The 111,034-nt window shown below is 44.1% G+C and overlaps 6 protein-coding genes across 17 annotated transcripts; 3 read left to right on the top strand and 3 right to left on the bottom strand.

The window, feature by feature from the left end:
- Nucleotides 1–3,791: 3,791 nt before the first annotated feature.
- Nucleotides 3,792–55,768, bottom strand: CELF1 (CUGBP Elav-like family member 1). 11 transcript variants are annotated; one of them, XM_054161443.1, is made up of 15 exons: nt 55,624–55,768; nt 39,044–39,084; nt 30,491–30,678; nt 29,692–29,774; nt 29,230–29,278; nt 26,574–26,708; nt 26,289–26,368; nt 25,759–25,920; nt 25,310–25,391; nt 22,973–23,101; nt 15,232–15,345; nt 14,876–15,061; nt 14,041–14,184; nt 12,372–12,539; nt 3,792–6,390 (listed from the first exon to the last, which is right to left on the bottom strand). In XM_054161443.1, exons 3-14 carry the CDS (start codon nt 30,666–30,668, stop codon nt 12,412–12,414), a joined length of 1,470 nt encoding a protein of 489 aa, XP_054017418.1. In that variant the 5' UTR covers nt 30,669–30,678; nt 39,044–39,084; nt 55,624–55,768; the 3' UTR covers nt 3,792–6,390; nt 12,372–12,411. The 11 variants fall into 11 exon arrangements, with proteins under 11 accessions (XP_054017418.1, XP_054017419.1, XP_054017417.1 ...); XM_054161444.1 differs by lacking the exon at nt 39,044–39,084; XM_054161442.1 differs by lacking the exons at nt 39,044–39,084; nt 55,624–55,768 and adding an exon at nt 32,468–32,973 and having other exon boundaries at nt 15,232–15,342; nt 25,310–25,379; nt 26,574–26,705.
- A 230-nt stretch (nt 55,769–55,998) lies between these two features.
- Nucleotides 55,999–58,577, top strand: PTPMT1 (protein tyrosine phosphatase mitochondrial 1). The gene is made up of 4 exons (XM_054161432.1): nt 55,999–56,221; nt 56,308–56,388; nt 56,868–57,059; nt 58,322–58,577. Exons 1-4 carry the CDS (start codon nt 56,051–56,053, stop codon nt 58,460–58,462), a joined length of 585 nt encoding a protein of 194 aa, XP_054017407.1. The 5' UTR covers nt 55,999–56,050; the 3' UTR covers nt 58,463–58,577.
- Nucleotides 58,578–58,756: 179 nt separating this feature from the next.
- Nucleotides 58,757–66,656, bottom strand: KBTBD4 (kelch repeat and BTB domain containing 4). Its single transcript, XM_054161430.1, has 4 exons — nt 66,532–66,656; nt 63,555–64,175; nt 60,979–61,085; nt 58,757–60,415 (listed from the first exon to the last, which is right to left on the bottom strand). The coding sequence occupies exons 1-4, from the start codon at nt 66,548–66,550 to the stop codon at nt 59,555–59,557; spliced, it is 1,608 nt and encodes a 535-aa protein (XP_054017405.1). The 5' UTR covers nt 66,551–66,656; the 3' UTR covers nt 58,757–59,554.
- Nucleotides 66,657–66,700: 44 nt separating this feature from the next.
- NDUFS3 (NADH:ubiquinone oxidoreductase core subunit S3) lies at nt 66,701–72,058 on the top strand. Its single transcript, XM_054161431.1, has 7 exons — nt 66,701–66,804; nt 66,929–66,997; nt 68,039–68,136; nt 68,396–68,545; nt 70,566–70,691; nt 70,985–71,104; nt 71,795–72,058. The coding sequence occupies exons 1-7, from the start codon at nt 66,759–66,761 to the stop codon at nt 71,960–71,962; spliced, it is 777 nt and encodes a 258-aa protein (XP_054017406.1). The 5' UTR covers nt 66,701–66,758; the 3' UTR covers nt 71,963–72,058.
- Nucleotides 72,059–75,807: 3,749 nt separating this feature from the next.
- On the top strand, nt 75,808–79,262 carry FAM180B (family with sequence similarity 180 member B). Its single transcript, XM_009906431.2, has 3 exons — nt 75,808–76,124; nt 77,615–77,694; nt 78,188–79,262. The coding sequence occupies exons 1-3, from the start codon at nt 75,869–75,871 to the stop codon at nt 78,629–78,631; spliced, it is 780 nt and encodes a 259-aa protein (XP_009904733.2). The 5' UTR covers nt 75,808–75,868; the 3' UTR covers nt 78,632–79,262.
- A 1,019-nt stretch (nt 79,263–80,281) lies between these two features.
- Nucleotides 80,282–98,272, bottom strand: C1QTNF4 (C1q and TNF related 4). 2 transcript variants are annotated; one of them, XM_054161429.1, is made up of 2 exons: nt 98,183–98,272; nt 80,282–81,808 (listed from the first exon to the last, which is right to left on the bottom strand). In XM_054161429.1, the coding sequence occupies exon 2, from the start codon at nt 81,801–81,803 to the stop codon at nt 80,706–80,708; it is 1,098 nt and encodes a 365-aa protein (XP_054017404.1). In that variant the 5' UTR covers nt 81,804–81,808; nt 98,183–98,272; the 3' UTR covers nt 80,282–80,705. The 2 variants fall into 2 exon arrangements, with proteins under 2 accessions (XP_054017404.1, XP_054017403.1); XM_054161428.1 differs by lacking the exon at nt 98,183–98,272 and adding an exon at nt 83,759–83,837.
- Between the last annotated feature and the right edge of the window lie 12,762 nt (nt 98,273–111,034).

The following is a 111,034-nucleotide window of genomic DNA, read 5'->3' as shown; positions in this document are numbered from 1 at the left end:
GTGGTCATCAAAGGTGCTGCTGAAGTTGTGCATCCAGAAGATGATCTTTTATGATGAATGACAACAATGACCCAAAGCAACAGATTTCTGCACCCTCTGACTGTGTAAAAGAATTGTAAGCTCAATTAGAAAGCAACTTCAACTCACCTACACATCTCCTCCTAGGAATCTAGTTTCCTATTTCCATTGCTGTGTGTATTTTTAACGGGCCCAGTTTTGGTCATCTACAGATTTACTCCGTCCTTCAGAAGAAGAGATATCAAACTTGGGGGGAATGCCTCAGGATGTCCAACATTTTTCATATAGAAATGTCCCAGACACCTGTTTTGGGACCCTTTTTACAGGCCAAAAAGGAGAATTGAGTTTTAGCAACAGACCCACATGCAGAAGCAGGCATGTCTCCAGCTGCCTCCCTGCTTCTGTGTGAATTTGCCGGCAGTTCTTCCCCAGGAAAAGGTAAATACCAACAGAATTATCTCACAGGCCACCAGCTGGACCATCCTGGCCTGTGTCATGGGTAAACACACCCAAGGGAGCCTTCCTGAGGTCACATCCCCTCAGAGTAAGGAACCACAGCCTGCCCAGAGGTTTTACAACATCGTAGTCACTATCTTAAGAGATTCCATCCATACCTTTAGCCAAAATGTTATCAGAAAAAATATTTTTTTAAAGAAAAACATTTTCAATGGTAGAAAAGTCTTGCCACAGTCAGACCAATTCTCTTTTGGGAGCTTGTAGCCGCCATCTTTGCATTACTTAATTTAGCATTGTTTTTCAGAGAGGTAAGGTGCTAGGGGATGCTTCAGCACAGACTCTGTGTACTTGCAAACTCTGGGAGTAGAAAAATCTACAGAAGGCTGAAGAAAAGTAATGCTGAGGCACAGATGGTTCATGTGCAAAAGAAAATAAATAAATCACTTCAGCAGCAGTTAAAATACTAGCTAAGGACTTCATTGGCTTTAGGGCTTCTATGCAAGTATGATTCAGAATTTAAAGTCTCCCCTCCCTGCAGTAATTTTGATAGGCCTCTCTAGAGGTGAGTGTTGAGATGGACACAAGATGCAGAAGACTGATCCACCAGATTGCTGGACTTTGAGAAGCTATGAGGCTAGGGAAGGCAGCCACTGGCGTCTGCTATGTAAGAGTCAAGGCAGGACTCAAGAAGGGGGAAAGCAAAAATCACGTCACTCTTTTCTGGTCCTTCCACAAGGTCCTGTAGCTCAGACTCATCCTGATGCTTCTGGACCACTGCTCCTCTCTTGTATCCCAGATGAAGTGAGAAGAGGATGCCTTGCAGTTTGTCAAGACCCATCAAACAGGGAAAGTTATCTGTCCTGTTGACTGCACTCTGCTACCTTGGTTTTGAGTTCTCCCAGGAAATGGTGCTTAGTCTCTTAAGAACCAACTCACAACCTGCCTCCTGAAATAACAACCTATCCTAGTAAAGGGCTAGATTCACCAAGCTCAGACTGGTGATTTTCAAATCACAGAAATGTGCTCTGCTAATGAGCATACCACTAGTAAATGGGTACAACCACCAAGACACTGACTATCTGTGCTGCTCCAAGCAAGCAATGGTTTGTGGCTCTAGTCAGCACAAGATTCAGGTAAAGCTTTTACAGTAAATGATCCACAGCTTCTTCTCAGGAACTGCAAACACCAAATCTGGGAATCTCACCTGTCATGCAGTAGAGCTATACACACAATGTAGCTTATCACAGTCACTTCTTCAGAGGGACTGCACTGAGCTGCTTGTCCTCATCCCCATTGCTCTTCATGGTCTCCTCCTGGCCATATGAAGACAGCAGAACACGGCTGGTAAAGTCAGGAAGACTGGAGTCAAAACAAGTGGTGAAAGGTGGAGGTGGATGTGCAAGGAAAAAAAATCCTCCCACAACATTCAACGTCAGGACTTAATCTACAGCTTTGTGAATTTCCTATCACTCTTGATAAATAGGAGATACCAAATGCTGATTATTCTCAGATTAACACGCTGGCTCCTATTTGTGGTTTAGCTGTCTAATGATTAGTGGTGGCCTTTTAAATTAAAACACAGAAAAACTTCTTCAGGAAATAAAATAGCCACCTACCCAGAGGAATCTACTATCGGTTCTGTAAGGTGCAACTGGCAGAGCTTTGACTGTGTAAGATGAAGCTTGCCATCTTTCTGCACATCAGGAATGTTCCATCCTGCCTGAACAACCCTTTTTCCTCTCCATCCTTCCCCTCTGAGGCATCTGAAGCACAGTCCCCTCCAGCCTCCCTTCCCAACAGCTGCATGCTGGCGGCAGGGCTCCCAGCACACTCTGCAGCAGGTGGCTCAGAGCCTCGCTTTGCAGTTGGAGCGCTGCAGGGAGAGGAATGCAGCACTGAATCCTGATGCTCCCAAGTGCTCTCAGATTTACAGTCTGTGTGGGAAGTAACAGGGTGAAACAGAGTATTCCAGATAACAGGACATCAGAGAGAGACATAGATGCCCTCAGAATGCTTGCAGTCTGTGAGATGCAAGATGGCAGAAGGAAGCAATAACATCACTTTGTTTTAGGAGCTGCCAGGAATGTGGCAAAGTCATGGCCATTGTGCTGCTTTCCTTCCCAAAGAGCCAATAATAATAATGTCAAACTCACAGCACGTTTCTAAATGAATTCTACTTTGCCTACACCAAGTAGTTTTGGGTTTTTTTGGTTTTTTTTTTTACAACTCATTTTATTTGAAATGATTCCCCTCTTAGTTCTCAATGCAAAACAGGTAACTTCTGCTTATCACACTGCCTGAGCTTGTAAGTCACCCAAACCTATTTGGGCTTTCAGTATCTCCAGGAGCAGGAGCACTGGGGAGTGCTGATACCGTCACGCTACAAAAGCAGGACAGGTTCAGCAAGCTTGGCCATATTCCTGGAAGGGTAAGGAGGCAGTGCTGGGCATGGGGCTCGTACAAGCTGGTGCCTCTCTAATCCCACACACCACCACACACAGGTGCTGTTCCTATATAGCTCAAGTCTGGCATTATGCTGAAGTTATTTAGCCCTTGAAACACCATGAAGCGCAGTGCATGGACAGGCCAGTGGCCACACAGCACCAACTGTCAGGCTGGACATACCTACACCTCCTCAGCATATCACATATTTGCAACATCCAATATTCTCAGCTTTTCTGCATTTAATGTCCACAATGGACTTGATTGACAAAGGATACAAAATGGAAGCTCCACAATCAAAAAACCTTTTCCATTTCTAATCCAGGTAAAAATCCAGGGCTCTAGAGTACCTCCAGGCTAAGTGGTATTGGGCCATGACAATTTTTGTGGCTCACACCTACAGAAATTGGAAGAGAGGTCCCTCATCTCTCTCCTCATCTTCCCACAGCTGGACCCAAAAAACCCCCCTCAGAGTTTAAGACACAAATGCAACACACAAGGACTCTTCTCAAACAGTTTAATAGCAAATAAACAAAGGAAGGTACCACACTTGGCATATACAAAATGACTTGTTGTCGGTGTGTCTGTGCAATTAAAACAGCTTTAAGTTGCCCTTTGGGACAAAAGGAAAAAAAAACAAAACCCAACACACACACAAAAGGAAGAAAATTCCTTTAACACATACTCGCTTGTTCCAAACTTGTAACAAATCTTTTCATTTTTAAATCCACTACACAAACTCTGTGATTAGAAAAGCAACACGTGCTCCTCTGCTTTTTTTAAACCATTAAAGTAAAATCTGTAATTCTCTACAGAGTACAACACAATTTCACACAAAAAGACATTTTGTTTTGCAAATCAAAACAAGGAAAAAAAAAAAATTAAAAAATGAACAGCTCAAACAAGGTAAAGAAAAGCATTTCTACGACTGAACCACGACTTCAGAGTTGATTAAATCCCGGTACTGCAGAACAGACTCTACATTTGGTCATAGTGGCAATTTGTTTTTCTCGTCACATTGTGAATCACTTTACATTGTTTTCTAGTAGAAAAGGCAAAAAACTGTACAAAACCCCTAGTGTTAAATACAATGTTTGTACCAATAAAAAAGCCCACAGGTTTGTCTCCAAAATGTAAATTTTCTTTTTTAAATTATTCACAAAAAGCAGCCAAAAATCAGAAAGGCAGCTGCTGCTCCGCTGTCTCAAATCCATTAAAACCACCACAGAACAATTAAAACCAAAGGAAGAAAAGGAAAGAAGAAAGGAAAGAAACATCCGTTTGGCATTTTGGTTACTTCAGATTATTTCTCCACAGGTTTCCCCAGGGTTCCTTATGGAACCGAATGCACACGTACAGAAACGTACTGGCAGTTACTCAAGCGGCTGCAGGCTACCAGTGTCCCCCACCCACCCACAGCCCTGTGCATTCAGACTGTGGGACTAACAGCAGCCAGCCCGCCACCCTACCTCCCAAATCATCCATCCTGCCACCCAGCTTCACACTTTGACCCCAGGTGTACGTAGCATACCCAGACGTGTTCTGTCTCAAGCAGATTAAGGACTGTCTGCACACATCTAGCCAGTACCTACTAAGAACACAGCATCCTCAGCCAACTCAGGAGTAGGATAGGAAAAACTGCTCTTGCATCTCTGTATTATCCCAAGCACTGGACAAAAGTAAGATTCCTACCCAATCAAACACAATTTGTTTTCTCAGAAAATCCCTTCTCCTGGGATTTTGTATCACATTTCCTACTGTTCAGATACCCACACTAGCTTGCTTCTCCTGACTGAAACATTTTCGCAGCACACACCCTTCAGGTGCCTGCATCTAGAAGCTACATTCCACCTTCTACCTGTGCAGATGGTACGTAGGGTGGGGGGAAGTCTGTTACCCAGAAAGCAGTAACCTGTTCTAGTTCATCCTACATGCCAGACAAACTGCTTAGCTCATTGCCCAATTAAAAACTAAACAAAAATTAAAAGAAATCTCCATAGAGATTCCCCAGCTCAGGCCCTTGAGAAGAGAGCTGGGGGTGGTACCCTGTTCAGGTAACAGCTTCAGAAGCTGCTGTATTGTGCTTGTCACTTGGGAAAAGAGCTAGCAGTTGCAGGGCCAGGCTGACAAATGCTCTTTCTGGGATATTTCAAGCTAACTTAGACATCCTTCCAGGATCCTGCCACCAAGGCCTAACTGATGGTATTAAACTGGGGCTGGACTTCACAAGAATGTGCCCTGAATTATACAGAATGCTCATAATGCGTGTTCCAAAGAAGCCCTAGCTGCAGATAACTTTGGAAACAGAAATACTGTGAAGTTCCCCCAACTTTCTGCTCCCTAGCTACCCCTTTCACCAAAACTTCCATTGCAGGATCAGCACAGCCAAGCCCCTGCAGAGCCTCTGACTGCACTGGAAATGGATCCGGGGCCAGGTGCTCCGTCAGGCAGACAGTCTAAGTGCACAGGTAGATGCCCTCAGGTGGCTTCTGATCAGTTATTTGTCATACTAAACCCACCAATTTAAAGGATACCTTTGAAACCCATTAAATTGCTCAGTTTTTGCACAAACTATAGAAAACAGAGAGGTGAAGGTGATATATACGAGAGTGTGAAGAAAACAGAAGGAAACATGCAAAACATTTCTGGGCTCTATCTTAGTTCAAAAGATTAAAAGGAAAACATCACATTTTGCTGAGGAGATTGTAGTTACAAAAAAACCAAGCATGCTGGAGCTTAACAAAATACAACATCAACTTTGATCAAATTTTTCACTGCAGACTGATAATCACAGGGAAGCAAATAAAATAATTAAAAAAAAAATAATCAGAAAATGCCAGGGCAAAACTGAAGCTACAATCAGAAGAAAATGTAGTTCAAGTGTTTTCTGCTGATGCCACTCAAGTCACAAGTTTGAACTCAAAAACACATGCCGTCTCCTCAAGCACAGAAACCAGATCAGCAAAATGTGACTAGAAAGCCTCCTGAAAGATTGACTCACACCACATAATTGACTTTTTCTCTTCAAAACTGTGTTTTTAAAACTAAGCACACAGGAAAATCTAAGCCTAGAAAGTGATTGGCTGTATGTTCACAGGAATACAAATACTCCACAAGGTATGCTAGCAAGGCTGCTCTGAAGACAATTACAAAGAATCAGATTCACAAAATCAAGTGGTTATCTTATGAAGGTCTAGAAAAATAGAAATTCTTTTATATTCAAATGCAAGTTTAAATATTTCCCCTTCAGCAGTCTTTCTAGCAAAACCAATTTGGCAGCACAAAAAAAAAAAAGGAAAAAAAAAAAAAGAAAGAAACAAACATAATAAAAATACACATCAGCATCAAAGGTCAACACAAGGTCAAAGGTGAGAGTTCAAGCATCAGAGAAGCTGAAGAGACAAGGATTTGGACGATGTACTTGAACGCCACATCGACATGCTTTAGGCACAACGATGAACAAACGGCAGGAATCTAGAAAAAAAACAAACCAGAAAGAGGGAGACCCACTGAGTTACACAGAGCAGTACATCCAAACACGGAGAGAGAGAACGAGAATGGGCACTGTACGACGAGATCTCCTGGGGAAGGGAGATGACAGGGAAGGGCAGCACATGCCAACGATGGACAAGTAAAAGTCAAAGTACATGAAGGACACCGAGTAAACATCAAACTGCCAGAAACCGAATGGAAGCAGAGGCCTGGGTTTCTCTCTCAGTGCCCAGCCTGTGGAGCACTTCCACAGCCTAATGATACGTTAATTAGCATGCGTTCACCTTGTCCTCTGCCCAGTTTCTCTACCGGCTCTGCTTAGGAGAACAAGGTAAGCTCCATCCTGAGGAGACCAACTCCAAAAATGGCTCCAGGGCTAATGTTTGCCCCTAGAGACTGAGACCATGAGAGACAAGACAGAGGACGCGAGGGATTCATGGGTGGTTTGATGGCTGAGACTTGCATCCTAACATGAGAAGTTCTTAGGCAGTGGTAGCCCAGGAAATCCACCGTCTTTCCTTCAGCTACAGTCCCTTCTCATTCCCTAGGAGCCCTTGAAACTGGGAGTGGGTGGATTGGAAGAGGGAGGGAAAAAAAAATTATACAAGACAAAAACTGCACATATTAGAGAGTAATTCCTTAAGACTTGACTTGTCCTAGCTGAGCACTTTTCACATCATTAGACCTGTCCAGGGATTTTCCATTCCCAACTTTTTTATGTAAACAGCCCCCAGCTCCTGACTTCATGAGGAAGGGATTCTGGGCTCTGAGAAGCTCTACAGTCACTGTTGCAGTAGAAAAAAAATGTGTTTCTTGAAACTTTTTTACAGAATTTATAAAGAAAGTAATTCTTATGTCAAGTGATATAAATACCTTTGTTTCCTCCCCTCAGCTGGTCAGCTACAAGAGATAAGGAATGTTTTGGTAAGAACGTGGGAGTTAGGGGAGAGAAGAATCAAGTTTTTCATTTTTCTTCCTGCCTCCCCAGCTCCTCTTTATCTTGTGTTTGTGACCTTATTCTTCGGTGTATCTCAAAGCTGCTAGTTAGTGACTAGAGCAAGGTGAGACTTGCATGTTATCTTATCCTGTGTTTAGGCATACCAAGTGCTGAACAATAAGCATGTTGTCTACTGAACCAGCAACTTTTCACTTAGTGGAAATGCTGAGATTAATTTGCTTTTCGTACTTTCCAATTGATGGAAAGGGCTTAGAGTGGAGTTTAAACCAACTGTAACAGAGTACAATGTGGCTCCCGTAGGTATTGCTATAGTCCTAGAAATTAGATCGTTTGCAGACAAATGTAAGGTTTCAATTCTAAACCAGAAAGGCAAATCCATCAAAAACCGAGGCATGAGAAATGACATGAGCCATGAGATCAAGTGACATCTGAGCATGCTCCATGGAAGTTGTGTGATTTGTTTGGTTTGGGGTTTTTTTTGATAGAGATTTTCCAAACATTTCACTCAGCAATTTTCAGGGGAAAGATTCATTAAAGCCCCGAGGAACAATTGGCCTACAAGAGCAGAGCAATGAGATGCTGAGTAAGAACTTAAGGACTTGGGTGAAGTTATTCCAGTTCATCCTTGTTCTGTTCTCACAACTGTGACAATTCTGCCTTTTGTGTTCTGTATTTTGTGATAGAAATACTCAGGGATATATTAACATCCTCATGTTGAAAAGCCTTCAACAGGAAACTCTCAAAGCATTTTATGTGTTCATAGCTGCACCCTTCATTTGTAATTTGCTTTATTCAAGTTGCTTTTAGGTATTTCCAAATGAAATGGGAACAATTCCATTCTGCTTGGCTGTTCTTCCCTAACTCACAACCATTAACGAGAAAAACTTTAGTTAATTCTATCATGCAAGCAGAGTCTATTGTTCTGTTGCCTTCAGGATTCAGATTCAAAGCTTTTTCTTTACAGATGTATTTGCCAGTGATACATTTTCTGAGGCCCCTATTTTTCCAGGTTGTAGCACTCAAAACTGCCTCACCCCTAAAACACAGAGATTCACCATCATTGTCTTGGACACTTTGGAAAAATCCCAATTCTCCTCTTTAGGATTAAAATTTAATCACTGTGTGTCAAAGTAGTTTTTTTTCTAACAATGCAGGCTTTGTATTACTGAAAATAAAAAAAACCAAAACAACAAACTACAATCTATTGTAGAATGTTGATCATCTGGGGGACTGAAGAATCCATGACTTCATTTAGTATAGTACTTGATAATTAGTGTAAGTCTAAGGCTTCAATTGTTCATAATACTTCCATCTTATTATGGCCTATCTAGTAAAATCAAGTGTCTTTTGAGAAAAAAAAGAATCTATCAAGTTAAGAATTTCCACAGGTAACATGGATTCTCTTTCATCTGAAGTCCCACTAGTTTTTGTGGTGGAAAATTCAGATTCTTTGGTTTCTAAGCATACAAAATACTTTGTCCAGGTGGCTACTCAAGCCAATCCTTCTGCAGTTTATTTGAATTCACCCAACTCTTGTTTTCCAGGAAATGAAGCACTTGACACAGACTTGATCTGCACTTGAATGAGACTGTGATAGGAATTAATTAAAAAATAATAATTTAAAAGTCCCCAGTCTCCAAAATCCCAGACTTCCTTGCCAATGAGTGAGGAAGAAAACTGGCTTAAGACTGGAAGGCAAGAAAGGCCTACATCTCCATACTCAGCAGCAGCTACCAAACAGACACAGAAATGTTGACTTCATCAGTTCTGTTATGAGAAAAACATCTGCCCAAGTCACAAACTTGATACATTTATTCACTTTGGCAACATACACATTGATACACCAGGAAAGGAAAATCTGAAACAAAATACACATAAAGGGCAACATCTTCAGCTGGCGAAAACTGATGCAGCTCTGCTGAAGAGAGCAGAACTGCACTGATTCAAACCATCTGAGGATCCTAGCTTTTAAAGTTTAACCTGCATAGATTTTTCTTCTTTTTCTTTTTGGCAATACTTATAGTTATGCCAGTAAGGCACAAGAGCTAGCCCATGTTAGGTATCTTAAGGTGATTATGTTTGGGAGGAGTCACTGATCAAACTAAGCCACACTGTAAACTGGTGAACCTCCTTAAGTTAACAGGAGTTGCACCTATTTGCAACAACGCCAAGCTTGATCCACAGGTTACATTACCGAGGACACACTATGGGATGCAGAAGCTAGAACAGCTAATTTGGAACAACTGAAATGACTAGCAAAGAGACTAGAGCATCAGGTTAAAAGAAAAACAGGACAAAGGTCTGAGATAGTACAGTGGGGTAGGGTGCAAAGAAGGTAAGAGTGACTGTAGAGACCCCAGAGCACAGTGCTCTCCTCCACTGGTTCACAGCATTTGTCTTCCCCATTTAGCAGTTGCTGGGCTGCCAACAGGTCACTGAAAGTCAGTAGTTTCAATCATGCACATCATTATGTGTGTAAAACAATCACATTCAGGATTCTACAAAACCCTGGCCTTTTTTTTTTTTTTTTTTTTTCCAGTGAAATAATTTAGGTAATAAATATTCTCCACCCTGGAGCTGTATAAAACTTCTATAAAAATAGAAACAACATTCTTGGTTACAGCAGGTTGCACTTGGAACAGTTGCCCCCAACTAGTTTTGTTTGTTTGGTTTTTTTTTTTTCCTTTTTATTTTTTTTTTTCTTTTTTAAAAGTATATTATTTATTTAAAAAATTTCCCATTTTCACCCTGGAGGCCTTCACACTCCAACGCTCTTTTCTCAGAAAACCAGGACACATCTTTCCCATTGTGCAGAATTCAAGTGTACATGGTTCACTTAAGTGTATGTTCACGTTTCTAAAGAGATTTAAATAATTACCACAGAAGGGTACCACATGCCAGCCTAACTGGGAAATTTGGCAGTCTGGCCTTTGAACCTTTACCACCACAAAATGATTTGGATAATACTGATGTATTTAACTGTCTGCCATCAATACAGACAGACTGGCATCAACTAAAGGATCTTAACTTAAGAATGGAAAGGACTCTTCTTGGATACTGCAGGCCAGGCCCTGCAATTCTGAGGTCTGAGGATCCCAGGGGACCCAGTCCCTGGGAATGCACAACATTCCCACCACCGCCCAGGTGTGTGGATTCTGAGCATGATCTCTGGTTGGATGGGCTTAGTGCTCCTCCTGCCGGAGAAGAGTTCCAACGCAGAGTCAGCCCCACACACTCCATTAGCAGCTGGCTCCTAGATAGCCAGGTTAGCTGGTGCCCTGGGAAACAGCATCACAAACCAGGAATACAAAGAAAACAAGGATAGGGAGAAAAGTATGAGGTAAATGGAACTTCTGTTAAAGATTCACAGAAACTGTAAACGTCCTGTTGTGACAGAGGTGGATTTTGGTGGTTGTAAAGTGGAACTCCTGATTTCTTGAAACAACTCAGGCCAGAGTGTCAAAAGTCCTTTGAGCCCCCTAAAACCAGTGTATAACAAAGGCCCTCAGCAATGCATTAGCAGTTCCACAAGTGTGCAGGAGTGTGTGTTCATTGAAGGGGCAGACTCAATCTCCCCTTGAAAGAGAAGGTAGTACTAAAAGGCAGAAGAAGACTGAATGGCTCAATGCTCTGGTTCCACAGCTCCTCTGTCAGCCTACACAACACCTTAAAGGAAAACTGCAGTATAAAGGAATACCTAAATACCAGACCAAATCACTGCACAAATTGTGTTTTGATTAAAAAAAGACAACAGGAAGTTATGTTTGCAGCAGAGCTAAGACTGAGAAATCAAATCCTATGAGAACTCGTATGAAGCAGGAGCATCAAGAGCTGTGTCAGGGTTAACTCTGGGCTTTGTGTCTCAATTTAACAGTCAGTTTGACAGAGAAACAAACAGCACTTGCACTATGCTTATCAGAATGAATTTTAAGTAATACTCTGCAAAAAGAACACTATTCCATAGAAATGGGGAACATGGTGAATTGTTAAGAAAAACAGTCAAAACCCCCATAATTCTGCAGGTTTCCAGGGATCTTATTTCTTGTTTCCAGCCCCAGACGTATTCAAGCCGATTAAGTGGCCTCTCTTTTTCAATCTTACTACAAAACCAAGATAAAGTACAGAAGTTTTCTTAAATATGGAGAAATTCACTGCATCTCATTAATAGTCAGCTGCAAACGGACAGCAAGGTTTTTCTGGGCAGGGGCATTATACCTAATAATTCCATAAAGTGCTGTGTACATTCACAGTGCTACAGAAACACTACTTCATATACAGGGGCAAAAAAAAAAAATAAGAGAGAAATCACTGCAGTTTTCCTTTGTCTTGTTAATGTGTTCACCCTTCTATCCTGTCTCCTGCTGTAGAGATGATTTACTGAATCCCCACCATGGCAGAGTTAAGGAAATTTCAAAGAGTGGATGGAGCATGACAAAAAGCTATGTGGAGTCAGTTTCGCTCACCCAAACTTGGATGGACTCAGTTCTCCTTCCCCATCTTTGTTTTCATCAGCTGTTCTGTGTTATTTCTGCTTTCTCTTCTCCTCTCCCCCATGGTGGTGTGGTGTCAGTTCTGCTTCTCCTCCTCCTCTCTACCCCAAGGCAGTGTAGTGTCACTTTCTGCTGCTCCCTTTATCCTTCCCTCCCTACCCCAAGGAGCTGGCATTGGTCCTTCACAACACACACTGGTTACAAACACAGCAAACTTCAAATAAGAGGAAAAAAAAAACAACAAACACCCCCCCCAAAAAAACAACCCAAAACAAAACCCACCAAAAAACCCCAACAAAACGAAAACCTCAGCGATATGGCACCTAAACTCCAAAGTAAAACACTGGAAACAAAAGCACAAACTTGTCTTCCATCCGAAGCAGGAATCTCAGCAGAGGCTGCAGCCGAGTCTTCAGGGGAAGATGTGCCAGATAGAAGGCATGGATCAGCTTCCAGGACTGTAAAAACACAGCCTTAGGGCTTGAAATCACTACGTGCGCTCCTCTCCAACTTACCAGAAGATCCTTCTCACTCCAGTCCTGGAGGGGAGGGCGCTCAGTATGGCTTGCTGTCATTCTTGGAGCGCTTCAGCTGCACTTTCAGGCGCTTCATGCCAATCTGAAAGCCGTTCATTGACTGAATGGCTGCCTGTGCAGAGACAGGATTGTCGTAACTTACGAAACCTGGGGAAAGGAAGACACAGTGTTACACCATGCCAAAGCTGTCCACAACAGCTCCTCACAACTGGAAGTGCAGATACTCACAAAGTAAGAGAGGCTTGCATGAAAGGCCATTTTCAGAAGCTCACAAATGTCCTAGCGTTTTCATTAAAACTTCTTACTAAGCACTGCTTTCTGGCATATGCAGCTTTTGTCAGAAGATATATAAAGCTCAGGAGATGAAAATAACATTTTCTAATCTTCCAACAAAAATGAGTACTGCTGTTTGCTTCATAAGAACTTGTACCTGGGGGAAAACTAAACCTGGAAAATGTTAATCTATGTATTAAAACTCATTGAAGATACAAGATTGAAATCACCCTCTTGGCATTACGGAGGGAGACTTGTTTGGAGCAAAGGAGCTGTCAAGGCAGTGTACCAATGTTTAGGTTTCTCTCTGATAAAAGGCTGTGTATCATTCCAGAGAAGGAGCACCCCCACAATAAACTTCTCCAGGATTTGGAAGGAACCCATTTTAAATAACTCCAGTCAGAGGCTGGTGTCACTACCTGAGGAGACCATTCCATATGTGGGCATCACAAGGCTGGGCACTATTTTTGTGTTCTCACAAAGCATCAGAGTGTCCAAGTCTTTTGGCTCAAATACTAAAAACTACAAGGTATCACATAGGCACAAAGCTATCAAAAACATTGAGAAATAGTCATCTCTCCTATTCTACCACAAGAAATCTCCATCTATCAGAAAAGTCAGGAGAGCTTACAGCACTACAAAAATGCTACAACTGCTTGCACTGGGCTTGCAAAGTAAGCAAAATAAACCCATTAACTTTAAAGTGCACATGTGCAGCTTCTTGCTACACCAGCTAAGAAGGAATACCTTCTCTGCTCTTTTGGCAGCTAATTGAAAATAATCTATTTGGATAGTAACAGTAGCATGACAGGCTGATGTACAGTTTTAGGACACACTTCCAACTCCCATCTAAATGCACAGTAAGAAGAGTAAAATCAGGATAAAAGATGCAACCAAAGTGAAGTAGTAAATGGTTTTACTATTACAAGGTTTTTGAGATTAGAAGGAAGCTTTACAAATTGCTTTCAGAGGATTTACAGGGCATCAGAGTCAAATATTCCTGTACTGTATGGTAGCCATAATAATCATACATAAAAATATTCCTATAGGTAATTTAATAAGCAGTATATATAGCAATGTAAACAATTAGTGAAAAGACAGAAAGGGGGAAGAGGAGGAACTACACCATGATTAGTCTGCCAATAGCACATTAGCTAGGGTCAAACCAGTATAACAAGGCACAACAGTACATCATCAAGAACAGCAGAAAGGTCACAGGGAACACCAGGAACGTCTGGAGTGATTTACCTATCTTTCTCGGAATATAAAGAAAGAGTCACTACTTGATTTAAAAGTTAGGGTAGACAATATACTGGGAAAGAGATTACTAGAAGTAAGCCACCTTTCTACTGGCAATGCATAGACCCCCACATACCAAAACACTTGCTGAGATTGGTCTGCTTGTCAATGAAAACCTTGGCAGAGACGACATTTCCAAATGGCATGAACATCTGCAGCAGATCCTGATCCCCAAATTCCTGGGGGAGATGGTAGATGAACAGATTGGCTCCCTCTGGACCTTCAAAAAAGAAGTTGGAATATAAATTCAGAAAGAGCATGGATAACATAGGCCCACTTCACAAAAGGAGACGAAAGAGCCATTCAAGCCAAATTTTCCACACAGAACAATGAAATTACTCTCTGCACTTCTATGGAGTACTTAATTCCAGAATAAATCAGCAAGACCCTTTGCTGGAATCAAGCACTCAAATAACTTTAGCACTTTCTCACAATTTTTGTTTGTAATTGCCACACTGTGCCCAAACAGGTTCACAGATCTTTGCTGTACAACAGCCAAATAACAAGTTTGAACCCCGGATGCTTGACTCAATCAACAATAGCTACGCAAAACTTCTCACCCAAAGAAACTAAGTAAATCCCAATACAAAATAGAAGTCATCACATTACTTGTAATCTGACAGATTCTTTTTTAAACATCATGCTACCTTCTGCTGAAAACATAATTCCTGTATTCTCCATTACTTTGCACTACATGTTAAACTGATTCTGAATCAAACAGTGACATTGAACATCTGTATAAAAACTACTTTGGACAGCCCACAACAGAGACCTCCTAAGTTTTCCTTCTTTATCTTTAGTAACTCTAGGATTCTAAAAAAATATTGTCAAATGATATCTCTGCAGACAAGACAGCTGCAAGGGCTGAGCTTGCCCTTTTGTAAAATCCCTCTCAAGCTCTTTCTGATTACCTTCTTTCTGACTTCCTGCTGCACCAATACTCTGCTGTGTTAAGAGACTCTGGTTGTAGAGTGTGGGCAATGCAGCAGCAGCGTATTGCTGGATTCCAGAGTAAGCCTGTGTAAGGGCTTCCATTGTGCTACCTGTCCCATTTGAGAGCCCACCACTGCCAAGTCCTCCATTTAAGGCTGCCATTCCTGTATAAGAAAGAGGAGATAAAGATGAATGAATACAGCCATTGTGCCAGATCAAATACTCTGCAGTGTTAGCAGAAGCAAGGAGCAAAAAACGAGCCCCACAGAACTAGCCCAACCTGAGGAATGACAATCAGCTATTCCTCCAGCCCACCACAACACACCCAACATACCTGCTAAAGAGCTAACATTGAGGCCTGCTGTAGCCCCTGCCAGCGTCTGCAATGCTCCAAGAGAAGCCATTGGATTCACAGAGGAGCTGCTACTGGAGCTAGGTGAGGAACCTGCTATTAAAATAAGATAATTAAACTTCAAGCAGTGCATTTTGGTCCTGATAATTCAACTTCTTCATTAAGCAGAAAAGGCTAGTAAGAAACAGATGGAGGCAACACAGCCTACTTTATATAAAAAAAATAAACCTCCAAACCCACAGTATGATTGATCATACTGCTTATATCTTCTGATCCCTTCCTACACTGCTAAAAAAATTCTACTTCCTATCACATCCACTCCTTGTGGCAATAATAATTTCATTAGGTGCAAGACACCTAAGATTCAGACAATACACAGATGTTAGCTGAACTCTGTACCTTTGTGAGTGAGAATCATTTGCTACATATTAAGATCTCTCCTTGAAACATCACACAAGGTGAAAAAGACCTGCAACACAGACACTGGGGACATAAAGAAAGCTCCAGTGGAACTGAACATATGGTTTTCCCATACTGCCAGAACAGGAACAGCAGATGCCCAGATTATTCTGACACAAAAATAATTTTTGGTTAAAAGTCCCACTGCAGCAGCTGGGGCTTGGGCCAAGAAAAGTCTTGGAATGTATATCCAAAACATAGTCTATCCTTTGTTAGCTGTGCCACTAACATCTTCAGCCACATTTCCTCAGTCAGAGGTATGCAGATACAGTACTCGGCAGACTGACAGTGGACAGTCCAAAGAGTGGTGGTCAATGGTGCCAAGTCCAGCTAAAGAGCTGTAACTAGTGGAATCCCCCAGGGCTCAGTGCTGGGTCTGGTGCTGTTCAACATCTTCATCAATGACACTGATGAGGGGACAGAGGTGTCTGCTCAGCAAATTTGCTGATGATACCAAACTGGGAGGCTTGGCTGATAGGCCTGAAGGCTGTGTGGCCATTCAGTAAGACTTGGACAGACAGAGTTGGGCTGAGAGGAACCTAATGAGGTTCAAAAAGGGTAAATGCAGAGTCCTGCATCTGGAAAGGAATAATAAAATGCACCAGTACAGGTTAGGAGGTGATCTGCTAGAGAGCAGCCCTGTAGAGAAGGACCTTGGAGTCCTGGTGGGTAACAAGTTCTCCATGGGACAGCAATGTGCCCTTGTGGCCAAAAGGGCATTAAGAGGAGTGTGTCCAGTGTATCAAAAGAGGTTTTCCTCCCCCTCTACTCTGCCCTGGTGAGACCTCACCTGGAATACTGTATCCAATTTTGGGCTCCCCAGTTCAAGAGGGACAGGGATCTGCGCAAGAGAGTCCAACGGAGAGCTACCAGGATGATTAAGGGACTGGAGCATGTGCCCTATAAGGCGAGGCTGAGAGACCTGGGGCTTTTTAGTCTGGTAGCCTGGAGAAGACTGAGAGGGGATTTAATAAAGGTTTATAAATATCTGAGGGCTGGGGGTCAAAGGGGAGGGTCAGGCTCTGCTCAGTTGCACCCTGTGATAGGACAAGGAGTAACGGATATAAACTACACCACAGGAGGTTCCACCTCAACATGAGGAGGAACTTCTTGACTGTGAGCACTGGACAGAGCACTGGAACAGGCTCCCCACAGAGGTTGTGGAGTTTCCTACTCTGGAGACTTTCAAGCCCCATCAGGATGCATTCCTGTGCAACCTGTGCTACATTCTATGCTCCTGCTCTGGCAGGGGGTTTGGACTTGATCTCCGGAGGTCCCTTCCAACCGCTAAGATCCTCTGATCCTGTGACACAGCCTGCCAAATTCTAGAACAGGCAGAGTTAATTCTACAGAATCAGACATCCAAACCAAAAGAACAGTTTGCCAAGATGGTATATCAAAAGAAAAAGAAGTTCAAGTTCAGGTCATCTACATGAATTATGGGCATGATAAAACAAGGAAGAGTATTTTAGTGATTATGAAGCAATGGTTTTCTTAACAGGTTTGTGAACTACTTAGAAATCTGAAGAAGGTAAATCAGAAAAGCAAAATTACTTATGGCTTCTACCAATTAAAAGATGCTTTATGTTGGTGCTTTAGAAGTATCTTGTAGTCTGCTTTCCAAAGGACTTTGTCTGACCACACGGACAACCAAAGAACTGAAATCCAGGCTTTTTTCATTTCCTTCATGATTTTGTTATTCATCCAGGCAAACTTTTACAGGAATTGCTAGCATCTCTCAAGCAGATTCTCACAGGCTACCACTGCACATAAGTGGCACAAAGTCCCTGCTGGAGTGGGATACAGAACATAGCAGACTTGCCTAATGAGACTCAGCAAATGTTGTACTTAATCAAGGCCACTGTACCTAACAAAAGCTGCAGAGAACCCAGGGAGCTGCACTTCCTACTACTGTTCAGTTTTCCTACTGACAGAGGAAATGACAAACCTCCTGTAGGAAAGGTTCCAGACAAACTCTCTTAATAATTTGGAGATTGAAAGACTATGTCCCAAACTTTATTTTAAGGTGCTTCTCTGTAGAAAAGGAGGCACTTCCCAGCCTATCAGTAGCATATGAAATGGTGGAAAAAATCCTCAAGTTTATATTAAAACAACCACCAAAGAAACAAAAAAACCCAAACAACATCATCAACAAACCCAAAAACCCCACAGTCAGAGTTCAGAAAAGATACAGCTGCCTCATTTTTAGAAGATGTGTTCCTGCGAGCTATGGCTGATCTGCATAATTCACAGATGCTGCATTTCACACACGAGAGCACCATTAAAAACAAACAAACAGCAAACCAACCAAACACAAAAACCCCAAAACACAATCAAAGAGTAGTGGTATGAGAAAAAAAACACCAAAAAAATGAAGCCAAGCCTAGAGGGCAAGGTAAAAGAGAGAACAGATGACTTCCCTACTTTAGAAAGGTTGTGACTTGAAATAAATTCATTTAAAACGCCGCAAAAAGCTGAACACACAGCTCCTGCAGTTTAGCTGACTTCATCAGGAATCCCTTTAGGCAAAAAAAGAAATCTTTTAGTACTGAAAACACCAACACACTATCACTGTTTGGTTTATTTTGTTTTTCATATACATGTAAAATTGGCTGTATTGAGTAAGCAGCTCATTCCTTATGATGACTGAAGGTAGATAAGTAACAGTATAGCAGAAATACAAAGGCATACTACTTGGTCCATGTCGTAGTTTGGGCTGGGTGCCCTCTGCTACAGGGGTGTTTCCTGTGTCCAGAAGTCCAGCCCAGTGGGTGGGCACAGGAAATTATGTATTTCTACCACAATCCCTTGCACCATTATAAATTTTGTGGTGGGGTCTGGCACTTCCTCTTTCCTTCCCTCTCCGAGACTCGGTAACTGGGGGAGAGATCTCCCGGCCATGGACCTGATTTAGGCCCAAGGCCACGGAAGGATGGGCAGTCTCAGATCTGGCCAGCTGAGACCAGCCTAGCAGCAGGGGGGGAAGGAGGAGCCCTGGGGGTTTTGGGTGCACCCTCAGGTGGGGTTGGGGTCTTTCTGGGTCTATTTTGGTCTCTTTCTTGTAACTGTGTTTCTTTTTTGTACACACTCACTGTTCTCTATTTAAACTTTCCACCACTTTTGCAATCTGTTTGTCTGAGTCATTATTTCCATGCATGGTGGGGAGGGGGTTTGCCCCAACCCATTACAGTCCATAGGTACCAAGACAGCAATTTGTGAATCTAGGATTTTTTTCAGCCAAAGGCAATGTCTTTGTATTAAAGCAACTATTTTCATTCATTAACTTTAATCACTGGACTCTATTATATAAGTGTGACCGTTTTAGGCTGTGCCTTTAAGAAAGGGACAGTTGCTGGAACACTCTGGCTGAATGTTTTGGTGAAGACAATGAAAACAAGATATTCTAAACGAGTTTCATTGGTAGAATGCAACTTCTAAGTTTTACTTCTGGTTGAGTCTCAGTCAGTTCAGCTCTGTCTGTCTTTTCAGCCTGTCTGCTTCTGTCTCTCTCTGAGCAACAGCTGCTGGACGGAGTTAACCTTGAACTAACAGATAAGAAACTAATTCTTGTATATGCTTTGAGCTAACAGAATTTCCTCCTTAATAATTACCTTTTCTCTCTCTCTCTACCCCTTTTTGGGAAAAAAGGGAGGTAGGGGGAGAGAGTGGGTACGGTGGGGGGGGGCCCTCCTTTGGCTGGAGGAGGGAGTTTTGTTCTGTATTACATTCTTTGCTGTATACTTCTGTACACAACATTGTAAATATTGTATATTGTGTATATATTCACTGCATTTCATCCTGCTTGTAAATATAGCTTTTATCCATTTCTGCTTCTCCAACTGAGTTAGCCATGGTTTCTTTGTGTGGGGGGGAGAACTGAACTTTCTCTCACCACCACAATAAGGCATGGGTACTGCACTTTACATCGTGCCCTATGCAAAGAAAGAATTATTTTAGTTATGAACAGTCAGCTGACAACTCCACCTGACATCCTATAATTCTTCTCTTGAAATATCTAATGACTGGTCTTTTCCTGTTTGTTTTCATCACGACACATGTATTCGGAGGCTTCATTCATATCCTCCTCTCATCTCAGCCTTCTATTTTTTAGACTCCCTTGCTGCTCCTCATAGGGAAGGAGTTCCACAGCTCTCATCATCCTTTCTGGTCTGGCTTGTGTGTGTTATTTCAGATCAGGAAACAGTACATAATAATGGGGATGGAAAACCAATATATGTTCTTCATTCCATCCCTAATGCTTAGTATTGCTTCTGTGCAGCTTTTGTTGGGTTGCTGGGGTTTTGTACTTCCCACGAGGTTGTTTAGATGTATCTGTGAATTGTATCTAGTCAGAAAGACTCTAAGAGAACTAACTGACAATTCTTGAAAAGGTTTCAGAAAATTTGAGTATGTAGCAAAGAATAGCTAGGAAAGATGAAACTGCGACCAATACTTCAACTACCAAGTTATGGAGGTAGGGAAACTGAGGGAACAGTTAAGTCTATTCTAATTCAGTCATCTAGCACCCAAGCAATGAAGTAAGGAACACTAAAATCCAGGCAATGAATCCGACTGAACTGTACCAGGATTAGTTCCAACAACAGCAGAAAGACTACAGTGCCTCTGAAAACAATTCTGCTGGACACATGGAAAAGCATATCATCTTTTGCAGACCCTCTATTTTCCCCTGGAGAAGACAATTCTTACAGAAGTCTGAGTCAGAAAGATGTCAGACAATGCTTCAATCCTGAAATATTTCTTTAATATTTTCTTGAACCTTCCTTTCAAAAGCTAGCAGTTTAAATCAGTTTGTCTCTGTACCACGGACTACCTATAGGTGGACGCAGCAGCAGTTTTGTTCAGTTTCAGAGAGCAGCTGCTTTATTGCAGGGTTGAAGGCTTTGCTCCATCCTATTCTACATCAAAATACACAATACTGGGTGGAATTATCTAAGTAAAACCACCTGAGGTGAGCAGGAAGACAGCAAAACAATACCTAACACCTCTTGAGTTCAACCACTTTGATAAGGAACCTATACACAGTTCACAGACTCTAAACTGTGTGGGACTTCAAAATTCTCCAAACACAGAAGGTACCAGTGCAGGTGAAGGAAAACAACAGAAAGGTAACTACACGTGGTGATTGTCTGGATTTTCCCACCAACAATGCAGTTTGAGGACAGTCTGGGAGAGATGCCCAAACAAGCATCAGGTGAACATTTGGATGACAGATGGACAGAAGTCAAGCCGGTAGTCATCTCATCTTCAGTTAGGTTTAAGAGGTTATCATGTAGATGTTGCCATATGTCCCACAGACAAGGAAGGTGTTTACTAACACCTGGTACCAAACAGCTATGAAACAAGTTTTTTCAGGGTCCAGGAATGGTTCAGGAGGGATGCCTGGAATATGTGGAGTTCAACAGCCTTCTATATCAGTACTTACAATGTACATACAAATATGAATCATCTTCTTCCTGAGCTTAATCACTCCCATCAGTAATTTAGTTGTTCTCTCATATCCAGAGTTGTCTGTTGCAGTTTGTGTCGACTGCCCTTAGCCTCTGCTCAGAAATGTACAGTGCAAGGACATCTCTCCCTTTTCTAGCATGTCTGGCGTTTCAACTTCACAATCTGCCAGTCCCTCTTTCCACCTCAACCAACAAGGAAATCTTAGTTCTAAATGCCAGTCACATCAAAATGTAACCTGACAGTTCCAGCACTACTACAGTATGAGGAAATAAAGGAGAAATGCTCAGGTGTTTTCATCTTCTTGCCTTTTCTGTGATGAAGACGCATTAGCAGGTTCTAAGTGCAGCTCTTTGTAGCCTCAACCCTTTGTTGTTTCATTAACTGCAGAATTGCACACCACAGCTGGGAGTCAGCATAAATTTTGAAATTTTAATCTGTAAGGATTGCAGACCACCAAGTTATGCTGCAGAAAAAGCCCTGTCCGGCATCAGAATATTCTTTGAGCTGAATTCTTTCTTGGGGATTTCTCTAAGTAGAAAACTGTGCAAAGAACCCATGGTTTAACTCCTTATCATGTGACACAAGGTTTTCTAAACAGCTTTTCCTTGTAATCTCTTCGTAATCTGTTAGCCCAGCTCCTTGGTCCTCCTAAACAACACAAAAAGCTACCTGTGGAAATTTAAAGCATCCCACAAACTGCTTTGGTCTCTTACAGTCACAGGGAAGGATGTCAACTCTGGGCTGAATTTCATAACTGGATAAGCAATCAAGCTTCTTATGAGAAGAAAACCAAACAAACCCAACCCAACCAACCAAGCAAAACAAAACCAAAAAACCAACCAAACACGCACAGCAACAACAAAGAACACAAAAGAAAGGAAGAAAGAAAGAAAGAAAGAAAAAACTCCACCAACACAAAGACAAACCCATATACCACACAAGAAAACTGACACCCTGAAAACAGATAATGTCCCTTCCTCTGTCAGGATTTAGAAAAAAAATGACAGTAAGACAGAAATAACTGAGTAGGATACTGATCCTCATTGGTGGCAAAAACTGAGCATGTCTGATGTAAGCACATTTTAATTTATTTCTTTTTCTTTTGCTTGCTTGCTGCAGTTAATGATCACATTTGACAACAGGATAGCAAAAGAATGCTATTTGGACATTTCAGCCTCTCTGGATAATGTACATGACCTAAGGTGAAAAACACAAAACAAAACCACAAAAACCAAACCACACAAAAGAAAAACAGAAGACCAAATCATACACTCAGTTCTAGACAACTGCTTTCCAATAAATGTGCTAAAGGTCTTTTTTCTTTGTTGCTGCTATGAGCCAATTCTAGTATCCTCCATCTTTGTTAATGCCAGAGGAGTACAAATTGTACTGTTCTAGAGCACAGTATGTATTACTTCATGCTTAAAGCATCTTCTATCTCCCTGGCAAGAATAACAGTGTACATCTGCCACAATACCTGCCTAGTGTCATGGATAAACCAAGTACGTGAGAAGACTATAGTAATGTGACTGGAAAGAGGTCACTCACCTTTCGGCTTCCTGATGATCTTAAAAATTCTTTGTACTCTAAATTAATCTGACCATTTGGAAGAAGGAACACAGCAGGTAAAAAAAGCCTTTGACAGTGCAAAGATATCTACCCTAGACGAAGGCCAATGACTCTATTTGTAAAACTTAAAGAATCAATACAGAAGTGACAAAAAGGGATAGAAAAGCAGGTGACATCCTGAGGCAACTCCACATCATGATGCAGGGCAGCATGGGCAGTGTCTTACCTGAGCTGGTGAGCACACTCAGGGGACTGCTGGAGGACGTGAGCGCCGCGGTACCGCTGGGTGTATTCTGAGCTGCGCTGGCGGCAGCTGCTAACGCAGCCAGGTTCTGTAACTGCATTGCATTCAGTCCTGCAAAACAGTGAACAATGGCCAGAGTTTCTCCTGTAACAGTCACCATCAACCAAGCTCCACACCAGCACATCACAATGGAGTAGTGGGAAGGAGCTTAGAAACAACAGGCTTAACACTAGTTACCGATATTGATTTTAATTTTTTTCACACTTTGATTCCTTGTTTTAATTACAAAATTTAATTTTTCTTTGCCCAGATGGATGAGTAAATGACCAGGTGGACATGATCCCATACACACCCTCTGGAGTGCAGAAATTTTCAGGAAGTGTTCTCTCCAGACACAAAAGCATGGCAGCTTCAGCTGAGAGTTAAACCAGCATCTGACAGCAAATCCGCAAGCTAGAGAACTTTGACAACCAGGCCAACAACCTCCTCTTCTGTCATCTCCCTTCACTCTCTTTGTAAGGGAACAGCTATAACTGAAGGAGAGCCCAAACCCACACCTTTAATCCACCAATATCTGAGTATCAGCATATTTTGTTTGGCCCCCTTGGCAGCCAAGAAACAACAGTCACTTGTGAGAAAATGTGAAGCGTCAACAACTCCTGACCATACGATCAGCCAGGCTGGTCAGTGGGTCCGACAGGAGAGGTAAGGAGGAATAGGAAACGTCAGGCATACTGTGGGTAAGCAGCCAGGAACACTGCAGGGGAAGGGAGGTATCCTTGTCTTAATGAACTTAACTGGTTAATTTACTCCTCTAACTCACCTGAATTTTGAGTCACAGTTTGTGAATTAAACCATTGGGTCAGTCCTGCCCCCTGTTTAATGCCATGGGATGATCGCTGATAAGATCTTCTCTTGAATTCTTTATTTAGCCATCCAGTGGGAGGCTAGCTCTATTCTGTCTCTCTTACCTTTTCCCTTGCTTTCCTTTTTTGTCTCTACCTTTGCTTACTCTAACAAGTCCTTCTTATCTGACTTCAGACAATCTTCAGTAATTCTTTACGAAACGAAAACCAAAATTAAGCTAATCGCTGTTCATGTAACAGCGGCAAAACTCCCTAGGCAGATGTGGCAGCTCATCTTCCAGATGCTCAGGAAACACTTGGGAGACAAAGCACACGTCTCAAATAATTAAAATCTCCGTTTTGTAACTTCAGTAGGTAAACAGGGCACATAAAAATGTAAGTGCCAATGCAGTAAAAACCACTTATTTTCCAATATCCTTCCACAGTCCTCAGCATAGTTTGTTTGGGCTTTTAAATATGTTTCAATTGTTTTCTTTGTGACAGGATCTGTTCCCCTGTAACCACATCTAGTGCCTGAAACAAGATGATTCAGCCTTTATTTATATATTTAGATTCTTAAGGTGCCACTGTAACATAAAAGGAGGAAACTAAACCAAAAAAGTCACATTTGTTCTTTTTATTATGCTACAGAGAGTTAAGAGTGCGAGTGCAGGAGCCAGTGAAGAACAGAGCAGCTTGCTTCTTTTCTGAAGCAGTTTGGCACATGCACACTGCACCTGTCCTCTTGTCATTGCATTGTTCTCCTATCTGCTTTTAAACAGGGTTAATATTAAGTTTTGTCTGCAAAGTCTCATTCAGTTTGGAATCTAATGACCTGCTTAATTTTAGAAAGGAGATCAGCTGCAATGTTAACAGGATTTTTAACCTGAAACTTTCTGTGAAGAGTCAGACTTGGAATAATTCATTCAAAACGCCATTCAGTATGTTATTTATACCTCTGAGTTGTTGACTTTTAAGGTGTTTTGTAAATACTGCAGACAGAATTACCCTGAAGGTTTTGTAGGCCACCTCAGCTAATGAGCCCCTGACCCAGTCCTAACTGCAGTAACAATTAACATGAACTGCTATATTGTTTTTCTGCTTAAAACAGGAAACCTAAACTGAAGCATGCACGTTGGTACTTAGTTCAAAACGCAACACTGGACATCAGCACCTGTTTGGATGAAAGCAAACACGTGGAGAGCGCCATCTCTCTGTTTCCATACGGGAAGACAACCTTAAGTGCCAGAGGTAGGGGAGCTTGCCAGCATACAACCTACCTTGGGGACAGTGGTTAACTAAGATTAAGAAGGAACATCCACACTTCTAGCAGAGGATTCCTGTCCTTTCAAAGAAGTGGGTAAATTCAGGATTACTTTTTTCCAATGAGGTTAATGTGTCTACAACCTTTTGGCAACTTTCTCTACCCTCCTTTTTTTAGCACTGAATTTGTCTTCTGGTGGAAAAAACTCACCTCCCATTGGGTGGAGGCTGCTCAATGTGTTCAGGTTCCCAGATGATGCAGCTGCTGTCTGCTGAAGGAGCTGCAAATAAAGCTAGACATTACACCAAAAAACAAAACAAGAGTGAGAGTGAGGGCTGGCTCCGCTTCGGGGAGAAAATGCATCACACCACAGCCAGAGCGCCGTCACAAAGGGAATGCCCACTGCCCATGCACCACATTGCGGCAAAGCGTAAGAGAACTCCCCTCACATCCTACAAGCCAGAGCACTACCAAAGTGCAAATCCACGCTGCCCATGCATCACACTGCAGGCAAAGCAACAGCACAACCCTTCCCTTGCTCAGTATCATCAATGCTGAGAGAAGTTTATGGCCTTCTAAAATTTAATTCATTGCACTCTGCAAGACAGTCAGACACTGCAGGCCCTGAAGAGACAAAAGAACCCAAATCAGAAACTCACTGCTAAGTACTGGGGTCCAAGCGTGTTGAGACCAGCCAGGTTTCCCCACACCGAGGCAGCACTGATCTGTTGCATTTGTTGCTGGAGTTGCTGAGCAATTCGTTTCTGCTCTTTGTCCTTCTGCGTGTCTGCAAATTTTACCACAATGGGAGAAGAGCAACCCTGCAAACAGCAATTCAAACAATTACATACTGGCTGTCCCCAGGAATCACAAAAATAGGGCACTGAGACCAAATCACTGGAAGCACTTCCCTTCCCTCCCCTCTCCCCACATACATACATGAATTCAAACAGCACATTTCATCAAAGGTTCAAAATCTCATTTGCTTTTAATGCTATCTGGTATTTTGTCTACGATGCAGTCTCTATCTGAAGCTCTACAAACAGGAGCAACATAAATACAGAGGTCCAGGAGTGGTATTTGTGAAGACACACAGCACACTTATTCTCTCTGCTCTCTAGTCCTCCAAACTCCACACTGACTGACTGACAAACTACAGCTTCCCTTGACACCCACTAACTTGTTTTACCTCCATGGTTTGTGCTTGGTGCATTGCTTTGATTGCTGTTTGTGCCATGGCTCTTGTTGTAAAAGTCACAAATGCACAACCTGGGGAAAGAACAAATAGGAACCAAGTCATTCACTATGTCTGCAATTACTGGGATGAATAAAGAAATGAAAATATCTGGGGGAGTGGAGTGGTGGAAGGGTGCAGGAATCACAGAAAGAACTGAAATGCCACCTTGACTTGCAAAAGGCAGCAAGGCAGCATCTAGTGGAGAACCCTGAAGTGTCTGGAAAGCTTCCTGCTTACCTCGGCTCAGGCCATCTGGGCCCCGTAATATCCTGCACTCTTCAATCTGCCCAAAGGGGGAGAACATCACTCGGATATCATTCTCATTGCACTTCTTGGATATCATCCCAATAAACAACTTCCTATCTTCTACTGCTAAGAAAGCGAAAGACATGAGTATTACCAGCAAATATGCACTTCTAGATCTTGTTTTGTCAAGCCCTCTCCATCAAATGCAGTTATTTCCCTCGTATTTAGGGCAGGGGGTTGTCAAAACCAGATTCCAAACAATGTAATGTCTTCAGTTTAAGAGGATACATATGAGGCACCTCAATGAACCTGAAGGATGCCTGTTTTATGTTTAGATTTTGCTGCTTCTCCCTTCCAAGCCTGTGAACTGAAAGAAAAGATAGAAATGTATCACATCAAGCACTTTGCTCTGTGTCCTACATTCGGTTCCTAGTGAATGGGAGAAGACTTGAATGTATTTTACTGGGCTGTTTTCATCCTTTGCTTTTTCTGTCTTTAAACTACAAACATACCTAAATGTATCTAAAGAATCAAGTGAGCTGCAGAAAGCTTCTTTCTAGCCTCTTTATTATGCCAATCACTTAAATTTAGATCTGCCTATCTTCTCATGCTCCTGTCTCAATAGTGGAAGCAACAGCAGCTGTTAGAACAGTTTTAGATTCATCCATTCTGATCTGCACCAAAAGCATGAAAATGAAAGCTCAGATCAGAACAGTATGTGCTACTGTATCTTGCCTCTAAATGCTGATGCTACCAGATAGATCAGAGATGAGGAACACCTATCAGTGTACTGACTCTTTAAAAACAGTCCAGAAGGACATTTCTCTTATTTTCTCAGTCAGTGATTACTAATATCAGTTAAAGGTCACTTAAGGGAGTGGGGTAAATTCACATCCAGAACAGAAGCTTTTACCTCTCATTTTACCTATTTAAGGATGCTAATCACCTCAGAAATCCTTTCCTTTGAAGGATGAAGCAAAGTCTACAGAATACCATCTTGAAAGATAAACCACTTTGCAAATACAACATTCAGCACAATTTAAAACATTACATGATGAAGGTTGTAGCACAATTTGAAGCTTCAACAGAGAAAGTCTTTTCCTACTTTGTGCCACGCTAAGGAGAAATCAACTTATTTGCTGCGTCTTGTATGGTGAAAAGGAAAATTCCAAGCTATTCCAGCTGACATGACTTAAACTGATTCTTAAATATTAACATTTTACCCAGTTCACTTTCAAGCTCTTAGAGCAGGAAGCTGCTTTCAATTCCTTTCTGCAGTCCAGTTTAGTTCAAGAGACCCAGAACTCCTCTTACAAATGGCAAGTTAGTGTTTTAACTGATGCTTTCTCTTGTGTGTTTTCACCCACACCCTTTAGCACAAGCTACAGAACAGCCTCAGAACTGTCATCCTAAACCCCACTAAATTTTATCTTCTTTCCATTATTTTCTCAGGATATTCATGTATGTGTGTGTGTGTATAATGCAAAGTTGATTTTAGTTTAGAGAACCTGTTCTAATCTCCTCCCAACAATACTATGAAAGAATTCTCCTTAAAGATCCTTCCACTAGACCAGGTTGCTCAAGGCCCCATCCAACCTGGCCCTGAACATCCTCAGGGACGGGCCATCCACAACCTATCTAGACAGTTGGTTTCAGTGTCTCATCACCCTCACAATGAAGAACTACTCCTTATGTCTAATCTAAATCTACCCTCTCTCAGTTGAAAGCCACTGCCTTTCATCCTACTGTAAAAACATCCCTCTCCAGTTTTCTTGTAGGTCCCCTTTAAGTGTTAAAGGCCACAACAAGGTCTCCCCAGAGCCTTCTCTTATCCAGGCTGAGTAGTCCCAATTCTTTTAGCCTGCCCTCACACAAGAAGTGCTCCAGCCCTCAGACCATCTTCATAGCTGTGCTTTGGATTTGCTGGTCCTTAACACTGACGACACCAGAGCTGGACCCAGTACTGCAGCTGGGGTCTTAGGAGAGCCAAGTACAGGGTGTTGATCTGTCTATGCTGCTTTGGATGCAGCCCAGCATAGAATTGGCTTTCTGAGCTGCAGCTGCACATTACTGGGTCATGTTGAGCTTCTCATCAACCAACATCCCAAGTCCTTCTCCACAGGGCTGTTCTCAACCCGCTCACTATCCAGCTTGCGGTGTTTGAGAATACCCTGACCCAGATGCCAGACCTTGCACTTGGCCTTGTTGGCCTTTCCACAGGCCTACCTCTAGCTTGTTAAGGTCCCTCTGGATAACATCCCTTCCCTCTATGGTATCAGCCAAAACACTGAGCTTGGTATCATCTATAAACTTGCTGAGGATGCACTCAATCCTGCTGTTCATGTCCCCAACAAAGATTTAAACCACCTTAGTACAAAAAAGAACTCACTGGATGTTTCCCTAACTGACAACATGGTTCTACCACAAGCAGCAGCAGTGGGAGACAATGAGTCACAGAATTTAGAGACATCACTTACATTACGTACTACATTGAAAACACACCGTTTTTGTGTGGTTTTGTTTGATTGTTGGGTTTTTTTGTTTGATTTTTCTTTAAAAACATCAGGTGTCAATTCAACTAAAGGAAAATCCTCAAGCTTCCTTATTAGCACAAATGATACCAAACTCAGATATTACCAAAGCTTACCATTACTCTTTTCACTGTCCGCTGGTTTCATCTGGATAGGATGGTGCATCTGAAATGCAGGAAGATTATTTAATTCTAGATGCATTCATTTTATAGTATAAGAAACACATGCCTGTAGGAATTGCAGAAGAAAGAAATGGTAGGCTAAACTGCCTCTGCGGACGTGCACATATAACAATATGTTTCTAGATGAGAGAAAAGCTTTCCTAAAGATATGTCGTCATTCCCCCTTAGAGAGCATTAATAGGAGCCATGCCCACCCACTTCACTACTATTAGTCTTCCAAATGCTCCAGCATTCCTTGGAGATCTGTTATCATACAAATCTTATAACACTGTTCTGGTTTTTTGTTTAGTTCTTTTACAGTATTATTTGAGGGCAAAATGACATAGGTTTGTATCTCAGTGGAGCCAGAGCTCAGAAAAACAGGATAGCTGCAATAAAGCATGTATCTTCTCTTACCCCTGGGAGGATCTTCATGTTGTGAAGAGCATTCTGTGCTTCTAGTGCAGCTTTACGGGTATAAAATGTAACAAAACAGCACCCTGCAATGAAACAAAATGTTAGTGGAGGAAGAACACCCTGAGTCTTGATGGACTGTACAGACATTCCAAAAGCGCAAAACATCTGACAAGAAGTTAGGTGCTGAAATAGGCAGGTACTGCTGATGGTGACTATTTTAAAAAGATTTCTAAGTGTAAGAAAATAAGATCTATTCAGAACTGTCCCAACACCACCAATATGCTAAAGCAAAATTCAGATACATATGCCAAATCATTGTTGGTTACTTCCACTATCAAACACTACAGTTATTTGCTGGTAGCAAAACCTTGTCTATAGTTTCACAAGAAATAAGATTTTGAATCTAACTACATTAGGATCTGATGTACTCAATTTCATATTTTCTCTAAAACTGTGCCACATCCAGCCACACTCTGATCACTTCATAGCATCACAATGATGCTCTGGAGCAACGCAGTATTAATTCGATGTTCTGCTTTGCAATTACAATCCGTTCTCTTCGCGCATCCTCATCACTTTGGGGCTCTAAAGAAAACCTGGTGATTTTCCTCAGATCAGCAAATGACAAGATGACAGTCCATGTGTAATTAGACACAGAGACTTACAGAGCCTGGGCTTGTGTGCATGCCTGGTCACACAGAGCTCCATCACACAGAGACATTTGAACAGGCAAACAGCTAAGACTGTAACTATGTGAAAGCTGCTGAGACATCACATGGCAAGTACACAAGTCTCTCACCTTTGCTTTGAGGAGGGTTTTGGCTCCTGTCCCTCAAGACATTGATTTCATAGACAGCACCATACTGTTCAAAAAGTTCTCTTAGATCCTTCTCACACCAGCTCCGTGGGACCTGACCCACAAACATCTTGATGGCATCTAGATCAGGTTGGTCTGGGTGATCCAGTGTGCCATTCATTTTCTTTGAGCTATGAAAAACAAGAAGGAATTACTGGCTTTTCTTTCCACAGATTCTAGATGCAGCAGCCTTACAGCAAGATAATAAAAATGAACATTCTACACATATAGAAATGTGAATTATTAAAACATACATATAAAGAGAGACTCTTGCATACACACAGTCCTGCATAGCAGGGAATATGCAGAAGAATCACTGGCAACAAACACTCTCTATACAGCTGTTTAAAATCTCTCCTAACATTTGTTCTTATAAGGTAGCCAACATCTGGGATTCAGAACGTAAATCTGTTGAGATGACTAAAACTATCACTAGTTCAACCCCATACATTTCACAGAAAAAAGAAACCAGAACAGTCTACCCACAGGCCACAGGAATGAGCAGTGACCACTATAAAGGAGAGAACAACATTTTTCTTGGTTGTTTTAAAATGTGACTATATGGAACTGTTCCCTAGGGCAAATTTCCATCTTAAAACAGAGAAATGGGTACAAGTGAACAGATGACAAGTTTCATTCAAGGTTTACAAGGTAATGGCTTTTTGTGAAACCAGGGAGATTTCAGTCATGCTATCTGTAACCACAGCCTGGTGTACCACAAGAAGTGTCTCTGTAGAAGACTGACAGTAACAACTATTGTAGTCACAGTGATTAGTAAGTTAAAATTGCTGACCAGCCCCTGCATAATCTAGAAAGGACACAGGGAGTAGTGGAATGGTAACTGCACAAAAATTCCTTGCATCCCCTAACTCTCTGTTGAAGAATATAGGTTGCCTTCTTCCAAAGCAGTCAGCTCTCTTCATCTCTGCTTCTTTCCTTTAAAGATAGATTTCTTTTTAATGGCTTGTTAACTGCATGCTACACAGTAAAGAGTGTTCCTCTCGCTCTCTATCTGCAATCACATTCCCTCTTGAATAGAATTTAAATAAAAAGTGTTTTTTGGTGGTTTTTTTTTGTTTGTTTGTTTTTTAAAGTATTTCCAAACCAGGTAATGTTTATTAAATTTTTTCCCCTCAGGATGTTCAGAACCTAAGGGAGAAGTGATGTTAGGATTGCTAATCATTTTATAGCTACATGAACAGACCTCAAAACAACAAAGCTTTTTCCTAGAAGGGAAGGGAGCTACCATAAATCCTTTCATTCCTCTTTACCTTTCCACTCAGAAAGGGTCAGCACCTCTCCAAATAAGCAAGGCAAACAACAGTTTTTACAAAGGGATAAACTACCTCTTTTCATCAAGTGTCTTTCCATTCCAGTTGAGAACAAACAGAAATCATTTATCCTCTTCCAAGAATAATTTTCAGCTCTGCCTTCTATGGCATGGGTAGCTTCAAGAGCACAGCATGACTCAAATGAACTGGGCAACTCTTAACATGACCTCAACAGTATACAAGGAATCTTTCACTCCTAATTAAAATGTTTAGTCTGGAGTCATTAACAGGGAAGAACAGAAATTGTTCTCACAATATTTTTTTATAATTTAGTCTTTATGTCAGCACCTGTAGCATATTATAAAACAGCACTGCCAAACAGCTTTATTCCTCCTTAGCCTCGTCCCTAACATCATCAGATCATTTCTCCTGCTGTCCAGAATCCAATATCAATTGTCAATGTCCACTACAATTTCTTAAAAGAAAAAACCAAAAAATCCCCAGCACTAAACTGCAGGCTCTCCAATAGCTCTTTTGTCTGCCCTCAAGGATAGTTCATTCGACAGCAGAGGCTTCAGAGAGCGCAATTCCAGCTATCCTCTCTAGCTATCCTTTCAGTTACAAAAAGACACGCAGACAAAATACTTACACGGGGCTAGCATTCAAGGAGCAGTGATCCACCATCATCTCTGGGAGGAAATCCAACTTGAACGCAGCCATCACCTCCGTTTGTGACAAACCACTACCACTAAATCAGTGTATTGCCTAACCCCTAAACGACGCCACTTCCAAAGGTCCTGCAGGTCTTAACACTCAGCAACACAAAAAACACTCAAACCACCGAAACAGAAGCTCAGGGAGACCAGCAATAGACACCACAGAAACAGGCTGGACTGGGAAAGGGACATGGAATCCCAGATTAAAAAGGGGATGTGACCATGTGAAGGGAGGCTCAGCTTAATACACAATGAAAACGCTGATGCACTCGGCTTGTTTTGTGCAATTTTCCCTGGCGAAGCAGTACTGAGAGCACTGTCAGATAAACAGAGTGTCAGATCCATGAAGATAGCAATGGGTAACAGAGCAGAAAGAATACAAACCCCAGTCTTACCATCCCCAACTAACTCCTTGCCTCCCAAAATGGCAGTCCAAGGCCTCAAGGTTCAAACAGACACTTAGCCCCATATCACCAATATTAAGGTGTAAAGCCATGAGGTTTCTTCACCATAACTATTTTCAATGACCGATTTTATTCTTTTCACCTTGTGTACTATTTTTGAGACTCCTAACTTCTAGGAATAAAAATGCCAAGCAAAATGTTTCTCTGAACCTGCCAAATGCTAAGAATACTTGATTATTCAAAAATTCCTTAATTACCACAGAACATCAAAACCTACTCTTTTTGTAGGAGTAAAACATACACTGCTCTGGAAACAGTACTTTGCCCATCGTGCATCTATAAATCCAGAGATATACAGAGTCTGTATATGATTAAGCCAGTTGAGAACACTGATCAGAATACCTTAGCTGCTTCATCACCAAAAAAGGAATAACATGTTGAGCAACAGACCTCCTATTAAGTCTACAATACCCAAACTGATGTGGAGACAACCTGGATAATATGGGATACATCAACTGTGCCTGAGCACTCCATGGAGGATGATTAAGTCAAGTCCATCATCAATACAACCACAGAATAAATTCTCAGAGCATCAAGGACCATGTCCTGGGGCATATGTGATCACTTCTTTAATGTCTGTCAATGACTGCAACAAGTACATACAGTTACTTAAACTGGCTAGGATACGTAGCTTGCTTTATGCTTGCACAGTTACAGCATGCTCATTGTTTTTGCCCACAAATAACCATTTCCAACCTCTGAAAAACAAAAAAAGAAGAACATTTCCAATCGCCTATGGTGAGGTTAAAAGGTTATTAAGGGAAGTTAAGCCTCATGATACAAAGATGTATGCATGTTCAGGCAAAATGAGAGGACATAAATTTAGCACACATCAGATATTCAACATTTACCTCAAATGCTAAATTTAATCAGACTACTTTATGGAATTTTCTAAAGCAAGCCCACAGAGAGAAACACTTCAGATTTAAGTGAAAGGAACCTCAGCAGATGTGTTGAGGTTCTTGCCACTGTTCACATCAATCTGTGGACCAACACTGTAGATCCTGGTCTTACCCATAGAGACCAGAATTAATTCCTTCTGGTCTTCCAGTCACCAGCAGATTACCCCAGCAGCCATGCTCACTGAAGGTTTGATGAAAGATGCTGCTGGCAGCAGATATTCTGTAAAGCAGGCTTTTAAAATGATACCAAGATTGATCGGTTCACTGAAGAAAACTGCATCAGTATGATTTGATCCTATGCTCACCCTTTTTTCATCTCTTTTCTCAAAAACCCAAGTCCTACCTGCTTGCTTCATTAAGACAAAAGTGCAACGAGCTAGAGACACTATCACATTGTTGCACTCCAGGTTAAATTCAGCCCTCTGGCTTCAATAATTAGAACATCAGTCTTCTGCAGCTAACCTGCTACTGACTAGCTTTTCATTCTTGACATAGGACAAATTTCTCCTGCGATGTGCTCACCCCATTTAATGAACAGTGCCACAAATATTTCATGCACTGTTTTGTACAATTTGGGGGAAAGGAAGAATCAATACTGAAATAGTTAATATAAGTATCTGATGGTCTGTTAGTCTAGACCAAATACTTCAGGGTACCATACTTCTGCAGCAAAGATGGCAATTTCAGTGACAACATTCTAGCGTATAAACAGGTTTGCTTTAACATTATTTAGTTGAAGGGCATCAAGCTAGTGCAATTGAAAGACTTACTGACTTCACTTCTCAAAGTATCAGAAAGAGCAGAAAAAGATGGTATTTTGCTAGTGCACAGAAATAGGAAGAATTAAATGAGGAAGTAGTATTTCTTTGCAATTACGAAACACAAAGTCATCCTGGCTATTGCTTATAATAAGAAAGAAAAATAAGAGAGTTAAACACACTTCTTTTTGCTCAGATGTCAAATTCCTGCTGGCTTCCAGATCCATTCTTTGACTGTTTCTATTCAAAGGATAACAGAAACAATGACTGAAATTCCAAGCTCTGTGGACTGTAGCTACACATTTAAATGTGCTGCTAATCTGACAACATGAACATTAAAAATTTTCTACATGCTACAGATTAAATCTCACTTTTTAATGACTCTGAAGCCCTAGATCATGCTGCAGAATATGTTGCTCTATGCTTCTCAGAAATTGTCAAGTACAAATGCTAGACATTTTGAAAAGTTCACAGAATTACATCATATCCTGGGGCACAAAACCTAAAAGAAAACAAACAAAAATCACAAACAAAATGCTCCTGTGGTATTTTCCTTCCTAAGATAGCCTTGTTCACTTTGATGAGCAATTGCCCGTTGAAAGCTGAAGATAATACCATCTTCTATTTCATAGTCTGAACCTGGGACAACACATACAACTGTGAAGCTGTGGGACTACTGGCATGGCAAGAGCCAACTATGGGAAAGGATGCAGGCTACAGGGAAATCAGATGGTGTGAGGCTTTGAAGGAGACAGGTCCTAGAATAAACTTCCCCTTGTATTATCTGTGCACATCCAGATCCCTACAGCCTTGCTGAATTGCAGTTTTATCTTCAAACAAACACCCCTAAGTTACATGCATCAAAACACAGCAACTACTTGTCAGTATGTTGTTGTTTGATTGTTTATCATGTAAGCATGTGGTCAGAATGCTTTCTGCTTAAGGTGAAATCCAAACTGTCTACTCATGCCTCGCTGGGTACAAGAAGCCCCTTACCTAGTTGCCAAAACAGCAGTTTCCTCCTCTGCCAATCTCTGCGACAGCTATGCCTCATGGGTACACACAAAATTTCTCAGCACCCGATGGCAATGAGGAAACTAGCTGATAGCCTCCAAAGTTCCCTGGTCTGAGAGCACTCAAATATTTCTGCATTATTCTGAGGTATATCACAGCTATTATCTCCAGAATCTGTATCTTTTGTTTGTTTGCTTTCAACACAAAGGCAGAAACTTCAAAGCGCTTCAAATATTACAGTTCCCAATAGTGCCGCTTACAGAGTGACAGACAACTTCGGTTAGCATTTATCTGGATTTTTCCCAAGGCAGCCAGTATCTGCCCACTGTTTCCAAGGAGGGCACCTGCACGGCATTCAGGTAACAGTCTGCTGTATTAGCACAGTGAAATAAATGAAGATGTCCATTTAAGTAAGATACTAAAAATAATCTGTTCCTAGAAACTCCATCCTCTCTTTGGTGTTTGACTATCTCCTTATACCTGTTTCCCAATGACACACACATCCATTAATCTTCACAGAAACAGAAAGAGAGAGATGCTTGGATTATTGTCTTTAAAGTGTAAGATGTTTTCTTTTGCTAGTTTTAGACTTAAATTTTGTGCAATTCCCAGTTGAGACCTCCAGAACAATGATCTGAAATGTACACTGTATTTCTGTCTTTCCTAGCTACATTTTATTTTGCTATTTCCCAGACTAAGGGAATGAAGATGGAAACAAAAATCAGCATTATCAGCTATTCCTTGGTAGTAGTGATTAAGAAAAAAACAAAACAAACACAACAAACCAACCAAACCCCACAACAAATTAAAGCTTCCTGCAATGAAAAAGGTAGCAGAAGCCTGGCTGAAAAGATACTACAAGAAACACTCTGGACACGAAGCAAGTAAGGAGATGAACAGACTTTCAAATGACCAAATCATTAATTTGGAGCAATTAATGCATAACAATCTTTTAGAGCATCCTTACTTGCAGAACAGATAACAAGTTTTAACACAGGCTCTCTAAAATAATTAATTTGGGCAAACCATAGAGAATGAGTAATTATCATGCATTTATCCCTCTTTGCAAGACATTTTACCATTAATAATTGATATGATGAAGAAGCATTGCTGCATGAATCCCAGGGCAATCGCTTTAAAGTGGAATGCCTGTAAGTTTCTTCCCCTTAAAGAGGGCACAGAAATGCTTAAAAATAACAACAAAACCAAAAGATTTAATCCTCTTATCCTTAATTGTAGGTTGTGGTTTTTGGGGTTTTTTTTCTGGTAAATAGATACAAAATCTCTGTTTCAGCTACTGCTTAAGCTCCACAAGAAGGCAGGCAAAAGAAAATGTCAATTGAAAATGACTGGGTTTTCAAACATCTGCCCACATTCCAGCAGACAGAGTCTGGGAAGCACTTGGGAGTTTTCATCATCACAGTGCTAGAAAACAACAATGCTTGTATTTTCTGAGAGACATACTATGGAAATCCTAAGTACCTAAGGGAGCTCTCAAAGACCCACAGACACTTATGGCATTGCAGACAGAAAAAAATTGTTGATAAACTAGGAAAAGTGGGCTGGTCACAACAATGGTAAGAGGAAATAAAGGCAGCAGTATGACACACAACAGGAGACAGGGCAGGAAATGACAGTGTAAGAAGTGAGGACATGTATTTCTATCCTGTGAAAAAACAGAACTACCAAAAGGGAGACAGGATGGAACACTTAAGGCAGCCACAAAGTTTGACTGTTTCTCCCCTTCATGTTTTATTGACTGAACATCAACCATGATACACAGAAAGTATGGATAATAAATCACACTTGCACTTCCACACTTACATCTTTGGTAAACCAGAGTAAGTTCTTACACAAAGTAAGTTCCATTTCATTACTTGCTTTCAGCAACCAGAAACTTGATGATTATTTTGCTTCCTAAATAATCTGGTGATTTTGTTACTTAGGTAATCCAAATCTATTGATTCTGAACCTGTGTTTTGTAATTGGCAGGATCTCAGGAGTTTGAAAAAACAGGTCTAATCACAGATTAGTCTGTCTCAAACAAGACAAACCCTTCAGACAAATGCACAAATATATTGACCAGTATTTCCTCTTTCCTATTTTCTGTAGAAAGATAGAACTAAAGAAGCAAGAAAGCGAAGTACAGAGCATCTGTAGTTTAGGAAAGCAGCTGAGTGTTTTGTAGCACCTGCAAAGCCTGGAGACCAATGGCCTCAAACTGGTACTTCCAAACACAGAGGTCAGTCACCAATTCTCTGAAAATCACTGGAAAATACAGCTGTTCTTAGATTTCTTAATCCAACTTTAGCTTTTTCTACCCTTGATGAGTAACATATAGAGAGACAGGATATCCTGTCCTATCTTGCACTTTAGAGCAATTCGGTTTTCTTTCTGATACAGACATGACTAAAACCTTTCTAAGGTATTCATGAAAGCTATAGTAAATGTCTGACCATAGTATAAAACAAGTGTTTTTTCAGGACAGTATCAAAACTTAGCTCTCCCTGGCTGTCTACAGACTAAAACACACATTAAATACTTCTGCCATAGCAGAGGCGATTCATCAGGAGAGCAACAACCACCATGCTTAGAGCAGTACAGTGTTACTTAACACAGTAGTTACAGGTCAGTTGTCCTCAGAAGTGAATGAAGCTGTGAAGGAAGAGTTACAGGCAGTCTAGTCTTTTCTTTTGGTACTCTTCTGACAACTCAGTAAATCATTCTAGCTTGCTAAAACAGAGAAATAACTTGGTCACAAAAGAGTTTATCGAGTTGTCAGGCTTTGTCTACCTTGCAGTCAAACCACCATGAGAACCAAGCATAACTAAAGGACACAGGACTGCTCAGCTGGAAACTGCATAGGAGAGGAAAAGGAGGAACTGTCTCAGCTGTCTCATGAAATTACACCTTTACTGGACTTCAGGCATTAGGAAAATGCGCTAGAATATCCTAGTACACCAGGCTGTGCTCCTGTTCTGCTGCTGAGAGTCAGATTTGTCTCAGCTCCCAGGAAGCTGTGCCACTGACTAACCTTTAGAGTTTCGTGTACTACTTCAGATCTGTTCTAGTCAAGAGATTGCTGGGAAGACATTTCCACTCCATAGTCAGTTATGTTTCTGCAGCTATTAAATTATAGATGGCAGTAAAGAAGTCTATTGACTTGTACTCACAGTCCTATGTTACTAACACTCACAGATCCCTTTAGCAGTCTAAAGGCAGGAAACTGGGAAGAGTTTAAAGATCAGGGAGCACTGCTCACTGCAGTAGAAAATTATTACCTTCATCACTTGAAAGTAAAAACAGCTACTCTCTTAAATCTCTGAAAGGAAGCCCCAATATGCAAATGAAACATACAAACTGATTCATACCTGCAGCTACACACCTTCTTCTAGTCGTTCCAGTCTTCAGTCTAAAAGATAAAGAAAAAACAGACATTGAGTACTCCACAGTTAAAAATCAGGTAATAACCATCATTATAACATTAATTCCATCTGTACAATACTGAGGATGCAGAAGTAAAGCACATTTCCAAGACCAGAAGTCATCAACAGGTGGTAACAACCATTTTTAGACTCAAAAATGAAGTTGCGCATTTCAAAGGCTGCAAAAGAAAGGATGGCAAACACAACATGGCCAAAAACAGAAGCCCTGTAGCTTCCTACTATCATCTGGTGGACTTACCCTATCTGTCCAGCTTTTGTGGCAGAAGCAGAGTTACCAACAGCAGCACCCACAATCCTAAACTCCTACACTGCATTCTCTTGATAGCCATAGTACTAACAGATGACAATGAACCAGCAGATGGGAACGGCAATATAAAACAGTACAGACAGAAACGTATGAAAAAGCTCTGAATTAGGGAACACAAAGAACTAACAATGCAAGACAACAAAAAAAGTTATTTCTACATCTTGAGCAAATCACCAACAAGGCATCATACAGACTTTCTACGCTAGCACTTCATAAGCAGAGGATGCCCGTCTGAGATTCAAGGTTCTCTTCTTGCAGATTCAGTAACTGACCCACGGCACAAGCTAGAACATATTTAAAAATATAATTATCATTTTTTTCATTTATTTATTTTTATTGTAATAATTTATTCTCTGCTTCCTCCTAGGTTATTTTGCAGAACTACATTCAAGACAGTCTAGCAGCATTTTACATTAACTCCCCATCCATGTAATTATCCATAGGTACCAAACAAAAAGATGCATCTAACTGCAAGGAAGAATTACTCAAGGCTATTTGAATTTCCACACTTCCACTGCTTCACAGTCTTCTTCATAACCTCTATTCTATATTCTTTGGGAAGTGTGGATAAGTGATCCATATCCTCTTCTAACTTGTCTTGTAATAGATATATATGGTTAGTTATCACATGTACTCATGCCTTCTTTGCCAAAGGGAGAGCTCTGGAGAAATTTTTATTGTTATTTTGTTGTAATTCTCAATTCTTTCATTTTCTCCCTAATTTTTTCAATTGATTTAACAGGATACTATGCCCTCTAAAGAAAGACAGAATCCTAAACACAATAATGGAAACCAATTTTCTTGTACTATCTGTTAAGAGTAACAAAAGTCAATCCATGAATCCTGAGAAACACAACTCAGTTCTCTGAAATGTGTAAAAATATTACTGAAACTGCTGGTCAGGAAGCATTTGACCTACCCCTTTTGCTCTGTTTCACAGTAACATTATGAAGCTCCAACTAGTGATTCAAGCATATATCGTTACCTGGGGACACCTCCTTCCACCTCACCCATACTGCATCAGGGTTTTTTAAAAGTTTAATTAAAGAATATTTGTTTATGGCTAAAAAAAAACAACAGGTCTCGTCTCTACTAGCAGACCTGGCTTTAAAAAGCCCCATGTAACAAAATTTTTGTGTCCTTTCTTCTAAACCAAATCTTTGGCATATATTTAAACCCCATGGAATCTGTCATAAATACTAAGTTATATTTCTGTGATATCCAGCTTTCAAAAAAAATTAACTACACAGCTCACTGCTTATGTAAATGAATAAAGGTAAACAACTTGTTAATGTTAAAAGGAAAATCTCCACTTCGTACCTGTAACTACGTGGCTCTCTAGAGAATTAATTTAAAAACTTCAAAGGAACCAGAAGTACAACATAGCCAGAGGAACCCAAAATTCTTGGATGCCTTTGGGAAAAAATACACATCTCACTGAATCAAAGGCAAAACTCAAGACAGTGAAAACTTAAAAAAGGAAGCAGCAGATCTGACAAACACCTGTAGAAAGCCCAGGAGAATGCTCTTAAATCATTAATCTTTCTCAAACCAAAATTGTCATGGTATGATTGATTTAATTGCATTCTGAAGATAAGCACACCAAATACTTTCCCCTGATTTGTACATCAGACAATCCTGACCCAAAGGCCAAAGAATCCGACAGCAGGATTTCTTCTCAGGAGAAATCAGGACTTGGCTACCTCTGATAAAGGTACATACACAGCCAGCCACACTGCTAGCAGTATGTGCAGCACTGCAACTTCTGTACTGAACAGACATGGGAGTGAGCTCCTGTGCAAATCACAGGCTGACCCCAGCTCAGCATCAGACATGAACTGATTTCACAGCTGAGTGAGTGTTGGTTATTAGTGAGGAGAGCAAAACAATTAACAGGTTTTAAGCAGGACACTGTGCCACAGCTTTTGCAAGGGAGATTTTTCCTGAATTGTCCCAGCTGAAGTGCTGCATCTGAGTACAAATGTCACTTCCAGCTTCTTCTGTCCAGTACCAGGTGAACTATGACATGACTTGAGAATTCCATGTACAAAAATGAAGGTTTAACACTTAGATTTAATATTTTTCCCTGACAGATCCAAGGGTGGTAACATCCACTCTTGCTGACAAACAAACAGTTGTAACTTCTGCTGTGCAATATAATATAAATAGAACTGCAGCTGGGAATGAAAACAAGTGGCTCTAGCCACTAAGTACTAGACAATGGATATGAGCCCGATAAATCTAGCGAGTCTGCTCTGACACTTGATTGCAGCCCTTCAGTCTCACCAGGCCCATATATAAAAGACCACAGGGTCATTTAATGGATTCTGATCAACGACATTACTGTCACAGTCAGCACTTCTCCAGACCAGTTAGTTCTATTTCTCATTACACATTCCAGGAACTAATGTTTGTGCAAAGTCAAGATTACCACTGACAATCCAAGAGGCCAACAGACGAAACGGATCACATCACTAACCTCAGATACATCCTGGCATCAACAGTCTCTCATATAAATCTACACTCTGTCTGGAGTCACTGCAGATTGATGTACTTTTAAGTACCAACATGTCAATAATAAAAACTTGGAAATATAAAAATAGCTATTTCCCTGGAGGAAGGGCAAGAGGGAGATAGTGCAGTAGAGAATGAAGAAGCAAAGGTGCTACGTAAGTCAGAGGATGAATATAGAAGCCCATACAAACCAAAGTTTCATATACTGCAGAGCTCAGGCCACAATCTACAGAAAGGGTGTCACTGTCTAGGAAATGTTCCTTATGAGACAGCAGGACAACAAAGTTAGTGAGAACAAACTCCTCCAGTGCCAAACTCTTACCAAGGAAGCAGCCACACTTTCTTACTTGAGAAATGCCCTTCTGACTCTGAAACCTTACCACCACCCAAACCTCTCAGCACCAGAAACCCCCTGCTAAGCAAGCCAAGAGGCTCATGGTCACCTTACCTGCTCACTTTATCTCTGCAGAGCATTCAAAAGCTGCTCTTCTCAGTGCTGCCAACACAAGCGCTGATGTCCACACAGCTGAGCAGACAAGCCATGCAGTTAGCAAGCAGACCAGATGAATTACTCATAGTAGCATGTTTGACTATCAGAATGTAATTTTGTTCAACTTGGTATGTAATAGGAATATTAAGATGAAGAAAAGAGGTGCACATTTTGGGGGCACTGCAGATTTAAAAAAAAAAAAAAAAAATAAAAAAAGTAAAATGCTGTGCTTCAAGTTACCAGAACTAAAATACTTAAACACTTGGGATGCAGACCACATCTGCCATGTCTATTCCATTCCCAGTCAGCAATTACAGCTTAAAAATTCCCAAGATCCATCATTAGTCTTGCAACCCATAGTAAAAGTGTCAAGATACACACTCTGAGAATGCAAAAACAATCCTGTGGCCTACCATCAAAAACATGAGACCTGGCCTCAGAAGATGAGTTCCATTAGTAACTGTGGGACTGAACAGCACTGGACAAGTCACTTTATTGTCCCAAGAGTTCCCATCTGTACAGCACTATTATCTCATTTGTTTTCTTTATGAAAAAGTGTTTTGAGGACTCGTGACAAAATATTTAATACAAATCAGAGTGTATTATCACATTGTTACAGCTGCATCTCCGCTGAAAACCTAGTACCCAACTTCACATAAAAAAAAAATAATCCACAAAACATTTGTCAACTAATAAAAGCCAAAGAATCTCACCAAGAAAAGATTTAAGCTTGCTATATCCTTTAAAGCTGTGGCACTAAGGGACTTTGCGAGCATCTCAAGACTTGCAGGTGCATACCAACACAACATCTTATTTACTTTTTGAATGAGGATCCAAAATACTCAGAAGACACATTCACGCTTTGCTAAAGCATGGCTGCTATACATGCCACAGGAAGACCTAACCAAGGTAACACAAAGTTCTATGTCTTCTCTCAGGTAAGAGACGGAGATGTAGCAAGGAGAAACTATATTCTCAGCTTAACCACTAAGTCTACTTCTAGAAGCAACAACACTAGTTGAACTTCAACAGCTTCATTCATCTCAGCCCCAAGAGTCACACAGTGACACTTTCACTTACCTACCATTAAGGCAAGATAAAAAAGTCACAGTGGCAGAATCATCTCTGTGCAATGTTTAGACAGTGTCTGCATAGCTGTGTTAGAAAAAGTCTTTGATATCAATATACTCACACTTCTCTCTCGATTTCACAAAATCCAAACAGAGAAGACAGACATATTGCAGGTCCCCCCACAAGGCCTAACACACTAAAAGAGGATTCATTGCATCTATTTCCAGCATTTACTCCCAGCTTCAGAAGGAAAATAACATTGGTGTCCCAAGTTTAGAAGATCAGAATCAAGCTAGATACAAAATTCTGAGCAGTCTTGAAATTCTGTATTTAAAAAATGTTTAAGTACAAACATTTTGTATTTTATGCTAAAGAAGCACAGCTAAGAAAGACTGATTTACCATCAGGTTGTACATATCTCTCACTTGGCTTACATTACACAACTATGTGCCATGAACTCTACCGTGCAGAATCTGCCATGGGCATGCCTGCAAACCAAACAGTAAAAATAAGCTCAATTTGATTTTTTGTTTGTTTGGTCTTGGGGGTTTTTGTGGGTTTGTTTTGGTTTTGTTTGTATGGATTTTCTTCATTGGTTTCTTTTTCATTTTGTCTTTCTCTAATAGGCACAGGGTCAAACCTCTGCAGAAGTAAATAGATACAAGCCTCAAATTACACTCATTCATATCTGAAAAAAACCACTGAGTCAATGTTCCTATTTTAAGAAATGAATATTGATTATAATCACTTTCAACAGCAAATAATTTTCACTAACACTTCAAGAGATTTGAAAGTGGGCATGTAGAGCTGAAGCTTTAAAAAAAATACTTTGTACTACATCAGAGGCAAACACTGGCATTGCTGTGGGAACTTTAGCATAGAAAGGTCCTCACTTTTGTTCAAAAGACCAAATGAACTAAAATCTAACCATTTCACTGCAAAGCAGTGAAGCTCTCTAAAGGTATCACATTCGTCATTATTTGCAGCATCATTTGTGCATACTTGTTTCTTTTTGCAGTATCTACCCCCCTCTTCAATATCTTTATGAACTATCAGGAGAATACAAACCAGTGGATTTATTACAAGGAAAACCAAAACAAAACTGCCAACCAAAACTGTATTTATTTACAACCTAGCCCCTACTGAAAACACATCAATGCCTAAATACATGCAGCATATTTGGAGCATTACTTTTGCCTGAACACAATCCACAAATGCAGAGCCACACTTAAGATGAACTTTTCCCTGTCTGAAGATGCCAAATTTTCACTCTTAGTTACAAACATTTGAACATGACTAATAGAATGACTTTTCTACTGACATTTGTAACCTTTTACTCCACAAACTATCCTTACAGCCCATTTTGTGACCCTGAAGCACCCACTCCAGGCTGCTCGCCCGTGGTGATTAATGCTTGCTGACTCCTGTGCCAGCACAGCTTTGCCTACTCCTCTCTTCCCCAGGCCTCAGAAACCCTCCCTGCAGCACAAGGCTGGATCTGTCACTTGATCTTAGACTTTAGCTGGGTGGTGGAAGAAAGGGGTGGGAAGAATCATGAGTATCAATGCACTCTGCCAAGAAGTGGAGAGACCCAGTGCTTGCTTGTAGTTTCATGCACCTATTTTCAAGACATTCATCACTTCCCCATCAATTCTTTCCATTCACTTTTCCTGGAAGGCACAGCCTGACATCAGCTGGTTTCCACTGCTAGAGGAGGAGACTCCAGAAACTTCATGACAAAAACAAGTGCTATAAATACAGTTTTGGCTATACAAGGGCTCAAGATAGACATGAAACCTCCTTGTAATCTTGCTGGATTCTCAGGGTTTCTATACCTCGTATTTAGATTCTGAAGGCACCTCACACCTCCTGAATCAAAACCTCACAAGTAAAAACAGTCCATATGACACACCATTTTCTCTCTGTCCTCACACCAGGGAAAGTTCACCAATTTCTTCCCTAAGGAACAGTAGGCTTCTCTGTACAGCAGCATCAGACAGAGCCTGTGTCAAATACTGCGTTCATTAAAAAGTATGTGACCACAAACGCTTAGTACCTCCTTGCCTAGAACCAAGTGATATGTGTCAAAGCAGGTAGCACAAGCAAGCAATTCTTACTTCACTTTTTTTGGGGTTGCAGTACTAGAGATGGCTGGATATAAGCTCTCCATAAAGATTAAACACCAATGAGGCAGAAATACAGAGAAATAGACCACGATGTGCCTACTGTAGGTCCACTTTAAGGTGATGCTCTTGACACAAGACTACAGCACAACTGTTTCCTCACCCTAACCCATCCCTACCTCTATACAGCCTGAGAAAGGAAAAGACCCAGATGTGATCTAGCTCACCAACAACATTTTTAACCCAGCACATGTCTGATTGAATTCACCACACAACCAGACAGGTGTTCTTGGCAGCACAAGAAGAGAAAACACATGAAGGATGGAACAAGCCACTGGCATGTGCTCATTCAAATTACTCATGGAACTACATCAGAGTTAGGTGCCAAACTTCACATAATTATCAACTGATTCTTTTCAACTGCCTCAAGTGATACATTAGGCTTCCATTACTTCTGTTAAGAAAACACTGTACTTGTAAGAAGCATATTCATGCTCTTCATATAATGACCTTTACTCTCTCAATTCTGTCAGTGGACTGACTCCAACACCTAAAGCCATGTCACTACCTATCCTTCACTAAACTATATGATTCAGCTTTTTAAAATCACAAGTAAAGCTTTTTCAGCTTCCACTTTTCACTTGTTCTTCCTGGAGTTTAACACCTGTAATAAACTTGTAACTGCTGATAAAAAGCCACCTCACTTCAAATGGACACTAGCATTCAAAATTACCATCATCTTCCCACAAGCCCACCCTTAAGCTAGCTTTCGTTATTCAACTGCATGGTTATGACATCTAAAAAAACCACCTAAAAAACCCAATAAACCAATATTTTTGTAAAGGAAAAAACCCAGTAAGGTAAGAACAAAATATTACCCCTTCATGCGGAATTTCAGGACCCTCAAAGGATGTCAGAGAAAAGCTCATTTCTTACTTGTCTCCAATCTTGATAAAACTTTTTCTGCAAATGGAACCACCCAGTCAATCCAGAATGGATTACTGGGTAGTTTGCCCTAAACTCACAGTATACATGGCAAATCCGCTTTCCTGTCCTTATACATCTCAAGCATTACATTTTACTGCATTAATCACTTGAACCCCTGGAAACAGGCAGAGCACGAAGTCCACTTTTTTTGAACTGCTGGGCAATAGGTGGAAGACAAATTTACCATACATGCAGCTCAAAGCACCTGCCTTACAAGAAACACAACGGACAGCTTAGCTCTGAACAATATCACTTTCTTGCTTGTTGCCTTTAGGAAGATTCTTTCAAAATGGAAGCTTTAAATATCTGAGTGCCATTCCACAGCCTAGCTTTATCTTTCATCTACTCAATGCCCTTGGTGAACACATATTTCTTCAGTGTTCTACTCATTTAGCATGACATCTTTCACAGAATGGACAAATGGTATTTTTTAAATACAAAACAGTGCACTTCCAGAGCCTTTCTTGCTGCAAGACTACAAGCTACCAGAAAACACTGTAGAGGAATTGAACAACCCTCATAACTATCATCAAACAGAACTGAAATTTGCATTTAGTTAGTATTGTACACTCAGAAACTGTTTAGATTGTGGTTCTGTCACTTTGCCCTGGCCAGTATAAATTAAAGAACGTCAGCCAGGGAGTTGGTAAGTGGAAAAGTGGGAAGAACAAAAGGCAGAGGGCTTTAAGAGGATCCTGGAATTGGGAAATATATCTGGGCACTTCAGACAACAAGCTTGGTGTCCCAGAGGCTGCATATTCACAATGAACTCCCTAAGTTTTCCAGGAGATGATGGAACAGCTTCTGCAGTGTGTCCTTGTTAAACAAAGACTGATCAGAAAACAGCCACACAACAATGCTGCTTGAGTTCTAGAAGGAGATGACCCTCTGTCACACATCAATCACAGTTCCTTGTCTGCAGACAGTGCAATTCTGACAGCTGGGCAGTCAAGATCCCCGAATTTGCCTCTAAAATCTGCTTCTTCCAAATTTGAGGTAATCTTCTCAGGAGGAAATACACTGAAGACAGCTGTGGTAGGAAAGAAAACTAGTTCAGGCTGAGCTTATGGACCACGGTCCTCAAGAATGACTTCAGCAAGATGCTGCCTTCTGTTTCACAAGCAAAACAAAGTGGTCTTCACTCAAATTCCAGAAACAAAGGGCCATAAATATTACAAAGGCAGCAAGCTTTGTAAAGAGACACCATCCTTTAGAAGACAGGAAATATATCTTATAAGCTATTTCCTTCCCTCTTTCTCCCTCTCAAAATTGTATTGCCAGCATTAATGGTGGATCCAGCTGCTGCCATTATTTTGAGCGCCTTTCTGCTACTCAAAGAGCATCCTACCAAGAGTTTACTCCAGTGTCAACAGCTAACAAGAGTTCTGGCACTATATATGCACCTGATCTACTACTAAGAAAAGCAATTGTGAATAGTCATCCCAGTGTTTGCAGGGCCTTAAGGCAAAGTTTATGCAAACACACAGCCAGAGAAGTCCTAGTTACAAGTTTCCAGCTCTTCCTAACAAGGTATTTTCTACAACCCCATCCTTCAGCACCAGCTCCTTAGTCAAAACAAGGCTGGCCAGGGTCTAGCTCCTTATTAATCCCATTTGCCCATAACTAGTAAAGACAGCATTCAGTTCTTCCAAGACAGGATCTAGCTTTCATTAATCTTTATGGCAGACAGTGACAACAGACCTTTTATGGAAAGGCACAGCCTCTGGCTAATCACTCCCCAGAGCAGGGACATTGAAATCCTCATGCCAGAAGACAGCAGGTCTTTCAGAGACCGAAACTGTTTTTCTGATGCCACTGCCACCCACTACATACTGTCTTGTAAGACAACTGCCTCTACTCCTCCATTCTGGATCCCTGCACTCCAATCTTGGAGGAACTGCATTTCACATAAAAAAACAAAAGGGGGTGGGGGAAGACACAAACAGATCACCTTTCACTTGGCATGCCAGTCCTCCCGAGACGCAGAGACAGACAGACGGATGCAACAACAGAAACTGTAAGACCTGGCTCTGAATTCTACTCAATAAATGCTGAGGGCACACCGGGCTGGCCCCACTGCCTAGCTAGCTGGCCTGCTGCTGCTGTACAAATATAGAAAGCAGAAAGTGGAACAACCGTTTCAGCAGAAGAGATTCTGCTCAGCTCTGGAGAGGGAGGAGCAGGGAGCTGAATCAGACGAATTGCTTTACCCATACATGGTCTCCAAAAGAGACCACTGCTAAGGCAAGTTCCTTTGCACAGGATCACACTCATTCACTGTCACTCTGTTCAGAGGGAGAAAAGAATTGAGTGCCCACACTTAAAGGAGTTATTAAGCGAGTTCCAAGTCCATTTTGCTTGAGTTCACCTTAATAATGCAGAAATTCCCGGAGCACTTTGTACCACAGAATCTGGGTAGCAGCTCCGACATCAGACAAACTTCCCCTCAAGGGAATACTCGCATCCACCAGCACTTCCAGAACTACTGAACTGGCCAGGCCCTCTCTGCTGCTTTTTGGATGCATACATTCACATACTAAGTTCTTGGTTTGACCTTCCCACAACACCCACCAAATTGAATTACAGCAATCTTTTAAAATCCTTCTCCCTTTTGAAGTGTTTTCCTATATAAGTATGCTCTTTCCCCACTAGTTGCTACAAACTACTATGGTGCCCTGCCATATCAAGTTTGCTTTCCCAGTAGTCCTTTTTGCCAGGGTATAAACACAAACAATCCACTTCTACACAGCATACCCTCCTCTCACATTTCCTTTCCATTGCATTTTCATGTTCTGGCATGAAAAGAGAGCAAAATTTGCCTAACTGAAAGCAATCTCTAAGTATTCAAAGAAAAAGAAGTGCCACAGGTGCTGATTTTTTTAGTACACAGATACGACAGTTTGCAAACTCAAAAGCAGTTTCATTCATACACAAAAGCATAATTTTTCATAAGAATACTTAGTACCCTATGCTGCTGCCTATTTCTTGTACTTGGTGTATCCCACATGTTTCTGGTGATAAAAAACTCATTCAGAAGTCGCCACAAAAGGTCTCATACAAATAGGTGGAAGTTGCAATGCTCAGCTCTAACAGGAATGACATAACCAATTCGGAACTTGGAGAAGTGCACTAGTCAGGTAGTTATGTTAAAGTGACTTACAAGCAGATATAGCAGTGCTGGTATTTAAATCAGCAATCCTGATATTTTTCACATCTCTTGAGTGACATAATGGTTCAGGCTTCCTGCAGACTCAGGAAGACACCAGCGTACTCAGAATTAGCTGTATGTCTAAGCATATTCTTAATTATTTTTCTCACAAAAAAGAGATGCACAATGTGTGTCCTGGTCCTGCTCCCCTGGAGGAAGGTATGAAAGGCCTATTAAACTTAGTCTTGAATTAAATTTTAAATACTTTTAAGTACAGAGAAATTTTAAAGCAAATTCTGCATCAGACAATCAGTGTCATAGCAGCTTCCACACTGTGAAATACAGACAGTACCACCTACAGCCAGTCTCTGACAGTGATCACATTCTGGCACTAAACACAGTCCAAACTGTCATACTGGTGGCTTTACTCCATAAATATCAGAATACTCTTATATGCCTTTTCCTAAGTCACCAAGCAATGATCATGGCTTCCCAAGCAGTCAAAAGTGCTTTGGAGAAGAAAACATAAGCCCCATTCCTTCCCCAGATAATATGCATATTCATAATTTTCATCACATCTAATGTCACCTATGACCATGCTTCACACTTTTGCTCATAAACTGTGCTAGATATCATACAGTCATAACACAACGATGGGCAAGACCAAGAAACCCAGAACAAATAGGATTCTAAGCTGATGTGTCATCAAGGTATATAGTTTTTCATTTAGAAATTTAAATGGAAAACAGGAACTTTTGGAAGGCAAATAAGAAGGAGGCATAGGTAAATTGTCAAAAAAACTTTTGAGATGGTGGTCTGGTTAGGAATCTAAGACTACAAGTGAGAGAAAAATTACTTTCACACTGTGTTGTTCCTACAGGAAATGCAAGAACCAGATATGACAATCAAAATACATTCTCTTCCTGAAAGTCCAGTATTCCATTATCTTCTGAAGGACCATTTATCAAAGCTCCATCTTAGGAGATTTTACAAAGACACTGAGGTGCCCATCCTGCATATTTCTACATACAGTAAGTTACAATAAATCAAGAAGGATGCCATCATTTGGGTTTGTGGACTTGGACACTGTCTGCTAAGTATTTCACTTGAAATACAAACTTCATAAAGAAGCAACTCCTCTGCTTTGAGCAAGACAGACACCAATATACCCTTTCCAACAGATTCTGAAGGATTTGTGGATAGTGTGCACATGTTGGAATACCTTTTGAACTACATAGTTTGAGGCAAAAATAGTACAGAGTATTCATAGATTCAGTGAAAACAACTGAATTCTAAATAGCAAGGTGTTTGAAAAACAGTAATTTTACTCTGACACACAAAATACTAAAATCCAGTGGCTGCAGCTACATGATTTTTGTGAAAGGTGAAGTATGAAACAGACTGCAAGTAGAATGGAAAGCTACCAGAAAAAATTTTGATGGAACTGAGTAAAAAAGCCAAGGTCCTGAAAAACTCAAATTAATTTCAAGTAAAAGCAATGTAAGACTTCATCACAGAACTCCACCAGAGAGTGGGGAGAGAATTCACTTCTGAAAGAACACACAGCATGCTGCCATTAAAAAACCCCACAAACTCACAAAGGAAAGCCTGCCAGATCTCAGACCAGTGTGACACTGGATACTCAACAAGCACTCATACTCTTATCCACATGCTCATTCAAGATGTCCTTGAGGTGTGCTGGTGAAAAGAACAAAGAGCCTAAAAGTGTCTGCTCATTTACATGAGCTCATCAATACCTAAACCAGTTCTTCGAAGTTATATTTACAAGTAGTTTAGTTAAACCAACGTGAAAATGCCAGAGATGGTTCTAAGCCAAATATATATAAATCTTAGTCTACCTAGAACTTTACCACCACAAGCCAAGCTTTTAAGTCAGTTACAAATCTATGCTAAATCAGTAGAGTCATTACCAAAACTTGCAGTTTGTCAGTTTGCCAACAGTACCTCTGACAGAGCAGCCAGTAAACCAGCACACCTTTTCTAAAAACAAAAGAGAAAATAAGACCATGATACAATGAAATACTGAAGATAGAGAGGAGATGCATACATGGCACAGAGGAAACAGCACAAGCTTTCATAGAGCTGCGCCACAAACTATCACCTAAACTGAAATTCTTTGCCAGGAGTTGTAAACCACTGAAGATTTCTGTGGAGCTGTCTCACTGTTCACAGCACTGTTCATCCTGAATTCAGCTGCCAACAATGCCTTTTCTTTTTTTTTTTTTAATGCAGAGAGCTAAGATGGCTGGAAGCTTTATGCAACTCAAAATGTCAGAAAGAAGACTTCCTTCACCTGAGACAATGGATTGGCCATGGTATATTGCTGTTGGACAAATTAGCCCACTGTCCACCACAGCCCACTGTGAGCTATGCATCCCCACAACAAACTGTTCAGGGACTAATTTGCACTGAAGCTTTAAGGCAGTTTATGTTTCTTCCCTTACTCTAAACAAGTTTTCTACTTTGACCATTGCCCATTGTCATTTTGGGTGCTTGAATCTTGAATTAGGTGTGCACAAGAAGATGTTAATCTGATGTGCGGGAAACCTCCTCTTGAAAATGCGAATGCAAAATCTCTTTTTTCACTCTTGCATCCCAAACACAAAGTATCTTGGAATGGCAATCTAAAATAAGCATAGACAGCAACAGCAGAAAAGGTGGCATCTCCTGTATTTTTTTTTTAATAGAAGAGGCATCTCTAATGAGAGGAAGAAGAGCAATATAATGACTGGTTACTGTTTTACAATCAAGATAATCTCTTTCAACTCAAGAAATCTCATGGTAGGATCACAACTCAAGACAGTGTTATGATACTTCGGGAGAAACACCTATGAGATGGCCTAGAGAACTCTTCTCAATTTATAACTCCCATTTTAGTAAACCCTGAAGCATTTTGCTGTTTTGATTTACACTGTTTTTGGTGGTTTTTGGTTTTGTGGGTTTTTTTTCCCCCCCTTCTGGCAAAGAACTGATCAATGGATTAAAATGATACTTACTTGCCTGGAGGCAGTTAGCAAGGCAGTGAGTAACTGCACATAGTCTTGGGGAACAGTAAACTAAAGAATAAGAAGCAATACTGAACATGCCTGGACTGAAATAAAACATTTAAGACATTCAGGGCAAGACTGAAAAATAAGAGTGCAGAAATATAAATCTGAGCCTGCTGGACTATTGCTGATGTTTCAGTGGCAAAACTCACATTATGGCTTGAAAAGTGGACTGCCTGATGGACACTGCACTGAACAACAGGCTCCATTTCAAGAGCCAGAAGAGTATGTTCTTCTGAGACACCAATGTTAGACACTAATCATCAGGAAAACTCAAAAATAAGGAGTATTTGTATCACTTCCCACCTAACTTAAAAAGAACTAAAGTAGCAATTAGACCAGGCCCTCTGAAGAGATTTGCAGCAGAAGGTCCAGAAAGTAGAAAGATTAAATGAAGAAACACGATAACTGATAATGAATAAATACTTTTCAGAGATGCAAGAACTAGTTATGGAACAACATGCTCATAACAAAGCTTATTACTAAGTTCAGTTAGAGGATGGATTGTAAGTAGTCTTTTACTTAAATATACAGACCTGTAATAATTCCAAAGGAACAGTTACACATATTATAAATACTATAAATATTTTCATGCGTCCAAGAATCATAATTTCTTTCATTAAATGATTTCTCAATTGATATAAAGGTTACCTGAAAATTACAGATTTATTACTGGTGAGATAGTACTGAATATCTATGGTATAGGCGCCTCTCTTGCTTTTCCCTTTAAAGAAGCAGTGTCAGGCAGTGTGTCTTCAGAAGTCCTTCCTCTAGCAGATTAAACAAAGATGGGTAAATTCTTGTCGTTATTGTCAGCCATATACTTTCAAAACTACCTAACATATAAATAGTGTTTTAATGACAATGGTTTTATGACAGTCACTTTTCCACCACCTACTTTTCCACACGCTTCTCCTGCTTTCTTTTACATGGGAACACCATTTCCTAAGCCTGCATTTATTATTTTGTTTCACAGACAAAAAAGAAAGATATGTAAGGGCAAGCACGTAACTAAAGAGGTAGGATCTGGGGCGGATTTTTTGTCTAATGTAACACTAGAAGCTTTGACAGGGAAAGGAAAAGCAGAGCCATCCAAGAGTGATGATTCAGAAAGGGTGAATGCACTCAATGAAACAGTGTCTACCTTCTCAGAATAAATATCAGCAATAATTTTGACAGTAAGCTTGGGATGAAAGAGAACTGTAAGTACCTTCAAAAAAACAACAAAACCACAAAACCCAACGAACCACCAAAAAACACAAACACACAAACACCCCCCAAAAATCCTTTACACTGTTGTTTTAAAATCCCTACTTCAAGATTTTATGGGTGCATACATCTGCATTCCTGTTCCTGAACATATATGAGAAGTGTGCTCCTGCTCTGAGGACTTCATCAGCAGGAATGCAACTGAAGATATTAAGTTTCAGGATGCAGACTGCACCCACCTTAACATTTCCTATCTGTAAGACGACGTCAGCAGTATTTTTAAACATCTACCACAACAGTTGTATTTCCAACAAAGCTATCTTGTAGCAAGGCCTGGGTCCAGACACAACCCTAGGAAGTACGGTATTTCACATTGTGCAGAGCTCCCAAAAACATAGCTATGGGGAAGAAAAAAAAACGTGATGGGTTTCCTGTGGACAGATTTTACTTCACTGACTTGGCATTGCCTATCTGCTGAACTAATCTATAGAAAAGCAAAAGAGAAGACAGCAAAAGGCACCAGGAGATAATTTAGCAATGACTAAGATCATCAGTACAAAGAGGAAGACCAGGACACACACAAAAAAAGGCGAACAACAACAAATTTCAAGATATTCGGGAAGTCCAAGCTCTTGTAGGCGGGAAGCAATTTCTACCAAACATTGCTTTAAATCGGGGGAGCTCCCAATGAATCGCGCTCAACGACCACAGGCAAGCAGTGCATACAAGAAACTGCAACATGAGAAAAATGCTCCCAAACAACTTCTGGATGAAGAGGGTGTCTGTGCCTTAAGAGCTGAAAAGTCTGGGCCGCGGTTCCTCAGGAATTGCTGCCTCTCAATTTCCTATTCAAAGAGCGGTTATCAACCTTTACTGCTTCTTCAGGTATTTATTACTCATTTTACATTTGGTCCTTCCCAGCTTTTATACTTCCCTACTTCGTTTCAGCAGTGCCCGTCACGCCTTCTCACGCTTGAGACTGCGGATCCCCACAGCGTGATAACTCGCGCTTCCCCGCCTTGTGCTTGCCCTACACCCGGCTCACCTCCTGCTCTTCTATACCAGTAAACGCTTCACTACCCCACACGGCAGATCGCTACCATACCCCACCGACACGAACCCGCTCCCGGGTTCCTGGGCTAACTCCCGGGGCGCCCCGCAGTGCCTCACCCGCCCAGTCCGGCAAGCCGACGATGGCCGCAGCCTGGAGGACCCGCTTCCCGCCCAAGGGTCGCCTCAGGCCCGCCGCAGCCCCTCACGCCCCAACGGCGACACAGCCCCGGGCTACGCTCGCACCCGCAGCGCCCCCGCCCCGCGGCCCGGCCGCGCCCGAGGCGCTGTCAGTGTTCGGGGCAGATATCACAAACGGCGGCCTCCAATTTCGGGCCCCGTAGGGGTCTCCCGGCGGGGAGGCCACCGCCCCGAGGCAGCGCTCAAGAGAGCGGCGGCGCGGCGGCTCCTCCGCAGGCCCAAAATCTCTCCGCACCGCGGCGGGAGAGGTGCCCGCCGCAGAGGCTGCCGCCGCAGCCGGCATGGGTGGCCTCTCGGCGGGAGCCCAGGGGAACAGGGGGAGGAGAAGAGCCGTTACCTGCGCGAGGCGAATCGCACTCCCCACGGCCTCGGCTCGGCGCCGTGCCGTGCCGTCCCTGCCCGTCCCGAGCTCCTCCTGGCGGCCACCGCCCTCACCTGCCCCCGGGATCCACCCGCACCCGCTCAGCTCCCTACGCCGCCTCGGGCCGGCTCCGCAAGATGGCGGCACTTCCGGGAGAGACCACGGCGGGCCCGTACAGAGGGGTTGAGGGCGCGCCCCGCCCTCTACGGCAGGTCTCGCAGTGCCGGGCCCGACACCACTCCGAAGGGCACCGCGCCGCTCCAGCCGCCGCAGCGACGGCAATGAGCCCATCCGCGTCACCCGCTTCTACCGCCAGCCCTCCGTAGAGCCTCCCCCGTCTGCTTACGCTGAGTGCGCTCGTCCGCGGCGTTCCTCCGCCCCTCCTGGCGCGGCGCGGCCAGCGATGGGGGTGGCGGAGATGCTAGGCGCCGGGGCGGCGCGCCTGCTTTTTTACCCGACGCTGCTGTACACGGCAGTACGGGCGCAGCTGCCCGGTTCAAAACGGCCCTGGTTCCACCGCATCGACAGCACCGTGTTGCTGGGCGCGCTGCCGCTGAGGGGACGCAGCCGCGGGGTAAGCCGGGCGCGGCGGGCCGGGCCGGGCCGGGCCGTGTCGGGCCGGCCGGCTGTGCCTGACGGTGCCCGTATCCGTGCCCGCAGCTGGTTGTGGAACAGAATGTGCGCGCTGTGGTCACTCTCAACGAGGAGTACGAGACCCGGTTCCTGTGCTGCTCTGTCCAGGTGAGCCCGGGAGCTGGCCGGCCCCCCTAGGAAGGTTCTGTCTGTCGCGGCGTGGGTGAGGCGTTAGCCATCTCCTGCCGCCCTCCAGGCAGCCATGTCCTTTGACAGCAGAGACGCAGCTTCTTGTTCCTGAGGCGACTTTTAAAACCATTCGACAGACCAGCAAAATGCAAGGATACGAGTGAGATGCTAGAGCTGAAGTGGCAGGAAGGGAGCATTAACCTCCACACACATCACTGTTCAAACACAAGAACGTCACTTGCGTTTGATGAATTCTAGTCCCCTTCCTTTTCCTTTAGCTGAAGCACTCATCTTCTTGTAGCCAGCACTAAAATATTCATACACCTGATTTCAAGGATTGACATTCAAACTCTGCGTGCAACCCCACTGGACCTCTTAATTGCCTCATCAGGTTTGGGGTTTTCTCTGAGAAGGAAAACCGCCGAGTTAACTGATGGAGTCTGCTATGTCCGTTTCAGGAATGGGAGGCAATGGGAGTGGAGCAGCTGCGTCTCAGCACTGTGGATTTAACTGGAGTTCCCACCTTGGAAAACCTTCACAAGGGTGTTGAATTCATACTGCAACACCGTGCCCACGGTAACAGTGTCTACGTGCACTGCAAGGCAGGGCGCTCCCGCAGTGCCACCATGGTGGCAGCCTATTTAATTCAGGTGAGAGGGTCCTGTGCCCAACAGGATTTCTTTTTCTACAGGCTGGGTGAATGCAGCTAACCTTTACAGTTTGCTTCAGCTCAAGAAGCCTGAGCATGTTAAGAGGTATGGCGTTATTCCATGGTTTTATGGAGTCTGGACTGGAGAGCTGATGTAAGAGGGGTAGGTAGCTAGACCTTCGACTGGCATTACTGGTTCATATGGCAAACACAGAGTAACAAACAAGTGAAACTTACTGTTTGCTAAACTGCTGTCTAAGCTTTTTCTGATACAGCTTAGCTTTTGCACACCTTGTTCATCTGCACTTATCAATACCACCAAGACAAGTGAAGCTGCCACCCAGCTGACATTGTTAAGTAGTCTTCTCATTGAGCCCTACAGTCTGCCTCTGCCAGCTCTCTTATAAGCACAGGCGTTGGCAAAGACGTTCTGGTCTTATAGGAAAGAGAAGCTGTTGTTGCAACAAAGCGTAGAAACGCATGATCTGGTAGTAGTTACATCTGCCTCTGGCACATCAACCAGTCTTCAGGAAGCTGCTCTGTTTCTAGGCCCATGTATGTTTTATGGTTTTGAATAATTCTGCCAGTATTAAATCATCCTATGGAGGAACAGATTGAGATAGGAGTAACCAGACACTTGTGAAGGTAGGTTCACTGAGCAGATAAACATCGATTTTTTTTGTTGTTGCTGTTCCAATTTTCTCCTTGGCTAACTGCAATGGCCAAGCTTCTAAGCTTCTCCATAAATATCATTCAGGATCAGGAGACTTGACTTTGATGTTTCAAGTTCCTCTACGGACCCAGCTGGGTAAAACAGTGCTAAGAATAAAACCCCACATGCAGATTACTCCATTGGTGTTATTAAATCCTCCCTGGAAAATTTACCATTAGTGCTGAAGACAAAATTTTCTTCACCAAATGCTAAAATCTGATGGAAGTACTAGTAACATTTTAAAAACAAGAGAAAAAGGCAAGCTGCACTTGTGCACTGGTCTGGTGGGACTAGGACAGGAAACTATCCACATGTTGGAAGCACAAGCGAGACAATGCAGATGCCAGGCAGCAACCAGCCCTCTTCAACTGAGAAACTCCTTCATGAACTTACATTGACATTCAGGCCCCTCCCAAAGGGAAGGGGAAGTAAATAGAGTGGGCAAAGCAACAAGTTCTGTATCAATTCTGGTGTGGTAGTCTCCAGGAAGGCTTCACTAAGTAGTGCAGGGATATAATAGATTTTCACCTGCAGGGTTTCTGCCCTTTCAGCTGCACCGCTGGAGCCCTCAGGAAGCAGTAGAGGCTATTGCCAAGATCCGTCCCCACATCCTCATTCGGCACAAGCAAGTTCAGGTCCTGGAGACATTTCACAGGAATGTGATTGCTGGGACAACTGCACAGTGTCAGTAAGAACCGTCAAAATCTCTGTCCTGGCTGCTTTAAAAACACCATGTTTTAGTGATCCAATGAAGGCTTAAGTGTTGTACTTTTTAACTGTCAATAAAGGAGTTTTTATATAAAACACAGTAAACTGGAGGTTGGGCTGTTTCATTAAAGTTTTCTTTCCTTAGTGCTAATTTCTTGGATCTCTTGCAGCCCTGTGGTTCTTGTCTCCCATACAATCAGTACTGATCTGAACTGCTATCCACAGGAAGTTCTGTAATGTTTTCAGCAAAGGAAAAGAAAACTTTGTCTCAGCAGAGACTTTATTCAGATTCTTACCCAAAGAATTACAGTGCCAACAGAGAGGGGTAGGAGGAAGTGGTCTTAACTGTGTCTTTCACCAACACTAGGTTATGATTACAGGTGGGGATTCCCTGTGCAGTAAAGGAAGCCAATGCTCATAAAAACAATCTCCCTCTTTATGGTAAGTGATGGCAGAACAAGGAGCAAGTGCTCAGTTTCTTACCTCTCCTTTAGAAGTGATGAATAATGCAACCTACTAGAGGTTTTGGGTTCAGCTCTGGAATCTGTCTGCTGCAAGTATTTCTGGCAGTCCCTCCTTCTGCAGCAGGGACATGGGAATGTTCAAATGGGGACTTCCCTGGAGGACACAGTGCACATCTAAATCTCTGACTGACACGAGAGCAACACACAGCCTCCCAGGCAGTTAAAACTAGCAGTCTGGGCCAAGAAAGACATTGTCCGTATGCCATAGGATTTGTTACTGGTGGATTGTTTTCAGGCTAAATGAGCTATTTGCTGCAGTTTGGGCCTCAAAACACAAGTAGCCTATCATCGGGGGATCAAAGTAGTAGCATTTAGTCCATCTGTAATCTAAGATGTAGCAGCTCCACTTTACTAGTGCTATGTAAAAGAAGAGGCCCATGACCAGAAAGCCCATGTCCTCTGCACAGGTACTGAGGAGGGGCTCTTTACTGGACATTCTGAGCTTATAATAATCAGGACTGGTGCTGAGGGAGACGGGTGCCTCTGCACAGTACTGTACTGCACTGCAGAACACACTTGCTGCCCTGTCTATCCCTGGACCTGTTTTTCCTCTTAGGCCAGGACAAACTGCAGGTTAGTGAGCAGCACTTTGATGCCACTTGTGACTGTTACAACAGAGGTGGCAGGGTTAAGTTTAAAAGTGTTTGCATCACCCTTTTTGTAGCGATCACGAAAGACATAGATGCTGCCATTGCAGCTAGCGATTTTCCAGAGGGAGGGCACTGAGCTCCAGGCATCTGGCAGGCACAGGCGGGTGAAGCTATCCAGCAGGGGATTGTAGCACAGCAGCGAGTCCCCCTCGGCCACGATAAACACCACATCCTTGTGCACAGCAGCATGCATGCGCCCCGCAAAAGGCAGCACGTACGGCTTCACGTGGCATTTCTCCGTGTTGGTGTCATAGCACTGAATTAGCCGGGAGGGCTTGGTGAAGAAGTCCAAGTCGTTTTCCTCCCCACCCAGTAGGTAAATGACACCGTTAAGGTTTACACCTGCAGCTCCAGAGACTGCCACTTCCAACTGGCTGGTCTCTGTCCAGACATTGTCTCGTACTCTGTAATAGATGACAGCATTAGAGAGTGTGTCCTGCAGAGTTTTCCCCCCCAGTGAATATATTGCATCCTTGCTTGGCACAGACACAAGGGTGTGCTGGAGCCGGTCCCGGGGCAGAGGGGCACACCATTCCCAGTCTATAGTTGCATTGTTGCACTTCCACATGCGTCGTGGAATAGAGCCACCGACTACATACAGGTCACTACCGTGCTTGCAGGCTGCGGTGATCTGGTGGCACAGGCTGTTCTGGCCACTCACACTTATGGAGTCGTCATCAGCACAGTGCAGGGAGACAGCGAGTGAATGGGTACGTGATGACTCTTTCCCAATCAGGTAGATGTGAACATTTTCTCCAATCACCTGAGAGAAAGGAAGAGTGTGTCAGCAGAACTGAACCTGTTTACACAAACATCAGTGGTGCCTAAGACCAAGTTTTTTGTCTCAGGGCTTGAGGTGTTTGACCTGCTTACCAAGTCCTGCCGCCCTACCGCATTAAGGACTCAAGAGCCTCAAGGCTTTTTGAGACACCGCTCGTATCTGACATAGCAACAGATTCACTGGAACCCAAGTGCCTGTGGTTTAGATAAGGGCTGGTTACATCACTGGTGGAGAAAAGTTATTTTAAGGGGAAAGCCAAACTTAGATTTCTGAGTTGTGTCTTGGTAACTGAGCATCTGGTGAAATAAGCTATTTGTGGCATGGCTCCCATCGCCGGTGCAAGCAGCCTCAGGTTAAATTAAAAAAGCTGTCCGTGGGGCTGCTATTTATGACAACAAAAATATTCCTCACACCAGCACCATGAACTGAAATGGCATTTGTGTTTCCTGTCTTCCAAGTCACACCTGTGAGCAGAATGCCCTGCTCTGGGAAGTGTGAAACCAGCAAGTGCTACACCAACCCCAGAACAGAAGGTCTTTTGATACCTTCAGGCTCGACCGAAGCGTCTCTGAAAAGCCTACTCGCTCCTCCTTGTTGAAGTTGATCCAGGTTTCTATGGCAACTGCTGGATTCTGAGAGCATGGGACGCCATCTGCGGTTTGGGGATAGAAAGGCATTTATGGTAACTAGACAAAGGTGTACCTACTTGGGAACATCCTTTTCTTGTGACTCCCTCCCCCCACTCCCACCACAAACCCTTTCTAGAGAGGAAAAGAAGACAGAAAGGTTTATAGATTTTGGCAGGCAGGATCAGCACTGCCAACCAGACATCTACATGAAGTTAGTTTGGGCAAATAGCAGAGGACAGCTGCCAGGCCTTGAGAACATTGGACAAATTTCAACAAAAGAACCACGTCTGAGAGAAAAAGGGCAGGAAAGAGAACCTGCATGCTTTGTGAAGAAGAAGAGTATTTTTCTAATTAAGCATTTAGGCAAAACAATTCTTTTATTTGAGACTCTCAGCAGCTGCCTTTTGTTCTGGCTGGCCCTAGAAACCTGTCTGCAGAATTTTCCTTCCCTGAATACTGTCAGATAGCTCACACTCAAGAAAGAACATCTGGTGTTGCTGCTATCCTCTTAACATTTGGAAATCCCCAGTGAGCTACTATAGCTTTCTTTAGCGGCGTGACAGCAGAAAACACACAGACTGCTTCACATTTCAGTTTAAGACATAATTAGAAGTATTGATGATGCCACAAACTATTGCATCATTGCCACTGGTACAGTACCTAGCAGAATTTAGATACTAACTTCCAGTCTCAAAGTCAGTGATTATGGCTGTATTCATCGAGAGGCTTCCCTATGAAGGCACTCCGATTTTGTACTCTGCTGTCATGAAAACCCTGAATTTAGTGATGCTGAGGGCCTCAGACAAATTCCAACACTTCTCTCTGTACTAGAAGGGAGGAGAAAAATCTTGGAACAAAAGCAAGTATTTCCACTCGTGTTTATTATTAAAAGGGATTTCCATAGGCTATCCAGCACAGGTAGTGGTTAAATGCAAGAACCCATTTTCAAATGGGTCCAAGAGGGCAACAAAAGGTAAACTCAATAAGTTACTATTTCATTAAACTGATTTTAATCCTTGCCACTAATCGCTTCCTCTATTTAATTCTCCAGTAACTAGACAAAGAGGCAGGAATTGCAAAAGAAAATTATTTTCCCTATCAGCAGTGGGAATTTATTTCAGATTTTAATCCATTTAATGAGCTAAGTTTTGGCATGAATACTGAGTAATTTGACTCTATATACGGAAATAGATGGTGCACGGGAAAAAGGGTTTTCTCAATCGATTATTTTAACTTAGGACTACAAACACTAAAGGCCATAGTCCTAAAACTATGCCTACTATGTGTAATCCCTGGGAAGTTAAGGGTGAATGAGCTCTGTGGCTCTATTTAATATTTTTTGATGAACTCACAACTTAGTTTAAAGAATGCATCACTTTTTTGAGTTACCAGTACCTACCTTCAACAGCTTTTCTATTTATTTTGATCAGTTTCTTTAGAGGCACTAGAGATAACACAATGAAGTATCTGCAAAGATTCTCAGATGTGTAATATGAACTGTAAAGGCTATTCTAAGTCTTACAGATGGATTTGCCAGTGTTCCAAAGAAGCCAGTTGTGGCAGGTTTATTTTCGTAGCAGCGTGTAAAGCACATGACACAAAGTAGAGTTATTTACTAACAATTACTAATTACAGAATTATTAATTGAAGCAAGAAAGGGGGAGTCTCTCTGCAACCAAGCCCAGCATATCTGAACACAGGAGCTGCTGCTTCATTCTTGCTTCCCCCCCAGCAATGACACATCAATGCACAAAACAGAGCTGTGACTGCTGCATCATGGAGAAGCTAGCAAGTGCTGGCTGCATCTACCAGGGCCACAGAGGATCTTTAAGGACTGGTGGCAGCTGGACTAAGCTGCTGATGTGTTGACACATTCATCACAACAGTGAGTCATGGCATCCATTACTGCAAGAGGTTATTACCTTTACAAGAAGGGTAATTACCCAAGATGTGGCTCTAGGTCAGTCAGCTGAGTGCCTAGCCTAAATAATCCTAGCAATTATATACCATTGTTAATAACACTAAAGTAGTCTAAAAATACAGCTTGGGCTCAAGCCTTCTTACACAGGCTGAGCTGCTGCATTACTACGTTAAATGATTACGAACTGAAGGACAAAAAAAGACTTTCATAAAGGTGTTCATTTCTGGTAAGGCTTCTTCCATTTAATGCAAACAAAAATACAACAAATGGTTGAAATCTACTAACATTTGAAAAAATGCTAATACTTCTGAATACTTCTGAACTGTTGACTGACAAATTGCTGGGAATTAGCAGCATCCTGTGTGTCCTTTTTCTACAGCTTAGATGCTTGATGACCAGTAACAATTAATGGATTTATTTCTGATTAAGTTATCCAGAATGCTTTGCTCAGCTTATCTCAGCCTCTGAATAGACAGTGATTATGAAAGCTTGGCTCTTTCCACCTATTAGTTCAATCCTTGGAAGTCTGTTTTCTGCATCCACATCCTGACTAGTCTCCAGAGCTCCTTACCTGTAAGGATGTCTGTCAGCAGGCGGAGAGGCAGGTGTAGGAACTCCTCTGTGTCTTGCAGTTGAGACAAATGTGACTTTGCACAGTGTTTGGCAGCTGCATAGAGCTCCATGTCACTGTGCTGATCTGCCAACCACATGACCTGCAGACAGTTCCTAACCTGCACCGTACGGGCCAGAAAACGGGAGCACTCTTCAAACAGGGCAGTCAGCTGGTACATGTCTGCCACTTCATACGTTTCCTGCAACTCCTCTGCCCTCAGCTTTACAGTCCCATGGTAAATGTAGTCCACAAGGAGCTGAAAGACACTCTCGCTCACGTCCTGCAGCTCAATCACCCGGTTGTGGGCCTCCTTTAGATTGGAAGTGAACATAGAACGGAAAAAGCAGCTCTGAGCTGAGAGGACCAAGCGGTGCAGCTGGAATTCTTTGCCTTCTACTGAGATTGTAACATCAGCAAAGAGCTCATCCTCCAAGCACAGTTTCATAATGCCCTGGGCCACACGGCCTGAGTGGGAGCGGTCGGTGAAAGTATAGTTCACAAAGTAGTTCTCTTCTGCAGAGGAGCCTCCAGTCTCTTCTGATGAGTCCATGGTGCTGCACAGATCAGACCTCCAGCAATCTGTAAAATCACAGTAATTACATGGCTCTCTCCACTAACTAATGATGCAGTACTGCAGGGTACAGGGGAAAATCAAACACATTGTGAGAGGCCAGCATATTTTAGACTGAACAGAAATAGCATAGCCAGAAACTTCTGCTTGAGTGTCAGAATCTCAAACAACAAATGAGAAGTTGGCATAATTAAAATGATAATATATACCAGACTTCCAGTACAGCGAGCATCACATCCCAGCAGAACTAGGAGACAAGCATACCTTTTCACCACTCACTTCAGTGACACAAAGCAGTGCAGTAACATTCATTCAAGTGGAAGGTCCAGCAACTGCCTGAGGAGGCTCACAAAGGCAAAAGAATGTGGCAGCACCACAGCTGGGTGTCCTGGTTTCAGCTGAGCCAGAGTTAATTTTCATCCTGGTAACTGTTTCAGTGCCTTGTTGGATTTTTTGTGAAAGTAACATTGATAATGCACTGATGTTTACTTGCGGCTAAGTAGTGCTTATCCCACATTAGCAATTTCAGTTTCCTGTGCTCTATCAGCAAGGAGGTATACAAGAAGCTGAGAGGGAGCATGGTCAGGACATCTGACCCAAACTGGCCAAAGGGATATCCCATACCATAGGACATAATGGTCAATATATAAACTGAACAGTTGGCCATGATGGGTGGATTGCTGCTGGAGCATTGGCCAGTGGGGGGTGAGCAATTGCATTGTGAATTATTTATGTTTTCTTAGGCTCTCTCTCTTTTTCCTATATTCATGATAATCACTGTTACTATGATTATTATTATTCTTATTTTCAGTTACTAAGCTGTTCTTATCTCAGCCCATAAGTTTTGTTTGTTCTTTTTCGTCGATTCTCCTCCCCATCTCACTGGGGCTTAGTTGTCAGCCAGGGTTAAACTACAACACTGGGCTAGATGGAAAAAGGATTAGTGCCGCGCTAAAAGCACAGGCAGCAGTTCGAATCGTCAGGAGTCGTCAATTATCATCCAAACCCAACATGATGAATCTGTACAGCGATATCAAGCACGGTGAGCTTGTTTTTTACCAAAACAATGCATGAGAAGTCTGCCAGACCTAACCACCAGCCCTCCAGGCTAATCAAATGAGATAACTGATGGTTATGCTCTGCTTGTTAATGTGCCAGACACCCTCAGCACGCCAAATAACCCATCAGATGTTGTTAGTCTTTGTTTCACCAGTAGCAAGGAGCACTCAACTTCCTTTTAGTAGGTGTCAGAAGTTGTTTGCAGAGTTCCAAGCAGTTTGTGGGTTGAAAAAGCTTTTTAAAAATGGCTCTTGACACCACCAGGAGCAAATAAATGGTTGCCTGCATTCACTTTGAACTTATCAGCCATTGTGACTGATAACACAAATTTCTTCAGTTAATAGTGAAAGTAATTTCCAGTGCAACGTTTCCCAGTGCTTTTCTCCAGGAGATTCACAGTTACTCTTCCATCCTTCATTCTGTCAAACATGAATTTTCTTTACAGCTCTGTTTGAGACAAGAAGGCTCCTAAATTCTCTGCTAAAATTCAGTTCACAGGAAATAGCATCTGCCTCCCTAATTGGCTGGACAAGTCTGTCCCATTCCTCATGACAGCTTGCCTTAGTTACACCCTCATTGTGATTTTATACCAGTGGTGATCTAAGAAGTACCTGTGTGTTAGTCTGCAAGGGCCTGAGGAACTGCAATCAGCACAAAACACATTACCAAGTACAAGCCTATCCTGCAAATCAGCTCCCACTTCAGCACTTCACAGTGCTCAGAAACTGCAGCCCAAAAGGCTAAGGAGTCCAAGAAGAGCACCAGATGAATGGAGTGACACAGTAAGTCCATACAAGAGCAGCTAAACACTATCGCAAACCTCACATCACACACAACGCTCCCCTTTGCACCCACGGCATCTCCACTACAAAGAACGGCTGTAAGTGTCCCATCGCGCAGTCTTACACCCCACGCACAGTCTGCCTTACCAAAGCACAACAGGCTATAGGCGAAGACGCCTTGCACACAGCTACTCCCCTCCTGCCTCCTGCCAGGGCGACAGCACCAAGGAACCCACCGGCACAACCGCCAGCGCCTGACCGCTCCGGGGGCGGGGGGAAGCCGCAGAAAGCCCGTTCTCGGTAAAGCAAAGACTGCTGTTAGGGCACGCAAACGCCACAAAACCCTCCAGAGAGGGGTCTCGCCCCCCAGGGCTGCTGCAGCTCAGGGTTCTGCGGGGCTCCCTCCCGCCCTTCGCAGCACCAGAGCTCGCCGCCCCCGCGCCCGGGCTGGCGGCAGGGCTGGTGCTAGCCGGACCCGGGACACCAGGGCTCCCCTAGCCTAGCACAGACCCTCGGCACCCACCTGCGCCTCCTCCCTTCATGCCGCCGCCCGGAGCCTCCCGCCGCCGCCCCGTGTGCCCCAGCGGCTCCTCCGCGCCCCTCACCCTGCGCCAAGCACTCGCCGCTTCCGGCCGCCAACCCGGAAGCGTCCCCGGGAAGGCTCTGGCGCGCTTCCGTCCCCCGAAGGAAGCGCGGCGACGGTGATTTCCGCTTCCGGTCCGTGCCCTTGCCCGCCCGGAACCCGGCGGGATGCTGTCGGCGGCAGCGCGGGGACTGGCGCGGGCCGCGCTGCGAGGTGAGGGTGGCGGGGCCGGGAGGCGGCGGCAGGGCTCGGCTAGCCCGCGGGCAGGGCCCGGCTAGCCCGCGGGCAGGGCCCGGAGGCTGGCGGTGGGAGTAGACCTGTCTGTTTCTCTCTGCAGCTGGCGCAGGCCCGGCGGCGGCGCGGGCCCAGGCCCGGCTGGCAGCGAGCTCCACCACCGAGACCCGCCGTGAGTAAGCGGGGCTTGCGACGGGAGCGGGACGGGAGCTGGCGTAGTCGGTGGTTGGAGACCATGGGTTGGGAAGGCAGTGGAGGAACCCGAGACGAGCGCTGGTGTCCTCGTCAGTGTCCTTGGTGTCCCTGCCAGCGCTCCTGGTGTCTCTGGTATCATTCCCAGTGGCCCTGCAGTGGCCTGGTGGCTCTGGCAGCTCCTGGCCCGGACCCAGGCTGTCCGGCTACTCTCAGGGCGCTTCTGTGCAGCAGGGCCTCGTCAGTGACTGTCGCAAATGGCAGGCACGGGTCACGCACGGTTCCGTGTTCCTGTGCCAAAGACTAGCTCCATTGGTAGGCACTTGCTTGCCTTAGATTGCCATCCGTAGCCTTCCTCGTGGCTCTGCTCGCACACTCTGCCCCTTCTGGGCAACAGCTTCATTATCCTGATCTTTGAGGAGTATTTGTAATCTTAAGGGAAAAAACAGGGGGTGAAAAAAAGACAAGATGAGATTCCAGATTGTTTGGATGACAGGGGTGTTCCTGAGGTTCTGGCACATCAAACAAAACCAGGATTGTCTTAGATCCTTTCTGGACCCTGGCTGAGTGTCATGAACAGAATGTCAGCTCAGATTATTCTGTCATCTCTGCTTCTCTCTATTTTGCTATTTCTTCCCTGTCACCCTGTTGGACTGTCCCTCCAGCTGTATTCACAGTACACACAAAAATTCTGCCTAGCCCTGGCACGTGTTCTTTTTCTTATCCAAGTCTCTATTTCCATGCTCTGTGTATGTGCTCTGCAGCATATATATGTTGCTGCAGTCTGGTCTCTGTTACACCATCCTATGTATTTCACTGTGCAAATATGTTGTATTTAGATTCAGAATTACCATTAAAAAAGGCTTTGCAAGTCATCTGAGGCTGAAGCTGCCTGGCTTCTGTCAGAGATCTTGAGAGACAGCTAGACTGATGAAAGGGATTTTTAAGCCAGGGATGGGAGTTGCTGATCTCCTTTCTGTATTCCCAGCCATAATCTTAGGAACTTTGTTTTTGTCTTTAGCTACTGTCAGGCCAAAAAATGAAGTAGAACAGAAGCAGCTGTGTGCTTTTGGGGAGTATGTGGCTGAGATTCTGCCCAAATACATCCAGCAAGTACAGGTAGGTGCTGTCTGAGAAGTTGTTCTTGCTGGGGGAACAGGACCCACTGAACACACCACTTGTTTGTCAGCTGTTTCCAGAAGTTGTTCTGGGGAAGAAAGATTGTCAGAACTACATGAAAGTCACTGCTGTTATTGAGCCCTTTTATCTGATGCCATTATGTGTCTGCTGTCCCTTTGTTTGGATGTTCTGCTGGATTTAGTGCAGTGTCCACTCAGGCTGGTGGTGTTCCTCATGCCTTTTCCACTGTTTTCATCAGGTGACCTGCTTCAACGAACTGGAACTGCTGATCCATCCAGATGGGATCATTCCGGTTCTGACCTTCCTTCGCGACCACACGAATGCCCAGTTCAAATCCTTGGCTGACTTGACTGCTGTGGATGTCCCCTCCCGGCAGTACCGCTTTGAGGTAAGAGCTGCTGGTCATCACGGGACTTGCAGAGTGTCATGAGTGCTGATGGCTGTGGGAGCTGTGGCAGCTCTGACTACAAGTTTTGCTTTTGGACAGTTAAAAGGTGTGGTGGGTTGAGAGAGAAGGCCCAGCTTTCCCTCCCCCACTCAGAAGGAATGAAAAACCCACAGCTAGCTCAGCCGGAAAAGCAAAGGGAATGCTGTATTTTACAAGCAATGGAAACGCAGGGTATGTATACACAATGTATACAGCATTTACAATATATATACAGAAACATACAGCAAAAAAAAAATATAGGAACAAGACCCCCCTCCTCTGGACAGAGGGGGGTTCCTCCCTGTACCCCCTTCTCTCCCTCTACCTCCCTTTTTTCCCAAAGAGGGTTAGAGACTGAAAAAGGCAGTTATTAAGAAAAAAAAGTTAGTAGGCCTCCAGGATTAGTGCAGGAGGATTAATGCTTATCTTATCCACGGTCGTTCTGGCTAGATGCCCAGAAGCAGACAGGCTGGAAAGGGAGAGCAAAGAGGAACACACACACTGAACAAGATTCTAACTGCACTAAAACTTAAAGCTGCATTCTACCAACCTACCAATGAAATTCGTTTAGAATACCATGTTTACAAAATACTCAGCCAGAGTGTCCCAGCACTGTCCCTTTCTTAAAGGCACAGCCTCAAATGGTCACAAAAGGAAATCTCTTCTGAAATGCTGAGCTTTGTTTAATTGTTGACCAAGGAAGCAGTAGCAGGTCTGATACTGCATGGGTTCTTAGTCTGGCTTTCCTTTTGTGTTCTTTTGAAAGTCTCACCCCATTTATTAATTAACTTCTATATTTTTACTTTTTGTGGGGTTTGGTTTGGTTTCAGCAGTGTCTAGAGACTTCTTTCTGACCGGATGTGAGTTGGTGCCCTTCCATCTTCCATGCTGCAGTCGACACATCTGATCGTGTTTTTCTTCCCATCAATCTTCATAACAATTTTCTTCTTGTATAAAAAAGAACCACAACAAAAAGTGTTTAGATGTGTTAAAAACATTCTCTGAAAGTTGGGACAAGCAGATGTTCAGAAAGCCCTCAGAAGGTTTTGGGCACTGAACTTCCACTAACTTTCAGTGAACATTGGCGATACTGTTCCCTTAGGTACTTTTGAGTTTCTCACCATAGAGCCTTTCAGCTGCACATGGAGATAGAAAAGATATGTCTCTGGGGAAACCACAGGCTCAGCTTATTTCCCCCTACTGTGAGAAAGCCTTCCTCACAGTAGTGTTGCTAATGTTACTATAGTTTAACTTTGGAAGATCTGTCCAAGACAGTGTCTTGGGCAGAAGATAGCTGGCGCTGACATACTGTATGAGGCCAGCCATGGCTTGGGCAGCCTCACAAAGAGCTGTCTGTCTTCCCATAATTAGTCTGGGCAAACTGTCTTGGGTGAGAGGAGTGAACTGGGATATGTTTAGTTCTCAGTGAGTAACAAGAATGATGGAAAGTAACTGACTTATTTCCCTCTTTGGCTTATCTTGTGGTATTAAATCACTTACCCACAGCTGCTCAGAGAGTGAGGGATGGCAGGTTTGCCATGCCTCTTTCAGATGATCAGACATCTGTTGTTTCCTTTGCTGAAAATTCAGTGTATTTCTTACCAGCATCCAGTGGGAGTAAGCTAGTAGTTGATTACCCTTGTCTTTGTGACAGGCCATTGAATGCCTGTTGTCAAATGTCTTCACCCCTTCAGTATTCTCTTTTTTCAGGATTTAGTATTGCTTCTTACTTCAGCTCTTCTCCATCAATCATGTTTACTAAACCTCATTTTTGTTACACTGCTAAGGACAAAAGCCATAAGTTCCTGGAACCTAAGTTGTGACAGTGTCTTCTAATGCCCAGCTCTGAAGTGCTGGCTGTGATTCTGCTGGTAAAGGATGTTTGAAACCATCTTCAGGCGTCCTTGCTTAGCCACTGTTGTACTGCAGAGACACCTGTTAGTGCCACATGAGACCAATGCCTTGCTTTGTTCTGCTTCAGATTGTGTACAACCTCCTGTCTCTGCGATTCAACAGCCGGATCCGTGTGAAGACATACACTGATGAGCTGACACCCCTCGACTCAGCCGTGTCTGTGCACAAAGCAGCAAACTGGTATGAGAGGGAGGTGAGTTACAGTGTACCTGGGAGCACAGCCCTGGTGGGCATGGGCTGTGTTTTCCTGATTAAATTGATTGCTGTGTCTCTGAGGAAGAAAGAGGGAAGCGCTTTCCTGGTCACCTTGTCAGAGTAGGAGATTTGCTTTATTTGTGTTTGATTTGCTTTTGAGTTGAGTTCCTGCATCAGTTTTGCTGGCACTGTGCAGAGCCAGGAACCTAACTGAAATTTTATAGACATAGTACATGGAGGGTTTTGGTTTTTCATAATCTGACTCAACTCATTTGGCTCTCTTTCATTTAGGTCTGGGACATGTATGGTGTTTTCTTTGCCAACCACCCTGATCTAAGGCGAATCCTCACAGACTATGGGTTTGAGGGCCATCCTTTCCGGAAGGACTTTCCACTCTCTGGTTATGTGGAGGTAGGAGATATACTCATGTCTAAAGCTATCAAATCTCTCCAGTATTCTTGTCTGAATTTTGGTACAGAGGTGTGACTGATTTATAACACTTTGTGTGAAAGGCGCTAAGGATGTTTCACCGGTGTGTATTCCAGAGGAGTTGCATAGATTTCCTGCATGGAAATTTGTAGTCCTCACAAAGTACCATCTGTAATTAGGCAACCTAAGGCCAGAGACATGGAGAGAATGTTCTGTATGCTAGAGACATTTGTCAGGCTGACAAAGTGCTTCCGCTTCTGAGTGTTACGTTAGGAAGCACATCCAAAACCAAACAAACTGCTAAAGATTTATGAGAGCAGGCCTCAGCAATGCCAGGTGGACAAGTCAGCTTATTCCAGTGACTTGGGAGAAACTCCTTTGTCATGTGTCAAACTAAGTGTGTAGACCTCATATGGGTTATAGGCTGGGCACTCCTAATTCAGGGTGGTTTGTTAGGGCACTTGAAGTACCTAGTAGCAAAGAAGAAGGGTTTTCCTGTAGAGTCCAGAGGTCTTGGTGGCATCTGATGAATAATGAGAATGAAAGCTGGGACAGAGGCATAAGAATTAGGACTGCCTGTACCAGAGGGTGATCTGAGTCATTACTGCTAATAGCAGAGGTGCTATGGGGACTGTGAAAATGACTGGCCTGTGTCCTTTGCTCTTTTCTTAGGTGCGGTATGATGATGAGGTGAAACGGGTGGTGGCAGAGCCTGTGGAGCTATCCCAGGAATTCCGCAAGTTTGATCTGAACAGTCCTTGGGAGGCGTTTCCTGCCTATCGCCCAGCGCCAGAAACCCTGAAAATAGAAGCTGGAGCCAAGAAAGAAGATGCAAAATAGCTGCAGAATGGAGCAGGTGCACCGCACTATCCTTTCTGTTCTAGCACAGTATTTATAATAATAAACATTGATAAGAGATTCTTGCCTCTTCTTGTCATGAATAATGGTGGGTTTGATGAACAGCACAGGGTGAGGAGTGCTAATTTATTGATCATCTAACTGGTAGCTGTTTATACTTCTGAGTTGCAAGACACTGGATTTGTTTTTCTGGTTTGCAAATTGACTGGAGTGCAGTCATTCCCTATGGCTTAGGTGCTTTCTGCACACTATTGCTGCCTGTCCCTGCATGGAGCACTCACTTGAGACTGTCCTGAAGCAGCTGTGCAGCTTAAACCATGGGACAGCAGGATCTGAGCTCTGAGATGGGTGTTGGGAGACCATAATCTTACAGCAAACAGGCAAAGCTCTTAAACAGTTCTGATACAGTTGTTAGGACACACAGAAGGTGTACCTGAATCCAGACCAAAACCACTGGAAATCGTTTCCTTGGTAACTGGGTCAGTGTCTGTTCTGCTGGCAGAAGGAGGAGTTGCAGGTAATCTCTCACACACCATTTTCTCACTCTGGCTTTTTCTCACAATCAGTGAGTCTTTACTTTCTCCAGCATCTTCAGATTGTATTTTTTCCTGCAGTCAAATGTCTCTCTCTTCCTTTGTCCCATAGGGAAGAGTCTATGCCTTTTTGTCCCTACTTCAGTTACTTTGAACTGTATGTGATATCAGCACTGCCTCTATCTTGGCTCATGTGGGAAGAGCTCAGCTCTCACCGAAACAGCTGGAAAACCACTAGTTTCAGTCCACTTCCCAGCTGTTTGAAGATGACATTACAGCAGTCATCATTAATGTCCCTTGTCCTTACTCCAGAACACGCACATTGCAGTTCTGCAGCACAAAACTGATGTCATGAAGATCTGAAAACTTTAGTAAGAGATTTCATGAAATATCTTAGAAGCTGTTTGTAGGGAGTCCCTGAATCACTCAGTATTTAAGCTTTTAAATTGTGAAAGCACTAATTAAAAAAGGGGGGTTGAAGGAGGTTAGAGCGTGAGATGGAGGAAGGGATAGGACAATACAATTACAAAAGTGAAAAGCTCTTACTGAGACTAGAATGTGATCTGCTTCCAACAATAAAGAGCTGAATTGTATGGGGATTGAGTCAGTCATCAGTAAATTTGCAGATGACACCAAGTTGGGAGCAGGTGTTGACCTGTTAGAGGACAGAAGGGCTCTGCAGAGGGACCTTGACCGGCTGGACAGATGAACAGAGTCCAACAGGATGGCATTCAACAAGTCCACGTACCAGGTGCTGCACTTTGGCCACAACAACCCCATGCAGTGCTACAGGCTGGGGTTGGAGTGGCTGGATAGCAGCCAGGCAGAAAGGGACCTGGGGGTACTGGTTGATAGTAGGCTGAACATGAGCCAGCAGTGTGCTCAGGTGGCCAAGAAAGCAGATGGCATCCTGGCCTGCATCAAGAATAGTGTGGTGTGGTGGTGAGAGAAAGTTAAGCTCTCCCACACACACAAAGAAACCACGGCAAACTCAGTCAGAGGAGCAAAAGGATAAGAGCTATATTTACAAGCAGGATGAAGTGCAGATGAATATATACACAATATACAGTATTCACAATGTATACAAAAATATACAGCAAAGAACATAACACAGAAATCCTGCCCTCCTCCAAGGAGGGTCCCCCCAAAATACCCCTTTTCCCCCTTCCTCCCTTTTTTCCCAAAAAAGGTTAGAGAGAGAAAAGGTAATTATTAAGGGGGAAATTCTGTTAGCTCAAAGCATATGCAAGAATTAGTTTCTTATCTGGTTAGTTGAAAGGTCAGCACCTGCCAGCACAGACAGAAGACATCTGTTCAGAGAGACTGAAAACAACAGACTGGCTCAACTGAGATCCAAACTGAACTAAAATTTAAAGTTGCATTCTATCAATCTACCAATGAAATTCATTTAGACTTATTTTTGTTTTCCTTATTACACCAAAACATTCAGCCAGAGCGTTCCAGTAACTGTCCCTTTCTTAAAGGCGTAGCCTGAAACTGTCACATGTGGCCAGCAGGAGCAGGGAGGTCATTGTGCCTCTGTACTCAGCACTGGTTAGGCCACACCTTGAGTACTGTGTCTAGTTCTGAGACCCTCAATTTAAGGACATTGAGACTCTTGAATGTGTCCAGAGAAGGGCAATGAGACTGGGGAGAGGCCTCGAGCACAAGCCGTATGAGGAGAGGCTAAGGGAGCTGGGATTGTTTAGCCTGGAGAAGAGGAGGCTCAGGGGAGACCTTATTGCTGTCTACGACTACCTGAAGGGAGGTTGTAGCCAGGAGGGCATTGGTCTCTTCTCCCAGACAATCAGCACCAGTCTCAAGCTGCACCAGGGGAAGTTTAGGCTGGAGGTGAGGAGAAAGTTCTTCACAGAGAGAGTTGTTAGCTGTTGGAATGTGCTGCCAAGGGAGGTGGTGGAGTCACCGTCCCTGGAGGTGTTCAAGAGGGGACTGGACATGGCACTTGGTGCCATGGTTTAGTAGTCATGAGGTCTTGGGTGACAGGTTGGACTTGATGATCTTTGAGGTCTTTTCCAACTTTATTGATTCTATGATTCTCCCACAGCCTTGTAAGCACAGGCTTCTTAAATTCTTGGTTTGGGTTGGGTTTAATTTATTTCAGGCCACTGTGGCTGGCAGTGTTCTCCAGTGAAAATTGGTGTAATTTGCCACTCACCTCAGAAGTTACAGCTCTAAGGGAAAGATGAAGGAGAAGGGAACACAAATCAGCAGAATACAACTTTTAGTTCCACTTTGGATCTGCCATCAATTGAGCTGATCGAATTGGAAATGCGCTTCTTCCTACACCACGTTCCACAGCTGGTTCTGTTTCCTGTTGCAGTGGCTCTTTTTGCATGCAGATGCCTATTGCACAAGAGAGAAGAGTTCCTGGCACCACTTCTATTACTGTTAAAGTTCTTTATACAGCACATTTCCCCCCACATTCTCCCTCCCCCATCCCAGGTTGCTTGAAGCACCATGCCAAGACTCATGGTCTGTGTATCATAAACAGGAGCTATTTCCCAGTGCAGTAAATCAAAAGACTGGTGGTAGCAGAAGCAGAAGGAAAACTGCCATTCAAACATAATGTTTGTGCAGGGGGAGAATTTGATTGACATAACATCAAGAAATCTTGAACACAACACCCTGTATAACAGTGGAGGTTCTGTTAGGTTACAGTCAGTGCTTCACTCCTCCTTCCCTCAAGGTCATTTTCCTTACCTTCAGTAACTTGAACCTCACCTTCCATGGGAGCTATGTATGTCCTTCCTTCCCTTCTTTCCTCAGTCTTCTCATCTTCCTCTTCTAAGCACCTGTCAGACAGACCCAGCCTGGGGACTGTTGTGTCCCCATGTTCTGATGCTCATTGTCATGCAGAAATCTTGTCACAGGAGACAATGATGAGGTGCTAAAGCCTGGGTGGCTCTGATCTTTGCTGTTTGCTAGGCCCATATAGCAAGTTGTCCCTCTGGGAGGTTTGATACAGAACTGAACAAGTGACGTCTCTTCTGCCTGCTTGTGTATTTTGGCAGCTGCTGCCACTCCATGACTCCATGCAGACTGCTGGCCTGATTTGTTTGTGATGTTTCAGAATTGTTTGCAGATTTTCAAGCTCAGGAAAGCTAGAAATGAAGCCAATGAACTGAGCAGAAATGTTGTGGAGGTATGATAGAGGTGCTGTGTGAAAGCAGAAGGGACTAGGAGGTTCTCCTCTCTTCAGGGGCAGTCCTGTGTAGTGAAATTTCTTACAACTAATAGCTTCCCCTAACAAACTGCAAGGCAAAATCAGTTTTTGGAAATTAAGCTTAAGCAGTTCTGCCAAAAACGTCACAACAGCCTTCCAAGTTTCCAAAATATGATGGAAAATATCCTTCGGGGTCAGCAAGTTGAACTGCAAGCCCTTCCTGGGACTGGAAACAGAAATACAGAAAGGTGGATCAGATCCAAGAGAGGCTGCTGGGACCAGAAGCAGCGAGGGCAGACACGGCAGCAAATGGCTCTGGCATCCCGCAGGCAGGGCCCACGGCAGAGTGTCTGGGCTGCCATGGCCAGGGCACGGCTTGGCAACTGGCTGATCCTCTGCGTGCTTGCTGGGTCCCAGAGGCTGACAGGTAGGAAGTACACCTGCTAGTGAGGCAGCTGCTGGGCTTGGCATGGGTCCCTGAAATTCCAGCAGCACACTTCTGCTCCTTCAGCTCTGGTCCAAGGTGTCTGCTCGCTGTGCTGGCAGGGATAGAGCTTGAGCACCATCGGGGGCTGTCTGCTGTAGGAAGCACTTGTACCTGCTCACAGGGATAAAGAGCTGAGGCTGGCTTTGGTGGCAGAGGGAGGCTTTTCTTATATCTCTATTGAAAAAGGCTGTTCCTGCAATACTCTCTGGAGACTTTCAAGACCTGTCTGGATGCATTCCTGTGTGACCTGCACTAGATTCTATGGTCCTGCTCTGGCAGGGGGCTTGAACTTGAAGATCTCCAGAGGTCCCTTCCAACCCCTAACATCCTGTGATCACGTAATATGGTTTGTGGATTTTCTAGACGGGTTTGGGGGAAAACACCCCCCATCCTGTTGAATGACTAAATAAGTAAGGGACAATGTTCCTATCTCCAGAGAATACTTACATTATTAGTTCAATACGTTATTTGTTATGCTTTGCTTGGTTTTTGTTTTACTCTACTCAAAAAACTAACACTGCATATATTTATGAGGCAGTTACTCATAACAGCAGTTTGGCAGCTGTTCAACAAATGCACTGACTTTGCAGTTGACATCTATGGAGGAGAAGGAAAGAGCAGCTACATCCCTGCTTACATTCCAAAGGCACAGCTGGCTTGGACCAGGGTGCCTACAGCTGTGTGGAGAAACACCCCTCAGCAACCACTGTGTGTGGGGCTGAATGGCAGTGAGAGTCTTGAGGCAGCTCAGGCATCACGCTGAGATGCTTTAATCAAGGGTGGAAAGCTGATAGTGGGGCTTGCAGTAATCATCACACATACAGTGCTAAATCTTTTTCCTATTTTTTTAAAGCACCTTCTGACCTTAACCTTGGAGTACTCGACAGAAATTCTCCCTCTTTTTTATAAGAAAAGCCTTCATCCATAGAAAAATAATTTTAAAAGAAGTGTCAGAGAGTTTATTATTTATACAAACATTTCCCATCTCATGTGTCCTGACCTGAAGGATGAATCTGTAAGAAGTAAAGAGGGTCTTGGCTATGCTGACCAACATGGAGAATGGAGGGATGCAGCCTCTCCTTCACCAGGAGGCTGCAAAAACCCACCCAATCCCTCAGTTCAAACCCATCTATGCATGGCACGAGGGGCTTCTTTGCTGCCTGTCAAAGCAAGAACCTTTGCTGCCCTACACTTTATCTCAGGACTAAGTGCCACCATATCCAAAACTGACACTTGCCTCCCTTACCCACTTCTGTTTCTCTTTAAAAGCTTGTTTTGCTCACCAAAATCCCGTGGTCAGTATCTGTCATGTTTGGCAAGCTGTGAGTGGCAGCTCACAAATACTGAAAAAGTTACTGAGAACCAAATGACAAAAATGAACAGGCAGGGCAACGGTCTTGCGCTATCAAACACTGCCTGATGTCTTGCAGATGAACATCCTCACAGAATGGACAGCACCGTCACCAGCATACCCCATCATGGCCCAGAGGACGCTGACATCATGTTAGAGGTCTCTGCAGTGTTGGGGGCCCCTGGGTCAAGGCGCTGTTAGCAGCCAGGCTCTCATGTGCTTGCACATAAAAGCTCACTTGTTCTGCCTGTTCTTATCCCTGCCGGCTTTCGGGAATGCCTGGAAAACACCCTGGCAGTGACTGAATTGTGTTTGTGCTCCCTCCAACTGAAGGGTGCAGCTGAAGGGAGCTCACACCCTGCAGCCATGGAAGCCTGGCCAGGAAGCCGCTGCAAGCAGGACTGCAGTAGGAGAGGCAGGGTGGGAGGCAGGAGTGGAACGGTGCCATGGGGAAATGGGTGTGGGGCTGGTCAGAACAGGGGTGTGGGGGGGGGGGCGCAGGGGCAGAGCAGGACTAGGAGGGCTGTGGGCAGCAAGTCAGGCAGCAGCCCAAGATCTGGTAGTGCTGCAGATGGCTTCACAGCTCGTTGCTCACTAGCAGAGGTTTGTGCCAGGCCTCCCGTGCACGTGCTGCTCTTCTCTTCTCTTCCAGATGCTCTGGGGAGGACTGGACGTGCAGGCCAATGAGAAGATCCAGCTGCAGGATGAGGAGCTGGCCTCCCTCCGCCCGGTGCGGCGGCTCATGCACATTTTAGAGGCTGAAGTTCCCAAAACACCACCAGAGGTGGAGCAGCATCTGAGATACTATTCACTGACTGATACCCCCTTGCCTGCGCTGCAGTTTGACCGCCTTCTTCTCACCAGCGTTTACTGTGCCTACCAGGTTCGCGCTGTGCAGGGTCTGGATAAAAATCTCTGGATTGGTTTTTTCTCTCAGCTGGTCGATGAAATCTTTCGTGACCTGTGCAAGGGGCTCTGCCCTGCAAATACCACCCTCCTCCTGGCCTCCTGGCCATGGCAGGAGAAGCCTTCATATTTGGCATCCCTGAAACATTCCTATCGTTCTAGCCCGGCCAGGACCAAGAGAGAGACTTAACAAGGGCAGCTACGGCAGGAAAGGACACACCTGACTGCAGCTGCATTCCTGGTTACTTGGGATGCTTTCCACATTATCCAGGACTCTATAGAAATACATCATCACCTTCTGTCTTGCTTTCTGCATTGCACTAGCATCCTTCTAAGGTTACTCAAGCTTTTATGTTTAGACAAAATAGAACAAAACTATAAAATGTGCTTGACCCTTTATTGGTTTTCTTCCTGTTTCTCAGGCGGGCTGTGCTGAAGGGGGCAGTGTTGCTCAGATGTTCTCTGTTGCCGATGGTTACTGGGGAGATGCCCTGGCAGATTTTCCCAGGATGATACACTGCTGTCCTAGCTGACTTCATTTCAGACAATTCAGCCCAGCCTCCTTATACTGCCCTTGGTGGTTTCCACCAAATGTGGGTTCTTGTCTCCTCTCCAGTAACCAGCTAAGCAGATTTTGTTGTGTTTCATGATATAGGTCACATTTAATTTCGGCTTTTTGCTCATGTGGCATCACATTTCATGTATCCATAGTAATTTCCACCTCATGTATTCATTCTCCTTTTAAAAAGCATCTTGAAAAATGTAGGTATTCCATGAAGTTTTAAAGTGTTTGCATATCATATTTACAGCTGTGCACTGCTTTGTGCCCGCTGTCACTTTGGAATATACTTCCATAAATCTCATTTAAATTCCTAGGCATTGTGACCTAGTTATTTCCTCAGCAGTTTTTGTACAGCTATGGCACTGTACAAGTCAAATGCAATAAACACACGCCCTCTCCCCTCAAAATCAGAAATAGGAGTATTTACCAGAAAGGGATCATTAGCCTTTCTCTCTCTTACACATTAAATCGTGGAATAAAATACATCTAATTATCTACTCAGGAAAGTTTGGGGTTTATTTTTGTTTTGTTTCTACTAGCCTTCCCACTGCCATTACAGGTACATTATTTATGAACATTCGTAGCATAAGCTTAGATGATGGGATCCATAATGCCCTTTCTATGAATACACTCCTACTTTTCCATGCCCAGTCAAGGAGGCAGGTGTGACTTTCAAAGCGGGAACTGCTAGCATTTCACCTAGTTCATATTTTTCCAAGATGACACTGCCCAGCAGATGAGGAGGTAAAGTGGTGAGGCAGAAATAAGAAGCAAGGTGCCACAGAGAATGGTTTTAGAGGTCAGGGCTGGGCTGTGACAGAAGATAGATTTACACAGTTCATAAAGAAGCTGTTTTGTTGCTTGCATTTGCTGGGGTTTGGTTGGTTGGTTTTCCCCAAAGGCTGTAGGAATGAAGATCAGCACTTTATTTGCAATGTAACTCCTGGCAAATATGTGTACCACCTAATGTTCTTCTATTCTCATGCTGCTTTTTTACACGCCTCCAATCTCCACCCTTCATCCTTTTCCCAAATACATTCCCAGCATTTGGCATCTAGGATAGGTATGGAGTGACAGAGGCAGGGAGGCAGCAGACAAGCCCTGCTTCTCAGAAGAAGCACCAACACTGCACCCACACTGATGACAAAAGTGTGGACACACAGACTGGCTCTGTATCACAGACTGCAGCTCCTACCATCATGCTTCCTCTCCTGAGCTGGTACCTCAGCCAGTGAGAAGCACACAAGTTTCACAAGTAACCACAAATTCCAGTCTGAGAAAATGTTACATATTTTGTGTTTTTATTACATTCATTTCCATTACATTTATTCCCTCCCCAAATACACAAGGAAAGTAATCACACCCTTTGCTCTCCAGATGCTGGGGGTCTGCAGTCACACTGCTGCAGTGTTCTCTGATCCTCAGCATCCACCTCATCACAATACCCCACCCCTGCCCCAAAATTACCTCATGCTTTATGTTGAAATCAAACACCAGCACAGGACAGGCACAGACAACAAGTAAGGACCATTCTAGGGGTGAATGGCAGACACGGCAGTGGCCTTGCAGACAAGGCACAAGCGTGCAGCATAGGGACAACACTGGACACATGAAAGCATGCTCAAAGTAGAGGATGAATTCAAAGAAGAGCTGTACCCAAGTTCATGGCACCTTGGCTCTTCTTATGCTTTCAGATCTGCATTTAATTATTTGACCCTTGTGGTGAGCTGGCACCTGGAAGCCATTTTGGCTGAGCCTCTGGGTAGATCAGAAAGCCTGTGAAGGTGATGTACTTGCCGTGGTTGCTGTAGGCACCATAGCCATCATGCTGATGGCTGTAGAGCCAGATGGTGTCCCCATACTGCAGAGGCAGCATGATGCTCTGGCTCTGCATCTCTCGCCTCTTGGAGTGGTTGTCATCATAGATCATAGCCTGCACCTCATTGTGGTTCTTCATAAGCTTCACTGACATAGTCTTAAAGGGCATTTTGCCAATGGTGAAGGAGAAATAGTATGCACCAGGTATACGGCAGGTGAAGATACCAGTGGAGGAATTGAAATCTTTTCCAATGTTCACAAACTCTGTGTCAAATGTGATTGGTTCATGCTGGGTTTGCTTGTCATCTGTGCCCAGGAGGCTTTGCGAGCGGGCAACAGAAAATGCAGAGCGAGGGTCTTGTTCCCTGCTTGGCTGATCAGATAAGACATGTCGCTGAGAAGCTTCCTTCTGCTCTCCAGGAAGCAGCTGAGCAGTGTGATGGTGTGGCCCTAGCTCTTGAGAGCTAAGAGCATTCTGGAAGAAGGCAGAAGTGTCTGGATAGATCAGGTAGCCATTGAAAGTTGTATAGGGGCCCACATTGCTGTAAAGAGCATACTTGGGATCTCCATGTAAACGCAGCCAAACAGTGTCACCGTAGTCGAGCTGCAGCATGGCACTCTGGCTAGCTACCTTCCGCTCCTTGCGGTGATGTTCATCGTACACAATCACTTGCACCTCATTCTTGTTTCTCATCAGCATGACAGACAAGTTTTTCTTTGGGTATTTCCCAACAGTGAAGGAGAAGTAGTAGGCTCCTGGGATCCGACAGCGGAACAATCCTGTCTTGGGATCAAAGTCATTGCCAATGTTCACATACACTTTGTCAAAGGTAATGACCATCTCAGAGCTTCCTTCCATGCTGCTGGTTCTGGCCACAGAGAAAGCAGAACGAAATTCAGTATTGGTGTCTGCTGGGAAGCCATCTGTAGGCAGGAAAACCATGCAGCAAAGGAAGCCAAACATGATTTGAACCTTCATCATTGTATCTGAAAGGAAAAAGAAGCATACTTTAGCAGCAGTATCACAGTATCACAGTATCACAGTATCACAGTATCAGTAAGGTTGGAAGAGACCCCAAGGATCATCGAGTCCAACCTGTCTCCACAGACCTCATGACTAGACCATGGCACCAAGTGCCATGTCCAATCCCCTCTTGAACACCTCCAGGGACGGTGACTCCACCACCTCCCTGGGCAGCACATCCCAATGACGAACGACTCGCTCAGTGAAGAACTTTCTCCTCACTTCGAGTCTAAACCTCCCCTGGCGCAGCTTGAGACTGTGTCCCCTTGTTCTGGTGCTGGGTGCCTGGGAGAAGACACCAACCCCTTCCTGTCTACAACCACCCTTCAGGTAGTCATAGAGAGCAATGAGGTCACCCCTGAGCCTCCTCTTCTCCAGGCTAAACAATCCCAGCTCCCTCAGCCTCTCCTCACAGGGCTGTGCTCAAGGCCTCTCCCCAGCCTTGTTGCCCTTCTCTGGACACCTTCAAGTCTCTCAATGTCCTTCTTAAACTGAGGGGCCCAGAACTGGACACAGGACTCAAGGTGTGGCCTATCCAATGCAGAATACAGGGGCACAATGACCTCCCTGCTCCTGCTGGCCACACTATTCCTAATACAGGCCAGGATGCCCTTGGCCCTCTTGGCCACCTGGGTACACTGCTGGCTCATGTTTAGGTGGCTGTCAATCAGCACCCCCAGGTCCCTCTCTGTTTGGGAGCTCTCCAGCCACTCTGACCCCAGCCTGTAGCTCTGCATGGGGTTGTTGTGGCCAAAGTGCAGCACCTGGCACTTGGACTTGTTGAATGCCATCCCATTGGACTCCGCCCATCTGTCCAGTCGGTCAAGGTCCCTCTGCAGAGCCCTTCTGCCCTCTAACTGACCAACATCTGCTCCCAGATGGGTGTCATCTGCAAACTTGCTGATGACTGACTCAACCCCCTCATCCAGATCATCAATGAAGATGTTAAAGAGGATGGAGCCCAGCACTGATCCCTGGGGGATGCCACTGGTGACTGGCTGCCAGCTGGATGTGGCACCATTCACCACCACTCTCTGGGCTCGGCCCTCCAGCCAGTTCCTAACCCAGCACAGAGTGTTGTGGTCCAATCCACAAGCTGACAGCTTAGACAGCAGTTTGCTGTGGGGGACAGTGTCAAAGGCCTTGCTGAAGTCCAGGCAGAACACATCCACAGGCCTCCCCACATCCACCAGACGGGTCACCTGATCATAGAAGGAGATCAGGTTGGAGAGGCAGGACCTGCCCTTCCTAAATCCATGTTGGCTGGACCTGAGCCCTTGGCCATCCTTCAGGTGCGCAGTTATTGCCGCCAGGATAATCTGCTCCATCACTTTCCCTGGCGCTGAGGTCAGGCTGACTGGCCTGGAGTTTCCAGGTTCCTCCATCCAACCCTTCTTGTGGATGGGGACCACGTTGGCCAGTTTCCAGTCATCTGGGACCTCACTGGTGAGCCAGGACTGGAGGAAAATGATGGAGAGCGGCTTGGCAGCTCATCTGCCAGCTCTCTCAGCACTGCAGGATGGATCCCATCCGGTCCCATGGACTTGTGAGTGCAATCCCATTAATTTCCAGTTCATACTCTAGTTGAAACCCAGACTGGAATCTGTCCACATTGACAGGAAGGTCTGTGTCTAAATACTAGAAGTTTCCAGTGCATTCTCTGATAGGTATACAAGATCACACTTCAGTTCAAATCCCAGCACCATTTTGGTGTTTCCTAGCACAAGTCAGACCTTCACTGGAAGAAAAAGAATCTCCTTTTCTGAGAGCCTGCCTAACCTACAGCTTGTCTGTATAGCACTGTGCTGTTCACAGTGCAGAAGGGTCCCAGAACTTGCTGGGGCTTTGCCAGAGTTCCTTTTTATAGTGCTTTTATGTGCAAGACCAAGGATGAAACAAAGCCCTACACAGACCTGGTGTTATACAGCTGAAATCCAAGGGCAGAGAGCAGAGGACACATGCTCTGGAGATTCCCATGCAGGTGCCACTGCCTAGCACTGCACCAGCTGGTTCGCAGGAGCTGGAAGCTAGGAGCCAAATAGTTTGGTAGACCCCATTATTTGGACAGACTTCACCACGAATCTGTGAAGAGTGTAAAGAAACTGGAAGAGGGAATGTCCAGGGAAGTAAGGAAGACAACAAAGCAAATCAGTGAAATGAAAAAAGAAAGAAAAAAAAAGAGGGAAGACAGAAGATAAATAAAAGGCAAGTCTCCCAGAGTGCAGAATCTCTAAGACAGAACCAAGATACCAAGCCCAGGGAAACAGCTCCCTATCTGGATAACAGGCCAGAGAGAAAAGACTTTTTTGACCCTTAGAGAGATAAGTTGGAGCTAATGGGATTTTCTGCTTCTAGCTTCTGTGATTTGTTTTTTCTTTGGGCTGAGGCCAAAGCTCATCTATTAGTGCTTTCAGGCTGAAAACAAAACTGCCAGTCATTCCAGTGAGCAGCTCCTCTCTCTGTCACCTCTCTGTGCTTATTAAAATATCATTCAGGCTGGGAGGCAACTGCCTGGTTTGCAGTCTGCTCCATCTGTCACCCCAGAACTGGGGCCTTGCCAGCCTGCAAACAATGAATTCACAGACGAGCAGAGCAGGAGCAAAGCATGTGGCTCATTGTGAGGAGGGGTGAAGACAAACCCTAAATTAAAAGGGATGAAGGGGTGAACATGCAGATCAACTGAGATGACCTAGTAAGAGAAGTAAAGCAGATGGAATCCACACAGACTGTGGCAATGGGATCCTGTTTTGGCCAGGTGTGATATGCAGAAGCACTCACCAGCAGAAATTCAACTTGACCCACAGTCCCTGCTCCTTCACTCTTGAGAATAAAACTGAAATCTGAAATGCATCTCTAATAAATATGAACCCAAAAATGAATTAGATTCTCACTTAAATATATCAAAATGACACGGCAGCAAAGACAAAAAGAAGTATTCACCCATATCCTAATTTCGTATTAGATCACTTCTCCCACAAACATCTGTTTCTTCCATGCCCTTGAATTCTAAATGTCTTTCCTGACTTAGCCTGCTTCTCCTGAGCACACTCATTGCACCCCAGGGGCTGCACTGAAGGGTGTTGAGAGACTTGACTCGTGTCTGAGGTTGCAAGTGACACCCAAATCTGGTCTGGTTTCAGTGCTGTCCCAGCTTTCAGCAGGAGGTCACACTATAGACCTCTAAAGTTGTGACTCCTGATCCTGTAACTGATTCCCAAAACTACTGCCTTCTCATAGCTGAAACTTTACTCACTACTAACTCCAGCCATGACACTTACATGGAACTAACAAGCCAAGGGCACATCTGATGGGCATTTTCAAGGGAACTATTAAGCCATAGCTAATTGCCACACATCTGCTTCCATGCTGTCTTTATTTTTTTCCCCCTTACTTTGCCATTTAGTTAGTGAGCTCCTCAGGGTAAAAGCTTTCTCTCTTCCCATGTCTGTAAGCTATTTGGCTATTGCTGCCATATCAACAATACTAATAGGCCCTAACGTCCACCAAGAACTACATCCCAAACTGTTATGCTGTGAGCTCAGCCTCTGATTCAGCAGGAGTAGTTCTGCAGCTCATTACACCTAGCACGGCAGGCTCATCTCAGCTTCCAGAAAGAAAACCCAAGCCCTAAAGGCAAACCTGTAAGGGCTATTAGATGTTTCTGATTCCTACTCATTGACTGTTATTCTGAAGAACACCGTGGTGTGGCTGCATGGAGAACCAGGATGACTGTGACGTGGCTGCATGCCCTAAAGACAAAAAACTACAGGACAGGGATCGGCAGTTGCGTTTTCAGCTGCACTAACCAGCCTGGTTCTGAAGCACTGCCTGTGCTGCAGAGCTTTCTCAGCATATCTGAGAGCAGGGAACATGCTGCAAGCATGTCACTGCTGGCCAAAACAACACAAAAAGGCTAAACAGTTTAATAAACTCCACAGCAAATCTGACCTCACGTTCCTTCAAATGACCAGTACCCTTGTTTCTGTCCCAAAGCTAACTTCTCTCTCATAAAGTCACCTATGAAAGGTTGGATCATTCAGTTATGGTTGCAAAGACTCTGCTGTTTCAGACCTTTATTTATCAGCTCTTCCCTATAACTTACTAGCAGGTCATTTAAATAAGGCAGTTAATTATGCTGCATTTCCTTAGCAAGTTGCTTCCTTGACAGCTCCCACTCACCACTTTCAGGACTATTTAGGTTCTTTATCTTTTAAAAAGAATTTAGAAAGTATTTAATAACTGCCTCTCACACTAAACCAGTCTAAGAATAGTTTGCCATCAGAATAGTTTGCCACCAGCTAGCTACAGGCCTGCCATACACAGGCAATTCATGACAGCTCTTGGACTTGAATACTAGCATTCAGATTTGCTAGTCCAAAAGATAAAGATTTCAAACTTTTCCATTGCCCCTCCAGCAAATGCTTCTGGAGCCCATGTCTATTACTGCAATAGCTTTCTTCCAGCAGAGAGGAGAGAGAACCAGAGATGTGAGGTTGGCCACAGACACTGTGGTATCAGCCTGGAGTTCATGCGATGGCTTAAGCTGTAAAACTGCAGAGTGAGGTGAGAGACCTGGGCTAGGGGTGCAGAGTGGGTCTTCAGAACGGGCCACACGTCACACGCAACAGCTGTGTTATTCTTACCACATCTACATATGGATCATGGCCCTCTGTCCTCTCCCCTCCCACTCCTGGTCATGGTGACACCACAGAAGTATGTGATGAAGCTAAGCAGACCCACCAAGGCATGCTGCTGCCTTTGCACTAAGCAGTACCAACAGAGACAGCAGCCCCCAGGGAAGAAGGCAAGAAACTAATTTTGGAATAGGAGGCACAAAACACATGCTGGAGTTAAACGGTTCTCAAAGGCACTGACATTAAATTAATGGCATGGAAAGAAGGGGCTAAAATGGTAGTGACTCAGAGAGCAGAACAGAGTTGCAAATCTTTTGTGAAGAAACAGAATTTACCAAACTTTAATAGCTCTGTGCTCGTTGGAGCTGAGTTTTCTGTCCCGAAGCAGAATCATACAATTTACAAAAGGACTCCCAGTAATAGAAAGGTCACCCTGTTGCTAGACTTGTGCATCATATCTTCTTGTAAAAGGGTTTTCTTTTTATTCCAAAATATTAATGAGTTAGATTCCCTAGCCTTACCTCAGGCAGGAGTCCTTTCATTTCAGAGGGAGTTTTACCCAGAAGATCACTGAAGAATGAGATATGAAACTAAACTGAAGCAGTGAAGTTGAATTAACTGCTTGTAAAAGTTCTTAAAATCCTGTAAACTGCAAGAACAAAGCCTTGTTCTTCCTAGCTCTCACTCTAATATTTAAGGACAGCTGCAGATGTTTCAATTATTTGAATCAGTGGAAGCCTGTGTAATGAACAGCCCTCTTGGACTAGAGTTAGCAAGATTTTTTTCCCCCAGATACCACATACTGTCTGTTCCACTCATCTGATACAGATTATAGAGCATCAGATAATGATGCAAATGAATCACTTCTTCCAATATTGAAGAGAAATTAATTGCAGCAGATACTCAAAAGCACTCAAAACTGTGTGAGAAAATCAGGGATTCACTCATGGCTTTGGCCTTTCTCTGCTCTTGTTGAATGTGTGGTTTTGAACTTTGGAACAATCCAGAGAGGTACAACACTGAAGCATACAGGATGCTTTCTGGAAATGATAAGCCACCCTTTCAATGACAGAACTGTATGGCACTAATATAGAAAGTATTCCTCTATAGAAAACGTTGTTTTAAAAAGCATCTCTGCATTATAATGAATTGGGTAAACTGAGCTGTGACACCAGACAGACAGTAGAATCAGTGCTCTGCAACCAGCTCAGACCTAGCCCCTTTATTCTGTTTCGTTGTTACATACCAAGGCTCAGTTTTCCCACCCCACTTCCTTCCACCGCGGAAAAGTCTGTCTTTGGCAAAAATGCCGACTCCTTCCATTAACAAGTGAAAGCCTACCAACAGATCAGAGACTGCAGGCAGGTACTTACAGTATCGATATACAGTACTATAAGTACTTATTATTTAATTTGTTTAAATCAGACTTTACGCATCTAAGAACTGTTCCACGATTCCATGAAGAAGCAGCTTCCTTCAGTGAAGTTGGAAAAATATTCTCATTCTCCAGCCATGCAGACCAGAGCAGGAGGTTCCTAAGCCATTCCCACAGCTGATGCCCTATTCATCAATTTTCTTTCAATCCTTAGTTGTAAGAAGTACTGACAGAAAAAAAAGGAAATTTCACCAGGATGAGAGTAAGTGTTCAAATGAGACATAGGCTGCACTGGCTTTCCTTCCTCTTCCATACTGCCACTTCCATTCACACGCCCAATCACCCAGCAGACCTCTCAGGGATAGCTCTTACCTTATTGGAATGAAAATAACTGTCAAAAGTAGGAATTCATAAGAGTCTGTGGAAGCTGACACCCATGCAAGTGCACTGAATAGAAAAATCATTTTGGCTGTCTATATATTACAGGAATCACAACTTTTATCTTACATTTTCTTGCTGAAGATTGTTGCACTTGAGATTGTGGAGATACCGTAAAGAGATACTGGAACCTCTGTCCTCTCTGTCCTCAATTTCCTTTCTGTGCTCCTGCACTTAGTATCAGCCAGTAGATGATTTTAATTTAACTGTTGTATAAGATCCCAATCAGCAAAAGGAAAAAGTTTTAGATTTTTATTGCCTATTCTCTTTTCTAGCTGCATAGCCACACCTGCTCCTCCTTCTCCCTCTCACTTGAGTGGGCATGTAATTCTCACTTTCCCTGGAACTATGTGCCTGCAGTTGCTGCCTCCAACCTATTTCCCCACTCACTGGAATGCTGCCCTCCAGTCATTGCTCTAAGACCTACCCACCCAGGTAAAAGCTAGAGGGAATATGTCTGTTCTTGCTGGTTGATCATCAAATCATCAGTTAGGATGAGCCTGGTGAGTCCAGCAGCCATCCTCTAAGGGAAGTAATAGACAGCTGAGTGCCAGCTGGGACTGCACACAATGACAACTAAGAGCATTTGTCTCCTAGATGTGTCTGAGCTTACTGACTGCTAGGAGCTGATTTATCAGTGCAACCAAAGACGTTCACAGGGTGGGGAACTCTGCTCCCGCTTTTGATTACCTCCTGTTAACAGATAGCTTCAGAGAGGGTGAGATTTTGGTGGATAGATCACCTGTAACACTAGTTTCATCAGTGGAAACATAATTGCTTTGGTCTTTTTATCCCTCAAAGTATAACACACTTTGGGAAAACGTCAGTGTAACTGGTCTTCTCTGAGAGTAGGCTTTGCAAATCCAGCTGAAAAAAAACCTGTCCTGGGGCATTTGCCCACAGGAATGCTGCTTTCCTTGGAAGTTTTTGTTCTTGTCTTGACAGGTAAGGCAGAGAAGCATGCTGTCTTTTTACATCTGCCATCACACTCAGCCAAAAAAACACCTTCATTTCTTCTCATGCCCTGCTGTTTCATTACTGTGAAGGTACTCGGAGAAGACTGTGAATTGCACTGCAGTGCTGCTCTTCACTGCCAACATGCTGCAACATCTCAATTTGGAAATTCACCGAGCTCTAGTTTAGAGTAGAAGCATTAAGATCTGTGTATCTTCCACCTCTGCTCTGGTGTCTTCTGCTCTTCCTCCTACTGGGTCAGGACACAGGCCTGGAGCTGGAGAACTGAGAATAATCAAGCATCACATGCTCAGCACCAAAGCAGAGGCCAGTATTACACCAGAATGAAAAATCTGCTCTGCCAAACTCTGCTTGGGGAAAGGAGGTGGCAGTCAAAGTCCACATATGCTAACGAGTCTTTTTTCCGTTTCTGTTCTCTAGCTGTCGGACATGGCAAGTCTGTGGCATCCACACCCACTGAATTGGCAGACAGACCAACAAGCAGTCATTTAGAGTAATGCTTGCATGTGACTACCCCCATTTCTGTCACCACTCAGACTCTTGAGACCCAGACCTTCCCCATGGTGGCACAGAAGTTCTTGATTAATAATGAACCTCTCAGCTGCTTTTCATGATTTAGGTTTATCAAATCCTCGGCCCAGTATCATTCTTTTATCTCTGCAGATACATAGCTAAAAGCAGCAAAGTTAGCAAAGTTAGCCACTGCCAAGTGTGTTAAGGCCAGCCCTTCACGACCAGCAGTGTGCAGTTCCCTATTTCTAGTGGCCTTTCCTGCCAAGTGTCTTGTAAAGGCATCTCTTTGAGGAATGCCAATAGACAGCTGCAACCTGGGCCCCTTCAATTTTGTAACCTTTTCACTAACGATTATTTCTGAGAAGCCTGTAGCTGGTGCAAATGACACATGTCAAGGCTGTGAATTGAGAGCTGGTGTCTTCAAGAAACCCCAGTTTCTGCCTCCACTTTTTAAACTGTGAGCATATTTTGGTCCATGGATTTGGTTAGCTCGTCATCTTCTTCAACAAGGAGTGAGGTAGTTTCTCCCATAAACCCTGGACATGTTCAGTTTTCACAGCTGCACCCTTGGACTTGGATTTTTCTGCAACATCTGATAAAGACGTTCTGCTGCCCACAAGTCAGACTTCACTGCCCTGGCTGGAGGCACAGGGAGAAGCATTTGCTGAACAGCCTCCTTGCTGCACACATCATTTTACAAAGTTTCCCCATATCTGCTCTCTGGCTTTATATCGATTCCAGTATTTTAAAAATGCCAGTCCCCTCCTAATGGCAGGAGAAATGCTTGTGTGACTATTTCTGTCAAACTCCATCTGCACTGCGAAGCCACTGGTAAAAGGCTTTGGCATTACCATTAGAAAGCGCTGCTGGACACTACTCTTCACTCATCAGCTCCTCATTCACAGTGAGAAAGTGCTCAGAGCCTGTCAAGTGTTCACAGATTCCAGGCTCATCTGCGTGACCAGCCGCTTTCCTCCCAAGCAAAATTGCTTCTGACAGCTTGAAGCTGCTGCCTCTCATTTTTGTTTATAGGAAAAGAATTTTCCTAAAATACTGACATAATGACTACAGCAACCCACCATCAGGTTTTACAGAACTTTTAGACCCTAACTGGACATAATACAAAGAAAAAGAAAAGGAATTAAGATGAAGGACATGGCTGCTCTGAAGACTGGGGTGCAGTGCCTGCATTTAAAGCAGGATTGTCTATGGCTACCTCGCATTAAATGTGCAGCTCATGCTGACCGAAGGGCCATTTGCACAATTTCCTTACAATCACACTGAGACATTACAGCCACACACCCAGAAACCAAATGTACACATTCAGTTCGTATTTCCAGCTAGCACTCCCTCTACTCAAATTCTTTCTGACCCCTACCTTCCTTCCAGCTATTTCTAACAACTTTCCTTTTCAGGACAATTACCAGCAGCTCCCAACAGATTACCATCTGCAGAACCCCCTCCAGCACATTTCCTTGTGTGTTTTTTTTTTTTGCCCAGCCTTGTCTCAGATTTCCTCACAAGCTTCCCACAGAAAAACCTCTCCAGCCTACTGCCTCCTTCTACTAGTAGAAAGGAGATTTTTAACTTGAGCTACTGCTTCACAGAATCACAAAAAACAACTGGTTGAAAGAGTCGTCAAAGATCACCCAGTCCAACCCTCAACCCAGCACTGCAGGGTCAACACTAAACCATGTCCCTAAGTTCCAGGTCCACACGTTGCTTGAACACCCCCAGGGATGGTGACATCACCACTGCCCTGGGCAGATCATTTCAATGTTTGAGAACCCTTTCAGTGAAGAAATATTTCCTAATAACCAGCCTAAACCTTCCTTGGTGCAGCTTGTAACCTTTCCCTCTAAGTCCTGTCACTTGTCATCAAGGAGAAGGGGCTGCCCCCTCCTCACTTCAACCTTCTTTCAGGTAGTTGTAGAGAGCAATGAGGTCTCCCCTCAGCCTCCTCTTCTCCAGTCTGAACAACCCCAGCTCCCTCAAACATTCCTCATAGCCCAGGTGCTCCAGGCCCTTCACCAGCCTTACTGCTCTTCTCTGGACAAGCTCCAGCACCTCAATGCCCTTCCTGTAGTGAGGGGCCCAGAACTCAACACAGTACTCAAGGTGTGGCCTCATCAGGGCTGTGTACAGAGGGATGATCACCTCCCTGTCCCTGCTGGCCACCCTGTGTCCCATACAAGCCAGCATGCCATTGGCTTTCTTAGCTTCCTGGACACACTGCTCACTCTTACTCAGTCGACTGTCAACCAATACCCCCAGGTCCCTCTCCACGTTGCAGCTTTCCAACCACACATTCCCAAGCCTGTCGCTTACCATGGGGTGGCTGTGATCTGGGTGCAGGATCTGGCACTTGGTCTTGTTGAACTTCACACAATTAGCCTTAGCCCATCAGTCTAAACTGTCCAGATCCTGTCTCTAGCAGATTGACACAGCCACCCATCTTGGTGTCATCTGCAAACTTACCGAGGGTGCAGTCAATCCCTTCATCCAGATAATTGATAAAGATATTAAAGAGGACAGGCCCCAGCACTGAGCCCTGGGGGACACCACTAGTGACTGGACACCAGCCAGATTTAATTCCATTCACCACCACTCTTTGGGACCGGCCAGCCAGCCAGTTTTTTTATTCAGTGCAGAGTACACTCATCCAAGCCTTTAGCATCAGGTCACTGTGAGCCTTTACCTGGATATGCTTTCTGTTTCCCAAACAGAGACTAGGCTCATAAACTCCTATAAGAAGTAAAGAAAGAAAAGAGAAGGACAGGAGTAGTGATGAAATAAACTTGGGCAAACACTACAAGCTATGTGAAGCTCTGGTCAGTCTCTGGGTGGACAGGATGTGAATTTACTCTGAAATACCTGGGGCACTCAGTGACCAGATTTCCAAACAAATCATTGTGTTTCCCAAATCATTTCAAGCAACAATGGGAGATGGGGGCAGGGGAAAAAATGATCAGAGCTTTATGTAGTGTCACAGTTTGTGCTCACAGGTTCCAGAGTAAATCATGAGTATTTCCAACAGTTTATGGATAATTCCGGTATAGGAGTGTTTAAATGCCATCAAGAGTATAATGCTAATATGTCACAGTATACTGAGCAACAGCTCCATGAAAACATCCTTCTAAAAAGCGCAGCCTAATCTTCACTTTCTCCTTGTCTTGTTCATTCAGCACAGATACTTTCCAGCAGCTGCTCTGCAGCCTTTTGGCTCCAGGGAGTACCTGCCTTCATAGAAAAAATCTCTACTGCCTGGTTGGTATAAAAACCACTTCCACTCCTCCCAGTATGTCTTTAACTTCTTGAAGAGCTTTTCTTTTTGTTCAAGTGGAAAGGTCTAAAGCCTGGGGAGAGAGAAAACCCCTTCTCCTTTAGAGGATTAAACAATGCTTTGGTTAGACTCAAAATGTGTTCTATTCAAGATCTGCAGCATCCAAAAGAGATGATCACTGCTCTGTTAGTTCTACCTGTCTCCTTACAGAGATCCAACATTTTTTCACTACACACTAGGGATCTCTGTTCCATTTATGTTAAACAATGTATGATAAACCATGAATACTACAGGACCTAGATTTTCTCTCCCTGGAGAAATGCCTAGAAACATCAATTGTAGAACTATGCTTTATTTTATTCCTATTCTGAATTCCATCACTTCATTTAATTTTATCTCTAAAAAGCATTTTTGGATTACAGTCTTCCATTCAAGGAGTAAAATACTAGAAGAGTTTGTATTTTCAGTTTGGATCATTTTGCTAACTGCTAATGCTCATTTGTTTTTATACTCCTGTATCACTGTTTTCAGTATGCATAGACTCAATCAAGCATCTTCTCCAGGGAAATCACAAAATCATGTTCCCTATGCCTTCTCAAAAAAGAGAGACCGCTTTTAACCACCCTCTTGTAATATATTTCTTTCTTTCAGGCTCTTTTTAGAAAGAGCTGCATTGTTTTCTTGGTGCTGTGCTACCCCTGAATATCAGACAAACATCAGAGCAGCAGACAGCTTTTATTTCATGTACATGAAATGAGAATGCTGCCTTCATAAATGGATCAAAGAATGATCTAGGCCAAATAGTCCAAGGTGCTTTCTCATGATAGGCTCATTAGCCTAATTTCATTCTTCACAGATTATTGTCTAACTTGCTTCTAAAATTAAGGAGTCTTCACAATATCCCCACGCTAAATATTCAACAGTTTTTATTATCCCAGGTCCTATAAAATTATTCCTTTGGTCTAAAGTAATCTTTCTTTCTGCTACTTCTTGCTTTCTGTTCCACTTACAATGAGTTCAAAGAAAAGATCATTTCCTACATTTCTTATCTGGAGATTGCAATAGTCCTCTGCCAGCTTCCTCACCTTTGGGCTAAATAATTTCAGTCATTTCAAATCTCCTTGCAGTTCATGTTTTGGGTTTTCGGTTGGGGTGTATTTGGGGTGTATATGGGGTTTGTTTTGTTTTGGGTGTGGGGTTTTTTTTGTTGGTGGTTTTGCTTCTGTTTTTGTTTTGAGCTGTGATAAGTCTGACTGCCCTTACCTGGACTCTCTCTGACTGAATGGCACCTGTCTACCAAACCTTCACACAAGCCTCTAAGCTAAGGCTTCAGCAACGCTGAACAGAGCAGCGGGATTGCTTCGTGTACCTTCCAGATTGTATGCCTTTTATACATCCTAGCAAGATGTTTGCCTTCATTTGCAACAGCATGACATTGACTCATGTTCAGCTTGTGATCTATCATAACACTCAAATTCTTTTCTGCAGAGTGGCAGACCAGTCACTTCCTTCTCTCTTGTGCTTATGCAGTTGATCCTTCCTGCCTTACTGTGGTACCTTACATTTATCCCTACCAAATCTCAACCAGCTCATTTCCCAGCAGTTCTTCTCATTTGCTGGAATAATTTTGAATTCTAATCTTTTGCTTCAGCATATTTTGAGTCTCACAGTTTTATATCCCTGAAAAACGTGATACACCCACTACAGGGTACATCCATTAAGGTTATCTAAGAAAAGAAGGAACCATGGCAGACCCAGGACACACTGACACAGCTATCGTATCAGTTTTAAGCAGCTTTTGGCCTCTCTGAAGGACTAAACCCACACAGATTATGAGCTCTGAATCTTCTGATATCATTTAAAGATCTTCCTGTTCAGAAAATCATGTTTATGCAGCTTACAGCTTCCTTCACCTGCTGTGCTCTGTGCCTCAGCAGAGCAAAACATGAGCAACCATGGTCAAGAATCTCAACTTTTACTTAAAAACACACACATTAAATCTCTCACTCTTATGCCATAAATATATTTTAATACGCAAAAAGCACAAAAGCCAGTCCTGTTAGAACCTGCCAGAATACTGAAACAATGCATGAGGGAAGATGTGACCAGATCTCTTCATAGGCTTAGGGATATATTAGACATGTCATGAATGCTGTAGTCACAGCAGCAGCACACACTGGAAGGGTACACCAAGGCAGATGAAATTATTTCCATGGACTAAACGTCTCCTTTGCATCTGCCCTTGACCAAAGGACTGCAGATGCCTTTCTTCCAAGCTCAAATGCCCACCATGGTAGTCACAAGCAGGCACATTAGAGACAGTAAGCCTTTGTGTACAGAGGAATAAGGATGAGCTGGTATTCCTTCTGACAATGGAGGCTTGAGTCTCTCATCCAGGTCTTGTTCCAGTAACCACTACTGCAGAGTTCTCAGACTACTTAACCCAGTATGGAGGGGTTTCCTGGCACTGTAGCTGAGGCCCTGGCACAGCAGAAGAACATGCAAGGGATGAGGAAGAAACAGGACTCTGAATTTGCTTTTGTTTCCCAGTAGGGCCCTGGTGATCAGTTACTAGCCTCTGGAGCAGCCACTTACTGATTGCTCTGTGATCATGTCCCGATTCCAGCTGTGTCACCTGTGCTGGAAACCTCAGATCTTTGATTATATGCAGCATAACCTGGAGGAGGTATATACAACTAGAGGAGAGGCTTTACAGGGACAAGAAAGCACTCAGAATTAGAAAAGGGATTGACAAGAGAGCCAGCAGCACTGCAGTTGTGTGTTATGGTATACCTCATTTGAGCATCTGACAAATTTCCTTCCCTAGGATAGGAGCAAAGGAAAAGGTCAAGTGAAGCTGGAAGGAAAAATAAAGTCCTGACTTTAGTTCAGACTGCTGAGCAATGGGATTTATACCAAACTTCTGTCTGTCAATCAAGAAGTAGGAGCTGAAACTTTTAGTATCTGCTGGGTGAAAAATTGGAGTCAGTCTTTCAAATATTCTATGAGATGAGCTGTCAAAGTGCCAGGTCTTAATGCGTCTCACAGGACAGGATGAAGATCCTTGCCCCCAAAGACTAGTCAGAACATAATTTTCCTTAACTGTGCACCTTGGAGTACAATGTACCCTTCGTACTTTGGGAATTCAGAATGATGGGAGAATGGAAGAGTTCAGGAGTAAATGCCACCAAAGCCTAACATCTGACCTCAGATGCTAGGAACAAAGACAAAAACTTCAGCATTTTAAAACCTTTATCAATTTTAAGCCCTATTTTTTGTTCTATTCTCATTCCTTAGAGTAAATGTAGAGGTATCTCTTGGAGGAAGACCTTTCTCCACTGATAATATTATATTCCAGAGGTGCTCTCCACCGTGGACACCTCCCATCACCATCAGATTAGTCCAGTTCAATGCTCTCTGTCTGTGGAATGTGAAAATGTTGGCAGAATGACAGCAATCACTTGGAGGCTCCCTGCATGTTCATCTTCCATAATGGCCCCTTTTTGTTTGGTCTTCCTATAATAAAAGGAATGCACAGAAGGTTCACACTATCTTGCCTTTTCACACCTTAGACATATGGTATTTCTCTGTTCATCCAGATTAGTGTTTGATACAAGAGTGAATATTCCAAGGACTGGTGACCAACAGCCAGCCTTTGTTAGAAGATATGTCTGTTAATACACTGGAGAATACAGAAGGCATTCTATACCTACTCAACTACAGGCCATGGTACAGTTACCCTATACTTCTACAAACACAGCTGCTGCCATTGTAGGTCCACCCAGCCTCCTGTGTTTGGAAAACACAAAGGGCTCTCAGTTATCAACCAGCACTTTCTGGAGAACACAGCACAAGGGAGAGACAATCACACCAATGAAACATAAATAACAACAAGCAAGATTCCAGGTTTTGCCACCAAATCTCTGGTTCCAGTGTATTTCATTTCTACATCTGCTTCTTCATTCACAAGCAGCAAACATCTGCCACATTGGCAAATGGTCAGATTTAAATCAATGCCATGCCAAAGATACAGGTTCTCTGTTAGGGAAATCAAATGCACTTTGAAGGTGTCACTTCTTCAAGATGGAAAATATGAAACTTATCTGTAGAGCCTAGTCAATTGACCACTCAACACTCTGAATTATGCCTTTTTAGAGGGAAACAGAAGGAATGTAGAGGGTAATACTGCCCTCCTGGGAACCCTCGTCCTCCCTTGAGGTACCTTTTACTGCCATAAATTAACCCTTATGAATGGCTAGGCAAGTCAACAGCTGCCAGATGCCTAGATAGGACTGCAGCCTCACTGGCAAAGTATTTCAAAGTCTTGTTACACATCATGTCCCTGGAGAAGGCAAACTACAGAAGGTTGCAATAGCACCAGGATGAATAATTGAAACATGGTTCATTCAGTATGTGCATAAACTGAAGGGTCACAACAGCCGCCAGTGCAGAAACTCTCCGAGTGTTTAATAGGAACATCCTCGGGAGATGCTGACCCACTTCCTTGGGAGCTTTTAAGGAGTAGGTGTGGAAATGGCTGTGGGATTGCCAAGTACATGGAGAAGGATTAAGCTACATTATCTGACAAAACGTTCTATCTTACAGAATCAGTCGCATACGTTCCTCTTGGGAAAACCCTTAGCACTCAGCTCCCCCAGGAAAGTCAAGTAGCGTTCCATGAATGATTAAAGCTATTTCCCATCTGAGAATCTGCCCCTGCGGGTATGCCCTTCCCAATGGCCGACCGTTGGAGGTTCTGCACCCTCGGTTCCGCACCAAACGGCGCCAACATTTCACAGCCCCTCGGGGCCACAGGAACTTTACCCGCAATGAACACGGTGGGGCAGGGTAGCTCGGGCAGCTCCCGTTATTGTTTCGTATCCCGGGAGCAGGGAGGGCCGCGGACTCAGATCCCGCAGACGGACCGCGTCCGCCGCCGTGAGAACCCTGACATCCCCGCCGCCGCCGCCGCCTGGGCACTGCTGCGCCGGGCAGGCAAGTCGGGGGCAGGCCCGCGCTCGGCCCCGCTCCCATCGCCCCTGTCCTGTCCGGGGGATGAGCTCTGAATCTCCGGCCCGGCCCCGCCAGCATCGCCTTCCCCCCCACCCCGACACGGTACCTGCTGGCGCCCCGCGGCGGCGGCTCCGCGGTTAGCGGCGGGTGACGGCGGCGTCTCCGCGGGTGGCGGCGGGTGGCGGCGGGTGGCGGCGGGTGGCGGCGGGTGGCGGCGGGTGGCGGCGGGTGGCGGCGGGTGGCGGCGCGGGCGTGTGCGCGGGGCCGCAGCGCTGCCTGCGCACTGACAGCTCGGGAGCCGCGCCGGCGGGGGCCGGGGCTGAGGTGGGAGGGGGGGGCTCCGGCACCCGGGGCCCCTGCGCCGAATCAGGGACGGGAGGAGGGCTCGGGGGCGGGCGGGAGCGGGGCAGGGGAAGGGGGCGGCGGGACTTGGAGCCCCTGTCACCGCTGGCAGCAGGTCGGCCTCGAGGAAGCGGACAGGAGGAATGAGAGCGGCGACCTGGTGAGGGGCGGCGGGAGACAGAGGGGCTGGGTTCCTCGCTGCTTTCCCGGGAGGAGAAGAAGCGGGAAGCCGGTGCCGTGGGATTCAGCACCCACCGTTCACCGCGGCGGCGAGAGCGGGCATCGCTCCGCGCCGCTCCCCTCCCGGGGCAGGTTGCCGGCGGGGCACAGCCGCTCCCGGCCCGGCGGTCCTCGGGCAGGGCTGTGAGGAGAAGCAATAGCATCAGCGAGAGCGCACGGTGTAACGGTGTAACATGCCGTGGCTACCTACGAGGATGCTCATGTCTGATCTGCCTTGGAGATCTGGGGATCCAAACGCTTGTCTACCGCCCAGCTGCATTACTGCGTCCAACAAAAGCTCACACCTTTCTTGAAAGCTTGTCTGGCCCTAAATCATCATTTAACAATGAGGCTACTACTTCTTCCTTTGAAGGTCGGCATTGATTTTCGCTGACAGCAAAACAGCAAGCTTTTCACATTACTTTTCTGTGTTGAAGAGCAAATTAGGGGGGTTGTAAAGCATTTATTGTTAGCCCTGTAAAATCTAATGTTGACTTCCAGAAAGAAGATGTAAAGATCCGAATGTTTGAAAGACTTTCTAGCTCTCCAATACTGATGGGCTCTCACTCTCCTATACCCACCTGCTGTGAAATTTAGATGCCAGTGTACTCCTCACAGAGTATGGATAGGGCACCTAGCAATGCCTCTCTGGGAGGATGGTCCAGCCTCTTGCACTGCTCTGGCACACTCTACTTATTTCCCAGCCTCCATTTCTAATCACCCTTCTTGTGACAGGCACAAGGCATCCCCCCCATCGCAGCAAGTGCTGGTCTCGGACAACTTCCAATCAGTTTTCACATAATGCCTTTACAGGTGCCCCTTCATGAGCAGTCTGAGCTCAGGTGCACCCATGTAAACGTCATGAGGCTGATCCCAGCCAGAGATAGAGGGAATGAAAAAACAGACACAAACTTTCCTCGGAGAGAAAGAGGACTAAAAGATGGAATGACCAGAAAGCCATTTCCTTTTCAGTGCAAGGATGCAATTTATGGCATGACAAGAATTTCCTTCTGCTCTTCTTCTCAGTATCATGTCTGATGTGGTGCGCACCTGATATTAAATACCTCCCACCATGCAAATCCTCCCCAGCTCTCTGCCCACCAGCAGCTGCATCATTCCTATATCCTTCTCCTTCTCCCTTCCTGCAAAGCAAAACAAAGGCAAAAATAATAAGCAGAAGGTGACATCGGAGACTCAGCGACTAACCCTCACGTGGTTCTGGCAACAGCTGTCAGCTGAACAGAGTGACCTGGATGGGCTCACATCCAGCTAGTACTGCTGGCTAAACATCTTGTGTTCTCTTAACAGCTTCTTGACACGGTTCAAAGGACAGATTACTCAACACTTCATTTACTGCTCCTGGAGGAATGATGGACCACTGGCTCCCAGGAGATGAGAATGATCATCCTGAGCAGAACCTAGACAAATCCATTCCTTTTAATCATCTAATAGTGATGGCCATGACAAGTGATTTATCAGTAGTGTGATGGAATTGCCCTTCTAAATACGTATGTTGCCACTGAGGTCAGAACAATTGAATACCAAAACATACGGTATTACAAACTAGGCTTACATTTTGCATTGTTGTAGTGGGTTGAGAGACCAATTCTCCCACCACAGGCAAAAGAAAGACTCAGACAAAACGGATTGCAAAAAAAATGGTAGAAAGTTTAAATGGAAAAAAACCCCAACAATGAAAGTTTTTACAGAAAACCACAAGTAACATGACAAAAGAGAGAGAGAGATCGCAAAACATACCTAAGAACATCCCACCCGCACCTGGGGGTACACCCAAACCACCCCCCTCAGGGGTCTTTCTCCCCCCTTACCCCAGCCTTGGGCCTGGGCAGGCCCAAGGGAGGCAGCTCACACCATTTGACCTAAGCAGTGGCAAGGGAAGAAAGAGGAAGTGAGGACCCCTCGCTGATGTTTTATAGGAGAGCAGGGCATTATGGGATGAAATACCTGGCTTCCTGCGACCACCCACTGGGCTGGGCCCCCTTTGGGACATCCCAGGTGTGGCCTGTGTGGTGGCATGAGGGGCCAGCACCCAGCCTAAACCACCACAATTGTCCTGTGCAAACCAGATGAGCTCCACTCTGCTAGCAGCTGTTCTCTCTCACTGGGGGACTACTGCTCCATGCCTTCTTTGTCCCATCTGAGGGGAGGCAGAGGCTGAAGAGTAGACTATGCTTCTACCAGCAGCAGCCATCAGATTTATACCTTTTTCCTGGAAAAGGGTTGAAGAAGAGCTGCCTTATTTGTGGACCTAAGACAGGAGGATGGATTTTCTTTTTCTGCTAATCAAAGTAGATTTTGGGTGTCTGTGGTGCAAGACAGCAAGAATGCAGCCTATGTTATGTTCATGTGATTAAGTGTTAATTCTGTCCTGGGTACAGTAGGAACAATTAATAATCCTTGTCTGACAAGACTGGGATTCATTGGCAGAGGTCACAGAGAAAAGCAGAAAACCACGTTGACTAGCAACTTATGAGAGGAAAAGACATCTGAAAGATACAACTTACCAAGTAGGTGTTAGGCTCTCAGTAACTCACCTACCAGGGAACCTGTCTGGCAAAATGTAACTTAAAATGGGAGGAGGTATCTGACAGGAGTTCTTGCAAGGAGGCGAGCAACAGCTGCTGGTGGCTCCATGACAAAAAAGGCTGATAAAGCCAACAGCACAGTGATAACAGGGCAGCCTGCTGCAATTTTGTTGTACTTGACAGACATGAATGCTGTTCTTCTTCACCAGAGAAGCAGCCAGCAAGGCACAAAATTGACAACTAGAAGGAGGTAGAAAAAACATTGTTTGAACTCAGTGTATGGCAAACACAAGGTGTCAAAGAATTTAAAGAGAAGAGAAATTTCACTTGCTTATCTCATAATGCTGCAGCCTGAGAAAAAAGGATTTTAAAAATGGCAATTCTTGACATTAAGAAGAAATTCCCTATAACTGACAACAGTGATTTTCATGACTGCAATGCTGAGGGCTCACATAACCTGTGCAGGAAGGAAGGTGTGGTATAGTTCCATAATTAAAAAAGTTCTGGAAAGCATTTTGCTATGACCAAACTGGAAAAGAACATAAAAAAACTGAAGAAACTCAGTGCCCTTATACTTGAAGAAGGTAACACATACCAGAAGGGTGTACAGCTCTGAATGGAGCCAGCACTAGGATGCCAATGGACACATACACACTCAGACATGGATTAACTGACACCGTCATCAAATGTGTCTCACTTAGGAGAAACAAGCAAGCAAACAATTGCTTTAAAGCAACTTGCCCAACAAATAATTCTTATGCAATTACCAAAGAAGCAAACACCACCTTTACTGTTCCATTTCCTTACAAATACTCTGGATAGTTTAATCCTTTCACATATCAGTGGGACACAAGTGAGTATCATAACCAAGTCCTAAATGGTCCTGTCCTGTGGCATCATCCCAGTGTCACCTGCTGAAGGTGATATGCAGGCAGGAAAGATTAAAAGTACCACTGCACTTGCATCCATTTGGAAGCTCAAACTCTGCAATTTGTGATGGTAACTACATAAACAGAGAGGCAGTTATTTCCTTAATGCATAAATATCTTAACTAAAGTTATATCCTCTGACAGCTAAGTTCAGAGGATATTTTTAGTGTTAATATAACTTGCCTGCAATGACTAAGAACTTGCAGGTCTTTTTACAAAACTATCTTTTGAAGACAGATATCCAAATGGAGACAGACTGAGAGAGTTGGGGCCATACAGTCAGAAGAGAAGGCTCCAAGGAGACTTTATTGTGGTTTTCCAGCATCTTAAGGGGGCCTACAAGAAAGCTGGTGAAGGACTTTTTAGGGTGTCAGGGAGTGATAGGACTAGGGGGCATGGAAAAAAATAGAAATGGGTAGATTCAGATTGGATGTTAGAAAGAAGTTCTTCCCGACGAGGGTGGTGAGACACTTAGAATGGGTTGCCCAGGGAGGTGGTGGAAGTCTCATCCCTGGAGGTTTTTAAGGCCAGGCTGGACGTGACTCTGAGCAACCTGATCTAGTGCGAAGTGTCCCTGAACATGGCAGGGGGGGTTGGCACCTTGAGGGTTGGCACCTTGAGGTGCCTTCCAACCCTAACAATTCTATGATTGTATAGTATGATTATATATCTTGGACACACAATTAAGATTATGCCAAAGTCGTCCTGTCCTTAGTGTGTACCTTTGGTTTTCCTGCAAGTCTTGTGAATTAAATTCTGAGTTATGTGGGCACTGCCCACAACAGCTAAAATTGCTTTTCATCTCTAAGCTGTTTTCCTGAAAATCTGATTGAACTATTCATCCTCACTCCAAGAGACTAACGAGAACATAAGAGTCAGAGAAGCTAAAGAAAGTGTTTACAGGATCAATCAACCTTTTCAGTTACTAAGTTGTTCAATATGTCAGTTTGACAATCTGCATAGAGTCAGAACCTCACCATATTCTTCACACCTACCAAGGTCTAAGAATTGATTCTTCACAGGTTTTAAATTCTGTGAGTTGACAGATTTTTATTCTCCACTCTCCTTTAGCAATCTTTGGGATTCAAGATCCCTCCTTATTAGTTGAAATCATAAACTGAACACTCTGCCAAGCTAATTTTACTGACAACAGATCTGTGAATCTCCAAACCTCTGCAAAAGTAACTGAACAAAGGTAAATAGTGCTGGCCTTAGCAGTAACCGCTATCCTGCTTCTGTTTCTTGTCCCTTGAATATGTTCTGGAATGTTTCAGGACAAGAATTTAGTCTGCCATGTGGTAACCAACATTAGGAAAAGGACTTGTCTGAAAAACATGTCCAAGAAAAAAGCAATGCAACTGATCACCTGGATGAGTTCCCTGGTCATGTTTGTTGTGCATTTCCACAACCTGTTGTCCTGACATCTGTCAGAAACCAGGCATGGGAAGAACAGCCTGAGGCAGCACTGCCAGCAAGAGATGTTTGTCATCTGGGTTCCTCAAATGCATACACAGCCTCCTGAAAACATCATGTTAGGGCTCCTCCTAAGGCTTACATAAACCTTCTGGATGTGCCTAGGCGGTCCCTTCCCGGTCTCACATGGCTGCAAAACTCCCGTCTCTAAATCTGACCACAGGCCAATGATTGGCACACATAAACACTCCAGCTCTTCGGGATAGCGTTTTTCCACTTCCACAGTTCTAATTTAGCACTTAACTGGCAGCTGAAATAAGCTACCAGTCTGCAAGTGTGGTAAGTCACATTATTTTGGGTGAATAATGACACAACAAAAGCATCTGCAGTAAGTTGCCCCTCTGCACTACCCTGCCCACTCAACACAGCCATACAGACTCATTTCTTCTCTATTTTTGATTTCAAACAGTGCTGTGAAATAGCAGACAACTCTTTCCCTTCTCTGCTGCGAGGCAACTACATCAGCACCGGCTAGCTCCATGCTGTGCCGAGACCTTTAGAAGAGGAAAGAGGCCTCCGGCATACAGGAAGATCGAGAAAGAAAGAGAGGGAGAGGCGATCTGACTCGGAGGCTCTCGCGAAGTTGCCTGAGAGGGCGACGTGGCTGGGGGCGTTCCCGGAGAAGCTGCGGGAAATGTAAACCCCGGCGACACTGGCAGAGGCTCTCAGGCTGCGAGCTGCGAGGCAGCGGCCTTCCACTTGCAATCTAGGGAGTGGGGTGTGAGAGGGAGGTGCGTGGTCAGACAGCTGGGAGCTCCTGGCCACCAGTGCAGGCAGGCTAACAGGCACAGGGAGCGCCAATAGTGACTGAGTGTACCCCAGGGGCTCCTTTTGAATTTGCTGACTTGAAACCCAGCGAGTGGGTTGCGAGGCATCCCAGGAGCTCCTTTTGAATTAACTCTGTAATTGGCATGACCAGGGTGTGTGGGCAGGACACAAGGTGCTTCAGTCTTACTGAAGGCATAATGGTGGCTACTCAGGGGAGTATCTTCACAAATACAGAACAGGAGTCAACTCTTAATGGAGCAGAGGATTTGATACCCTTTCATCAGGTAGCCCCCCAGCCCTCCTGCAGTAACTCACATGTGCAGGGTCAATGGGAACAGGTAGCTACCTGACAAAATGAACAATACAAATGGGCTCCCTTAAAGAAGCACACTACCCACAGTGCCCTTGCAGAACAGATATGAGGCTCTGAAGGAGGAACTGGTTGCGAGCAAGGACGGGGGCTCACGAAGGCAAAAAGCACCACAAAGGCCAGAGGTACCGCCAAGGCCGGCCTGCCCCAGGCCAGCCATAAAAACTGACCCTGAAAAGAAAACTCAAAGGGTCATTGTTGTAGGTGACTCCCTGCTGAGGGCAGCGGAGGGCCCGATATGCAGACTGGACTCACTTCATAGAGAGCTCTGCTGTCTCCCTGGTGCCCAGGTAAAGGATGTCGTAGGTAAACTTCCCACCCTTGTGAGTCCTTCAGACTATTACCCACTGCTGGTTTTTCAGGTAGGTAGTGATGATGCAGCAGTCAGGCTCACAATCAATTAAAAGAGACTTCAGGACCTTGGGGCAACTGCTAAAGGGATCAGGAGCTCAAGTTATCCTCCCCTCCATCCCTCTGACATCCGTGATGGACAAGGAAACATTTAGGTTGAGCCAAGAGGCCAATTCATGGCTCTGGGACTGGTGTCATCGACAGGGTTTTGTATTTTATGATCACAGCTCATTTACAGGACACCAGAGCTGCAAGCAACCAATGGGATGCACCTGTCCCAGAGGGGCAAAAGGATTCTAGGGCAGAAGTTGGCAGGGCTCACTGACAGGGCTTTAAACTAGATTCAAAGGGGGAGGGAATTATTTCATGCTTGCCTGTGACAAACATTGGGGCAGCTCACAAGAGGCAGAGGGATGGATGCTAACAAGGGCTCTCCACTTGTTGCCCTGAGACAAGACAAAGATGAAGCACTGGGGCACCCCAAGGGAATCAAGGGGGATTCCACCTAAGAGGGTGGCACTGCCAGCCCAGCTGAAGTGCCTCTGTGCAAATGCATGCAGCTTGGGCAACAAACAGGATGAATTAAGGGCCACTGCACTGCTGGAATGCTAATGACATAGTGGCTATTACTGAAACTTGATGGGATGATTCCCATGATTGGAATGTAGGGATAGATGGGTCCAAGCTCTTTACGAAGGACTGTCAGGGTAGGAGGGGAGGAAGTGTTGCTCTCAGTGACTAGCTGTAATCAGTGGAGCTCCACCTGGGCAAGGATGATGAGACCATATGGGTGAAGATTAAGGGGAAGACAGGGGAAGATGACGTTACTGTAGGGGTCTGCTACAGGCCACCTGACCAGCAGCACCAAGCAGATGAGGCACTCCACAGGCAAATAGAAGTGGCTTCACATTCACATGCCCTGCTCCTCGTGGGGGATTTCAACCACCCTGACATCTGCTAGAGGGACAACACATCTAGGTACCAGCATTCCAGGATGTTCCTGGAATGCATAGATGACAACTTATTCCTCCAAATGGTAGAGGAACCAACAAGAAAAGGTGCTATGACGGACCTTGTTCTCACCAATAGGGAAGGGCTGGTCACCAATGTGAGGCTCAGGGATAACCTTGGCTGCAGTGATCACGAAGCAACAGAATTTAAGATCCTCAGGACAACTAGGAGGACGTATCCCAAGCTTGCAACCCTGGATTTTAGGCATGCAGACTTTGATCACTTTAGGGATCTGCTGGCCAGAGTATTGTAGGACAAAGCCCTAGAGGGAAGAGTGGCCTAGGACAGCTGCTCAGTATTCAAGGATCACATTCTCCATTCCCAGGAGCAAAGTATACCCACAAGGAGGGAAGGAGGAAAGAATGCTAGGAGATCTGCCTGGATGAGCAAGGAGCTCCTGGACACACTGGCACACAAAAAGAAACTCTACAAGGAGTGGAAGAAAGGACAGCTGGAATGGGGGCTGTGACCGTTTTAGGCTGTGCCTTTAAGAAAGGGACAGTGCTGGAACACTCTGCCTGAATGTTTTGAAAACATTCAGATATTCTAAACGAATTTCATTGGTAGATTGGTAGAGTGCAACTTTAAGTTTTAGTCCTGTTTGAGTCTCCGTCAGTTCTGTTCTGTCTGTCCTTTCAGCCTGTCTGCTTCTGTCTCTCTCTGAGCAACAGCTGCTGGACGGAGTTAACCTTGAGCTAACAGATAAGAGAACTAATTCTTGCATATGCTTTGAGCTAACAGAATTTCCTACTTAATAATTACCTTTTCTCTCTCTCCAACCCTTTTTGGGAAAAAAGGGAGGTAGGGGGAGAGAGGGGGTACTGAGGGGGGGACCCTTCTGGCTGGAGGAGGGAGTTTTGTTCTGTATTACATTCTTTGCTGTATATTTCTGTACATATTGTAAATGCTGTATATTGTGTATATATCCATCTGCATTTCATCCTGCTTGTAAGCATAGCTTACACATATCTTTGCTTCTCCGACCGAGTTAGCCGTGGTTTCTTTGTGTGTGTGGGAGAACTGAACTTCCTCTCACCACCACAGGGGCATATAAGGAAGCTGCCCGAGCAGCAAGAGACCTGGTTAGAAAAGCTAAAGCTCAGTTAGAATCAAATCTAGCCAGGGAGAGCAGGGGGAACAGTAAACATTTCTATAGGTATATTAATGGAAAAAAGAAGCCTGGGGAAGGTGTGGCCCCCCTCAAAAGGAGGTGAGCTGGTGATGAGTGACATGGAGAAGGCTGAGGCTCTCAATGACTTCTTTACCTCAATCTTCACTGGCAAGGGCTCCAGCCACACTCCCAGAATAATGGAAGATAATGGCAGGGACTGGAAGAAGGAATTGCCCATTGAGAGTGAAGAGCAGGTGTGGGGGACTGTGATGTATCTGTGAACCCTCGGAAGAGCTCTGGTGAGAAAACATTACTGTGCTCCCATGAGAATCTGGAAACTCCCTGGACAGACTGAGTGGGAATGAGAAACCGCAAGATGAGATGGGAGGCCACCTGGACTAGCTTAACAAGTAACTATAGCAATGCTATCGCTGACCCATGAGAATCTTGAGAAAAGTTCATTAACCAATGGCAGGCAGCCACACTAACAATACACACTATATATGAGTTGTGTGCTGGAATATATCGGTCGCCTTTGGTCTTCTATATGCTCTGCTTGTGTTTGATTCTTGTCGCACAGACCGTCACCGTATCCCTACCCTGACCCCTATACAGCAACAATCAGGTTTGTGACCATCTGAAGGACCTGAAAGTGTTCAGGTCCATGGGACCTGATGGGATACACCCAGGAGTGCTGAGGGAACTGGGGATGATGTTGATAGGCCACTCTCCATCATGTTCCAGAAGTCATGGCAGTCCAGGGAGGTCCCCACTGACTGGAAAAGGGGAAACATAACTCCCATTTTCAAGAAGGGAAAGAGGGATGACCCAGGGAACTATAGGCCAGGCAGTCTCACCTCTGTACCTGGTAAGACCATGGAGCAGATTCTCCTGGAGGCACTGCTGAGGCAGAAGAACAACAAAGAGGTGATTTGCCCTTCACCAAGGGCAAATCCTGCCTGACAAACCTGGTGGCCTTCTATGACAAAGTCACAACATTAATAGATGAAGGCTGAGCAACTGCTGTCATTGACCTGGACCTGAGCAAAGCCTTCAACACTGTCCTGCACCACAGGTCTCCAGGCTGGTGCAGGATGGGTTCCATGGATGGACCATTCAGTGGATAAAGTGGCTTGATGGCTGCACCCAAAGGGTGGCTGTCAATGGGTCCATGTCTAAGTGAAGGCCAGTGACAAGTGGAGTCCTTCAGGAATCAGTCCTGGGACCAGGCTTGTTTAACATCTTTGTTGGCAACATGGACAGTGGCACTGAGTGCACCCTCAGCAGGTTTGCTAATGACACCAAGCTGTGTGGTGCAGCTGACAGGCAGGAGGGAAGGAGGGCAGGCAGAGGGACCTGGACAGGCTGGAGAGCTGGGCCCATGACAACCTCATGAGGTTCAACAAGACCAAGTGCAAGCTCCTGCTTCTGAGTGGGGGCAATCCCAAGCACCAATATAGGCTGGGCAGGGACTGGCTTGAGAGCAGTCCTGAAGAGAAAGACCTGGGGGTGCTGGTGGATGAGAAGGTCAACAGGAGCCAGCAGTGAGCACTTGCATCCCAGAAAGCCAATCACATCCTGGGCTGCATCAAGAGAAGCATAGCCAGCAGGTCAAGGGAGGCGATTCTCCCCCTCTGCTCTGGTGAGGCCCCACCTGGAGTACTGCGTCCAGTTCTGGAGGCCCTATTACAGGAAGGATCTGGAGGTGCTGGAAAGTGTCCAGAGAAGGGCCATGAGGAAGATTAGAGGGCTGGAGCACCTCTCCTATGAGGACAGACTGAGTGAGTTGGGGCTGTTCAGTCTGGAGAAGAGAAGGTTCCGTGGAGACCTAATTGTGGCCTTCCAATATCTGAAGGGGGTTACAAGAAAGCTGGGGAGGGACTTTTTAGGGTGTCAGGGAGTGATAGGACTGGGGGGAATGGAAAAAAATAGAAATGAGTAGATTCAGATTGGATGTTAGGAAGAAGTTCTTCCCTATGAGAATGGTGAGACACTGGAACAGGTCGCCCAGGGAGATGGTGGAGGCCTCATCCCTGGAGGTTTTTAAGGCCAGGCTGGATGTGGCTCTGAGCAACCTGCTCTAGTGTGAGGTGTCCCTGCCCATGGCAGGGAACTAGATGATCCTTGAGGTCCCTTCCAACCCTAACAATTCTATGATTCTATAACTTTGGTGGAACTCCAGGTCTTCATAACAAAGTCCAAGGAATTCAGTACAGTTATGTTTCTGAAAAGAACCAGCAATCAGAGGGCATCATCACCCTCAAGTCATTTCTTAAAAGGAGCAGCATACTGAAGGCATCTCCTACATTTGGAAACCACCTTCGCTGTCATCCTTGAGATTTTGATGCTATGGAAGATGGCTCCAAGTCAGTTTTATCACTGAAAAAAAAAATGTTTTCCTTAAAAAAAAATTCCTACACAATTGCTGTCTGTGGTAAGTTACATGTATTTGACTCAAGAGGCAAAAGAAGGTACCTTTGTCTTTCTGTCTCAGCTCCTTTGTCTCCAAACAAAGAAGTTTGCTATTTGAATCAAAGTATTTTCCTGATATTCAGATCTTTAATTGAAATCATAGGATGAACTTTAAACACATTCCATTCATTATAATTATGAATAACTTTCTTTTCTTGTTACTCATTGAAGCAAATATATTGAAATACAAGCTGTATTCCATTTTCTTCTAAATACCCCACATAGCTGGACAGAAGCTGTCATCATGCCCTACTTTGCAGTTCTGTACAATGTTTTTGATTTGCTTCTCCACAAGAAAAAGGAAGTTTGATCAGGTTTCTTGTTTGGTAGTTTTGAACTCTGTACATAATATTTCCTTGCATTAAACTGTTCAGAATATTTACAGTTCTTCTCAACATCCCAAACCTTCACATTCAAATATTTAATTCCTTACCCAGTATGCTCCAATCCCCCTGCAATCTCACATGTGTATCATGCAGTCTCAGGTTGTCGGCTACACAATTGTCTAAACAATTTAGACGTGCAGAGATTGCATACAGAGAAGTGATAGAAATTATAGCGTGTGTACTCTTACTGTGACAAAGAACCTTATACACCTGCAGAATGCTAAGTACTTGGCATTGAATGAACTGGATGTTTACTGTAACCCTTTCTCACAGTGAAAAAAAAAATTCTTAAAGAAATAGCTAATACATAGAGGGAAACTTCTTTCCCACTATGGCCATTCTAGATGACATCTTTTAGACACCTGCACTCCTGTTAATTACATAGAAATTCATCTTCTTGTCTCAGAATTCATCTGCCTTCTTTGGACACATCTTTATCACACATAAAGGTTTCTCCAGGCCCAAGCATTCAGCCTGCAAAGTCATGTTTGTGTACCCTAAAGCTAAATCATTTACAGGCAAACCTTTTCTACGAAACTAAAAAATACTCATCTCAATGTACACAATGAAGCGCACATGCAAAACTATACATCCTGCTCTGACCAAAGCTGGATACAGGCTGGCTTCAACATTTCTTCCCAATTATCAACACCCTCTAAACCTAGCTTCCCCTATAATACTTCAAACCACTGTTGCAAATTACTTAAATACATTGGCCTGCAAAGGTCAGCCTCCCAAACCAAATGTCTCTAGTGAGTTAAGAACAGCCCTCTCAGTAGCAATCCAATCTCTCCTGTGCTTACTCATCCAGAAACCAAAGTAATTTTTGATGAATTCTATTGAGTTAAGCTACAAGAACCAGCATATTCTTTCTCATCATCCAACTGTACTTCTGTGTTAAAATTCCTGTCAGTTACATAAAAAGTCTGCCTCTCTCCAGTGTCAAGTCGAAAATAAAACGCATCTAGTTCCTCTCTATT

This window comes from Dryobates pubescens, chromosome 5, assembly GCF_014839835.1.
Source record: "Dryobates pubescens isolate bDryPub1 chromosome 5, bDryPub1.pri, whole genome shotgun sequence".
Lineage (NCBI taxonomy): Eukaryota > Metazoa > Chordata > Aves > Piciformes > Picidae > Dryobates > Dryobates pubescens.
The sequence above is the reverse complement of the archived record's forward strand: the minus strand, read 5'-3'. Positions and strand labels throughout refer to the sequence as shown.

What these genes read in the sequence shown, in the direction of transcription:
- CELF1 (XM_054161434.1), bottom strand. Translation starts at nt 32,538, where the DNA reads ATGGCTGCGTTCAAGTTGGATTTCCTCCCAGAGATGATGGTGGATCAC. An exon ending in TTGGACCCCAGTACTTAGCA is followed by an intron (nt 25,392 to 25,758) that starts GTGAGTTTCTGA and finishes TGTAATGTCTAG; the next exon opens with CTTTATTTGCAGCTCCTTCA. An exon ending in AGCAGGAAGTCAGAAAGAAG is followed by an intron (nt 14,185 to 14,875) that starts GTAATCAGAAAG and finishes TCTTTTTTGAAG; the next exon opens with GTCCAGAGGGAGCCAATCTG.
- PTPMT1 (XM_054161432.1), top strand. Translation starts at nt 56,051, where the DNA reads ATGGGGGTGGCGGAGATGCTAGGCGCCGGGGCGGCGCGCCTGCTTTTT. An exon ending in TCCTGTGCTGCTCTGTCCAG is followed by an intron (nt 56,389 to 56,867) that starts GTGAGCCCGGGA and finishes TGTCCGTTTCAG; the next exon opens with GAATGGGAGGCAATGGGAGT. An exon ending in TGGCAGCCTATTTAATTCAG is followed by an intron (nt 57,060 to 58,321) that starts GTGAGAGGGTCC and finishes CTGCCCTTTCAG; the next exon opens with CTGCACCGCTGGAGCCCTCA.
- KBTBD4 (XM_054161430.1), bottom strand. An exon ending in GCTGACAGACATCCTTACAG is followed by an intron (nt 61,086 to 63,554) that starts GTAAGGAGCTCT and finishes CCCAAACCGCAG; the next exon opens with ATGGCGTCCCATGCTCTCAG. An exon ending in CGCTTCGGTCGAGCCTGAAG is followed by an intron (nt 60,416 to 60,978) that starts GTATCAAAAGAC and finishes CCTTTCTCTCAG; the next exon opens with GTGATTGGAGAAAATGTTCA.
- NDUFS3 (XM_054161431.1), top strand. Translation starts at nt 66,759, where the DNA reads ATGCTGTCGGCGGCAGCGCGGGGACTGGCGCGGGCCGCGCTGCGAG. An exon ending in CTCCACCACCGAGACCCGCC is followed by an intron (nt 66,998 to 68,038) that starts GTGAGTAAGCGG and finishes TTTTGTCTTTAG; the next exon opens with CTACTGTCAGGCCAAAAAAT. An exon ending in AATACATCCAGCAAGTACAG is followed by an intron (nt 68,137 to 68,395) that starts GTAGGTGCTGTC and finishes TGTTTTCATCAG; the next exon opens with GTGACCTGCTTCAACGAACT.
- FAM180B (XM_009906431.2), top strand. Translation starts at nt 75,869, where the DNA reads ATGATGGAAAATATCCTTCGGGGTCAGCAAGTTGAACTGCAAGCCCTT. An exon ending in TGGGTCCCAGAGGCTGACAG is followed by an intron (nt 76,125 to 77,614) that starts GTAGGAAGTACA and finishes GATGTCTTGCAG; the next exon opens with ATGAACATCCTCACAGAATG. An exon ending in ACGCTGACATCATGTTAGAG is followed by an intron (nt 77,695 to 78,187) that starts GTCTCTGCAGTG and finishes CTTCTCTTCCAG; the next exon opens with ATGCTCTGGGGAGGACTGGA.
- C1QTNF4 (XM_054161428.1), bottom strand. Translation starts at nt 83,822, where the DNA reads ATGGGAATCTCCAGAGCATGTGTCCTCTGCTCTCTGCCCTTGGATTTC. An exon ending in TTTCAGCTGTATAACACCAG is followed by an intron (nt 81,809 to 83,758) that starts GTCTGTGTAGGG and finishes TTTTCCTTTCAG; the next exon opens with ATACAATGATGAAGGTTCAA.